Below are 121,406 nucleotides of genomic sequence, written 5' to 3' on the forward strand. Positions count from 1 at the left end.
GTCAACTGTGTTTTTTAAAAGTTAGAAAATATGTCTCAGGATAAACTCACTGTATAAATAAAGATTACACAATTATTGAACTGTCTAATAGTTGTCAACTGTGTTTTTTAAAAGTTAGAAAATATGTCTCAGGATAAACTCACTGTATAAATAAAGATTACACAATTATTGAACTGTCTAATAGTACCACACTAAACATGTGTTTTTAAAAACACTAAACATGTTTTTTTAAAACAACAACAACACAGTTGCTTAACATCTTTTATTCATTGTTATTATATGTATATGCCTTTTTAGAATTTGCTTGTTTATTTAAAACTAGGAAAGCCACTTTGATAACCTCCTTATTTCATTTCTCAATCCATCAAAAGGAGAAGTGGGGCTTTAAGCCTGCAGATCAAATGCAGCCCTCCACACTTAGCTATCAGGCCCCTGGAACTGTTTCCAGCCACAACCACTTTCATCAGGCCATATCACCTCACCACACCCTGTTCCAGACCCTTCTTAATTGCTTTTGCCTGGCTGGAATGTGTCTTTGAAGTGTCATTATGCCTCTTACTTGACTGTATGCTGGTGAGTATGCGTAGAAACTTCTGGCTTTAGCATGGCTGGAAAATACCCTACCATATAAAGATAAGAATCATATCCATTGTTCTGCTCACTTTTACATCTAGCCTCACCCACTTTTGTTTCCAATCTCATTCAGCACTGACATGTACATATCCAGAAGGTTGCCTGCAGTGAGAGAATGTGGGATTAAAAAGATTCCTTAAAGGTAAAGGTAAAGGAGCCCCTGACCATTAGGTCTAGTCGCGGATGACTCTGGGGTTGTGGTGCTCATCTCACTTTACTGGGCGAGGGAGCCAGTGTACAGCTTCCAGGTCATGGGGCCAGCATGACTAAGCTGCTTCTGGCAAACCAGAGCAGCACATGGAAACGCCATTTACCTTCCCACCAGAGAGGTACCTATTTATCTACTTGCACTTTGACATGCTTTCGGACTGCTAGGTTGGCAGGAGCAGGGACCGAACAACGGGAGCTCACCCCGTCACAGGGATTTGGACCGCCAACCTTCTGATCGGCAAGCCCCAGGCTCTGTGGTTTAATCAACAGTGCCACCCGCGTCCAAAAAGATTCCTTTGTTTTGTCGTTTAGTCATGTCCGACTCTTCGTGACCCCATGGACCAGAGCACGCCAGGCACTCCTGTCTTCCACTGCCTGCCGCAGTTTGATCAAAAAAAGATTCCTTACTACTGCCTATATATTGATGCTGGAACCTTACTTCCAGTAAAACCTAGAGCCATTATTGCCACACTGTGTGCAGTATCTAGGACACACTAACATGCCAGGCTGTGTACACACCATACAGTTAGAGCACGTGATTCCCCCTAAAGAATCCTGGGAACTGTAGTTTGTTAAGGATGCTGGGAATGGTAACTCCATGAGAGGTAAAGTGCAGCTCCCAGGATTCTTTGGGGGAGCCATGTGCTTTAAATGTATGTTGTCTGAGCGTCTAAATAAAGCTACATCTAGATCAAGGGAAGTAATAGTGCCACTGTATTCTGCTCTGGTCAGACCTCACCTGGAGTACTGTGACATGAGCCAACAGTGTGACGCGGCAGCTAAAAAAGCCAATGCAATTCTGGGCTGCATCAATAGGAGTATAGCATCTAGATCAGGGGAAGTAATAGTGCCACTGTAGTCTGCTCTGGTCAGACCTCACCTGGAGTACTGTGTCCAGTTCTGGGCACCACAGTTCAAGAAGGACACTGACAAACTGGAACGTGTCCAGAGGAGGGCAACCAAAATGGTCAAAGGCCTGGAAATGATGCCTTATGAGGAACGGCTAAGGGAGCTGGGCATGTTTAGCCTGGAGAAGAGGAGGTTAAGGGGTGATATGATAGCCATGTTCAAATATATAAAAGCATGTCACATAGAGGAGGGAGAAAGGTTGTTTTCTGCTGCTCCAGAGAAGCGGACACGGAGCAATGGATCCAAACTACAAGAAAGAAGATTCCACCTAAACATTAGGAAGAACTTCCTGACAGTAAGAGCTGTTCAACAGTGGAATTTGCTGCCAAGGAGTGTGGTGGAGTCTCCTTCTTTGGAGGTCTTTAAGCAGAGGCTTGACAACCATATGTCAGGAGTGCTCTGATGGTGTTTCCTGCTTGGCAGGGGGTTGGACTCGATGGCCCTTGTGGCCTCTTCCAACTCTATGATTCTATGATTCTATGAACTCTTGAGTGAGTTTTTGTTTGAAAGAACCATGGACTGTGATATGAGCTGAACAGAGGGACCCTTTCCCTTAATTCTAAGATCGTATGGCCATACCCACCCACCCCAGCAGCAATTTTGCACTTGCCTTCATTTTGTGGATGTTAGACTTTTAGTGTAAGAACAAAGTTGGTATTGTAAGCTTGCTGTCTTCCGCTTTTTTAAATATAGTATAACTGTGTAGACATGTGCCTCTGTAGATGTCTGTCTTTGATTTGTGCACACAAAGTGGAATGTCCTAGGAAAACAGATGTTATGCAAGATTTTGCAAGTTTAAACAAATACTTTAACCAACGTTTACAGGAAAGACTGTTTGCAAAAGAAATCATTGACCAATGAAATCATACCCATACCCTTCACACTTAGCAGGAGGTCACTCCTCCCTCCCATGTGAAAAGTAAGAAAGTTATCCCTTGTCATGTGCAAAGAGGGGAGTCATCCTAGCTTTCTTGGGGCTCCCTCACAGGTTAGAAAAATATTATGTGGAAGAAAGAAAATCCTAGCTTTCTTGGGGCTCCCTCACAGGTTAGAAAAATATTATGTGGAAGAAAGAAAATCCAAACACATGGGACACCATACTCAGGAATGGGAGATCTATTGTAAACAATACTGTATTTGATAATATACTGCTACAAAGTGCAACAAAATGTTGCAGCATGGAACCACAACAAAAAGTTGTTGTGTGAAATCCTTCAGGCCCATTTTCAGCATACTGCATTCCAGAAACCAGAGGTAGCTTGTGAGGTGAGCAAAAACAGTGGCATCCTCCCACCCCCAGCACTGCTGCATACAATACGGATCTCCTTCACTGTTGTTGTGATTATCGCCCTGTCGTTCGATATAGTCTAAGTGTAGGCTCTGAAAGGCCTTTTTTAAAAAAAAAATTAAAAAAATTAACCTCAAGCTTCTTTATTTATTAATTTTTATTGAATTTTACAAGAAAAGAAAAAGAAACAAAAAACAATACATAACACTGTAAACACATTTATATACATTTTTTCCAAAATGCAAACTAAAAAAGAAAATACTTTTCAAAACCAATAATATTACCAAATTCATGCTTGAAACATTACAATATATAAATCTTAGTTAAAATATTATAAAAGGCCTTCATGTGGCAACCACATTGCTGAAGTTAAACAGGTCTCAGCCTGCTCAGTGCCTAGATGGAGTAGCCTGATATTTGCACCTTTGTAAGTAATAAATAATAACTATATATGCTTACTTACAAATCACTATGATCACAGACCCTAATTAATTGTTACAGCAATGAATTTGTGTTGCTGATCATTAATGCATAGATTAAAAAATAGGAAACTTGATATGTTTACTGAAATTTTGATTAAGGCAGTCCTTGTACTTCATGGACCACCTCTCCCCACATGAGCCAACCTGAACCCTGCAATCATCCATCTGAGGCCCTTCTTCATCTGCCCCATAGGAAGTTCAGAGGGTGAAAGCACAAGATCTGGCCTTTTCAGTGGTGGGCCCTTTCCAGTGAGGCACACTTGGTGCCATCTTAATCCGTCTTTAGGCACCAGGTAAATACTTTTATTTTCCCATGGCCCTTAACTTTGGCCCATAATTTGAAGGGTAGCATGGTTCTGCCTTTGTTCGGCATAGCTATTTTTAATATATTTTTATGGGATGTTCTTACTGGCTTTAAAGGAAATGTAGTAGTGTACTGAAATTTCAGGACATTTTAGAATTTCCAACATCTCCTCTCTTGCCCATCCTTTAGCCTTTCACTATAAATTAGACCCTTAGGCACCGCCTCTTCCTTCAGAATGAGTATTTATAGTTCATCACAAGCTGAACATGAGATTGCAGAGTGATGAGACTGCAAAAAAAGATGAATGTTTACCACATTTCTCGAGATTTTCTAGGTACTGAAAATATACACAAGATATAAAACTACTAGAATAGTGTTTACAGTGAGATAAAACAGTAGCCTTCTATTTTTCAGAGCCATGCTGACAGAAACAATAAATCATGCTATCAACTGAGATTAATACAATGGTACCTCGGGTTAAGAACTTAATTCGTTCTGGAAGTCCGTTCTTAACCTGAAACTGTTCTTAACCTGAAGGACCACTTTAGCTAATGGAGCCTCCTGCTGCCGCAGTGCCGCCGGAACACAATTTCTGTTCTCATCCTGAAGCAAAGTTCTTAACCTGAGGTACTATTTCTGGGTTAGTGGAGTCTGTAACCTGAAGCGTATGTAACCCGAGGTAGAACAGCTTGCTCTATGGTATTAACCCCTTCGTGCATTAATTAGACTTTTGCATGTTGGTTATACGAGGCTGGCTATCCCACAATATGAACCTGCCAAGGTTTTGAGATCTTCAAGGAGGCCCTTCTCCCAGCCCCAGCACCCTCACAGGCATGCTTGGGAGGGCGAGGCCTTCTCGGTGACTGCTCCCAGACTTTGGAACACCCTTCCTAGAAAAGTTGGATGGGCTCCCTCCTTGTTGTCATTCTGCTGGCAACTGAACATTTTCCTGTTCCAAAAGGCTTTTGGGAACTGACTGCTTTTGATGAAAGGACTGCGTGCACTACTTTTTTATTGTCATTATTTTCATTGTTTTAATAGTTGTTATTCATGCATATAGTTTATTTCTATAACTGTTTATTTTATTTTATTTTACAATTATTTTGAAATACCTGCCCAACTCGACAGGCAGAAATTTGTTAAAACTACTAATTTTATGAAACAATGCATTTCTAGAAATGAAAAATTTTCTATTATGGAAAACCTTCATCCTACATCACTGATTATTTAAGTTACTTTGAACTCTTTAAAAAAGCAGCCTAAGACATGGCAGCCCTGTATTCGGAAATTTTAAATGTCTGGTTTTTTTCCAATTTTTTTATATGTGATGTAAGCAGCCCAGAGTGGCGAGGGAAATCCAGCCAGATGGGCGGGGTATAAATAATAAAATTATTATTTTTATTTCCTATATTTTTAGGGGTTCTTATTTTAATGTGTACTCTGCCTTGAGTCTCTGTCAGGTAAAAAGACGTGGTGTTTATGCGTTATATATAATCAAATATCGAGAGAGAGAGAGAGAGAGAGAGAGAGAACACGTTCTGCGCAACACTTTTCCCAGAGGGTCTGCATTTTGAAATAAATACAAATAAACAAAACAACAGTACCAACCTATACACAAGCCTCCCACTGAGTTAAATGGGGCTTACTCCAAAGTAAGTGGATCCAACATTGCAGCCTGAGGCTATAACCTTAAGCTCATTTAACTTTAAGTCCCATTTAACTCTATAGGACTCGCCTCTAGATGGGGCTAGTTAGTTATAAAAGCCATACTAAGAGACGCGGAAACAGTAGGCGGGGACATTGACAATAAAAGGCGGGAAAGCGCCCAACGACCTAAATCTGGACGAAGAACAGTTAAAAAGAGACAGCGAGGAGGCGGGGCGGGGGCGTGGTCACTGCGGGCAGCCCAGCCCCCGTGCTCCAACCCTCTCTCTCCTTTTCAAGCTATCAAAGATGGCGTCGCCGGGCTGTTAAAAGGTTCCGCTTGTCAGCGTGAGGCAAATCCTCACCGGCGAGCGCTGAGCCGCCGCCTTCCTGTTTAATTTCCATCAAGTCTCAAAACTGGAGGGAAAAAGGAAAAGGGAAGACGGTCGAGAAGACATATATATAAAAGCGAGCCGGGCCACGAGCGAGCCCGGCAGCGGCTCCCCCGCAAGCCCTCGATGTCAGCCGTGACGGTGAGGCTCGGCCCGCGCCCTGAGGGGTTGCCATGGCGACGGGAGTAATCAAAGCGGCGCCCTCAGGGAACGCAGGCGGGAATTGGCCGTTGGGCGGCTGCCGTTGAGTGGCTTCGTCCCTTCAGCGCATCCAAGGGGGAAGGAGGAGTCGGGTCGACCTTACTTACTCTCTTTGGGGAGGTGTTTGGGGTGTCGGACCTCAGGGCCCCCACACAGGTTAAGGGAAGGAGGAAGGATTAGTTTATTTTCTCTCTCTTTCTAGATATTTGATTATTTGGCTATTTGTGGACTTTTAGAAGTAAGTGGATGGGATGTTTTTTAAAATGTGTTTCTCTTTCCTCATGGTTTTAATGTATCTAAGTGGGCTTTATTGTCTGTCTGGTTGTAAGTGGTTTAGGGTTGCCGTGGGCAGGATCATTATACTGTAAATCGCCCTGTGCTCCTCAATTAATTAATCAATAATAAACAACGGGCAACTTTGGTAAATAATAAATAAATAATTTCTATCCCACACACTTTCAGCATAAATTTATGTTTTAACAGGGTGAATGGTAAGAGTAGTTTCAGGGGGGTGGGGCCAGAGGAAGAAAAGGAACGAAATAAGCTCTGACCTTTCCTTTTTAAACAGAAAGAAGCTCCGCTTGTGTGCACTTGTCACATATGCGATGACAAGTATTACTACGAGTGTTCATTTGTTAAGGTTTCGTTTTTGTTTTAAGTGTAAGTAAAGGTAAAGGGACCCCTGACCATTAGGTCCAGTCGTGGCCGACTCTGGGGTTGCGGCGCTCATCTTGCTTTACTGGCCAAGGGAGCCGGCGTACAGCTTCCGGGTCATGTGGCCAGCATGACTAAGCTGCTTCTGGCGAACCAGAGCAGCGCATGGAAATGCCGTTTATCTTCCCGCCGGAGCGGTACCTATTTATCTACTTGCACTCTGACATGCTTTCGAACTGCTAGGTTGGCAGGAGCAGGGACCGAGCAACGGGAGCTCATCCCGTTGTGGGGATTCAAACCGCCAACCTTCTGATCGGCAAGTCCTAGGCTCTGTGGTTTAACCCACAGCGCCACCCGCGTCCCTTCTGTTTTAAGTGTACCTGGTTATAATTGTTTTATCTGTAAATTGCCTTGAGATGGTGATTTATAAGGTGATTAATAAATCAATAATAATAGTTCCTACTGAGAAAACAGACCTACTGAAAATAATGAGCATAACTTACTTAGATCTGTTATTTTCAGTGTGTGTCCTCAGTGTAGAACTTAGCTGAATACAACCAAATCCTTTAAAATAAAGCACACTACATGTCTTCCAGGGTTGCAAACAGAATACAGTCGTACCTTGGAAGTCGAACGGAACTTCAAAACGTTCAGAAACCAAAGCGCAGCTTCCAATTGGCTGCAGGAAACTCCTGCAGCCAATTTGAAGCCGCGGAAGCCCTGTCGGACATTTGGGTTCCAAAGAATGTTTGCAAACCGGAACACTCACAGGTTTGCAGCATTTGGGAGCCAAAAGGTCCGAGTACCAATGAGTTCAGGAGCCAAGGTATGACTGTAGTAAGAAAGAGAGAAGTGCAATTTAAAAATAATGTTCATAATAAAAAATACTCGCATTACATGTCAGTCGTCTTTTTAAAAAATAATCATAATTTCATTGCATATCAGTGCAATTTAAATATGATTATCCTATACCACTGTTTCTATGTCCTGCTTAATAAATAAATAAATGATGATGATGATAAATAATAATAATAGAAAAATATTATTATTACCTTCCTTTTTCAAAAATCCTTTAAAGTAGAGATTTTTATCCCAGTCTGTGTCTGTCTTGGATTTGAAATTGTTTTTACTGTTGATTTATTATTGGTGTTTTTATTGTTACTTTCTTCAAGGTGTTTCATGGGAAGCTATTCATAAATGAAATGCAATAATAATGCACACTAATGTAGCAAATTAAAACAACAAATTCAAGCAACAGCAGCCCTATTTTCTACCCAACTTTCTTGGTAATCCAGAAAAGATGAGGAACCCCACCCACAGGGGAGAATGAACTAAAGCTCCTGCTAAACTGAGTCAGGTTTACCTGAGTATAGTTTAGCACAGTTAAGAATCTCCAATGCAATCTGCAGTGCATGTCTATTCAGGAGTAAGAACCATAGAGTGCAAGGAATTTATTGTCAATATGCGAGTATAGGATTGCAAGCCTTTCATGACAGACGTTTCATTGGTGAACAGACAGCATGCTAAGAGCTCGAGGCTGGTGTCTAGTTCCCAATTTCTTATGCAAAAAATTTAAATAGAGCAGCATGATTAAAAGAAGCAGTTCTTTTTAAGGATAGTAAATAAGCTGCCTAAATAAGGTACTTGTTCTGCACACCAATATATAATCACAGGGCTACCCTATTTCATACATCACAATGACCAGAAGCAACAGCATTTTCTCTGTTTAAAAGTGTTGTATTTGCACAAGGGACTTTAATATTTCATTCATGCCACACATGAATGAAAAACTGGGGATTTCCCATCCCAGAATAAGTGAAAACATTATTTTCTACAAGAGGGAAACTGCCCTGTATGAAGCACAATAACATCATGTCCAGTCCAACACAGTTTTGATACAAGATGCTGTTAAACATAGCACCCCTATGCTAATAATACACATATAAATGAACAAAGAACTGGAGGTGTGCAGCCCCAAATAAGCTTTGGGCCACTGCAAATCCTACTCACACACACTCCAAAAAAAGCTTCCTCTAGGAAATGCCTTTGTATCACATGTGGCCCAATGCTTCTTGAAGAATGATTGGGATAAAGATGTAATAAATAATCTGCCCTTCTTTCAAGTGCCACATTGTTGGGGGAGGCTGTTCATGTTTCCCAGCTTCTTCAACCTCTCTGCTTTGAGCGTTCATGTCTTTCATATTTTGGAGACAATCTACTTCTAGGAGTGTGTGGGATTGTGATGTACAATATGGTGATTCTTGTCCAACATCATATGGATATGAAAACAAAGTTCTGTCTGAAGTTACATTGGCTTGTTTTATAAAGCATCATCAAAAAGACAGCTCTTAAAAAAATAAGCTACTCTGAGTGATGTGTCTTTTAATGATGCTTTCAGTAAACAAGGATAAAGAGCAGTATCAAACGAGTCTGAAGTATTTAACCACCAACCACAATGTTAAAGAGCTAGGAAAGAAAAAGTGAAGATGAAAGAAAGATAAAAAAGGGTTTTCTTGTGTGTGTGTTTCTTTGTGGCTGATTAGCTGCTCTCCCTGTGCAAAGGTCAGAGGGGGCAGGGTTTCTGTTGAGGCAGGTGGTTAGCTGTGGGAGGAGCTTATCAGAGCTTGCAGGGCAGCAGCTGAAGAAGGAGCAAAAAGGGTTTTCTTGTGTGTGTGTTTCTTTGTGGCTGATTAGCTGCTCTCCCTGTGTCAGAGGGGGCAGGGTTTCTGTTGAGGCAGGTGATTAGCTGTGGGAGGAGCTTATCAGAGCTTGCAGGGCAGTGGCGCGCACAGTTTGATCCATCTTTTAGATTTAGGGGAGCTAGTCTCAAACGTTTGTTGGGGGAGACCTAGGTTTTTTGGGGGGGGGAGTTATTTGTCCTGTCTTCACGCTTTTTATGATGGAGGACCGCTGTAGCCACCCCCTCGCTGTTCTCAAGATGGAGTGGGAGGGAACAGCTGCAATCGCCTGCGGTTCCTGCGCGATGTTTGCCATCTTGCCAAAGGTTGCAGGCAGCTTTACCTGCAGCAATTGTATGTTGATTGCCATCTTAGAAGACAAAGTCCAGCAACTGGAAGAACGTGTAGCTACGCTCCAAAGAATTAGAGCGCTGGAGCTCTTCTTGGAAGCAACAGAGCACACCGTCTCCACCAAGGAGGAGACAGGGGACTCCCCTGAGAAGGAGGCTAGTTCACCAACACAGGAGCCAGATATATGGAGAAACGTGACTCAAAGAAGTAGGAGGCCCAGGGTTCGCTCTGATTGTTTAGAAATACACAATCGCTTTGAGGTCCTCTCCCCTAGCATGGAAGACGAAGAGCAGACTCCATTTGAGGATCTCTCCCTCATTACAGTCGATCAGGTATATGAAGACGAGCAGCAAAGTCAGTCCTCAGGGAATGTGCAGGCGACCTTGGAACGGACAGCTCACGGAAGAACCCCGACCAAACCTAAGAGGAGGCGTGTAGTGGTGATAGGGGATTCCCTACTGAGGGGAACAGAAGCAGTGATCTGTGGGCCTGACAAGATGTCTGGGGAAGTGTGCTGCCTCCCCGGGGCTAAAATCCAAGATGTAACTGAATGACTGCAAGGAATCATAAAACCCACTGACAAATACCCCTTCCTCTTGGTTCATGTGGGAACCAATGACACTGCAAGCAATAGCCTCCAGAAGATCAAAAGAGACTACGAGGCTCTGGGCAGGAAATTGAAGCAATTAAATGCACAAATTGTCATCTCATCTGTCCTCCCAGTTGAACGACGTGGCCCAGGGAGAGAGGGAAAAATAGTGGAAGTGAACAGCTGGCTTTGCAAATGGTGTAAACAGGAACGGTTTGGATTCTTAGATCACGGACTGCAGTTTCTTGAAGATGGACTTCTGGCAAGCGATGGGCTGCACCTCACAACGGTTGGGAGGAATGTTTTTGTCAAAAATCTCAGAAACCTCATCAGGAGGGCTTTAAACTGACTAATGTGGGGGAGGGAGACAGTGCTCCTGAAGGTAGGAGTCTATCAGTTGATGAAGATGATCATCCAAATGTCATAGACCAAATGGAGCAAACAGCACGCAGACCTAGTGGTGGGAGGAAAAAATCCTTAAATAAGAGACACAGGGGAAGGATTAATGGACTTCAATGTCTGTACACTAATGCGCACAGCATGGGAAATAAACAAGATGAGCTTGAGCTCTTGGTACAGCAAACTAAATATGACATAATAGGCATCACTGAAACCTGGTGGGATAAGTCCCACGATTGGAATGTAATAATGGAGGGATACAATCTATTTCAGAGAAACAGACCAGACAAGAAAGGAGGAGGAGTGGCATATGTCAGGGATGTGTATACCTGTGAAGAGATCCAAGATTTAGAACCTCAAAGCCAAAGTGAGAGCATTTGGATCAAAATTAAGGGAGAGAAGAATAACAGTGACCTCATTGTGGGAGTTTACTATAGATCCCCAAGCCAAACGGAGGACATAGATGATGCCTCCTTGGAACAGATGGCCAAGCATGCAAAAGGAAGGGAGATAGTAGTAATGGGGGACTTCAATTACCCGGATATTTGTTGGATGTCAAACTCAGCCAAGAGCATAAGGTCAAACAGATTCCTCACTGTCCTTGCAGACAACTTCATTGTCCAGAAAGTGGGATAAGCAATAAGAGGAACAGCCATTTTAGATCTGATCCTAACCAATGTTGATGACCTGGTTAGTGGGGTAGAAGTGGAAGGATCATTAGGCGCGAGTGATCATGCTCTTCTGAAGTTTACTATACAGCGGAAAGGAGCAGCCAAGCATACTAGGACTCAATTTCTTGACTTTAAGAAAGCCGACTTCATAAAACTTAGGGAAGTGCTGGGTGAGATCCTATGGACAGTAATACTAAAAGGAAAGGGAGTTCATGATGGCTGGGAGTTTGTTAAGAGGGAGATAGTAAAAGCACAACTTCAGGCAATACCAATGAGACGGAAACATGGAAGGTGCCTAAATAAGCCAGGGTAGCTATCTAAAGAACTTTTATCTGAGTTAAGATTAAAAAAAGGATGTGTACAAAAAATGGAGAAGGGGGGAAACCACCAAAGAGGAATTCAAACAAATAGCCAGCATGTGTAGACACAAAGTCAGACAAGCTAAAGCACAGAATGAACTCAGGCTTGCTAGAGAGGTTAAAAGCAACAAAAAAGGCTTCTATGGGTATGTTCGTAGCAAAAGGAAGAACAAAGAAACAGTGGGGTCACTCAGAGGAGAAGATGGTGAAATGCAAACAGGGGACACAGAAAGGTCTGAACTCCTCAATGCCTTCTTTGCCTCAGTCTTCTCCGATAAAGAAAACAATGCCCGACCTGAAGAATTTGGAGCAAATGATTCAGCAGAGGAAACACAGCCCAGAATAACTAAGGAGATAGTACAAGAATACTTGGCTAGTTTAGATGTATTCAAGTCTCCAGGGCCAGATGAACTGCATCCAAGCGTATTAAAAGAACTGGCAGATGTGATCTCAGAACCACTGGCAGTCATCTTTGAGAATTCCTAGAGAACAGGTGAAGTCCCGGCAGACTGGAGGAGGGCAAATGTTGTCCCTATTTTCAAAAAGGGGAAAAGAGAGGACCCAAATAATTACCGCCCAGTCAGTCTGACATCAATACCAGGGAAGATTCTGGAGCAGATCATTAAGCAAACAGTCTGTGAGCACCTAGAAAGGTATGCTGTGATCACCAATAATCAGCATGGATTTCTGAAAAATAAGTCATGTCAGACTAACCTGATCTCGTTTTTTGACAGAATTACAAGCCTGGTGGATGAAGGGAACGCAGTGGAAGTAGCCTACCTTGATTTCAACAAGGCATTTGACAAGGTGCCCCATGATATTCTTGTAAAGAAGCTGGCAAAATGCGGTCTTGACTATGCTACCACTCAGTGGATTTGTAACTGGCTGACTGACCAAACCCAAAGGGTGCTCATCAATGGTTCCTCTTCATCCTGGAGAAGAGTGACTTGTGGGGTGCCACAGGGTTCTGTCTTGGGCCCGGTCTTATTCAACATCTTTATCAATGACTTGGATGATGGTCTCAAGGGCATCCTGATGAAATTTGCAGATGACACCAAACTGGGAGGGGTGGCTAACACCCCAGAGGACAGGATCACACTTCAAAACAACATTGACAGATTAGAGAACTGGGCCAAAACAAACAAGATGAATTTTAACAGGGAGAAATGTAAAGTATTGCACTTGGGCAAAAAAAACGAGAGGCACAAATACAAGATGGGTGACACCTGGCTTGAGAGCAGTACGTGTGAAAAGGATCTAGGAGTCTTGGTTGACCACAAACTTGACATGAGCCAACAGTGTGACGCGGCAGCTAAAAAAGCCAATGCAATTCTGGGCTGCATCAATAGGAGTATAGCATCTAGATCAAGGGAAGTAATAGTGCTACTGTATTCTTCTCTGGTCAGACCTCACCTGGAGTACTGTGCCCAGTTCTGGGCACCACAGTTCAAGAAGGACACTGACAAACTGGAACGTGTCCAGAGGAGGGCAACCAAAATGGTCAAAGGCCTGGAAACGATGCCTTATGAGGAACGGCTAAGGGAGCTGGGCATGTTTAGCCTGGAGAAGAGGAGGTTAAGGGGTGATATGATAGCCATGTTCAAATATATAAAAGCATGTCCCATAGAGGAGGGAGAAAGGTTGTTTTCTGCTGCTCCAGAGAAGCGGACACGGAGCAACGGATCCAAACTACAAGAAAGAAGATTCCACCTAAACATTAGGAAGAACTTCCTGACAGTAAGAGCTGTTCGACAGTGGAATTTGCTGCCAAGGAGTGTGGTGGAGTCTCCTTCTTTGGAGGTCTTTAAGCAGAGGCTTGACAACCATATGTCAGGAGTGCTCTGATGGTGTTTCCTGCTTGGCAGGGGGTTGGACTCGATGGCCCTTGTGGTCTCTTCCAACTCTATGATTCTATGATTCTATAATATGTGGGCAGATTAAACAAATCAATGAAGCTGTTTGCAGGATATGTAGGATTATGAGTATTAAAATCTAGGTGAAATAAATTAGAGCATGTATGACAAAAGGGTTTTTGTCAACCGAGCTCTACTCAGCAGGGCTTTTTTTTCAGCCGGAAGTTGCCAGAACACAGTTCTTGCACCTCTCAGGTGAGCACCTTTGCCATTCTAAGAGAACAAGGGAGGTATTCATTGTAAGTTCCAGCATCTCTTTTTCTAGAAAAATAGCACTGCTACTCAGAGTAAACCCATTGAAATTAATGCATCTAAGTTACTTTTGTCCATTATTTTCAATAGTTCTACACTGAGTGGGATTAGCATTGGCTAAAACCCAAAAAATTACTCTTTTTTTGAATTTTCTTTTTCATCTCAGCCTCACAATGTTAGTTTTGTTAGTTATACAAGTGTTTAAGAAGCTAGTTAAAATAATAAATGTGCTATTCTTACCTTATAAAGAACCCATTGTTTCCAAGTGTTGCAGAGAGATTAGAAGATAATTCAGTCCTTGCCTGCAGACTCACAATCTAATAGACATGTATGAAAAAGAATGGGGTGTTCCTGGCCAATCTATGATCCCGGGGTGTTCCTGATCAATCTATGGAGTTGGATGTCCCTGCTGTATTTGATCTGGAAAACTGAGCCTCCCTGCCTTTACATTAACACAAATAAGAAGCCTTTGGCAGAGACCAATTGGCTGTGCACACTCAGGGCAACTGGCAGTTGTAGCTGAGTGTTATTTCTGCCAGAGAGGACAGAAGCAAGCTCTGTGCCGCTTCTCCTTCTGCAGCCAATGAATTGGGCCACATTCATTTCTCTTTTGCCATGATGTGCTTCCTAGGAGAGGGGACACGGGTGGCACTTATGTCTAAATCACTGAGCATCTTGGGCTTGCTGATCAGAAGGTTGGTAGTTCAAATCTGCCGGACAGGGTGAGCTCCTGTTGCTTTGTCCCAGCTTCTGCCAACCTAGCAGTTCAAAAGCATACCAGTGCAAGTAGATAAATAGGGACCTCTGCCATGGGAAGGGAAACAGCATTTCTGTATACTCTGGCTTTCGTCATGGTGTTCTGTTGCACCAGAAGTGGTTTAGTCATGCTGACCACATGACCCAGAAAGCAGTCTGTGGACAAACACTGGCTTCCTTGGTCTGAAGTGAGATGAGCGCCACACCCCATAGTCGCCTTTGACAGAACCTAACCGTCCAGAGGTCATTTACCTTTTGCCTTACCTGCTTCCTAGGAGACAAGAGGTATGGTCTTCCCTGGCCATTGGATCCCTGACTGGTGGCAGAGGTTAAAGTGTACTTTACTTTCCTTCTGCAGACTCATAGCAGCAGAGAATGTTAGGGAGAAGTACCTTAGCGTAGCAGTTTAATAAACAATGGCCTTAGTTTTAAGTTAGCTTTGGGCTATATGACTGGTTGCTTTGAAGAGCCTACAGCAGAGACCATATGAGTCATCAAAAGGTGCATGCTTTATATATCAAGTGAACTAAAATTAATGTTGTGATCTGCTCTTTGTTACTGTCCAAATGAGATGGCAGATAGTAGATGTGCTTTAGCAACAGAAACAGTTTGAACTGCCTTTAGGTATTCTTGGGAAGGCAATGTGTTATGTAACACAGGGTATTACATATAATACACACAGAGGGACACACATGCTGGGCACAAAACACTCTTAGGTGTAGACTTCCACCCTACAAATCTCAGTTTTAGTTGTTTGTTCTCTGGTGTATATGTGTGTGTGTGTTTACCATTTGTCATCTGTTTGCCTCCCATTTTGATGAAACAGTTAAGGAGAAAACAGGCCTGATGTTTGCCATTCATGTTTATAACTGTAATAGGCAGGAAACTGACATTACTCCTACTCAAGAGAGTAGTTGTAGGTGGAGGAATCTCTAAGGTAGTTTGCTTCTTTGCCTGGTTTTCTTATCCTACAACTCTAACAGAAACTGTTCATATAAGCTAAAGTGTTTCTGCACTAGTGGGGGTGGTGTGGGAAACCACAGCTTCCTGAAAGCAAACTGAGGACGTGGTAAGTAAGCAAAGATAGAAGGCATGAAATTTGAGTTAGCTCTGGCTGCCTAGGCAAGTTGCACTGAGGGACGTGTGCACTAGTGGCTTTCCTTATTATTTTTTGGTTTATCCTCATTTTTAAAGTTCATTTTGTAAGTCACTTTGAGTTTCACTTTTTGAAAAAACAGTTAAAAATAAGGATGAAGAATGAGAGTTGTAAAAGCTCTGAAAGAAAGTTTCTTTAATGTTCATTTAACATAACCAATAATTAAGATCTGTAGATTACATTTGAGCAGCTATATGAATATTTTTATGCCCTTGGAAACGATTTAAAGAGGATCTTGTGTTTGTCTGCTTGTAGCTTTTCACCTAATACTATGCAGCATTCTGTGCAATAAGGAAAGGCCAGCCACAAAGAGCACCACTTAGAAAGAGACTGTTGTCTTCATCTCGAACTCGGAGTCCAATGTCTACTGTGAGTTCAAGCAGCAGGTCACCATCTCCATTGAGCAGACGAGGTATTCCAGCTACTTATCTGACAAAGGGGAAAAGGCGTCAAGGAAATGCACCTGAAGAAAGTGATACAGGAATTCCCTCTGAATCTTCAATTGGACAAGGTATAGTAGTTAATAGCATTTTAAACTATACGTTTCTGACATTTAGATCTAGACATATGCCCGGATTTTATTTTATTTTGGTGGGGGAACAATAGAATATGGCTTTTGAACTAGCTTTTATTTCTTGATTGTTTGATAACTATGTATTCCACTATAGAGCACAGTATTTCCAGGCACCTCAACAAATTATAAAAATAAAAACAGTAATACCAAGATAAAATTTCATATAATAATAAGACAGGAAAAAAAGAGTTAAAGACAGGAAATAACACAATGCCTTGTTTCACCTGACATGAAAATGACATCAACAGAAGGTACCAGGTGATGCTCCCTAGGAAGAGCATTCCAGAAACTAATATCTATTTAGAGCATTTTGTAGATAATAAGAGCACAACATGTTCTCAGGCAGGTGCAGCTGAGTGTGTTTAGAGGTGCCAGAGGGCCCACTAGAGAGTTCTTTTGTTCAGAACCGGAGGTCCTTCTCCATGTGCCCCATCCAAAAGAAGGTCAGAGGTTGGTGACACAGGAGAGGAGCTTTTCAGTTGTCCCAGCACACCTTGCCCAAAACTATGGCATGTTTTAATGTGGCAGCACAAAGTTGTTGAAGTCAGCACCAGGCAGGGCACACTGAGAAGAACATGGTTGGTGGAAGGACCCTGAGTGAGTGACTGGGAGAAGAAAGGAAGAGGTGGGAGGGTCCACCACTTTCTGTGTGAGACAAGAGTTAAGAGCTACCTTTGAGAGAGGACTTTCTCTATTTTTGTTTTTGTTAGATTAGTTTCTTTTATCTTGCTGTATTATTTGGAACTCTGTCCCTATTCTCCACATTAATGGATGGTGGAGAAGTTAGCATAGTGCTTATAGAGAGGAGCAATGCTGGATAGTTGGACTTGCCATGGTGGAGAACTTAGCTGCACCCATGTGGATGGTAAGCTGCAGGCAGCAGTTTTCCCACCAGCAATAATTCACAGAAAGCTCTGAAAGGGGGCATTCTAGGCCAAAGACAAAAACTGGCAGCTTTGGAACATAGGATCTGGGTATGTTCATGTTGGGATAAGTGTTCTGACAGGGTATGCCTGCTTGGTTTCAGTTGGGAGTGAAATCTAAGCATTAGGCCAAAAGGTTTCATGGAAAAGTAATTTTTAAGAATGCCTTTAAAGTAAGAGATGTTCAGGAAGAGAGTTCAGGAGAAGAAGTGAGGGGAAATGGCAGGAACCATAAAAAATAGAAAAAGAATTATTGAAAGATAATACCCTTCTTTGAAAAGACAATTACTGAACTTTTAAAACAGGGATGGAGAACCTGTGGCCCCCCAGATGTTTTGCCCTGCAGCTACTATCACCCCTGACTTTTGACCATACTAGCTGGGGCTAGTAGGAATCGGAGTCTAATGATATCTGGAGGGCTACATTTTAGGCACTCCTATTGTAAAGAGACATGATAATGGAAAGCAAAGGGGACAAATGGCAAGTTTGATGGTCAATAAACATAGACCATTATGAGGTTATGATGGAAGTGTCAGTATCCAAAGTTATTAGCTCAGTGATAGAAACAACTCACTAATAGGTTTGCTTTGTCATACTACATATTTTATGAACATGCTAAAAGCACTTTTTAATGCAATCAGATATTTTGTCCTTTATGACAAAACTTTAAGTTGAATGCTTTTCTTTCTATTATTGTATTGTCACACAATACAATACAATAAGCAACACCTTATTGTTCATTTCAGATGACAACTGTATCAGTCCAGGTATCAGATACATAACTGAGACTCTTATCAAGAAGCTGTCCAAACAGGAAAATCTGGCACGCGTAACTACTCTAAATCTTTCCCTTGCCAAAGATGGGGGAAAGAAGTTTAAGGTATAATGTTTATTATTATTTTTCCTCTCATCTTTCCCCCTGATGGGACTCAGGGGAATGTCACACTTGTGTCTATTCACCTAGAACAAAAAAATTGCTGCATATAGAGCTACCACTGCACATTCCAGTTTACCTACAAAAACTACCCATAGAGTCCTTGACTTTATATCATGCCTTTTAAAAAGTATACAGTCGAATTTTTTATACTATATATTGCTGGTACTCCCTGTTCCAATGACTTGCTTCTGGGGCTATTTATCAAGGCAAATTATCCAGACCAGAAGAAGTGAATTCCCTAGCTTAGAGGTTTTATCTAAAAGCAATAACCTTTCTACAGCCCAAGCAAGGGTGGAAAACCAGGCTCTCCAGAATTTATATCGAGTAGTCAATGCAGATAATTCATACAAATTGCAAATCACAGAGGCTGATGTTCTACACCTTTATTTCCTTCTGTGCCTGAAGAGAGTAGTGTAAACAAAAAGACTCCTAGTGAGTTCACTTGGCTGGATCCCATTCTGAGAGGCCAGGAGGCTCCCCAAATAAGTCCTGACACCATTTTAATAAACTAAATACAATAGCATATTTCACATTTCATTGTAGACCAGGAGTTGCTAGTATGCCCTATATATGTGGGACTAAAACTCCCATCAGCCCCAGCCAGCATGGCCAATGGTAAGGGATAATGGGAACATCTAGAGGAGGTACCATGTTGGCTATCTCTGCAGTAAACCATAGTTAATGTTTTACCCTGAATATTGTTTCCCACTAGCACATGGAGAAAACAAAATAAACCCGTGACTTAGCATTATGTCCCTGATTAAAGGACCCCAGTCAGTAAATCAAGAACAAATCATGGCTCCAGTTCCTGATTTTGGGGGTAGTGTAACAAAGCATCATCCTTGATTTGAATGTAAAGTTACACCAGCAATTTGTTTCCTTCTAGCATGAGTTGGAAAGAGCAAAAATTGGTCAAGATCAGCACATTCACAGCAAACCATTGACTATAGTTTACCAGGAAGTGTGAATAAGACAATTGGAAGAAAAATAAAACGTGGTGTCCTGTTGAAGAGAATTAGGCACATCTTAAAATAACTTTAATTCAATTGAGTTCATTTGCTTAAAATGATGGGTAACCACATGGGTGTAGCCAAAGGTTTGTAGGGGAGGAAAGGTGCCCCTACCCCAATTCAAATAAGTAAATAAAAATATTTAACTAACTAACCAATTGCATCACAAATAACTTGGTTCTGCACCCCCCCCAACATAAAGTCTGCCACCCTAAAATAAATCGTGGCTATGCCCAAAGGTAAGCAGAAAACCTAGTAATGATGTCTTTCAGTATCAGACTGAGATAAAGCTGGTTTTTTACAACCGTTTTACATCTCTGAATTTGGCCACTTGAGAAGCTGCCTCCAAATATTTAAGATGCTCAAAATAAGTTTTTAAATGCCTCTTGGGTGAAACTTAAAAAAAAATTCAAAATCAGTTGGTACATTTCCACTCGATTATTAATCTCAGTTGATAGCATGATTAATTGTTTGTCAGCATGGCTCTGAAAAATAGAAGGCTACTGTTTTATCTCACTGTCAACACTATTCTAGTAGTTTTATATCTTGTGTATATTTTCAGTACCTAGAAAATCTCGAGAAGTGTGGTACACTTGAGGTCCTCAATCTCAGTAACAATCTGATTGAGAAGATTGAAAAACTAGACAAACTTTTAAAGCTACGTGCCCTCAATCTATCATTCAACAAAATATGGTAAGCAAGATTGTAGCAAAATACTGTTTTCTTAGTATGGTGCATTAAAAGATTCATTGTTGCAAAATGTTGCTACATTGGGATTGTGAACCATGAAACAGGAACAGCTTCCACCAAAGAGAGAACTAAAAATAACCCAGGCTGTAGGAGTCTGTAGCTCTAGTGCTTTTGTTTTGGTCCTGGTACTTTTTTAGCAAAGCAGCTTTCATAATTTGATGCAGAAATGGCATCAAGGTATTAAAATCCTTCATGATTGTAGAGGTAGAACATGGGAAGCTGTCTTATGCCACATTCTATACCACATTGGTTGTGTTCCTGCTCACTCTGGATATGTAAGTTATACCTTGGAAGTCGTACAGAATCCATTCTGGAAGTCCATTTGACTTCCAGAACATTCAAAAACCAAAGCATAGCTTCCGATGTGTTATTGTGGGGTCCAAAGTCCCCATGGCCCCTAGGAATTGGCTCCTTTAGTGGTCAGTGGACTAGGGGGACTAAGCTAGTCCCCTAAATGTTCCCCTGGTGTCTCCTTCCCAAAGTCTAGGAAACTTCTTCCCAGCTTAAGGAGGCACAATGCTCCGACGGGTCCAGGATCCCTTTTGTTACCTTCCCAAAACCTGGGAATCTTCTGCTTGGCTTAGGGAGAGAGGTGCAGTGCTCACATACATGATGTCCTCCCCACAATTACTCTCTCAAGGTGGCACCTCTGACCTTACTGTTGCCCTACAGAAAATTTTGCTGCATGCCACTGCTTTGAAATACCCAGCCAGATGGGCAGGGTATAAATAATAAATTGTTTGTTTGTTTGTTTGTTTGTAGGTCAGAGCGAGAACATAGATTTGCAGACCAGGTATTACCAAGTGTCTGTATTTAAAATGACAGGCTGCAATCCTAACCCCATTTACCTAGGTGTAAGCATCATGGAATATGATAGGACTTTGGAGGACACTGGTTTTCACTGTCAGGCTGCAACACTTCAGAATAGATATGTCTAGGATTGCACAGTTAGCTCTGTGAAGTTAAGTTGCCTAAACCTGAATGCTACCATTTCACTATCTTTTTGGATCAGGCTGCCCATTGATTTCTACACACTACATTTGATGTAACTTCCTCACTTGGTGAAACAGCTTTTCTATGATGAAATGTGGATTAGAGCAATGAGTTGTGTGGGGTTTTTTTAAAAAAACAACAACACCAAGGCATAACAACGCAGGCATGATAAACCTCTTCAAACGAAAGCAGAGAAGGGCACAAGCAATTTCCCTCCTACCATATGCTGATTAGAATGGTATAGTTTTTGGAGCGCAAAATAGAACCTTTCCAAACAGTCAATAGTATTTACAATAATATTTTAATGAAGTTTTGCTTAACATTCCTGAAAATCCCCAACAATATTGCAACAGTTTTCTGATTTCAGAAATTTTATTTACTGGCATAGTATCTTGATAGCTATCATTTGTCCTCCCTAAATATATGTTTTATTCTATATTTGTTTTAAAATAGCAAAATGAAAACAGTTATGCAAACACCAAACCAGGTATCAAGCCGAAAAGCTGCATATAGTTTTGGAGGAACTCAATTTACATGAAATAATCATTTATCAAACATCTATTGTAATTGCATCTTATTCTTTCTTGTGGTTGCTGTAAATGTAATTCCTCAAAGCTTTTTGGCTTGGAGTCTCATTTTCTGCTTGTAGACTAAACAAAACATACTTTACAGATGCAGAGCACTAGGATTCCATGACTCCAAACCCAAAGGTTTAGGAAGAAATAGTAGAATATTCAACAGGTCTCCAGTGTTTGTGGCTAAGCCTTTTAAAAAACTATGAAGCCAGATGTGAGCACGTATGGGAGTTGTTCCTGGTTTTAGAAATCATGGTTTGAAAATGTTCCCTGTGTCCTAGGAGAAACTTAAAGGTATACAGATGTTGTTCATCTTATAATATATAACTTCAATATTTCTCTCTGTTCACCAGTAAAATAGAAGGTATTGAACATCTACAGAATTTACAGAAGCTGAACCTTGCTGGGAATGAGATTGAGCACATCCCAGCATGGGTAGGGAAGAAACTCAGGTCCTTGCGCATCCTGAATTTGAGAAAAAACAAAATATCATCTGTAAGTGATTTCAACTTAGAGCGATGCTTGCAGAACACTCCTTGTTTTTGGATTTTAGTTGTTGTCTGCTTACTTCTTTCTTTAAGCCTTTTCCTTAAGATAACACTTATAGACATTTGAAAATCGCTGTCTCTGTAGAAGATTGATAATAACCATGTGTACCAGTTAGCTATATTTAATTATTATTTCTTTACTTTTAAAGAATGAGCCTTCCAAGCACCTGTGAATGCTTTCATCTGGTGACAAATCACAGAAATACATGATTTTAAAGGAAGATAAGATGAAGTAGGGTACATTTCTCATGTGATGAAATGTAAAGAGGACTAGAAAATGAGAGACAATCATATAGTTCCAGCAATTTTTCCATAAAGGCAAGAGCAAGTGTCAGTGTGAGGATTTCCCCCCAGAGATTCCCACTGTATGATGATTAGAATTATATGTTGACATATGCTAAGGCAGTAGCTTGCAAAACTATTTTCCAGAAGGCCTTTGGAGCTTTTCAGGAGTTCTTCAGTGAGAAGATTAGTAATTATGGCTGAGTGCCCCTGATAGGCACATGGCTCTCCAGTGGCAACAGCCCTTGGAGGCATTTTGTACAACACTCTGAACAATACTTGTGTTTAGGACTTGGATGAAAACTCGAGAAACAGTTCTGATGGGGGGGGCATATCTCTTCATGGAAAGATACGCCCTTGTTGGGAACACATGTTTCAGCACTCAAATGAAATCTCCTAACATTTTGACTCAGGAGCTCTGGTGTTTTTTTGCCTTTGTGTAACACTGTTAATGCCTTGTTATCACTGACACAGTATGATTTCACTGGTCTGGGTTCAGTTTTAACATAAATAATTGATTTAATATTTTATGTTAGATTATGTGTCTATAAGCAGAAAATGGAATATGTTTCATGCTTCAAAGAATATCTAATTCTTGTACCTCCCCTCCTTTCTTTCAGCTCCATGAGGTAGCTAAACTGAAGTCTCTTAAAGACTTGACTTCTCTGTTTCTGGCAGACAATCCTGTTGTAAACCTTCCTCATTATCGTCTGTATACCATATTCCATTTGAGGTCACTGGAAGATCTTGAGGGACAGCCAGTGACAAACCATGACAGAGAAGAAGCTCTTGAGAGGTTTAATTTAGGTAAATATGATAATCATAGGATTATAAAACAACAGTTCTAGCTAATACATGTCTACTCAGAAGTAATTCCTGTTGAGATCTTACATGATGAGGGGCTGGAAGAATAAAGGAAAGCTCTCAGCTGAAAGCTGGGAGGGTCCACCACTTTCTATGTGAGACAGGAATTAAGAGCTACCTGTGAGAGAGGACTCTGCATGTTCGTTTTTTAAACCGTATTGTATGGTTCGCCAGAAGCGGCTTAGTCATGCTGGCCACATGACCCGGAAGCGGAACACCAGCTCCCTCAGCCAGTAAAGTGAGATGAGCACCCCAGAGTCTTCTATGACTGGACCTAACAGTCAGGGGTCCATTTAACTTTACCTATTATAAGTACAGTAAAAATGTTTTAAATCTTGCCAAAAAAAGGAAAGTGAGAAAGCCATAATAAACATGTAATTGTTGTTACTCAACAACAATTACTTGGGAAGCCATGATCGGATGTGACTCTTTTTATTGTCTTCTTGGCAGCACACATGCCTAGTTTGTAAAGTGACCTAAGATTCAAAATATATAGGCAGTAGATATAATTTTACTTTGGGAGTATCACATCTACGAAAAGCACAAGGCATGTTCAGGCATTCACTTGAGCATGTAAATCTGAATCTTTAAATGAAACGGTGGGTCTGAACACAAATCCTGCCTCCAATGTCCCTACCACGTGTGGCCCTGCCTCATAAGTCCCCAATGTTCTCTATGTTGAGCAGAGACAGTTGTTATTCCACAGTCATACACCATTCAGAAATAGGTTGGCTCTTCCACTTATTTATATAGGCCAGGCTTCCTCAAACTCAGCCCTCCAGATGTTTTGAGACTACAATTCCCATCATCCCTGATCACTGGTCCTGCTAGCTAGGGATCATGGGAGTTGTAGGCCAAAAACATCTGGAGGGCCGAGTTTGAGAAAGCCTACAATAGGCAGAACTTATGCAAATAAGCTTTGGAATCTTTGTCCCTGGCAGTTAGAAGGACAACTGCTCTTTTCTGACCTGTCTGCTGTGTGGTGACAGGGCTTCAGAGGAGTTCCAGCTTCCCTGACTTTTTTAAAACAACAAGTGTAAGGGTAGTAGGTATCTTCTCACCTGAACCTAGATTAGATTGGATGGGAAGACCTCTTTCTTCTGTCTATTAAACTGTGAGACTTGGTGTTGATTTTATGCTCATCAAGTAATTTGCATGCTTTAACCATATGCATCTTTGGGAAAAGCCACTAGTGTCATTGGTTTCCTTTTCTGTCAGTGATCAGTAAATGTAGCAAAATGAGTGTATATGATTTGCTGATTTGCCTTATTCTGCAGAAGAGATAGAAAATCTAGAAAAGGACTTGGAGAAAACTGTGAAAGAGTTGGAAGACCTTAAAACCAAACACTCTGACCTGGGTGAACAACTTCAGCAACAAGATGACCTTAACAAATCATTAAAACAAAAAAATCTGCAACAGAAACAAAGCTGTCATGACCTGGAGAGTGAACTAGAGACAAAAAATGAGCTGGTAAAGCAACCTTGGTTCTTAAAATCCCAGTAGACTGTTGAATATCTCTAGAAATTTCTTATGGCATTGAATGATACTGTTTTATCTGTTTATACTGTTGAATGACACTAGGTTAACATTTACAGCGTGGTAGTACAATTGACTCCAGTAGGACTACAGCAGTACAGTTGTACTTCGGGTTACATACGCTTCAGGTGACAGACTCCGCTAACCCAGTTTAGAACTTTGCTTCAGGATGAGAACAGAAATTGTGCTCCGGCGGCGCGGCAGCAGCAGGAGGCCCCATTAGCTAAAGTGGTGCTTCAGGTTAAGAACAGTTTCAGGTTAAGAACAGACCTCCGGAACGAATTAAGTACCTAACCCGAGGTACCACTGTATATCAAGTTGTGGGAATAATCTCATTATTTGGCTTTCTATTTGGTTTATTTGACAATAGCCATCATTATATTATCATTATATTTGTATGTGTTATGTTTAAAATTATTAGAAAGCTAAATGTTTTCTAGCCTTAGTACACATTTTTTGTCTTCAGATAGATGGATTTAAATGTTTTCTGGCTGGGCATTAAGCCATGTGCTCTGTTGTTGCCATAAATCCTATTGTATCTATGGTTTATTTCTAACATTCAATGTGCTTCTGAACAGAGCCCCAACTTTTATTTCTGGATGTAAAATCCACAGGTGGTTTGGTGGATTTTGTATGCAGAAATGAAAAATTAGGATTATATTTAAAAACCTTAATGGCTAATTAAGCTTTGAGTTTCTTTATTAAATCATTATTTGTCATGTCTGCAATAATTACTGGGAGTTAGGTATTCCCTTTTAATTAAGATTCTTCAGAGCTGGGCTTACTGAAAACTGGCTTTGTAAGCTGTGTGTCTTTATGACCACACTGTCATTATCCCACTGAAATGAATGGGAGCTAGATTTTTTCAATGGATTGTATTCAGCAGATAACACACACATCTAATTGAATAAACAGCACAAACAGTTTAATCTTATTAGTATCTTGATCTGGTAACGTATATTTTTCAGCACTGTCTTCTCTTGTCCTTCTGGTGACTGATTTAGTTTGCTCCTCTTTTCATTTAGCCTGTATCTTGGTTTGTTTGATCCATTTCCTTTATTGCTGACTGAGCCTTTATTCTTCACTAAAGGTAGCCTCTGTGTGTATAAGCTTGACTACGCTTTTTTTTGGCTGCAACCCATAGTGCTTCTTTGCATGGTCCTGTTTCGAATTATTCAATAATGTGAAAGCTGTACTTGTTTTATCATTATTTGTTCACCAAAAACACTTCCCTGTGTCAAATATTTTTTCTAAATTAGAAGTTGTGCATGGTGTTGGATACTTTGATTTAGAAATCTAATTCTTTTCCTTCTTCCAATCTTTCCTGTTTCTACCCTTTTCTCTCCCCGTCCCTTCAGTTCTTCCTACTGCTACCTATTGGAACCTTGCTGCATGCTCTCCTACAGGTATCCAACAATAAAACAGTCAAAAGAGAGAGAGCACCCACTTCTCTTCCAGATAAACGAAAATAATAGGATAGTTTCAAATTGGGACTGCTTATGTTTCCATCAGTCTGTTTGGTTCTTCAAATATATTTGTGATTATAGGTAAAGGTACATACAGATTTAGGTGGATCCAGTGCATTTATGATTCTTAAGCAACTATAACACTTAACCACAGCTCAGTTTGTTTTCCATAGTTCATGGTTAGGCACAAATCAATATATGAAACCAAGGTTTGCGTGAGCTGTGGTTAAGTGTTATAGTTGCACTTGATCATGTCAAAGTTAAGGCAGTTTCTCCATCACTCATAGTAAGAAGGTCTTCCAGGTGGCTCTGGGGTATGCATGAACTCTGGGGCAGGATGAGCTGCATTTGACTGTTAACCAGGCTTAGACTACAAACCATGGTTTGTGCTTACCATCTTCAAGTATTATATCTGCAGAAGGCAGTAGTCCCAATACAACTTACATGCAAAAATTAACTGGAAAAATATGACCAAGACAGCATTTTTATTTTTGTTGTGTTCTGCTAGCTTCTAAAAGTAAAAGAGGGGGGGAAATGCTAACAGAGTAAGTGCCTCATTCTATTCAGTTCAGAAAAATGGAAATAATGAGGCTAGAGCACTTGGTGCCCTATTTTTATTTTAGTCTCCGATTTATCAATATTTGAATACTATAGTAAAGTGAATGACTGGTTAATTCTTTTTTATTTTGAGTGTACATGTATTTTCAGCATTGTGCATGACATACCATTTGCAGATACCTTAACGTGATTTGCATTAGATAGTAAATTGTTGTGATGCAGCAAATCTTGCATACAACTATTGCCAGCCGCTCCATAGCAGACAAGCCACTCCATAGCTGACAATTTGAAAAGACTCGAAGTGCATGCTGGGACTGGCTTGCTTTGTCATGGCCGGTGTGTTTGTGTGTGTGTGTGTGTGTGTGTGTGTGTGTTTGTTTAACTATCTGTATAAATGCAACATCTAAAGCAAATGCATTTTGTTATGCAAGTCTGACTAGTGTACCCTGTATTTTTACTATATAAAGATGTTTGTGTTGTGTCATTCATGCATGGATCATATAGCGACCCATGACACTGGCATTCCATTTAAATATATATGTTTATAAGACACAATTTGTTAACCTTTTGTTTTTTTGTTTTTTTGTTAGCTAAAGCAGAAGACAGTGGAATTAACCCGAGCCTGTCAGAAACAATATGAGCTGGAGCAAGAACTGGCTTTTTATAAGATTGATGCCAAGTTTGAACCATTAGGTTATTATCCAATAGAGGTAATTATTTGAAAATAGTATTTTCAGTTTTAGAGAGCCTACTTGATCCCAAACTTGTGCTGCACATCTGAATCAAAGTACGAAATCAGAACTGACACTCTGTTCCCCTCCTCAACTCCAAACTGATGGTGAGGATGGTAGAAGAGCATATCTCCAATTGCACTAAACTGCCAAGGCACTCCAGTCTGGCTGAATTTGTACTATTATGTCCTATTTCAGGATGTTGAACTTGATGATGTACCAGGTGAAAGCCCTTACATTGGGAAATCTAGATACAAAAGGAACATGTACGCTGTAGAAGGCTATATCCCTAGCAAGGCTCAGAAGATGCAGATGGGAAATCTGGAAGAAGCAGAAGAACAAAAGATTAAGAAGCTGAAACTGAATATTCTTCAGTCACTAGATGCACAACTAGAAGAAAAAGAGAGAAAGGTTAAAGGAGGTACTTCCAACCTCCCCTCCCCTTGCAAAGTTAAATGTAGAAAACCTTTCACTCTGTGTGTATTGTCTTCCATCTGATGCTCTTGATTTCTGCTGAATGTTAAAGCTGACAGTTAAATTACTGACTCAACAGCATCTGAGTATCAGTCTAGTGAGGCGAGGGCTGAGGTGACATTTGAATACAAGACTTCCCAGTTTACACTCCTAGCCATTACAGTAGGTTTCGGTAGGCTAAAGGAATGGGTTTTACCAAAGCAGCTTCAGATCTCCTTCAAAGTGGAGCAGTTCAGCAATTTTAGACCCTGAACTTAATGGTCTAAAGGGGTGGCCATATGTGTTACATCAGTGTTATGTTAAAGCAAAATCCAAACAAGTTTGCCAACCCTGATGAAAAGGAAATGCTCTGTGCGTGTTCCACAGTTTAAAGCCAAATCATGGCACCATCATGACTACAGAAATAAAATGTGGCTTGCTTCTGCCACCCCAATTGTAAACACTTCTACTTGGGAATAAGAATCATTTGGTTATGGAAAAGGATAACATGTTTATCTAGTAACAATAAATAACCATGTGCAACCATGTACAAGTTTAGTCGGTTATCTCTTGATTATAAAACATTTTACAATATAATAAGAAAACATGCTGTAGCAACCAGAAGCAGGCCAGGTACAGTACTGGACCTGTTTGTCACTGTCCTCCTCATCTGCTGTTCTCTGGGTGGTTATTTGGGGCCCCAGATTTAGTCCCAAGACCCAGCTCTAGTCTGCACTATTATTCAGTCACTTGAATGCAACTCCATTCAAACTGGCTCACGATTGACCTTTTTCCTAACACCTTCCTAATTTTTGACCTGCTAGATCTCATTCAGTAAATCTATGTAAGCATATACATAAAAGACTACATATAATGCAATCCAAGCCTGCTCAGATGCAAGCTCCACTGCCTTCAATTGAATTTATTTCCAAATCAGTGTATATAGCACTATAGCCTAAAAGACTTGCAGCATCGACAAACTTTCCTGTGCACTTCCCTGGATTGTGACCGCTGCTTTCTACCCTTCTGGAGACATTCACCATAACTGCAACATATGTCCATGTTGGCACTGGATAGCTGCAATTGGCATGTCTTTATCATTTGTTTCTCATTTTCCCAGCCCAAGAAAAATTAACAGAATTGCTAGGTGAAGTAGCCAATGCAGAGCAACGTGTTTTAAAAGCAACAGAGGAGCTTAAACTAGTCCAAGATGTTGTGGCTCAGAAAAAGGTATGTATATAAGCCTCTACTTCCCTGCTAGGTTCTCCCCTGGAGCATTCTGTACATATTTATAGGCACAAGGTGAAAACATTTCTCTGTAAATATGGCCTTTTAAATGTGTTTGTGGGTTTGTGGGTTTTGATTCATTTTTGTTTCATTCTGTATGTTGTGTTCTCAGTTTGTATTTTTATGTTAATGCACATTAATGCAGTATACAAATTTAATAAACAACAATGTGGCAATAAACTGAAACAATTGAAAAGACCTGTTTATTTTTTTTGTGCATAATTGCCAAATTCCAAGCATTTCAATCTAATGCTTTGGGGCTGCACAGTAAAGCTGCATACCTTATTCCAACACTTGGCCATATGTAGCACTAAGGAAAAAGGCAGGTTTTCATAGATGATAACTTTTCCCTGTGAAATGCAGTGATAGACTGATAGCCCTGTGGATGTTAACTTGAGATGCATTGGCTGCATTGGGACTAACTTCTACATAAGCATGCATAGAATTGGGCCCACACTGCAGAATTCAAGTTCACAAGGAAAATCACTGAATCATATTTTTACACCATACAGCTTGTGTAGTCTCTGAATCCTTTGTATCTCAGTCTTAGTTAGGTGTGTTTTCTGTTTGTTCAAATCTAGATGTCAGACGTGGAAAAGGATTGTCTTAGGCAAGAGCTAAGCAACAAGATACTTCTCCTAAATCAACTACGAGAAGAAGCTCTAGAACTAGAGAAACAGATGGAAAGGCAGCAGGAAGACATGGCCAAAAAAGAGAAGGAGTTAGAAGAACTGCAGCGTTTTATAGATTCTCTAGATCCTGAAGACCCAAGACATGTAAGTTTTACACACACATATATACATGAATTCAATATATATAGTATTAATAGGAAATGCCAAATAAATTATTGAATAAATATCCAGTTAGCAGGAATAAAATTAGAATCTAGTTTTGTTTGAGTAATAGAGTAAATGACACTGTGCCCACAGGATTGTAGGAAAAGAGTTCTGCTAAATTTCAGTGGCGTATCTTTGCCCATTAAAATATATTTTTTCTAAAGAATTGTTTCAAAAATATTTTAATAAACGTATACAGTGTTTGACATTTAACTAGCACATTGCTGAAACATCATCAGAAAAGTTCATAGGTTCAGATGCAGTTCCCTAGGTTCTTTCCTTCATATAATGAAACAAGCTTCATTTATGAAAAGAAGATATATGCATTCATAGGGTGGTGAATATGTATTAGTACTGCATCTTAGGGTGATATTATTAATTTGATCATTTTATGTTTTTATTTATTTTATATGGTACAGAAGATACATTTTGAGAAAACCATTGCTACCACAGTAAACAATAAGCAACATGTCCCAATAAAATTACTGACTTTGGTCGTGCTATGTAATAAAGTTGAATAAGATTACTCTAAGAGATTATGCCATATTTTCCCATGCGTATTGGGTGGATTCCTGCCATAGTCTGAACAATTTATGTATTAAATAAACATTTGCCCTATGTTATAAAAGGAATAGGAATTGTGTTTGCCCTTTGCTGCTCTGTCCTAACATGTTAATTTATTAGCCAATATTATTGTCCATATTCTGGTGTACCAAGAATCAATGTTAAGCCCAGTGCCAGTTTTCCAACATCCAGGGCAATTATTAATTTGATATTGGAACTCTGGGGTCCTGGTCGCGACATTTTCAAGTAATAAATGGATTGGAAGTAAGCTACTTCAAGGTCTACTTCTTTCTGTATCTGGTATGGAGAGCCTCTGGCCTTTTTCATCCACACCCAAACAGTCTTCCTGAGACATGCTTGCTTCTCCCATACTATTCTGCAGAAATCTAGCCATGCAGGAATACATCTCTTCCTACATGGTTAGTTTGTTTTATTTTGGGTGTGTGACAGGAGTTTCCCTTTCTCTGTGCACAGCAAGCGAATGCAGAAAGAGATTTCCTACCTAGTCAGCTTGCTATGTTTCATCTCTAGGCATTGAGAAAGGAGATACAGTCATACCTCGAGTTAAATATGCTTCAGGTTGAGCATTTTCAGGTTACACTCTGCGGCGACCCAGAAGTAACAGAACACGTTACTTCCGGGTTTCGCTGCATGCGCAGACGCTCAAAATGACATCATGCGCAGAAGCGGCGAATCGCGCGACCCGTGCAGACGCACAGTCATGGGTTGCATTCTACTCAGGATGCGAACAGGGCTCCAGAATGGATCCCGTTCACATCCAGAGGTACCACTATACTTTTTTCCCAGGCCTGCCTGCCTTCTCCAGAAGGAATGTTTGGGTGGCCTCAGGGACCCATTCTACATTGTTCTTTTAAAAGCAGGGCTGCAGTCTTTCAGATCATGTGACAGATAAAAAATACCATGTGAGAACATTCCAGATAATGGCCCTTGCATGCTCAAGATGGTCAAACAACCATCCTCAGTCTGCATGGCAAACTACTTTTGAAACTGAGTATGGAGATTTGCTATTCCAAAAAAAAGTCAAAATGTTCCACAAGGTTCACCTAATAGCTCTTTGTATTCTAGCCATTATCCTTTTTAAATCAATGTGGGAAGCTGCCTTATACTGAGGAAGTCCACTGTGCCATATAACTCAATACTGTCTATATTGACTGGCAGCAGTTCTCCAGGGTTTCAGGCAGGGGCCATTTCCAGCCCTACCTGAACATGCTGGTGATTCACCCTGGAAGCTTCTGCATTCAAAGCAGATGCTCAGCCACTGAGCTATAGTCCTCCCTCTATTCAGGTGCTTATATTACCCTCACATGACATTTCAATCCATATTCACACACAAATATGATTCATTTGTGCCCTTGTCTTAAGAAGCAACCATGTGGCATGACCCTAAGCATGTTTATGCTAAGTAAGCCAACCAAGCTCAGTATTATTTGTTATTAAACATATTTTTTGAGCTATTGCAGATGAGTTTGTGGTTTTTTGAAATAGTATGCACAAAGTCTTATTTCTCAGGAAAAGTTGATGCAGTCTGCTGCACATCCTAGGCTACGTTCTAACCTCACATTGGTTAGAAATATTTTAGCAGGACAGAAACAAGGAGAAGTAACATATTTCCTTCTCTCCGCAAGGCAGCATGTGATGCAGACACACCCTAAGAGAAAAATTGTCATTCCTTCTAAAACAATGTAGATTGACTGGTTTCTTAATCTCAAGATGACTCATATTTTAAAGTTGCCTTTAACTATTTTGGGTGTGGACAGCTTTGTTTAATTGATCACACAGAATAAGGAATGCAAACTGGACCTACATTTCTTGGTGTAACTGTATAAGCTTCTTGGTGGGTCACAAAGCTCTAATTAGGCAGACCATTCCATTGTCCCAAGAGAGCAGTTCTGCATAATTAAGGCTGCAATTCAGTGCACACTTTGGACTACAGTAGTTGCACCAAGCTTAGTTGGGCTTGCTTCTAGCTAAACATGCAAACAACTGGGTTACAAGAATCTGATACAAAGTTACCCCCATAAATATTAGTTTCATTTAAAAAATGCGTTCCTTTTAATAAACCAAACAATTTTATGTTGGCACAAACAAACTATAAATGTTAAGAGATCCATATTTTGCAAAAAGAAAAAAATGTTTTGCAAAACAAAAAGTATAGCCTTTCATGCTTTCCAGTTATGTGGATATACTTGAAATCTCATTCATATCTGGCTTATTTTTGAAGCTCAGAGGCTGATTATAAAAAGAAATTGTGAAGTCAACAGTCCAAGACCTCAGTCTCTCCAATAATAACTTTCCGTGTGTTTCAGGGAGGCTTTCTAAATGAAAGGAAACTGCTTTATTTAAGCTCAGCCTCTTGGAGAGTGGAGCTGCCTGTTACAAGCTGTAGAGTTGATTGGCTGCCTGCACTGCTTCCTGTGTTGTGATTTGAAGCAAACAGGACGCAGCCCAGCTAGCTGAAACAAGTAGAGATTGGAGCGCATGTTACCACTGTGCAGGCCTGACAAAGAGCTCTCACAGCTCCTGGGGCTTAGTTTCCCCCTTTCAAACCACATCCTAACCAAAGTGCAACTGTCAAACAGAAAAGTTTGGTGTACGAGACTAGATAAGAGATTAAGAGAAACTGTGTTTGAGCTGAGCTACTTTTTTTAGTACTGCTCGTCTTTCACAATGAATACCAACTTTTAAGTGGGGCTTTCAACACAGGATTTGAAAAGAAGAAAAGACAAAGCAAACGCTGTAAGTGCCTCCCTCTCCCCTCCCTCAAAATACGATTGAGGAATCTCAACAGCAGCATACAATTTTAGAAGATAACATTGTTAAGTTATAGATACTTTTAAAACAGGACAAACTTGACTTGGCTTATTATGGATATTTGGACATTTGCCTCTTTTGTTATCTGCTCAGAAAATTAAATGAAGATTTGGTATGGGGATAGTCTGATAGAGTGAAACTTTTGCTTCAGCCATTTTGCATTACCTCAGTACCTCAGTATTTAGGAAAGCATGTTTTTTCCTGGGATTTTAACTAATAATTTGTTTGTTTTAAGTGTAATTGGTGGAGTTGTGCATTCATTTTAAAAGTACCATCGGATAGTTGGATTGCATTTTTGTATTAACAATTTTTTGTGGGGGCTGGTTGTGTACTCTTTATGCCAATTAGCACTCTGTTATTTTTGGTTCATAAAAAATATGTACCATGTTGGATACCTAAAACCATGAATAAAAGTAGTCTGCCTTGTAAGATTTGACACTGTGTTTCTAAGCCAAGCAAACACTATCAAGCTTATAACCAAACTTGTCATTGTAACAGTTTCATTCAACTGTGGTTAAGTATGGTACTTAAGAGAAATGGTACACATAGCTGTGTTCAGTTGACACTGGTTATAGCAGCTTGAATAAATGTGCTATTGACAAAATAAAATAAAATCTGGGTTGTAGATTTTGGGGGGAGAAGTATACAAATAATATTTTGGCATGAAACTGAAATTATTGGCTTATATTTTAATGCAGAAGATCTAGTATCCAATTTCTTTAGCACTCATTGGAGAGAGGCATATGAGGTTAGTCTGACTCGTTTGAGAAGGGTTTACAGAATGGTCTGTGTAACTTAAGGGGAGAATAGTAGTGTATAAGAAGCACTGGGCTGCAGCTACAGCACCCGTGGGTTGAGTTGTATCATTCTGTAAGGCAGAATACAAGTTACATTATACCCTGATGTCATCACACTGTACACTTCCCTATTTGGAGGTAGAGAGACACTTAGCACAGTGACATTGGGAGTGAAGGTTAGAATTACACTTTTTGCAGAAAGAAAGCAGAGAATGCAACATAGGATGTCACTGTATGCCCCTTCATTCTTGGACATTCTTCTAGGGATCAGGAATCATATTAGCAGACTAGGTGGTGGTGGTGGGAGTTTTCTTCTTCAATTTTACAAGATACTATGTGCACATCTCCTAATTACCATGCTTAATCTGAGGGCACAGTTGAATGAAGCTGTCACAATGGTATGTTTTATTATTAGTGCTCAACTTTACAAGGAATGCATGAGTCTCATATTGGTTAGGCATTCAGTATATATTGGGCATGCTGAGTTGCCCCCAACATTGCAGGGGCCTGTCATGTGTGTAAAACATCATACATGTGCCACCCCCCCCAACTCATCCAGGCCAACTCAGCGTGCCACACACCCCTTCACCACATCCCTAGCAGAGGACAAGCCAGTACGAAGATGCTTCTCGTTGGCAATCTCCCACTCTCGCAATCTCCACCAGAGCACTTTCCTGGAAGGTGGCCTGGTGATCATCAAAGGGACAGGCCAGCGTTTCCTGCTGGTGCATCCCTTTGAGGATCATAGTGGATTTAAAAAAAAATTAAAAATTGAGGGAGTGCTGCTTGAAAATTTTAGGGAACCCTGCCCTCATGGCCCCTCCACAGATGGCACCAGTGGTATGTATAGAGGCAAGAGAGAGAGAGAGCACAGATTAATAAATTCTATGTAAGCTGCTAGCCACTTTAAGGATTTTGTTTTAAAAAACAGGCTTCAAATCTTAAAAATAAAAGTTCTTCCAGGTAGAAATTCCAGGTGTGCAGAGCCAACTCAACTAATGCAGAAGGAAATAGTTTGGAGAAAGGTGTGAGAAATGATGTGGCCTACCAGCTTCACAAAAGTAGATCCATGTGGGCTTCTCCCAGAAGGATATACTGCTTATAAATGATTTTTCAACCGTTCAACAAAATAAAATAAAAAACATATACATTTAATAAAATAAAATAAAAGATTTTTCAATCATTTTCAAACTTCCTGCAAATTGTTTGCTCCTAAGAATTTATATATGCTGTGGTCAGAATTGTAAGAAACTTGAAGCCCATGTAGCTGAAAGCCCTGTGACTGAAGTAACATTGTCCATTTACATAATTAGGTTAATCATATAGGCAAAGCAACATAGTTCAACGGTAGAGCACATGCTTTGCATGCAGGTCCCAGGTTTCATTCTTGGGCTTTAAAGACCCCATCAGGAACCCTGGAGAGCCCCAGCCAATACTAAATTAACCAGTTGCCTGACTTGGCATAAGATAGCTTTCATTGTTCTGTACTGTGAAGTAGAGATGGGGAAACTTTAGCCTTCCAGATGTTGTTGAACTACCAACTCTCATTAGCCCCAATCAATATAGCTAGTGCTCAGAGATGATAGGAGGTGTAGTCCAGCATCATCAGAAAGTTCCCCGTCCCTGCTGTAGAACATTTGTGGCAAGGGTGCAGGAAGATCAGGATTGTTTGGGGTGCTTTGTTTGTTTTTAAACTACTGCCCTGAGATGTCCATTTAACTTCCACTCACAGGCTCATATGAAGGCTCAGAAAGCAAGCAAAGAACAACAACTTGACATGATGAACAAGCATTACAAGCATCTTGAAAGTCGCCTGGATGACATGCTGTCTCGGATTGCAAAGGAAACTGAGGAAATTAGGGACCTGGAGCAACAGCTCACAGATGGTAAAAATGTTATTCAAAACAGACTTTAGCTCAGAGGCTTTGGGCTTTTCCATAGTTTACATAGCATATACAGATTTTACACTCTACAGGCAACAGTTCTTAGATGTACATATGCATGCTTTCAAGTATTTGCTGTAGGAAGTGCTCACTTAATAAATGCAGCAACCATGTTTGTTATTTGAAATGTGGAGCTATCCTTAATACGTGGCATGAGAATAAGCTCCATCACCTTGGCTCTCCCTTCTGAGCACACCAATACCAGCCAAATTCTGAAAGCCTCAAAGTAGCATTCTGCCTCTCCTAGCAGGAAATCCATAAATGGCATCCAGGTATCTTTTCAGCTCACTGAAGAGGTTTGTGGGATGACTTTATTTGATGGATTCAAGTGAGGTCACCTACTACTGTAAGATACCTGTAAGATACTGTTGTTTAGTCAAGTAGAATTTTTTATCCTGACGTTATTTCCCATTTGTAGTATGAGAACTCTTGGTGGAAGTCTCTGGAGATTAGTTTCCTCAAGAACTCTTGCTGATTTTCTCTTAGAGCAGTTAGGAAAGTGAGGAAAAGTGGCACTACCTAGAGAAATGATGAGATCCTGGTCAAGAGAAATGGAACTTTCCACCTAACTTAAAATTTGTGAACTTTTACTGCCTAGGTTTAAAGAAAAAAATGTATAGTTTCTGGGGGAAAACATTGTCATTGCAATTCCTGGTTATCCAGTGCTGTATTTCTCCCTCCCTTCCCCACTTTATTTTAATGTTACTGTGCTGATCTAACAGAGTTACAAGCACAGTAAAAATGTACATGGCTGCCAGTCTTATTGGACCAGATTTCTTCTTTAAAGCATAAATGTTGGGTAAATGCAAATATGCTGTCACTTCAGATACTGAAATCAAAGTTTGTGTCTCTATGTAAGTCTATTTTGAGACATGTTCAGTGATGTCACCTTACCTTCAGATAATCAGGGTGTTCCCTTGCAAACTGAAGTACTTCTTTTTTCGTATTTCTTAACTCTTTCTCCTCTACCATTCACAGGCCAAATAGCAGCAAATGATGCACTGAAGAAAGACCTGGAAGGAATTATCATTGGGTTACAGGAATATCTAGAGAGTATTAAGAGTCAGGCCAAACAAACCAGTGATGAATGCAAGGAGTTGCAGAGGGATAAAGAGGTGTTATTGCAAAGGCTGGAAGAACTCGAGGAGGAGAGAAACCAGCTGGAGATAGTTGCTATGGATGCAGAAAACCTGAGAAAAGTAAGATGCAAGAACTGTTATATTCCCAAAAGTCCTGATGCTTTTCCTCACTGGCAAACATGATTTAGAAACCAGGACAAAACAATGAGGTTAAGATTGGCAAAACCTTTTTATTTATTTCAACAATTTATATACAGTGGTACCTCGATTTACGAACTTCTTAATCCATTCTGGAAGTCCGTTCTTAAACCAAAGCCATTTTTAAACTGAGGCATGCTTTCCCCACTGAGGCCTCCCGCCGCCATTACCCTTCCACCAATCGGCTTCCGTTCGTAGACCGATGTAAAGTTCACTAACCGGAACACCTACTTCCAGTTTGTGGAATTCATAAACCGAATAGTTCGTTAACAGGGCTGTTTGTAGACCGAGGTACCACTGTACTGCTTAACACCATAGTCTCTAAGAGGTGTACAGTGAAGTTACAAAACTGGTATAATGGAGATAAAATCAGTTAAAATTAACCGTAACATCAGGAAAAAAACCCCTCCTAAATTGAGAAGGTCTTCACTAACCTCTGGAAGTTCAAGAGAAAGGCGGCCTGCTGGATCTCAGCCAGGGGGGAGTTCTACTGGGCGGACCCTCAATACTAAATTCCTCAAAGACCTCAATGATTGGACAGGGATATATGGAATTGATCAGTCTTTAAGGATCAAAGTAGTTATGGGTCTTCTAAATTAATACAGGAATGTTGAACTTGGCCTGCTAGCATATGGGCAGCCAATGCAAGCTTTTAAACACCAGAGTTTTATGCTAGAGTAATGTTTTGCCACACTCATAAGGTTGGTGGGTGAGTGGCACAGTCTCTGTTTAGCAGGGATACATGCTACAACCATGTTAATGGAGAACTGATGAACTCAAAATTATAAAACACACTTTCGGTTCCAGGAAATTGCAGACCTTGAGCAGGCACTTGAAGAACAAAGAGAGCTCAATGAAGCCCTGCATGAGACTCAAAGGGAACATATCACATATGAGGCTGAGCTGGAGGCTGAACTGAAAGCCCGAGACATTGAAGCCAATCAGCATGAGGAAGAACTGCAGAGGCTAAAACAACACGGTCAAGTAAGTGGACATTCAGAGAGAAATGTCTCCTTTCCTTATACCTTTCATGTTTCTCCCAGTCCATATAGGTTCCAAAACGTGACTTTTTTTTTCTAAAACTTATCTGTAAAGAATCCAGGTTGGTAGTAGTCATAGTGAAATGGAAAGAGCTCTCAGGTAGGTGGGTGGCTGAGGGACATTTTGTCTGGTTTTCCTTGCTGCCGCAGTCCTGCCAGCTCTTCCAGTGGCTTAAACTGATTGGACTCTGGCTTTTTAATACAGTAGGGAAAGAAGGCATAGCTCAGTTGGTTAAAGCACTGTGCTGATAATGCCAAGGTTGCAGGTTCAATCCCTGTATGGGACAGCTGCATATTCCTGCATTGCAGGGGTTTGGACTAGGTGATCCTCAGGGTCCCCTCCAGTTCTACAATTCTATGATTCTAAGACAGGGAGTTGAATTGCTGAAGCATTGTGGTTGAGGAAGCTGGGGGACTTTATCTTACTCAATGAACAGTTTCCTGCTGTGAGGATTCCTGTTAGGTCTGTGATACCTTGTCACCCACCAATCAAAAAGCAGCTATTAGTATTGTCAGAAAGATGTTGATGTTCTCAATCTTTCTCCCAATGAACCTTTTTAGTTCCATGAGAAAGAGTTTTGACCCTCTTAAATGTGATTCAACTTGGTAGCAGAGGCTAATCTAGGCGTGTCAAATGCATTGACCCAAGGGAGGTGTACTAGGGTCATGGGGCTGGCCCAAGCAAAAAGAGTAAAGGTCCACCCAACCCAACCCATACAGCATCCTAAATTATTGATTAAGGTTCAGGACACATTTATAGTACTAGGACAATCAAGACATGGTCACGGTTTGTACATTGCCCATGAATACATTTTGAAGTGTGAAAAACTCTTGTGGGCACAACCCACTCCATACTGCAACTACACATGCACATGCATGCACACATTCCCCCCAGCAATTAGGCTTGAAAAAGTGTTTTTATCCACCCTCCCCACCAAGATAGGTGGGGCATGATCTCCTGGGGAGTGCAACTGGAGAGGGAAGGTTTATCTTCCTTTTCTAGGTGCTATCTCAAGGAAGATCTCTCTCACACACTGCTGCATTTAGGTTTGAAAAATTCTAGGTAGTAACAATTTTTTCAACCCTTATGGCAATTGGTAAGAGGTGACATCAGGGTGACAACTCCCCTGCCAACTGTGACCCTCTGCCTCTGAAATTGTTCCTCTGTTGTAATTAGACTTGAAAGAAGCCTTCTATTAGCTACAATGTGGCTTTTTCAAGCCTAATTGCAGTGGCAAAAGGGATGGTGGTGGTGATCCTCAGGCACCCATGAAAACATTGGTGGACCAATGTATGCCCACAAGTGCTGGGTTGGCAACTCATACAATATCCCATGGTTAATGGCATATTAGGATTGAGCAGCATGTTCATACTAGCATGCTACTCAAGCCTGATATCATTATGCATAAAAGAGGCCAGTCATGACAATAGGGCAAATGGAAATTGAGAAGTTTGCTTGTTTTAAGGACTGTCAATGTCTTCCTTAGAAGAACGAGCTGTCCTTGCAAAATACATATTCTATTCAAATGTTACCTAATTCATAGAAGTGAGGTTTTTTTTTTCTTTTTTCTTTTTGGGATGGGGTAGCTGGAGCACTCTGCTCTCCAGGCTGAGCTCAGCAAAGAAAGGCAAGCTTTAGAAAATGCCTTGACAAAAGCACAATTATCAGAAGAGAGAGAACAGGAAAATAATAAACTGCTTTCTCATCTTAAACAGCTACAGGTACAGTATTTTTTTCATATTTTTTTGTTTTTCAGAGAGCATGTCTGGCAGTCTGATATATAACCTTCTTCAAAAGGCTCCAGCTGTTGAAAGTCAATCATGCAACCACCTTGTATATTCTTTCTTGTGTGTCTGTTAAAGGTTAACAAGAGTTGTATCTTGGAAATCATCCAGAGTTAATGGGGGAAATTATCATGCTTTATTTATTGATTGTTTTCTGTAGCAACTAGTCATTTAGCTCCACAGGTCAGCTATGCTAGTGAAAAAATGCAGTGAAATAAATATTATGTTTAGTCTTCTTACATTCTTATACAGTCAATGCAAGAATAAATCATTGAAAGCATATAATGGTAAAAGTGACCTCTGAAATCTCTTTTGTTACAGAAAGATAATAACCTTTTGAAGCAGCAGCTTAAAGATACTCAAAATCAACTGAATCATGCAGTTGACAGCTTAATTCATCCTGAAGAATTCTTGGCTCGTGTGAGAGAACTCAAAGAAAATCTACAGACTGGGGCAGAATTCAGGTGAGCTAAATTCAGAGGTTTCATACCTTTATCAGAAGGGGAGATCTAGCTGCAAACACTTGGCTAGTTAATGCCTAGGCAGTTCCCAGCTGTGTACCTGTCAGTGTTTGAAGATAAGCACCACTCTTTCAGATGGAGAACACTCTGCAGAACACCTCTCTTTTTTTGTAGTTGTATGAAATGGCCCTCAGTCTCAAAGTAATATGTTGCTGTCAAAATGGATGGAAAGACTTGAAACTGGGAATCTCAGTCTTCACAAAACATCCAAAAACTGACAGACCCTTCTCTCACCTATTCTTCACAAACCTCCCTCCCCCTCACTTTTTCCCCATCTTGAGTTTGCAGATGTGTGTTTGCTGTAGCTGGAAAATAACAGTCTGGGCATGGGAGTGTGAATGGGGTAAGAAGTATGTCTTACCTACCAACTTGCTACTTCTCTTCAAATTCTGCTCTGCCACTGCCTTTTAGATGTTTTGGCAAAGACGTCTAACATTTAGTTTAGCCATAAGACACAGGTCTTCAGATGAGCATTGATGGTAAGCCTAGGTAGCAATTCTCCATAACGTATTTTCCTTTTTTTGTATAACTGATTATTTCAGGTGCCATAATGCAAAGGATATTTTAGGGAAAAGCCTTGCAGATCTACAGAAAGAGTTTGGTAAGGTCCTTGCTCAATCTCAGCAAGAAAATGAGGCCATCCAGGCCAGAGAGAGACAGCTTCAGAAGGAGTTGACATCCCAGCAAGCTAAGTTGGAAGAGGCACAAGAAAAATACAGGCTGGCCTGTAACAAAGCTGCAGAAGCCAAAGTAAGAGAACCAACTACAGTCATACCTCGGGTTAAAGTAGCTTCAAGTTGAGGATTTTCAGGTTGTGTTCCGCGGTGACCCAGAAATAACGGAATGGGTTACTTCCGGGTTTTGCCACTCGCGCATGCACAGACGCTCAAAAATGACGTCATGCGCAGAAGTGGCGAATCGCGACCCGCACAGACACACGTTGGTTCTGCTCAGGATGCGAACGGGGCTCCAGAACGGATCTCGTTCACATCCAGAGGTACCACTGTATTACCAAAAGGAGAGAGAAAGGAACTTCCAAGGAGATAGCCATTCTGGTCTGTTGCAACAAAGTGTCTTGTTGTATTTCAAAGACAGAGAGGTTTACTGTGGTATAAACTTTCATAAACTAGAGTCTACTTCATCAGGTGTCCACAAAAGTTTTTGCTGTAAAATTCTTAAGGAAAGAATTGCCACAATTATTTTGACAGAAACCTTGTTTAATGGTCAAATACATGCCAATCCTTCATGAATATTTGCATGATTTGTGTCTGTCTTCCTTCAGTCCCTCCTCAAAATCAAACTTTTCCATAAAGCTTAATCCAGTACTTACCTTGAGTGGTAACTAAGACTGCAATTATTTGTCATAATTCCTGGGAGTGAACCCCACTGAACTCAGTGAATTTTCTTTCCTATAGGATTGTGCCTCCATCCCAATTACCTTGTTTTTCTCTTCTTTGCCTTGCTGTTGAATTTAGATTATATTTCCTTGAGGGCATTTTTTTGATATGGAATCATGAGTGATCGTGTGCATTGGTGACCCTGAATTATTATATTGGAAAACTTCAAATTGGTGATGATTTTATGTTGCCTTTTTCATGGTGTGTCTACTATCTGCAGTTTTGGAAAAGGACCAAATGTACTTGTTTGTAAAGGAGGTAAAAAGCAGAGGCTTTTGCAAAAGATTCCACATGCTGCTAACTTTATGCCGTAGGAAAGATTACAACTATCCTCAAGCTCTCATCATCTTCCCTTTGTTTCAACTTCAGATTAAATCTGAGAAGATGCAGAATGAAGCCAGAGTACATCAACTAGAGAATGAAATCCAGCATCTAAGTGAAAAGCTGAAGAATATGGAAGAAATCCAGGGCCTAACAGATCAACAGCTGCAAGAGGCTGATGAGGAGAAAGAAAGAATTCTTGCACAACTAGAATATCTGGAGAATAGGGTAGGGCTAAATCCTGTTAAAAAGCCTGTGACTAGTAAGGCATGTCCCTCTGCACAACACTTTAAAAAATACTGCACTATTTGCTTATATTTTAATGTGAATGCATCCTACCAGAAAAGAAAGCAAGGTATACATATATTTGTGTGTGTATGTTATTTGTTTTGTCACATCTGTTGAATAGCATTTTCCCTCTCTTTCAGAAAAAGGTGGAAGATGCTAAGGCACAAATGCAATTCATTGACATTGATAAAGAGCTGCAGGAGTTAAAGAGAACGATATCTACTTCGGATAAACAAGCAGCAGCAGATCTCTGTGCAGCCAAAGATCAGCTCAGGTCACTCCGTGGAACTGTATGCAAAATTAATCAGGAACACAGTGAGGTACATAATTGGTAAAATTGTAAAACTGAATTGAAACTACTTCTCTTGCACCACATAGTGTGTTTCAGTCTCTATTAGTCATTCTTATCATTAAGGTATACATTTCTGCATGGAAGCAACTTTCTTGATTTCATTTAATAATAAAATATCATGTAGTTGTTATTATTAACAGAGAAGGCTCTGCACCTGACTGTATTGAGAACCTAGAATAAGCATAGTGAAAGAGGAACAGAGAAGGGATGGAACCACTGCTCTGGTCAAAGTATTGATTTCTTATACTATCTTGTTTATTATATGTTTTGCTGCTATTTTATTGGGACAGTTTTGTGTTTTAATGTATGATTGTTATTGTAATGTATTGTTTCTTTTTGATTTTCTGTTATACTTCATGATTGTACAATTTTGTAAGTCACTTGGAGATTCTTTATGTGACAGGCAACTACTAAATTTATTAAATCGTAATAATAATACAAAACATCAACAATTGCATCAAATAAGCTAAGTAAAACACCTTTTCCTCTTCTGTAGGAACTTCGGGAAGCAGAAAAGTTCTGTATGCTTGCTACTCAAGCTTCTAAAGATCTTGCCAGAGCAGAATCAGAAATAGAATTGTTGCAGAAACTTCTGAAAGAAAAGGAGGAATGGGTAAGTTATCAGTCCCCTTACTGTACACATTGATAAGAAACACGAAATAGAGGCAAGAGTGAAAAATTCCTACATGAATATGAAAACTATGAGGCTTAGTGATGTGTCTCCCATTGAGTTCTAAAAATTCAAGTCCTGGTCAGATATATTGATTTCAAGGGACAGAAAATCTCAGTGATATACAAATGTTCAAATTGACTGAGCCAGTAATGATTTAATCTGCCTGGAGAGAGAGAAGTCAGGACATGGCATGTGAGGCCAAGACTTGCTCATTTTAAACCCCTTTTCAGAAAATAGGATCAAAATGGCTTGTAGAATCTTCGGCTACATTTTTTTTTTTTTTACATTGTGCACTCTGATGTTGCTTTACTCCAATGTACACAAAGGCAAAACATGAGAAAATTTGACTAAGATGCTTTTTAATAGTTTCAGAGTGAAGTGGGAAAACCTGATGCCGAGACTGCAGCTTCTGCTTTTCAGAAAGAGGAGATTGGTAAATTAAAGCAGCTATTGAAATGCCAAAAAACAGAAATTGACCGACTGCACCATGTACTAGATCAACTTCAGACAGGTAATGCTTTCCTTCCATTTTTTCCTGGAGCATGGTTCAGTTTTCAAACTAATTCAGATGTCTTCCCATCATTCTCTGTCCAGACATGTGTTGTTCCACCCATTGTCCAGGACCAGCAAGGTCATGTAGTCCTGCTTTGTAGACCTAGGCAGGCAGACGAGGTTCCACCCTAGATTTTTTTTTACTGCCTCTCTAGGACAGAGCAGCTTTCTCATAATTTGTCTTCCAGTGGAGGGTGGGGGTGGGTAAGTGTTGTTTCTCAGAGTCTTTAAAAGAAACAATTGGGGTCTACTCAACTAAGTTATACTCAGAATAGACTCATTGAAATTGATGGATTTAAGTCATGCCCATTATTTTCAATGGATTTACTCTGCGTAAGACCGGCATTGGATACAGCCCTTGTTTTTTCTTCCTTCTTAAGTTTATTTTCCCTGTTATTTTTTTCGCCCAAGCATGGGGCTGCTAGAGATTGCGCATGTCAGCAAAAAGAAAATAGTGTATGAAAGGAAGTCATTTAAACTGCTGAGATGCAGATTTAAAAGCACTGCTTTGAGTGTCAACCTCCTTACTAACCATCACAGCAGAGGAAGTATTGGTAAAAATGGAATGCTGAGCCTGATTTTTTTTGTGGGGGGGGGGCGGGTTCTTTAATTAACTGTAGTCCTCACAAATATAATGGGCTAAAAATCTAAATTCTTCTACAGGCAATAGGGAAGAAATTGACAGCATATTGGATGAAATTGCTGCACTCAGGCATGCTATATCTCACCAGAATGACGCTATCACTAGCATAATGAATCCACTGCAACGGAGGGGCCATCTGTATTATGTGCCATCATCGCAAGTATGAAAACTAGAGTGGCAAATGATTGAAAGGAATCAGATATGGAGATCTTTCCCCACCTGCTTTAGAAGCACTTAAATTAATTTAGAAAAATCATATTCAGAGATAACTTGTAATTTTTCATTAATATAGTTGGGAAAGGTCATTTTATTCAAAGTCCTTTGCCTCAAGGAGAGCCCCTTAAAAACAGGGATTGCCCAAAGTTAACCATTGAAATATTTTGAGCCTTCTGAATCTGAGGCCTAAACTACACATTTATTTAACAAAATTTATATACTGCCCAGTTGTAAAAAGAAAGGTTTACGCTTTCCTTCAATATGACACTGCAGAGGCCAGTTTGTACAGGAGGATCAGGTGGCCAGCCACTCTCCAGATTTTGGCTTTTTCCCTTTCTCAGCCAATTCCCTCACCCCCTTGGATAGCAGACATGTGGAAACATGCCACAACCTGGAGAAAGAAGAAATGCTGCAGCTTCTGATAGCTATTTGTGATGAAAATATATATGCCATGCACAAATAGCTGAATATAAATCTTTACTTGTCAGGCTGGCAACATTTGAACAAGTATTATTTACAAAATCCTCCAGACAGTGTCTGCATGAAGTCCCCACACCTGTCACCTTCACAGTGCAGACAGAATTACATAGGATAACCAACCAACTTCCAACTGCCAGCTGCCATCTCCTTTCTCCAATACCATCTATTCTTTGTGAAATACATTCCCAATGAAATTACATTACAAATACTAACAGTTTGTTGAATAGCTTCAAGTTGAGGATTTTCCATAGCAAAATGGCTGCATTTATATGTTTGTCTCCTCTGCAAATGGTAGCACCTCATTTCCATATTGATGTTTGTTTAATTACAATACTGGCTTGGAGAGCCAGTGTGGTGTAGTGGTTAAGAGCGGTAGTCTCCTAATCTGGGGAACCGGGTTTGCGTCTCCGCTCCTCCACATGCAGCTGCTGGGTGACCTTGGGCCAGTCACACTTCTCTGAAGTCTCTCAGCCCCACTCACCTCACAGAGTGTTTGTTGTGGGGGAGGAAGCGAAAGGAGAATGTTAGCCGCTTTGAGACTCCTTAAAGGGAGTGAAAGGCGGGATATCAAATCCAAACTCTTCTTCTTCTTCTTCCAAATACACATGGATAATCCCCTGTGAAGCAGCAATGCTTAGACATGGACTGCAACTGGCTAATGAGGACTCGCCAAGGCCGACTCCAGTAGCAAGCGAGAAGGCAGAAGTAACTACTCAGCCCCTGGACAACCAACTATTTAACAAACCCGATACTGCGGAAGTAGAGGCCTCTACTTATGAAGGCAACAAAACACTCAGCAGATCGAACAGCGAGGAAGAGGAAGCGTGCAGTATAGATGATACCCCCCTTCAGTCCTGGCAAGCCTCCAGACAGGAAAGAGATTGGAATCTGATCCTAAATCCCCTAAAATTGGTATTCACGAACTTCTCGAAGCCTAAGGGCTTCCTTACAGGGAAACAACGAATAATGAACTTTGTATCTAGCCTAAATTACATTCTGCCAGGAATGGTTAATTTTAATGATATCACCTCGGTGGAATATCTACATTATGATGGTCACTCAGTGAGAGCACTGACCACTTTTAGGGATCAAAACCTGGCCAAGTTTGTGTTTAGGTCAAGACCTGCCTTTTTAAAAGCACGGATAACAATACTTAGGCTCTTTGAAAATAAGGCTCCTTTGAGCCCCCTCTTGAAAACTAAGCAGGCAAACCTCAGAAAGGGGAAACAACTCCCAAAATCCTGGCCTGACAAACAGAATCCGCAATGCCTTGTGAGCAAAGGTGAGGATTTCTTTACTATGGAAGAAAATATCCTAATTGACCAATTCTGGATGTTTCCACCATTAATACAAACTGACATCTTGGGAAGACTAGACAAGCTAAGAGATAAGCTGGCCGAGAGAGCTTCAGACAACGAGGTTATTAAGGGGGACCAAAAGAAGACCACAACACGTAATCTTCAGATTAAAGCGGAGATTAACTTCCCACCAAGAGAGATTGTGCCACCCTCCAAGGAGAGCACTCAACTATCCCCCCGAAGGAGAAATATCCCTAAGGTGACCCTACCAGACGTATGGGATAAAATGAGATACCTAGATGAATCAGAATTGGGCCAAAATCAGGCCGCAATAGAATACCCACAGAAGGAATTTACGCACAATAAAGATCCGGTGTGCACAAACGTGAGCACTTTGCATCCACCTATTGAAATCATAGAGCGGCTGGATAGCCCGCCACTCAAAGACATTAGGCGACCGATACACAAAGCGACAAACCCTAAAAGTACGTTAGCTAATAATTGACAAAGACTCGACTATGAAAAAGCCAATCTTAAATTCTTATCATGGAACATTGCTGGTTGGCTCAACAAGGCGACTGACCAATCATTTGTCAATTTTATTCAAGATCATGATATAGTCTTCCTGCAAGAGACATGGCTAACAGGGGATTTAGATGTAAACGGTTTTGCCTCATTTTCGCTCGCAGGTTCACCAAGCAACAAAGGGGGACGAGTTAAGGGTGGGCTAGGCATTCTAATATCCACAAGGCTGAGAGCATCTTTCGTCAAGCTGGAGCCTCTGAGCAGTGTGGCCATGGCACTATTAATGAAATGCAGATATTGCACACTTCTATTGATTAATATATATGCCCCTCCCCAAAGAGGCAAGCAGCTTATCAAAAATACCTGGCATAGGCTAGAATCATATGTCGATGAGCTAATGAATCAAACTCCTGCAGCGGCAGTGCTGCTGGCTGGGGATTTAAATGCCAGAATTGGCCTTACAGACGAAGCGTTATATGCTCATTTCCATGATGTACCTCCCATTTCCGAAGAATTCCATTCTATTCCCCCAAGGCTCTCAAAAGACAAGGGCTGCAACTACGCAGGCCTATGCCTTCTACGTTTTTCCAACAATCTGGATCTGACTGTATTAAACGGTCGTGTTGACAGAGAACCCAGTGGGGAATTTACATTTATATCTAACATGGGAGCCTCCACTATTGATTACGCCCTGGTGTCATCTAACCTTTTGAGCAGAGCACGGGATTGTAAAGTGGTGGAGAGGGTTGACAGTGACCATCTACCGCTCTGTTTAATACTGGATGTAAGAAAAGATTTATTTTGTTCTGATAAACTTGCAGCCCCATGTTTTGAAAACATGGAGCTAAGACACTCACGTATTAAATGGTCCAGCAAATTGAGTAATGAAATATCGGAAAGACTTCACTCAGATACTTTTCTTGCCAGAAAGGAGAACCTTGTTAATTCCCCAACTCCTGAGGCTAGATTAGACATGTTCCGGGAACTGATTTCGTCCTTACAACCTTATCTGACCAACAAAAAAACGCCACGGCAATCTCTACACTCTAATAAATCCAAACCTTGGTTTGATCAAGAATGCATGGCTATGAAACGCCTTCTGCTGGATAAGTACAGGAACTATAGATCAGCGAACTTACCTTCGCTTCCATTAGACTGGTTTGAGTTAAAACGCAGTTATAAAGCTTTGATTAACAAGAAAAAGCTCCAGGCACAAAGGGAGGAATGGCAGTGCCTAGTGGAGGCCTCCCAAAGGAAAGATTCTGCCATGTTTTGGAAAATAATTGCAAAAAGCTGGAGAGACTCCCCAATTGAAATCGAATACTCTATACCCGCGGGAGCATGGGAGGCCTATTTCCTCTCATTATACTCATCAAACCAACCGGTCCCAGCTCTGCTTCCTACTTTAAGTGAATTTGGCGAGGAATGGCCCCCTGTAACCACAGAAGAAATTACTGGCCTTATTCAATCTCTTAAATCAGGGAAAGCCCCGGGTGCTGATAATATCCCACCAGAAATTCTTAAGGCAAATGTTGAATGGTGGGCCCCTGTGCTAGCCGCCTTGTTCACTAGTATAAATCAAGCGGCTATTATCCCCGAGGACTGGGGTTTAGCCATCATCATTCCAGTATACAAGAAAGGAAACAGAACTGAGCCAGCTAATTACAGACCAATCAGTCTATTAAGTATTATTAGCAAACTGTACGCTGCTCATTTATGTAATAAATTAGTGGAGTGGATGGAAAGAGAGCATATCCTATCAGAAGCTCAAGCTGGTTTTAGAGCAAAGCGTTCAACTATAGACCAGGCCCTTATTCTTCAACATCTGGCAGATAAATACTCTAGAAAAGGGGGGTCTTTATATGCAGCTTTTGTGGATTTTAAATCGGCTTTTGATCTAATACCAAGGGACAGACTCTGGGAAAAGCTTGGCGCTACAAACATAGATAAACGCCTACTACGCCTTATCCGTGGTCTCTACGAAAATACCAGGGTGAGGGTAAGATGCGATCGAGCAGGCCATTTAACTAAAGAAATTCAAACGCACTACGGGGTTAAACAAGGATGTGTCCTCGCGCCAACGCTATTTAATTTTTATATCAACTCTCTAGCGGTAAATATGGTGAAAGAAAATGCCCACCCTCCCAAACTGGCAGGTATGCCCCTTCCGGTGCTTCTGTATGCGGACGATGCAGTTCTACTCTCCTTTTCCTGCGTTGGCTTGAGGAAGCTTTTGAGATCACTCGCTGACTATTGTCAAGCGGAACAACTATTAATAAATTACAGCAAATCTAAAATTATGGTGTTTTCAAAAAAAAGAAGGAAACACAAATGGAGAATTAATGGACAAACTATTGACCAGGTAGCAACTTTCAAATATCTGGGAATAACTTTTCAGGAAAGTGTCTCGTGGCACCAACAGATGAAAAATGCCATTGCCAACGCAGGAAGGGCCAATAAAGCCCTCACAAGATTTTTTCACGGGAAAGGGGGTAAATACGTTCCGGCGGCCACCCAGGTTTTTACTGCAAAAATACTTCCACAACTCACTTATGGATCCCAGGTTTGCAGTTTTAAAAATTTCGCGCCTATGGAGACATTCCAAACAAAATTCTATCGGTGTTTATTGGGGATCCCCCCCTGTGTATCTAATATAGCTGTCCGCTTAGAAGTTGGACAACCACCCGTTAACGCGCGGTTGTGGATTCTAAAGATACACTACTGGTTAAAACTTATCTTTTTCCCGGCCGGTTTGGCTCCTTTAACACTCTTAGACACCTTTCATTCTACCTGGAAAGCATCCCTGTTTGAAAAGATAAGAAGCTTGGGATTCTCCCCGCAGATCTTGATAGCGGCAGGATATGAGAGAGCCAGAAGTCAAGTGCTCCAACGCATTAGGGACATAGAGCTGCAATGTCATATGGGCAGAATGGATAAACATGCCACAATCAGAGACTTTGGGAGAGGGTTCTCACCCGCAAATTATTTGGCTGATTTACAAATACCTAAGTACAGACACTCCTTTACCCTGGCTAGATTTAACGTCCTGCCCTCTGCCCTGCTGCTAGGCAGATATGAGGGCAAACCATATGAGTCACGTGTTTGCCCATGTGGTTCATCGGAAGTAGAAACAAGTCTGCATGTACTGCTGCACTGTAGTTACTACGAGGATCTACGCCTGACCTTTATTGCCCCAGTTCTACAAAAGCTTAAAAATGAATCAGAACTCCAACGTATGAGAGCCTTGGTAGAAGATAAGGTTCCTGAAATTACGATCAATGTTGCCAAATTCTGCGTAGCCGCTATTAGGCGCAGGAAACTAAAGCTTTCCAAAGTCAATATGCAGGCAAATACCTAATTCTACTCATGCTGCCTAATTTTAAATTGCTGTTATGGCCTAATCTGTATTGAAATTGTTCTTTGTTTTCTCTGGTGTTATGTTTTGCTGACTAACTGTACAAGTTAACCTGGTCTGTGACCGTTTAATAAATTTGATTGACATGGACTGCCTTCATTTTATTAATAGAATTCTTCAGTTTTTGTGCAGTGCATTTCCAAACATGTTGCTCAAGTCAGTAACTTTTTGCTTTGTGTGTGTTACACCTGCTTGGAGTTTAACCCAAGCCACCACTCAAAATGAAATTTACTTAGTCAAATCTCAGTCACGTTAGTTGCCACTTTTAATAGGCTTATATATTTATATAATCACTGCTGTTGTTTATTTATACATGGATAGTTGTTGCATGCTTTTCTGTTTGTGTCCATGTATATTGATCAAGAAGCATATACTTTCAGGCAGCATAGTGTTGTCCTAGTGTTGGCTATTCATTGTAAATACCGCTTACTAGAACAAAAAAACTTTCTGTGATTTGCAAGACAGTATAAAATACTGACTTAAAATACCAATCAAATATGGAAACAAGAGACATTAAAAAATGAAAATATAAAATAAAATGAGTATTTTTAAAGGACTTATATCTACTAAAATCATGTGTCAAAAATGCATGCCTGGTATGTTTGCTGGAACAGAAATGTTTTTAGCAGATAGTTAGACATGTTTAGCTTGGTAGAAGAGCTAACTTTGGCATTGACCAAACTATTAACTAGCTTATCTAAGTTGCACATAGGAGAGTGTTTCCTTCCTTCTGCTAGTGCCTTTAGATTTTTGCACCTTTGATGAATGGCCCTTGTTCACCTGTCTTTGCCTTGAACTCTTCCAGTTCCTAATCAAAGAGCACACAGATGGCAGAAGGGACTTTCTCCATGTAATATTTGCCTCAACACAAATTGTTCATTATTCTTACTTTCACTTTCTTAAAAATGTTTTAAAGACATCCACTCCTGCATCTCAGAGTACCAAGGATTCTGGTGTTGGCCTGCAGTGTCCTATGTTGACCCCAATAAAAAAAGGGCAGAGCAAGAAGGAATGTTCCATGTGTCCTGCTGCCAGAGGGTGCTTGGTGCATGCACCAGGCAGGAGTGACCTGCAAGACTCTCCTTCCAATGGAAGTAAGTCAGCTGGCTTGTCTTCCCGTGTCTGGCAGTTGTTCTTGTGCTTTTGTTCATGGCTGTCTAGCAAGAAGCTGTTCTCTGTTGGTGTAGAAAAGTCACCAGGTTGGCCTTTTCTCCTCTTGCTAGCTGAAGAGGCATGGAGGAAAGCTAAGATAGTTGTCTTCTTAGAACCCCTTTCTGCCTTCCTACTTTGAAGCCTGGCATGGGCAGACCACCCTATTTTTGTAGCCATTCTTAACCAATATCCTGATTGCATAGGAGCAGCTCCATATATATTGCTCTTACGTATTGCTATTCTAGAGATTATTTGTTACTGTATTTTATTTTTTGATAAGTATGGCCTATTAAAAGCCCCCCCCCCCCCCAATTTTCATCATGGCACATAAAAGCGTTTCATAAAATTGCAATAAAATTAGACAGGTAAACAACAAAAAATAACATCAAATATATAATCAACTTATTAATTTTATGTATCTTATCATTTTTATCGTGTTTCTGTCCCCATCTTATATTGAGGGCTTTTGAACTATGCCTTTAATCTCTTAACGTGGGTTATTTTTGTTGAAACCCAAAATTCAGGGATCCAAGAAAATGGAGAAGTGAAGATTCACAGTGCCTCATCTTTTGTGCCACCCCCTGGCTCCATCATTTACACTCTGCTTCCAGATGGTGCTCCAGCCCCTCCAGCAACAGTGGTGTGTGGCCCAGCTTCTCCTGTCTCTGCCAATGGAGGACCACTTGCTGCTACTACAGTTATATATGGTTCATGTCCTGCTGGAGCTCAGCTTGTATATAGCCCTCTTCCTGCTAACTGTTCAATGTCTTTTGGAACACATCACTGCAACATACCTGAGCATCATAACTTGGTAAGATTCTTGGCTCATTTGAAATTAGAGTAAGTATTTTGCCTTCCCATTTTCGGCAATGGGAGGGAATTAACTGTGTCATCCCCAGAGCTGGTTTCTGGGATGTGATTGAGAAATGAAGATGTTTAGGACGTGTTCTTCAATATTTTCCACCTCTTTGCTGGTAAAATGACCACACCAGTGGAGTTTCTGTAGGTGGGGGCTAAGGGGACATCAGTGTCATCCTGTTGAGATACCTACATTTTCACTGGCAGAGCAGCACTTACACTAGCGACTAGAAGTTCCTTGGGCCCCTTAGTCAGCAAACTGGTGAGGCTAAGATTTTTCCCTTAGCCAGGAGTTTATAATTTTTTAAGACCAACTGATTTCAGCTTTATAAAGAAGACTCTTTTTCCTACTGAGTCTTTCAAACAAGGAAATATGTACAGCAGAGCTTTCCAAACTTCATGTTGGTGACACACTTTTTAGACATGAATCATTTCGCAACACAGTAATTCAGTTCTACTAGCGAACCGGAGATTCCAGCCCCAGGTGGAGCAGTCACACAACACACCTACACACTGCAGCCGACACACTAACGTGTCATGACACACAGTTTGAAAAGCTCTGATGTGTAGTAATGTACTTTGCACATATTGGGAGAGAAGTACCAGCTGATAACACATGTTGCCAACAGTGCATCATTTTGTGTAGAAGTAAATTGTGAGTATATTCTTAGAAATAAGTATTTACCAATACTGTAGGTAATTCCAGGGAACTGAATCAATATAAAACTGGGGGTTTATTCTTTCTCTTTGGAAGTCTTTATATATCCGTTTTGTTTTATATATCTGCAATTGCCATATTTTATGTAAAATACACTAAACCTCAAGAACGGGTACAAATGGTTAGCTGCAGCACAGTTTTCCAGGCATTATTATTTCTATTTCACTTTCATGTAGTGAACACTATAATAACTGATGCTGAGATTCATATCTAAATATACAGTGCACAGAGCCATGGCCAACTGTGACTTCCTAGGTTGTCTCTGCCATGTGCTTCCACATCTTTTCAGACATGTATCTTCATTTCAGATCTTTCTCTGGTATGATTAACACAAAATGCTTAATGATCATTAATAAAACTTAGATGAAGCTGAGGCATCTGGCAGATGTTCACTTAAATTTTGGTTTAACACATCACAGAATAGTTAAAAGCACCAGCAAAAGCCTCTAGAGCAGTCTGATTTTTTGCAACTCACAGCTTTATAGCTTTTCATCAGGGACAGTCCTTTATAAACCTTGGTTAATAAGCAATCTTTAACCTTTGTTAATAAAACCATAGTTAAGCTGCTGGGCTGGGTTCACACAAAACACTAAGCTGCAGTTTAATATACCATAGTTTAATAAGCCATGGTTTAGCATTCTGTGTCAATCAGACCACTGCTCAATGCACATCATGCAGTGAACATGCTGGAAGCATCATGTCAGCAAGTGAAGTTCCCTTATATAATCAGCAAGAGTAACCGTTTCATTGCACTGTTTATATTCATCTGTTGCAGGAGAACGAAATCTCAAGGCTAAAAGACAGCATAGAAAACTTAAAGTCTCAACCCAAAAGCAGTTGTCCTAGATCCTCTCATCGTGAACATGATCAAGAGATGGATGAATTGCATCAGGGCATTCAAGATCTGTTGAATGAAAGAGAAGAGCTGGAGTACCAAGTAGCAGAGCTGCGTAGAATAGCCCAGAAACGGAATAAGCGAAAGTGAGGATGCTGTATTAAATCTTTAACAAGTCTCCTAAGTATTTTTCCCTCTTAGCTCTCCACTCAACAGTGCCACAGAAGCCTGTTGTGTATGTGCTTTCAGCAGGAAGAATCTAAAAACTCCCTGTAGGAAGTTGCTTTCTTCCAAATTAAATTGTCCAGTTCTGATTCAGTGTTGCTTACTTTGACTGGCAGTGACTTTCTTGGGGTCTCAGGAAGAAGAAATCTCTCATCACATGCATAGTGTTCTTTTCTTCTTGCAACTCAGCCCAACTCCTCCACTTCAGTCTACAGTATATTGGGGGTGAAAGTTGAATTGCCACCTGCTTACCATGACACAGTCCTATTTTGGTTCAAACAAGTCATCCCCCCCCCCCGGCCCGCCCAGTTGAACTTGCCTGCCCATCTTTTATTTTAGTTTGCCCACAGATTTCTTCCAATGTGAGATCCTTTACCCATAGGGTAGTTGCTCCCCCCCCCCTTTTTTTTTTAGCTGTGGAGAAAGTAATAGTATAGGGTTGCAGTATTGGGGAAAACAGTGCTTGAGTTCCCAGGGGTCAGCCACTTTTTGTTATTGTTTTTAGAAAGCTATATAGGGAGATCAGCTAAAATTGAGGGAAAGACAAGGAGTGGGACTTGTGGGTTTTTGTTTGGGTCACCTTCCTTAAGAGAATCTAGAATTTTAAAAAGCTATTGATGGCTATTCACTTTCTGCATTAACTTCTTAACCCTCTTGTGTTTTAGAGACTTCATTGATGGGCACCTGAGTGGCCTGATTTCAGAACTGGAGTTAGAGAAATCTCTCCAGCACCATGAAAACATTGTGGATGAAATAGAATGCATAGGAAAGACTCTCCTAAAACGACAGGCAGAACTCAGGGAGGCCGACAGACTTCTTGCTGAAGCTGAAACTGAACTTGAAAATACTCGGGGGAAAGTAAGGATTTTTATTTCTTTGTTTCAGGAAGATGCAGAGAAACTTTGAATTACAAAGGAGATCTTAGAATTCCCCACATCTCTACACTTTGGCTACAAGTAGAATAGTAGTATATGAAATAGGAGGTTTTTTTCTAATGCTTTTTCTTTCTCTAGACCAAAGAGACTATTCAGAAATACAACAGTGCTAAGCAGCATTTGTCTCGGATGGAGAAAGAAGCTGAAGAGCTTGAACGGCGGGCTCAGGTGATGGCTCTGAAGCTTGTAAAAGCAGATCAGCAACTAAGGTAAACCAGAAATGTTAACATCACATTATTTGGTCCTATATAGCAAGGGTGGTCATGCTGTCGTTTAGGAGCCACTTGTGGTTTCTGGGCAGATGCACCACACATAACTGAAGAAAGATAGAAGCTACACACTTGTTTATGGTTTCACTGGATCCCCTCATTCACCACAGTGACTATGTAACAGCTACTCTGTGAAAGGGACTAGAGTGACAGGCAGACAAAGACCACCCTGGTTTCTGGATCAGCTGGGAGCCTGTTACAAATGACATGATTGTTTTAATTTTTTTATAATGCAGCTGCTTTGGTAGGAATCATCAATATTTCATTAATAGTGTTGGTTTGTTTTCATGGTGTTTTATTATAGGCCTCATCTGGAGCCTATTTGAGCCAGCATCCTATATACTAATAGCAAACTCGGCCTCAAAGTGTGCATCCTTATGTAGGACAAATAGAACAATTGTCTCATAACAGGGATATATTAGCAGGCTAAAGCTGGGATGGGGTAGAGGAAATATACCCCTCCAACAGCCCGGTAAAAGTTGAGCATGTTCAATAAAGTTAATGGAAGTTGATGAGAAAGTTCCGGTTCTGCATGCATACATGTCCTCACCACATCATCTGTCTTCCAGACACAAGCTGTGGGGCCAAAGCAGCTAGGTAGGGTGTACTCACTTTAAAGTGATTGGTGTATTGTGGGTTGCATTGGCTGCATGAAGATTCTGAAGTTTTGTTCTTTTGTCTTAGATTCTAGAACTTGGAACTTTGATGGCCCATGATTTAAAAATAAAAACCCTCTAAGAATTTGGACCTATCATTACAATGCTACTCAAAAGCAATCAGCACTAGAAAGAGTTTTTTTAATGCATTTCAGATTGCTTCAGGCAGATACAAAGGACCTAGAAGAGCACAAGATAGAACAAGAAGGGATTCTGAAGGAAATCAACAAAGTTATATCTGCAAAAGATTCTGAATTTCAATCCTTGAGCCAGAAGATTGAAATATTGACTGAAAGGCAAGTTAAATTGGTTTGGTTTCAAACTCAAGTATGTGAAAGATCATTTTTTCATGTTAACTAAGGCAGTCCATGAGAGTTTTTGTTTTTAATTCACTTCAAAAAAAATCCTCTTGCTACTTTATACTGCAACTAATTCTCATAATATGATACTCCAAAAAGAGCCGCACATAAACAAACAAATACATTTGTCACTATCTCTGAAATATGCCTACACTTGGAACAGCCTCCACCTCTCTACAAGTCCTCATTGTTCAAACTTGGTGTTGTGAAAGACTAGATTCTAGTCTTAGAAAGGGGGTGGCAGAAAGAGAAATAAAAGGGATGACCCTGCCCATTGGTGACATATGCCACCCCAACAGTAAATGAGGCCTTCAGTAGAACACAGGGTTCCCCATTCCTGAACTAGAGCTTTGTTCTTCATTTGAGCCTCACACCAGGCCCACCTATTTAGATATTCCTATCCTCTCTCAATAAATTTGTCAGCTGCTCTCAGTGGCTACCAGTACACCAGGCCCTAGAAATTCTCTTCTGACAGCAGTGTGCTTCAATGGACATGTGGCATCAGCAAGAGAGGCTGATTGGATGCTGAGATGAACTGAACCAGTGATAGTTCCATGTGGCTGACTAGCTCAGCAATTCAGATGATCAACAACAGACCACAGCGTATTTTCATTTCCAATAATAATAATAATAATAATTCTAAACTTTTCTAGCCTTCAGAAGCTGCAGGCAGATATACAAGTTGCAGAAGGTAATGAAGATCACCACCTCCAAATTCTTAAAGAAGCAGAGAATATTCTTCGGAGCAAAAAGAGTGATCTAGTGAGGCTGAAGGATCAGGTGAGTAGAATTGGTGGTACAGCAAATCCTTCCTGACCCACGCTTGGAAATGCAAGTGGCCCAAGATGCCAGGCCCAAGAGTAGCTTTCATGAGACGGGCAGAAGTCATTTTTACTGACCAAAGAGACTGAAATATATCAATCTTATTATCTCACTTATTGCTTTTTTTAAATAAAGCACCTACAGTTACTAAGTACTGTAGAAACATTTAAAACATCACAAGCTTTGCTATCAGGTTTTCAACCTAAAGGCAAACACAAGATACGTTGGCGAGGAAAGTGAATGAAGGTCATTTGAAAGCAGCCATAGTGAACAAATGTGTCTTATGGAGGTGCTCAAATGCAAGCATGAAGAGAGCTGGATGTGAGATGGAATAGGAAAAGGGAATAGAAAGGCATAACTAGAAAATTGGTACTTGCAGAGTGAAAGAGGATCACATAGGAAAAGAAGATAGTTGTACAATGAGGCATTTGAAAACTCATATTTTAGTCTAGGGTGATCTCACAGTAAATCAGTAGAAAAGAAAAAGAGATACATCGCCTAAATATAAATATTTATAACATTTATAGATATAAATATTTATAACATTTTATGTTATAAAATGTACATGAGAGGGCCTGTTTGTTTGTTGCTTGCCAACAGCAGACTTCACACTCATAGGGCCCCTGCACCTGTTTCCCCTGCTGGAGCTCAGCATTTCTTTTTCTTTTTTTTTAATCTGTGACCCCCTTTTAGCTAACATAAAACAACCCCCTTCCTTCAAACCTGGCTCCTCTAATTGACTTTTCAAAGGGGTCAAAATGTTGTGACTATTAATTAGAAAGAAAATTCATGGCTTAATAATAATAAAAAATGTTTTAAAAAAGTGCACTGTGCATGATAAACTGCTGTGCTCAGTAGATCATCCGGTGCAGTGCTTGCAAGATCATGCCAAACTACTGGGCAACTGTGATGACATGCAGATCATGTAATAAGCTGCATATAGTCTTCTCGCCTTCTGAACCTAACACTTAATACTTTTGTATTTTAATATACTTTGTTGTTTTTTACTAATAGTGTGTGTGTATGAAAATCCCACCCTGAGATGTTCATATGCCCCCTTGGGGATATATCCCCCTGCTGAGAAACACCACTTATATGTGGTAATGATTGTGGTGGTGGTGGTGGTGGTGGTGATGATAAGTATTTACGTAGTACATTAGGGTATTCCCAAAATATAAAAATAATATACAGTATTATAGACTTACTGTTTTGTCTCTTTACTGAAGTTAGGAAGGGAGCAGGAACGGGGGGGGGGGGCGGGTAGGGATTTACAGACAGAATAATGGACTACCTGAGACTACCTTGTGAGTTCACAACCAGGAGTGAACTTCAAAACAAAATCCCCTTAGCCCAATAGCTCAGCCATCACACTCAATCAGCTCTTGAGAGTAGCAAGTGTCCTCTGTTCAAAGAATCTCAGAGGTCACATAGGGAGTGCATAGTCCCAAAGTGTGACTGATAAAGACCTACATTGTGTTTTTCCCTCCCCCTTTCCTCATTTTTGTAGACTGCAGCTCAACAGCAGGAGCTGCTAATTTTGGACAGACTGCTTGGTCAAAAAAATAAAGAGCTCCTCCTCCTCCAAGAGAGCATTGCCCAGAAAAATGCTGGCCTAACAGAAGCTCTTGGGCATGGCGAAGCTGAAGTGGCTGAAAAACGGCGACAAATAAAGGTTTTCTAGTCTCTTGTTTATTTTGAAGCCAGTTTGGATTTTTCTTGGATACTGTTCCCTTTTGAAGGTTTATATTGAAACTATTCCATTGTCTTAAGTCAGAAAAATTGTGAATGAATATCCAGCTGATAGTTACAACAATTTGAATTTTGTAAGTAAGATTATTAGGGGTTGTATCCCATGCTAGTTTTACTCAAGAGTAGACCCATTGAAAGTACTGTGCATAAATTAGTCATTTTTTTTATTTTCAGTGGGTTTACTCTTGAGTAGAATTAGCATTGGCTATCATGCTAAGGTTGCAGTCCTGTTCACACTGACCTGGAAGTAAGTTCCATTGAACCTAATGGGTCTTGCATAGGACTGCACTAGGGATGGAGGAGAAATTCAATTCTGATCTCACTTATAGGCGAATCTACCTAATTCACTCTTCTTAAAATGTTATGCAAACTGTAACACAGCCATTATTTGAAAATCACACTTCTCTGAATTTTGCAATACAGTTCCCTGGCCTAATCGTTTATAAAACAATGCATATACTAGGGCAAAGTGTACATAAAATCATTACTGTCAGGGAAATAGCTTTGCAAAAATGTGTATATCCAGGAAAATTACATACAAACATGTATATTAAGAGAAAGTCATTAGAATGCTGATGAATTTACATGAGGACTTTTTTAAAAATTGGAAACTAGTGTGGAATATGGAGAATAGAACTTAAGATTGGAAAACTGAGAGAAACCAAAATTGACAGATTCACCCATCCCTAAACTGTACTGTCTGTAGAAGCATACTTTTTAAGCATGGCAATTTTTGTTCTTTTGCTTAGGAAGTAAAGTCTTTTCTAGAGGATCTGAGTGTTCAGAAAGGAGAACTCAATGCCCAACTAAGTGAGAAAAGATCCCAACTTTCTCTAGTAACTCAGGATATCCAAAAAGAGGAGGAGAAATTGCAAGACGTCTTGGGGCAAATAATGAAGCATAAGACAGGTTTGGCTTAAAATGATTCCTATTTTCTTTACAATATACCCATATTTGCAAAAACAATCAGGTGACAAGATCGTGGGTTGCTGTTCCAATAATTAAGCTAATTGCTTAGAAACAACTAAGAAGAGAAACCAAAAACAGCTGGCTTAAACGTAGGTTTCTTGCTTCTTAGGTTATTTGATTGGGGATAGTTTAAAACCTTGACATAAATATGAATGTTGTTCTAAAGCTATTCCCAAGAATGCATGAGAATGCATGGGACAGCACTAACACTGTGTGAGGAATGTTGAGCTAACAGTTCTGCATGGTTAACAGAGCTACTTGAAGTCTCTTCTCTAGCAGCCTCTGGCTAGTTGCACATATCTTAGTTTTTGACAGGGGATGTGGGACAAATCCCACCTTCAGACCCCACACCTGCTGGAAGGCTACAACTTTTGCAGGATCTCTGTTCCTCTATATAAATATTGCAAATGAGGATCAAATCTGGACAGAATGTGATTTCATAGGTTGTGTAAATTCACAATGAAAAAATTATTCATAAAGCTCTCACCTACCAATTCAGGGCTTAAGCCTGTCTGGCCCAGTATGGTAAGGAGCTTAAGCCTCCAGAAGTTGTTGGGCTCCAGCTCCCTTCTCCCATCAACTACAGCCAGCATGGTGAAGTCAAGGGTGATTGGAGTTGGATATCAGCAACTTCTGGAGGGTTGCAGGTTCCCAGCCCCAGTTCCAATAGGGGGGGACTTTCCCAGCATTATTATCTGAGGGTTTTTTATTGTTGATGTTTAAACTGGAGATAGTAAAAACTGATCCTGGGGGGCTGTGTATGATTCAATTGGCTTATTTGGAACTTACCTGGTTTTGTTTCTGCTGTCAAATTATTAGAACTCAGGCATGTTCTTGAAATGTTGTGCCTCAAAAATGATGAACTAGAAGGCCTAAAACTCCAGCAAAGCCAAAAAGTTAATGAGTTGGAAAAAATGCAAGTTGCAGTCCTGGAGGTAAGTGAGGGTTCATTTTGCCATGATTCATACAAGAGAAAAAACATTTTACAGAGCAGCTTGCAGGCATCTTTTATCTCAGCAAGATCTATGTTCACACATTACCTTTATCAGTTCTATCCCATAGGTAGGCTATATGGAAATGACATAGGAAATGTGGTTTCCCAAACTTATTCATAGTATCAGTAGGGCAGTTATCGAGTTCAGGTGTATGAAAACTTTCATAAGTATGTATCCTAAAACAAAGGGGCTGGAATAATAGTGTACATAAAGCTATGTCCTACTAGGCACAAGGCAAGCATGGCAAATAGGAGCACTGTGAAGTAAAATCCAATCTGCTCCACTGTTTCATTTGTGTTTAATTTCTAGAAGAAACTTGAGTTGGAGACTCTCCAGCAAGCATCTCAGCAGCAGTGCAGGGAAATGGAACGTCAAAGGCAACTTCTTGAGAGGGCTCAACAAGACACCGAGAGGCTTAGTTCCCAGCTCCATTCTCTGCAAAACAGTATCAAGGCATTGAGCACTGAGAAGCAGAAGCTGGAAGAAAACTGTGAGAGTCTAGAGGAGAAATTGTCGCAAACCAAAAGGTGAAGGGGAAATGTTGCTTAGAAAAAAATATATTGTGGTATTATGAAGGAGATTCTCTTTTTGTATAATTCCGTGATTTTGTGGCGTGATTTTTGTTCTCTGGATTGGGTAAAGGAGGCCTCCACTAATGGGTTAAGTCTTTTTTCCCATCCAGCAATTTTGTAGACTATCCACTGCCTTCTGGTCACTCCCCAGTTTTCATTTGTGGCCTAGCCTATAGGCAGAAATCTGATGGGGGGAAATGAAAACTTTTCACTTGAGAAAAATAAGTATAAAGAAGATAGAGGGGAGCACGACACTTGGAAAGAATCTGGCATGAACATGCAAGCATTAGGTTAGGCTTGAAAAACTTGGATGGGAACTGTGTGGGAATGAGTGAGAGGTAGACCAGTGCTTCTTTCACTTCAGAGAATGTACTTCTTTTCTCTGATAAGCTGGAACATGTGCATAGGAAGGCAATATGATCTAGGGTCTAGAAGCCAAGCCTTATAAGGAACGGTGGAAGGAGCTGGGTATGGTTAGCCTGGAAAAGAGACTGAGACCAGATATGATATCCATTTTCAAATATCTCAAGGGCTGCCACATGGAAGAGGGAACAAGCTTGTTTTCTTCTACTCTAGAGGGTAGGACTCAAACCAATGGCTTCAAGTTACGAGGAAGGAGATTCCAAATAAACACCAGAAAAAATTTTCTAACAGTAAGAGCTGTTTGACAATTGAACAGTCTCCCTCGGGAGGTTGTGGGTCTCTCCTTTCTTGGAGGTTTTTAAGCAGAGGTTGGATGGCTATCTGCCATGGATGCTTTAGCTGTGATTCCTGCATTGCAGGAGGTTGGACTAGATGACCCTTGGGGTCCCTTCCAACTCTATGATTCTGTGTTTCATGGGGCCACTATTGTTTATTTAAATAAAAGCATGCAGTAGCCAATTACCAGATTGCTATATACCAGGGACAGGGAACCTGTGTACTGGAAACTAGCAGTATAAACTTTATTAATATGCTCTAAAATAGCAGTTATGGCTCAAAAGTCCTGGTCAACTTGAGATCTTTTTGGTGATGACCGCTCTGTATTCCCATTTTAATGTTTACAAGGAAATTTAGTCTTGTCAAAAATATCAACATGAACCCAGCATAAAAGTTTATCTTATCTATATTTTACAGATCCTTGGCTTCTGCCGAAGATAACAATAAAGCCACTCGCACCAGCATAGAGAAAATGGACTTAGAGGTCCAAAAACTGCAGCTTGATATTAACCAACTACAAAAGCACAAAATGCTTTTGAATGGCAACATTACTGACTTACAGAAGCATATTCATGGTAAATAATAGCTTTCCGGATTCCAACAAAATAGTCATCTTTTTTAAATATATGCCTAATGTATGGAATTTCTTTCCATATCCAGTATTTGCACCTTCCTAGATTATTTTATTTTCTTTCAACGAGCTGTAAAATGTATTTTCTGTAGAAAAGAAGGAGGAACTGAATATTTTGAAGACTGAACTGAATGATTCCAGGCAGCATCTTCAACTATTGGAACAGGTTGGTTTGTAGCATTGGAATATAACAACAAGAAGCCTACAACTGTATTGAAAGAGGAAGCCTCTATCAAAAATTAACAGCCCAATCCTCTCTGTGCTTAACTTGGGTTTATCTCCCATTATACTGGAAGCTGCCCAAAAATGGCTTGGGCAACCCAGTCGTATTGGCAGGGCAAAAGTAATAAATAATAGGTGGTGGTGGTGTTCAGCTCAAAGGGATTCATCTTCCGAATAAACATACATGGGCTGAGAGAAGGCATCTACAAATATGCCATTTTGAGAGTTGTGACTGCAGTTTTTCACCTATGGTGTGAGCCTAGCTCATGCATTACATCATTGCTTGGCAGCAATGGTGCATTTTGTAGGTACCTGAAGTCTCACGGCTGAAACATGTTGGAGTGCAACATTTATTTGCATGTGTTTCCTTTTTTGTGTTTTGTTTTCTGGATTTTCTTGCTGTGAAATGACAGGATGTGAAAAATGCCACAAAGCAAAAAGAGGAGCTACTTCAAGAACAAGCAGCTCTGAAAGACACCATAACAGAATCTTCAAGAAAGTGCAGGGAATGTCAGGAAATACAGAAGAGGAAGGAGAACGAGCTGCAGAAGCTTTGCAGGGAAATAGAAGAGCACGAACTACAACTGAGCAAACAGGAGATGGTATGTGTTGCTCTCTCTCATGAATTATCTGCTCAGCTTGCTTTCTTCATTTTAAAAGAATCCAAACTGACCAGTTCTAGAATATAAGGATAAAAGTAAAGATAAAGGTACCCCTGCCTGTACGGGCCAGTCTTGACAGACTCTAGGGTTGTGCGCCCATCTCACTTAAGAGGCCGGGGGCCAGTGCTGTCCGGAGACACTTCCGGGTCACGTGGCCAGCGTGACAAAGCCGCATCTGGCGAGCCAGCGCAGCACACGGAAACACCGTTTACCTTCCCGCTAGAAAGCGGTACCTATTTATCTACTTGCACTTTAGGGGTGCTTTCAAACTGCTAGGTGGGCAGGAGCTGGGACCGAACGACGGGAGCTCACCCCGCTGTGGGGAATATAAGGATAACTCATCTTTAAGACACCAGCTCTAAGTAAATCCATTTATAGAGTGGGAGCTCAATTAGAGAACGTATATTCTGATCTCAGGGATCATAAACTGCTGTCTTGTGCTTAATCTGAACTATAATCCATATTCTGAGTCGCAGCAGCTCTATGAGATCTAAGTAGGAATCTTTCCCAGTCCTTTTGATTAGAGGGGCCAGAAATCAATCTGGCACCTTTTGCATATAAAGCATGTGTTCTTTCACTGAGCTGTGACCTTTCCCCAGTTACTTCCTAAATTTAAATACAGTAATCAAAGTGTTTATCTGAGAATGATGGATGACATCCCCATATTCCATACTGGAAGGAGCAGGCAAGAGGATCCCCTGGTCCTCTTGTTGTCTCTTGAGTGCTTGCCTTTTCTTGGCCTTGTGTGTTTCGTATTGTACATTTTGTAAGCTGCTGTTTTTTTACCCATCGTACCTCAACCCAAAAGAACTGTTTTGACCTCCCTCCCAGCAGAAGTCCACCCACATCCTCCACCTGGTTGTGATGCTCTGTAATGATAGCAAGAAAGAGCAATGTCTTCATCAAGTAGAGTCTTTATGGAGTGGTTGGGCAGGGGGCATCCTTCCCTGGCCCCAATTAACCCTGAGATACTGTATTAGAATTTAAAATACCTTGCATAAAATGTATCAAGCTCCACTTTGAAAAAGGAAAATTTTCAGCTCAGAGCTTTTATATGACTAAAGAGACAGAAAGAAGAGCAGCTGCCTGTGAAGGTCAATCCCCACCCCTGCACCCCACCCCTTGCAATTGAAGGTTCACTCTTGACGTGTTGTCCTTGGCCAGGTCCTTCATCACCTCAGGGAGGACATACAAAATGAAGAAAAGAAGCTGGAGAAATGCACAGCTGAACTGAAGGATCAGAAACAGCTGTTGGAAAAAGGACTAGCAGAGCAGCAATACCAGCTGGAACAAGCAATTGCTAAAGTTCAAGGAAAAGAAGCACAGATCCAGAAGCTTCAAGAGGAGTCGTCCTGGTGCAGAGCTCTTGAAGAAACAGTCAGCAAAACCCGTACGTTGAGATAAAGGCTGCAACAGCCACTGATGCATTTTTATAAATTTACTTTTTAAAAAAAAAAGTATATGAAGAAGTCCTAATATAAACTCTGTGGTATCATGGCCTCAATCCCTGGATAGTCATAGTCTCAAAAGAACCTTGTGAGATAGGTTTAAATGCTTCTCTAACCTCTTTAGCAAAAGGGAAGGATGTACATGTAATAAATTAAGAATGCATACAGTACGTAATATTTTAAAATTGAAAAAATACTTCTTCACTATATAGAGAACTGAAATTTGGTACTTGCTTTTCTGGTGACATAGGCTGAATGAATCTTCTTGATTCCAGGACATCAGCTTTCTGAAAAAGAACTGAAGTTGCAAGAAAAAAATGGTGAGGTTTTATCCCTCCAAAGGGAGCTAGAACTCTCAAAAGCCAAGGAGACAGTGCTCCATGATCAGATTCAAACTGAGCGGGAAAAGGCTGAAAAGCAAATAGAAGGACTGAAGGAAGCCATCAAAATGCAGAAGGCCCAACTCGAGAGAGCACTTCATGTATGTGGTTTTGTTTTTGTTGTAATAAAAAATGTGATAGTTGGTTGCACCTAATTCCCACTGAAATCAATGGGACTTGGCTGCTTCATTTCAATGGAATATAAATTCAACCAATTTAGGCTGCAATCTAAATCTGCTTTGCACCAGATTGAGGGAAGGGGATGTATTGGAGGGAGGTACCCCAGTGAGGGACTGAACAAGCCCAGGATTCGGTGGTCCCACTGTTGCTATGTTGTAGGCCTCCTCTTTATGAAAAATTTGAGAGGTAGGTCAGTAATATTATTATTATTAATAACAACAACAATAATAATAATTTATTTCTACCCCACCCATCTGGCTGGGTTTCCCCAGCCACTCATTACTGTTGGGGAGGGGAGAGTTCACCCAAAGCCATCTTCTGACTCCTTGGCAAGGTTAAAGTTAAGCTGTTCGCAGGTCACTCTATCAGCTGCTGCAATCACATGTGCATAATTAAATGTCATTTGCCGTGGGTTGGGCCCTGTCAAAGCACTGTTACCTGGATGGTAATTATCATGCCAAGTTTTTGTTTCATAGGAGCATAACTGTTCATCTGAAGGGAAACAAAATATAAAACTGTGAACATGCCCACCCACCAATTTTTATTTTAGGAACAAAAACAGGAAAACCACTGTTTGCAAAAAGAAGTTGCCTCCATAGAGCAAGTGGCACAAGACAACCACCTGCGAGCAAAGCAGCTTATGAGGGACCTTAGCCAGATCCAAGTGGAGTACATGCAGCTCAAGTCACAGGTAGGTCTTGGATCCAACAAATTGCCTCTCTATGATGCGCTACATCCTGCAGAAAGGTGGGCAATTCCACCTTCCCACCTTCCTCTGTATTTTTTACACTAAATACAAAAGAATAGGGATCATCAGTAGGGTCGATGACCATTTCATGTGGGGGTTCCGTTCCTGGCCCTTGTGCATGTCAGCAGAGCGCATGTAAGTGCGCCCTGCACTGCCCACGTCACCCTTTTAGTGACATGTTTTGTGACATTTTCAGTCACTTCTGGGTTTGGCACTGTGCGCACATGTGCAACCACATGTCTTTTGGACATGCGTTAATCAGTCGTTGCCTGTATATCTATAGTGCAAAAAAAGTGGATGGAGAGTTTTCCTCGCTGTTTCCCATAAACAGTAAAACTCAGGATTATCCAATGAAATGCACATTCAGGGTGAGCAAATTATTGTAATGTAGCTACAAAATCTGTGGCTCCAAGCTATGATTTCAGTAGGAGAATTAAGCCTGGGCTCAAATATTTTCTGTTGGTTTACACTCTGGTTGGATTATGTGCCATCTTTTATCATGCCCAAAGAAATCAAACTCCTCATAAGGAGGAAATTGTCATCACCAACAGTACAAGCTGGAATTGTGTACAGCAGTAGGTCTTGCCTATATTTTTAATACTTAAAGGTGGTTGTATGGAAGTAGCTAAGGTGATCTTTGTAATTTGATAAATTAGTTTTCATTTGGCCAATTTTGTGCCCACATGATTAAATAGCTAAGTTTTGACTACTATGTCATCCAGCCATTAACATAGGTTGTTCAGTTACTCAGCAGATTCCATACAATCACTTGTGGGGCTATTGCCACAAACACAACCAAGCCAAGTCACATGGAGATGGCAGTTACAGGATGCAGCTGTTGCAATTTTTGAGATAATGGAGGCCTGAAGAAAGACAATTTGCATCTGTGATGTTACCATTACCTTAAAAAGGTAAAGGTAAAGATACCCCTGACCGTTAGGTCCAGTCGCGGACAATTCTGGGTGCTCATCTCGCTCTATAGGCCGAGGGAGCTGGCGTTTGTCCACAGACAGCTTCTGGGTCATGTGGCCAGCATGACTAAGCCACTTCTGGCGAACCAGAACAGCACATGGAAACACTGCTTACCTTCCCACCGGAGCGGTACCTATTTATCTACTTGCACTTTGACGTGCTTTCGAACTGCTAGGTTGGCAGGAGCAGGGACTGAGCAACAGGAGCTCACCCTGTCATGGGGATTCGAACCGCAAGCCCTAAGCTCTGTGGTTTAGACCACATCACCAGCCGCGTCCCTTTACCATTACCTTATTCTCACATAAGCAGCAGTTCCTCCAATGCTAACCAGATTAGGAGCCCCACCAGTGACCCTATTCATTTCTGCAGCTGATCACATAGGGCCTGCTGGGTGTCTGCATTGGGTTTGGTTTGCTAATTGGCTGTTAATCCTTAGCATCCTCTCTGAAATCCTGCTGTCTCACCCTTGTGTCCCATTGCTTAGATGAAGAGCCAAGAGAATTTAGAGAAACAACACAAAGAGATGAAAGGGACAGTGAAGTCACTTAAGCTGGAAGTGAAAGACAAAATGAGAACCGGTTTGAAGGATCTGAGTCAATCCCCTCCAAAGCTTTTGGGAGAACTGGAGACTACTTTTGAGATTGAAAGAAGACCTCAGAGTGACTTGGAAAGTCTGAAGGAAAATTATCCTTTCACAAATAATGAGGGAAGAATGCTGTGCTTTGATGAAAAGCTGGACCTTTCCAAAGTCCACATCACGGTAAACACAACCCTACTAAAATCAGTGTTAAAATAATCAGAGCTGCTTCAGACCATCAATTTTGCATGCAAGCAAGAATAATTCTTCCTGTATTTTGCGTCTTATGGATCTGTTTGAAGCAACCAACCCCTGCATCTTCCCTGCTGTGGTACACCTGCATTGGAAACACAAATGCAGGAAGCTTTCCCCCATACTCAAGCTCCTAGACTTTGATCTCTGCCACTTACACTCCTAGTTTCTATTTCTTTAAAAATAAAAAACTAGAGGTCTAAACCTGTTTTAAATAAACAAAACAAACAAACAAACAAACAAACTCCTTGAGCTGCTGGAACTTGCTAGTAGGGTTCTGTATTTAAGCAGAGTAGCTGCAGCTGCATGGTGTTCATAGCCCTGGGAGTTTATGATGTCACTGTCCTGTGTTCATTATATGATAATTACCAGGCAGCAAATCCTACCTTAATCTTTTTATCAGGCCACCTGTTTCAATCTGTTCTCTTTTCTCTCAAGGATGAACAATGGCGTGGAAAAGCACGCCGAGAACAGCTGCAGCACCATGAGGATCGGCTCAAGGTACCACAACAGTTCATGTACTAGGTTCCCAGCCTTTGAGTGGGGCAGCGGGCTAATATTTCCAGTTATTGTGGGGGGTCATAGTTTTCCTTGATAATATATACACCTTTTCCCCGCGACGGGGTGAGCTCCCGTTGTTCAGTCCCAGCTGCTGCCCACTTAGCAGTTTGAAAGAACGTCAAAGTGCAAGTAGATAAATAGGTACTGCTCCTGCGGGAAGGGAAACGGCGTTTCTGTGCACTGCACTGGTTTTAGTCATGCTGGCCACATGACCCAGAAAAACTGTCTGCGGACAAACATCAGCTCCCTTGGCCTGTAAAGTGAGATGAGTCGTCTGCAACTGGACCTAACGGTCAGGGATACCTTTACCTTTACCTTTAAGCACCCCTTTATTGATATAGCACAGAATTATCTAATAAACCAGTCAGTTAACTCAGTGTGTTCTTTAAGGCTCAGCTTCGTCAGTGCATGTCAAAGCAAGTGGAGGTGTTAATTAAAGGAAAACAGCAGACTGAGGGCACCCTCCATAGCCTGAAGAGGCAAGTTGATGCATTGGATGAACTAGTTAGCAGTACTTCAACAGACTCGCAGTTTCCGTCCTTGAACTCCTCAGGGTTAACTGACTCTCTGCACGAAGAGTCAGTTCTCACAATGAACCAGGTACGTTTCCACATTGATTTGGATTTACTGCTTCTGTGTAGGAGAGAGCCTTTCTATTTTCATTTATTTTAAAGTATACCCTGCCTTTTGATCAAGTAATGATCAGTGGCTTACACCAGAAAAAAATAGCCAATGGCTCTTGTTCCTCTGCTGGGAGCAGGGTCCAGAGTGTCCTCCTTTCCCTCCTTACCCCTCCCAGAAGAGCTGTTGAAGCAGTTCTTTCTGGCTGGAGGCAAGTAGTAGAAAACTTTCTCCCTATGTCTTGTGTTTGCTTGAATAATAGAAATTAATTCTCTGTGGTCTGAATATAGATTTGCTTTTCACATGCATATTTTCTAAAAAATTTGGAGCTTAATTGTATGTTGGTTTTTAACAGGATTTTGTGATAGCTTTGTGTTAAAATGTGTGTCCCTCCATGCATAACCTGATACTTCAACATTTCATCTCACTGAGGCTGTTTCTCCCAAACTACACCCACCTATCCCCCATCTGATGTCAGCTGTGGAGCAGGTGGAGATGTGGCTAGATAGACTGTGGAACTGATCCCTGCAGAAAGCAGTCCTGTCAGTCTCATGCTCAGCACTTGGGGACCCTGACAATCACCTGGCTGCTGGGCGCTGGGAAAGCACTGCACAAGGGACATCCCAACCATCTGTCAAAGTTGCCCCATAAGGGCTGATAAGGATCTGGCCCACTGAGCCAAGCAGGCTTTTCACTCTTGATTCACTGAAAGCAGGGGTGTGTGTCTTGAAAATTTAGCTGCTCCTCTTCTAGTTCAGTCCCTGCTTTTACTCAAAGCAGATATGTTCTTTTTCTCCTATTTGTGTTTCTGCTCAGTTTTTTGTTTAGCATTTCTTTAAATTCCTTAGTATCCTTTGTCTCCTATTTGTTTCTACGTAACCACTCTAGTTTGTATTTTGCTTTTTTTCCTTACCTCTTTGCTGTTGGCTCTTCTTGCCCTCTGTCCCTGTTTTGTGAGATGGCTGCAACGACCAAAGCTAAAATAAAATGCATGTTACAGTGGTTAAGAAAAAGCCTCCCAGATGGCTGCCTTGGAATAAACTGCCATGGATCTCTTTCAAGTCCTTTTAGTAGACACTCCAGTAACAGGCTTTCTCTGCAGAGCCAATTGCCTAAACTATAACAGGTTTGATTCTAGTTATATCCTTTTACTGAACCACCTTGTTAGCAGTTTATATTTTGGAAAGGCTTTTGGAAAACTTCAGCACAGGAGGAAGGGACTGGGAGATGTACTACTCTGAGCAATGAATTTATTCACTTTGAATGTTCTGACCTGCTTATCTTGAATAAAAGTTTTGTGTATCCTTTCTCTTTATATTTTACCAAATATTTTAGCCTGCTGTAAGACTTACAATAATATAATCAAAATAATAATCATAGGGATTATGCTGCTGCTATTATCCATATCCCAGAAGCAAGAAAAGTCAAGGGCTCTTGCAATGTGTTGTCTTCTCAGTTTTTTTGCTCATTGAATGGGGATATCTTTTCTAGTTTTCTAGATCTCCTTCCAGGACATCAACAGGTATTTCAACACAATCTCCAGGTATTCATCAGTACAAGGCATAATCCCAGCAGGTAAGAGGGGTGGGGTGATAACAGTGGAATTGATCAATAAATGTTAAAATTTAGACTGAAATATAAACACAATTTCTAGGGCAGGGTGACTGTGGCCCTGCAAATGTTGGACTCCAACTCTCATCAGCCCCAGCCAGCATAGCCATTGGTCAGGGGTGATGGGAACTGAAATCCAGCAACTCCTGGAGGGCCACAGGTTAGCCACCTCATTCAAGGGAGTGTGTAGTTCTTATTTCTAAGTATGACATTTTTTGGAAAGTCTAGCATCTGTGTAACCAGCCTTCCTCCATGTAACTCAGGGGGGGGGGGAGAGTTACAACTCACACCTATATCTTGCATCAAACACTGAGGTCATGCTCATGATTTATGGCACTTATGCTTACAGTTTTTAATTGCTAATGACAGCCTTCCCCATCCTGGTGCCCTCGATATGTTTTGTACAATTCTGTGTAGCCCCCGGTTGGGGTAGGGTAACCTGTGGAGAGCAGTGCATGAGGTTCTTCTACATCTTCTGTAGGGCATTCCAGAACCTTAAGTGGGATCCAAGCCTGTTACCTGTTCTGGAGCAGGAAAAGCTCAGAAAAGCAGGGGGAGGGGGAGACACCACTCCAAGGTCACATCTTGCCACAGGAAAATGAGGAGAGGACATAATTGCCCTCATCTAACTATTCCTCCATAGCACCTCCAGATTTGCAGTCTCCTGCATGTTGTTCTTACATACACATAATTAAGATTACACCCCCATTGAGTGATGAGCAGGACTCCTTAAAGTGTCCAAGTCATGGAATTCTGCCCATGGTGTCCTAGCAGCAGTTTTACCTTCAAGCAATGGCACATCAGCCCTGAGTAAAGAGCACCTGGGTTGGACCAGGTGGAGGACTTATCCCACCTAATCTGAGGTGTTAGTGGAAGCAATGCCAGGGAGCTGTCAGAGAACCTGGAGACATTTTCAGTCTCTCAGGCCTATCTCCCCCCCCCCCCCCCCCAGATTTTATCTCCAGCATTGTTGGTCAAGCCCACATACAGACCACAATTTAATTATAGCACCTCTGCCCTGGATGAGGTCACACCAGCAGTTCCCAATGGAGTAAAGGTCTGCCTAAGCCTATAACAGTACCTTTCACAGAGTTTGACAGGGTGCGTAATGTTGAATAAACCAACCTTCCAAAAGGTAAAGCATTTCTGGGTGGCATAATCCCCACTGCTCCCTAGTGGACCATTATCATCTCTTTAGGCGTCATCTGTTTCTAGAGTGGCCTCCTTGCTGTAGTGATCCTTACTTCTCCCTGCTGCACATTGTGTTGGATTCATTATTTTTATATAGTCATAAAGGCTTTGTGGTGGGTTGCCTTGCTTTTCTAGTGCTGTACATTGTGGGGGAAGCTAGGTAGCCCCTTCCACAGGAGAGCATCAGTTGGATTAAACCCTATCTTGTCACCTAGAGGGAGGTGCTCTCACCAGCCTTCTGGACTGCCCTTCCTAGATGCAGAGAATAATTAATTCATGGTAAGCAGCTCCCCTTTTCCTAGCTCCGCTAGCAGTAGGAAGGTAAAAGCTTACCCAGAACCTGGAGCAACACAGTACCTCAGTTTACTTCCAGCCAGACCAGCATCACCTTTCATGCTTTAGAAATGACTTCAAGCTAAAAAGTTAACTAAAAATCCTGTTAATCATCAGTAAATTGGTATGATTGTAACCTTGCTTGCCATTTGTGGCAAGCGTATTTTACAGTAATCATTGAAGTTTTTTATTATTATTTTTATAGGCAAGCGGTGAAATGCAGCTGTATTGGTGCAGCCCGTGCCAATAGCCTGGCTTTGAAGGCATCAGAAGACTACCTCATTGGTTTCCAAGTCCCTGTTAACATTCCTAAAGACATTTTAGTTGTGAGCTCAGGTGTTTTTATTATGTATGCACACTTACTTGAATTTTTATTTCTATGGAGCACTTCTGCAATGCAAGCTAGAGTGTAGCATTTGCAGTATTGAAAGTTACAGCCATTGATGTATGTATCCTTTTGTTTGTGGGGTAGGGGTGCGTGCATTTATTTATATGTGGGTGAATGGGCATAAGTTTTTTAAGCATTTTTGGTGAAAATTTGTATACTGTTGAATTTTTTTAAAAAATAAATATCCCCCCCTCCCAAATACACCTTGCATTTTCTTCTGCTTACTATAAACATAAATATTTATTGACTGGTTGTTCCACCAGGTTCCTATGCATATCTAGGATGTTACAAGGCAGGGATGGGGAACCTCAGGCCAAAAAGCAAAGTACAGCCTTCCTAGGCTGCTTTATGTATCTAGTCCTTGGCTATATACCCTTCTGTGTCATGCATTCTTTGCCTGCATGGTGTGTTTGTGTAGAAATATCAACCTGTGCACAGCTGGAATGTTGCCTACTTTACAAATGCAGTGGATGTGACTTTTTGAAACTAGCTCCACCCAGGTTGCCTGTAAGGGATCAAGGCTCTCTGAAAAAAGTTGCCCACCTAAGGGATTTGAATGTGTTCTAGATTTTGCAGCAATAACTGCTTCCATATTTCCACCAGAAGCAAATTTACTCCCCACTATGAAGGAGGTATTTAAAGTATGGGGGTTGTCTCAATCTACCTACTTAGAAGATGCAGGGTCATGTGACTTAACTTTTATACAGACTGGCTGTCTCACCTCACTTCCCCTTCTCACCCCCCCCCAACAGAGCTTTTTCTCAGTTTACACACACAAGTTTTGTCTCAGCTCTTAATTCTGTTGCAGTTTACCTCAAATAGTACTTTATTCTAATTCCTGCTTAAACTCTTAAAATAAAAAGTAACTTTCTCCTCTATTTCTCTCTCTCTTTCCACTCCCATTCTGTGATCCAGGACTGCAGTGGATTCTGCCACAGCAAATGGCTGTTGTCCATTTGAGCTACTGTGGAAAACTAGCATAAACTTTATTAACATAGCAAAAGCTGACGTTTGTTCACTAGGGGTTGTTCTAAGTAGACTCATTGGAAGTAACATGACGTTACTTAGGTTTACTAATTTCAGTGGTGTCTACCATTTGAATAAAAGGGTGGAATACAAAACAACCCTTAGCTATTTTTTACTGGTCTGAATGTTGAGATCCACCACGCATACTTGAAATTTAAGCAATGCTGCACTTACAAAAATGAAGTGAGCCCCCTTTACCTAACAATAATAAAACATGTGCTTTTCAAGATCAGTTTTTCTTCCATCAAACTGATTATGCAACTTCACAATTCTTCAGTGATATTCTCCAATGAACTTTAATGATTAAGACTGACGAGATCCAAGAGCAAGTGGAACCAGAAAGTTCAAAAGCAAAGCTCAAGAGGGAGAACTGTACTTTCCACCATTCCAAATCTAGGGCTGGGTAATGCTGCATTGGGTGGGATTTTCAACACCATTCCACCATGTGTGAGGATTGCCCCTGTTAAAATGGGAACTTGATTTTTTTCTAACAGTTTCCTCTATTTGGAGAGCCTACCTTTCAGCCAAGATTAATCCACAGAAATGTACATTAGTGATAAATGAGTGTTTTCTAGCAGCCTTTCTGGTTGTTGCCTGTTTATAGCAATAAGGTTTTAGGCTCTTCCCTACCGGAGGTTTAGATAAAAAAGAAGATCTGCAACTAGACTTGAGGACTGGTTGATGGTGAAGCAGCACATCTGTTAGTCTTAACATTCTGTGCTTTAACTAAGTGTTCTGCAAAAGGATTTAAAGTCTAAAGGCAAGCATGCTGATTGTGCTTCAGCTACATAGGTATGTAGCAGCTCACCTAGAATGATGGTGGGGTTTTTTGCTTTCACACTACCATAAATATTCATAGAGAGCAGGCTAGGGAGGATTAAGTTTGATACATTATACAATAAAGCCATCTATCACCTTCTGTGACAAATATTACACGGGTCTAGAACCTTCACACATAGAATAATATAGCAAAACTACAACAACTGTGGTCTAGTGGGTTCATATAAAAAGGGATACTTGCTTCATGTGACCCACAATCCACACCCTCTTGAGTGCACATCTTCAAAGAACGACCACTGTCATTTATCTAGATACAGGTACTTTATTTACAAATATTTAGATAATAGCATTGTTACAATAAATGAGTACAGCAGCCCAAATAAGTCCTGTCACAGAAACAAAGACCTACTGTAACTTATAATTTGGAGGATATAAGGGGGGGGGGGTATTGCACCACCAACAAGCTGCAGAAAGTGATTGCCTTTGCCCAAACTTAAAATTGTATATCAACTGGTCATGGTCCCCGGGCAAAAACCCCACATGGTGCAATCCAAGCTGCATCTTTTGTAATACCCATCTATTTTAAGAATCTTAGGTTGGGGGAGAGAAACCTATCCAGAGCCAAACAAAAAGGAAACACACAAAGGGACAGTGTACACATTATCCAAACACTTAAATCATCTGCACATTCCAGTTTTGGCTTTTATTTAACATTGACTGTACAGTATGCTGGTTATCACCCTTTGCTTTTACATAGTTGAACATGGCCTTGCTTAGTGTCTTTACAGGGCTAAAAACAAAAAAAACCTATGCTATATTTGAAGCATTGCAGTCAATATAGTGAAACATAGTGAAACATAGTGAAGCCCAATCAAGCTTAACCCATTTGTTGCCCTCTTTTTCTTTTAAATAGCAGGTTGTTATGGAAGAGTTACAGTACAGTTAAGATTGTTTACATATGTGGTGGCTCCAACCCAAGTAGACAGACAGGTCTGCATATACACAATTGCTCTGAATTACTTCTCTCAACGTTCTTTGCAACCACAGCATGGAGGAAGAACTGAGGAGGAGCAGAAATTAAGCCTATGTCAACTGTAGTGTCAAATGCCACGGTATGGTTCAAAATCCCTAGAGTGTAAAATGCTTGACAGTCCAGTTGAGAATATATCTTTTCATAAAAGTGTAAGATGTCCAACAGCCCATCCTTCCTATACAATAAGGCAGGAAATGAAGCTGGATTAATGCAAAAAGTCTTCCCAAAGAGAGAGGAAAAGTATATTAGCACACCAGCAATTGCACAAGACCAGGAATATTAAACAAAAGCAGCAATAGGCTGACGACAGTGCCAAGATAGGACAGATACTATTACACTGGGGTAGGTGTTCTTTTGCACTGTGTCAGGAACCAGCTTCCTAAGCACAACCTCCAAATGCCAACACCACGGAATCAAGCCAATGGTCAGTGAACTGCAGTTACTAAAGCTGGGGGTGATGTGGTCATTAATTAGGTTGAACTGTACAGACCAATATATTACCTATTCTAGTGCCAGTAAATCAGTTTGTTTTTATTTCATTAAGATCATATACACAGAATGTACTTTTTAAAGTGTTAGCTCTGTTCCTTCAAAATTTATACATATTTACGTTCTGTTAACAAGGGCCACAAAAGGTAAAAATGGTAAGGAGAAGGAAGAGGTGGGTGGCATCAAGCTACAGCGCACAAGCACAAGATAGATACTTGCCATGTGGGAGGCCAAGATGGATGAAGGCTAACACTCCTGCAATGAGTGCTCCCGCTCCCACGCCACCACCACCACCAACTGCATAATAGGGGATCCTTCCCACTAAAAAGGGAATCTTATGCAGGATCCCACTCTAATCATGTAGGTTGTTTCACAGCAAATCAACTTTTTTTGTTACTAAAAGGGACAGATCCAGACCACTTGCAGACTGCGAGGAAAGGCTGAAGCTAGTAAAGTTAAATTTTACAAGAGACAAAGCCCTGCAGAAAGAGAAAGAATAATAATAAAAATCATGAGGTCCAACCATCAGTGCTCTGTTTTGTAAATCATGTATTGGTGACACCTATTCACAAGGACTGGGGTGGGGGGAGACTTCTAGATTTACCATGCAGGGAGAGGGTATGACTCTACTTGCCTTTGATAACCTGATTACATCTAAGTTTCTCTTATTTATTTTTTAGCAGTTTAGTGCTGTGTTAAACTGTTGCCTCAGGAGTTTTAATTAAACCCAGTAAGATGGACAGAGGAAACTGAAGCAGCCAAAAGCACTGCTCCTAACAGAGGTGAAAGGTCAGAAACAGAGCCAAGAAGTGAGGTCACTAGCAGCCACAGCCTTCTCTCTGCGGCTGGGGTTCACTGGTTAGTCGGCCACCCTGTGGAGCTGAAGGCTTATGTTGTACACCAGATTCTGCAGCGTTTAGATCCAGGCTCCCGTCTTGGATGTTCTGATAGATTTTCTTGGCAGCCTCTAGGAATGCATCCTCAACATTCTCTCCTCTGATAAAAGGGAAAGCAGCAATATTAACTTAGAATGTATATAGAAAGCCTGTTGCACAAAGAATTTCACATACCCACCATTAACTATCCAGGAGCAATGCAGCACAGAGCTTCTACCCTTTTTTCCATTCATATTTCATAGGTATTAAGGTTGCACAACCCATCTATTTTAGCCGCCACCACTATGGAAACATCAACAGAGCATCTTGCAATGGCCATTTTCTTTGCTTCAGATATTCTGCATCAGCAGCCCTAGTGTCTTCATAGCACACATCAGGATGGTGTGGATTCCTGCACGCCTTCCTGCCATATGTCTCAACTAACCCCGGATTACTCTTCTCACTTTTACATGGGGCAAGGAAAGCAGATGCAAGAGGATTCTCAGTTGGTACACCCCACTTCAGATTAATGGAGCCAGCTGAGGATGCCCTGCCTGAAGGACCCCAAACTCCTGTAGCCAATGTTGCCTTTTGCATCTGTTCCATGGAGCACTTCAATTCCACCACGCACTACCTTGCTTTAGAGCAAGAATTTCTAGTTCACAGGGCAGAAATTCCTGAATAGGTCATGAGTCTAAGATCCCAAAACATCAAATGATTGATAAATTATGTTTAACTTGAAGGAGCAAATTGCAGTGAAACTATGGCTCACACACTCCTTCCCTCCTCTCCTCTGGCACAGCCACAGGGAGATTTGAAAGCCTCCTTTTTAAAAAGTAAACCTCAGTTTTAGCACGGCACCCAAACTCTAAACTGCAATTAAGATTAACTATTCCCTGTTTGAAACAAACATGGTTTGAAGATGGTTTGTTTCAATAAAGTGCAGTTAAAATAAAGCAACAGTTTGCTTGATACAAAGACAAACAACAGTTAAAAAACTGAAGCAAAAACTTCCACTCTCTTCCTCGAGGCCATGCCAAAAGAGGAATGTGTGAGCCCAAAGCTCACTCTAGCTCCTTCCCATCATGATAAACCATGGTTTTTTGTGACATCTGAACACAGCTGTTATATTATCTTTTTTGAATTGCTGTGGTTGGCGTTGGGGTTGGGGTTAGGCCAGTGTGGACATTCTCAGTCAAACCTCTGAACATGCCAGAATTGCTTCTTACCGTCAACAAGGAACAGGAATCAGATTCCTCTTGTTTCCCCAACACCAAAGCCACCTTATGGGGCTTAGCTAAGCTTCTATGCCCTCACTATAATGTATATTAGTACAGTGGTACCTCGGGTTAAGTACTTAATTCATTCTCGAGGTCCATACTTAACCTGAAACTGTTCTTAACCTGAAGCACCACTTTAGCTAATGGGGCCTTCCGCTGAGCCATCAGAGCACGATTTCTGTTCTCATCCTGAAGCAAAGTTCTTAGCCCAAGGTACTATTTCTGGGTTAGCGGAGCCTGTAATCTGAAGCATATGTAACCCGAGGCACCACTGTATTCTAATGAGCAAAAGTCAGACATGTGACACTGATGAACACAGCAACTAATGTGAGGAAGTAAACAGTTAATTAACAACTGAGTGAAGAATTACACTGGACAAAAGGGTAAGCAATACCTAATGCTTTTCCAGGAAAAGAGCAAGTAGTGACAGCAAGATTGGGAAGGTATCAAGGGGGTATAATTGCTCAAGCTACAGAGACTAAAAATCAAAGTACCCCTCACAGCAGATTAGGGATGAATCCACATAAGCAATTTTGGTTTCAAGAAATCAAGACTCAGTACTTACGTTTTAGCACTCGCTTCAAGAAACAGCAATCCTGTTTAGAAACAAAATACAACTTTAGCATAGGCAGGAATAGCAAGTGCCCCATACCAAACCTCACAAATAAGAGTCCCCAAAGAACTCCAGGGTCAGTAGTTTGCATAACCAGATCTGTAAGTGAGACAACTCAGGCCCTGAATCGCTGAGGTCTCCCCGCTCCCGAAAACAGCTTCTGGGAGTTATCATGGCCTAGAATCCAACCTATACACTCACAGCACTGGAGTAGCAACACCCACCATTCTCTTCAGCAAACTGTTTGGCTTCTTCATATGTCACATCCCTCTGCGCTTCCAGATCCGCTTTATTTCCTATAAGGATTATCACCTGCATCCGGAATAAGGCACAAAAAGATTGCTGATAAACTGGCAGTCCCTGTTGAAGGCAAGAGGTCAACAGCTGCATGCTAGTCCTACTCCCTAGGCTCCAGCATCCTGCAGCTGCCACTTTAGCCCTCCTGTGACATGCCTGAGTAGAGCTGGTAAAGATAATCCTTTTATGCAAGGCTATACAGATCAGGAAAACCAAAATCAAATGCTGCCAGAACTTCAAGTGTGAATGTTAAGTGACACTTCAACTTCTTATTACTGCAGGGCCATTCAGATTCAAGAAAGGCTATTATGCAATAAAATAGTCACACTAATGAGGAAGTGAACCTGGCTAGGTAGAACTAACTTCTGTGGAGAACAGAACCAAATCAGGAACAGATGTATTCAAATCACTTGATGCTACACACGGTGGAAGGGAACCAACTTCAACTGCAGATATAGGGTGGTATTTAGCCTCAAAAAAAAACCCCAAACCAAATCCTATGTGTCTTTCTGTAAAAAAGATTTAAATCAAGTCTTACTGACTACAGTAGTGATTTAAATCATATCCACCCTGGTTGGCTCTTTCCAACTATTTTTCTTCCCTTTTCTCCTCAATGACTCTTGCCATTACCTTCACACTGTACTCCTTCTGGCAGCAATTATGTTCATTTATAATTTTGGGGAAATTATACTTCATAAGATGACAACCAGCAGCAGCTTATGCAACAGGGTGGTAATTTAGCCTTGTGTTCTGATTCCATGCTTTGGGACAAGGCCTTTTAATCAAAGCCACGACCTTCGCTTTAACAATTTAATCACTGGTAGCAAATTTAAAGCCAGTTCAGTGTGGATGAGCGTTAGTGGCACCCTTGATTTCAAACCAACCCCATTTTGATGCCTTGATGTAATGGGAAATAAAAAATAAATTAAAAGGTAGCTTTTCCATTTGGCAAGTACTGTAGTAGTTTAAGTGGTAACTTTGTGTCTTTATCAACAAATTGCTACTTATCACACTCTCAACATCTCCCAAAGATAACAAAATAGGTCATATTTGTTTGATTTTAAATGTAAACAACGAAAAGGCAGATGTTCAAAGGGTGTTTTGACAGCCCTACAGTTAATGCAACCATTTTTAAACAGCCAAACTCACAGTATTTGGATTAGTTAGGTTCCTTGCATCTGTCAGCCAGCTGCTTAGATGGTTATACGTGCTTCTTCTGCAGAAGACAGAAAGGGCAAAACTAAGTACTTATAGGGTCACACCAGCATAATATGTCAGTTTATTTCCTATTATACTTTGAGGATGGTACTGGACACAACAGGAACATGTTACTTCCAATTTAGGCAATTGAATTGAGCTGTTAACAGAGATTCTTGCTTGTTTTTCATTTCCCTGATTTTCAAGGGGAAATCTGTTAAGACAAAATGTTGCAAAAATCTCCTCTTAAAGAGCTATTGTCTGGAGGGTGGGGTCGGGGAGAACACTGATCTTGTGCGTCTGGGGAACATACACATACGCCCAAGATACAGAAAGGTGAAGTATTGTTTGCTAGGGTTTGCAATGGTCTGAAAAACCATTCTCTTATTTTGTAGGACTAACCAATGTGCCTCGTTCCCAAGCTTGCTCTGTATCTTTTCCAAAATTAGAATAGTTAAACTTAGTTTAGAAACCTCTGGTTTTAATTCAGCCTACTGTAAAGGCAGTAAAATATCAATCCCATAACTAGACTCCATAATTTATTTATTTATTAGCCCAACACGGAGCTGACAAGTACTCCCAACTTCTTGCACTTAGCAACAGGCTTCATGTCCTATTTAAAATAGACTAAAATAGGACTAAAATAGTCCTATTTTTTCCGTGGGGCATTCTTCACTCAGTTCAGTTCCATGACACCATACAGGAAGCTAGATGCACAGGAGATAGCGAAGTATTCCCAAAAACAGATGCTCCTGATGAGCCAATGTGTCTCTGTCCCACTTACTAGCAAAGAACCTTTGGCAAGCTACCAAAGCCCAGAAACTCAACAACCCCAGATACTTGACTTTTAAGAATATTGCTCTTCCTTCTCCAGACTGTTGTTCCTGGGCATGGCCAAAAAAAGAGAAGTGTTTACAGGTATTACATAACATTAAGGGCTAAGAAAGGAGCAGCTGTTAAAGCCGCAACCTTGGCTAAAGTTCCTCTTAAAATCAAGACAATGACTTGACACTTATATCATCCTGAAAAGATGTAATTAGGTTTGCTTGTTTTTCTAAAAAGTGACCATGCTTTAAAAACCTGTTTTGAGTCACATGCCCCTTACAGAAATATCAGCAAAAACAAACAAACAAACAAAACCTTGGTGCATTGTGTTGATAAAGTTGGCAGAAAAGGCCATTCCACCACCAGCACCTTTCTCCTGCAGTACTAGAACTTGGGGTCACCTAAAGCAACAAACAGTAGATTCTGGACAGACAAGAGAATAAATACCCTACTTTGTGCATAGCTAACCTCTGGAATTCACTTCCATAAAATTTAGAGACTGCTGCTAGTTTTGAAATGAATTAGCTAAATTTATGGAAGCAGGTCTTTCACAGTTGAGATGGCACCTTCACGTCCAGAGCCGAAACTCCTGGGGTTCTGGGGAATATTGCTGGGGCAATAATGACAGAGGGCCACTGTGTTCATGACCTGCCTGTGGGCTTCCCAGAAACATCTGACTGGCCGTTTTTTGAGAGCAAAGATATTGATGAGAAGGAGCCCCCAACTGATCCAGGAGTGTCATTCTTGTCCTATTAAGAGCTAGGAAAGTAGTGAGTTTAACCTCAGCAGCTGCTGTATGACTGCTGTAGGTAACATAAGAGTGTACTAAGGGTGTCTATAGCACAAGAAGGCCTCTTACCTAGTAATATCGTAGACCATAAGAGCGCCTGCTGCTCCTCTGTAGTAGCTCCGTGTGACAGCCCTGAATCTCTCCTGTCCTGCTGTATCCCAGATCTGCAGCTTAATTTTTTGGCCACTAACTTCAATTATTCTTGTACCAAACTCAACACCAATTGTATGGGGACAATCTGCCATAACTGTTGCCAAAAAGGAGAGAGAGAGACAGAGAGAGAGTCAGGCGACCAGTACTTCCATTTAGAGCTCTCAATAGCAACACTGAGCATGTGCATGTAAAACTGAAAACCTGCTTAATCTCAACTTCAGAATTCATCTCACCCATCCCAACAAAAAGAAAAAGGAAACCTAACTGCTATTAAAGTTCTGTACTTCATTAACAAAATTATTATCTTTTTTCTATATAACTCTATCCCATCCCCAAGCTGTTCAGGTTCATTTTCTCATCAAGAATGAGAAAGAGACAGCTGTCCTGCCAAAAACCACACTAGCTCTTGACCTCCGTTATCTGTTTTGTTCTTAAACAAATTTAAGGTATGCCTTATTTTTAAAAATCCTGGTCAAATAGAAAGAAAGCTGGACTTTAAGGGCTTTGGTAACTTACAGTCCAGTTAAAACCTACGCCTAAGCTGGGAAAAGTAATACTGGACCTAACTGCTGACCAGGCAGTCAATCTTAAGTAAACCAGCACAAGGCACATAAGTGAGTCATGTGGCCTCAAGGGAATGTAGAAGCTTTGTCAACCCATGATGCTCTTCCAACCCCAGTTAAGACAGAGATTGAAAATAGTGTCCAACTGTAATAGTGGCACATTAAACAATTTTGCTAAGTGTCTTTGCCTCTGCCGTGCTGGACCACTCTCCCAAACGAGAGCCAGGCAGATCAAAGACACAAGAAAAGCCCAAATCAACTTGTGCAAGGAGGAGAGAGAAGAGGCATGCTGTGGATTACCATCTAAAATCACTTGAAGGTCAATATGTGAAGAGACTTACATTTCTTTTCTGTAAACTGGTGGAGCAAGCAAGACTTTCCTACACCCATGTCCCCTACGGGACAGGGCGGAGGGAGGGGGGAGAAAAGAAAGAAACAAGTCTTAGTAACAAGCCATGTACTATTATCACTGTGCTTGAAACTTCGTATCACAGAAGAGGACTGTGCAATAATGTGTCATTCACACAGGGCCGGCCCAAAACATTTTGGCACCTGAGGATCACCTAAACATGCATCCTCCCGACTGCCTTACTAGGACATTTTCCACATCGGTATAGCGCGTTTGTACAACACCAAGCACTCACCAGCCCTCAGGCAGCATGATCAACGGTCAGGGATGATATGACACTGAACAGCCAGTGTGATATAGTGGCCAGAGTGATGGACTAGGTCCTGGGAGAGCAGAATTCAAACCCCCACTCAGACATGAAGCTCAATGGGTGGCCTTGGGCCTGTCTCTCTCTCTTCTCTCCGTCTCCTCCTCCCCCACCCCTAAACCTACTTCACAGGACGGTTGTGAGGATTATATGAGGAAGAGGAGAATCTGTGTACACCACCTTGAGCTCATGGGATAAAAAGGTGAAGCATAAATCCAATAAATACTGTATTGAATGCACCATCGAATCTAATGTGCGTCCTAAACATAATTTGGCAAAAAAATGTGTGCATTAGACTCAAGTAAATATTGCCCAGCCCTACTGACCACCAAAACTATCTTGATTTGCAGGGAGGGCGTGCCTCCTTTTTTACAGCCCCCATCCTGTCACCCCTGTGACCCAGAGGCTCCTTCACCGCCTGGGCAAGCTGAGGACCAGTCATGTGGCTGGCACGCTCTCCCGCCCGCCACCTTACCTGCCCAGAAGCCCGCCTTCTCTTCCTCCTCCTCTGCTTCTCCATCACCAACCACAGCCTGGACCCCTCAGGAAACCACACAGCAAAGTCGCCCTGCCCTGCCCAGTGGGATTCACTGCAGCCTCAACAGCGTCCACCTCCGCTTCCCTCTGACAGAGGAAGCTGCCAGGCTGACTCAGCTGATCCCGCAGCAGGGCCCTGGAGTGTGGCAGCGCAAAGCAGGAGAGCAGGCATGCACCAAGAAAACAGGCCCGACAGTGCCAGCTCGCCTTTCTCTCTCTCGCAGTGTGGAAGTGCGGGCCCTGCCTGTGTAGAGGAGCTGAGGCAGGTGGGAACCACGCTTTGGCTTGGCTCGCTGACAAAAAGGGTATGGGGGAATTTTCCCTCATGATGCTTTCACTGAGGGAGAGAGGGGTTTGCTTATTATCCCCCTCTGCCTTGCTTTAGGGTGCTCAATAGAAACCTCCCCAGGAGCTGAGGAAAACAGTAACAGTTATTTCCCATCCCCACACACTTTAGATAACTCAGTGGGTTACACTGCCCACTTAACTGTGGAGAAAGTCCCAGATCTACTTCTGAGTAGGTAAATCAGGATCAGCACTATGCACTGTTGTATTTACTTGAGTCTAATGCACCATCAAATCTAATGCACATCCTAATTTTCGTAATGTAATTTGGCAAAGGTATGCTTTAGACTCGAGTAAATACGTAGCCCGGCAACATTTGAAATATGCAATCCAATGGAGGTAGCAACCAAGGCAAAAATTAAGGGAATGGAGGGGTGGGCAGAGGAAAGTCAAGAGAGTGTAGAAATAGGTGGGTAAGGAAGGAGGAGGAGGCGGCAAGGTGGAAGACACTGCTCCACAAGGTGGGTCCCCATAGTCGCTGTGTAATGCAGTGGCAATAACGGAGCAGTAGCTTGCTGATCTCCAGGTGCTCAGTGAACAGGCTAGCTGCTCTCATACATAAGTTATGAAAGTAGCAAGCCTGTTCGCCACGGCCGTCCAGAAAGGCCTTAGTGGCACTTGAAAGAGGAAGAGGAAGAGGAAGAGAAGCCCCTGCCTTGCTGCCACTTTACACAGCAACTATGGCAACCCCGCCATGTAAAAAGCAGCAGCAGGGCAGTGGCTGTGGCTGTGACTCTTCAAAACCACTTCTCTCAAGTGCCATCCAAGGCAGGTGCCTCACCTCACATTACTGAAGGGCCAGCTCTGTGTTCTACAGTCTACTGGTGAATAATCTCTGTGCACCAGTTGCTTGTAACACTTAACGAGTAAGAATTATAAAAGTAAATTTAAAAAAAATGAAACTGAAAGCACTGCTACAGCACTGCAACGGCCAGCACTAGAACTATTAACCTCAGCATCTAGGACAAATGTTTCTCCCCTCCATTCCTTCCACGTTTTATAAGACAGAGGATGTTTTTTATTATCCTGCACTTCCTCCAAAGAGTTCAAGGTTATGAACACTCATCCATTTTCATCCTGACTGCCACTCTGCAGTCAGAGTTGAGTGGAAGAGGGAAAAACCCAGAGTCACACAGAGAGCTTACAATAAGGCAGGGAGATGAACCTAGGCCTCTCCCAAGTCTAAGACTAGCTTGTTAAACATTAATAAAAGATCAGCTACTTTCAGAATAGCAGCGAGTAGTCCAACAACTAGTACACAGACACTTTAGTTCTTCCTCACTCAGAAGTAACCTAAGCCACGTCTAGCATGAGGAATGCACAAAATATTTAAGGCTTGGTGTAAACAGCACATAAGCCTTGTTGCAAGTTTAGGGCCCAATGACATATACAATGTCAACTATAAACTCTCCCCTGCTTTATACCACCATATGACTATTTGTAGGCCAGTGGGTCATTGTGTGCCAAGCACTGAGCAAATCACAGCACAACAAGCCACAGCAACTAAATGAAGGGAAATGGCCTGGAGCAACCATCTCAGTCTCCACTTCATGACTATCAAGCATGGTGTTTTACAGGTGCTTTTACAGGTGCACAGTGAGAAAAAGCTTTGTGCAACAGGAATTCCTTGCCCAACATGGCATATCCCCAAATGAAGTTTACAGTGAGCTTTGCAGAGGCTGCATAGCCTACAGTCCTGCTTCTGCAAGCTAAGCCCCTCAGAGCAGTTTAAAACAACCAACCACAGCCATGAACTGAGTATTGCTTAACTCTGTATCTTTAAAGGCGGCTGTCATTAACTGAAATACACTGGGCATTTCATAGTTAACTGGTCGCCAGCTAATTTCAGGGCCCAATTCAAGGTGCTCACATTGGTGTTTAAATGGCTTAGGCCACAAATGCCTGAAAGACCAACCCCTTTCCTCTCGATCCTCTTGGGTGTTAAGCTAGCAAGAGGGCCTTCTTGGTAGCTCTACCACCCTCAGAAAGTGTGGGGAGTAGTGGCCCAGGGCAGGCTTTATCTGTGACTGTCCCTAAATTGAGGAATTCCCTCCAAGTAAAAGCACATCCAGCACCATCATGATACAGCTTCTGCCATATGCTGGCAGATGTCTTTACCTTGGCGTTTGACATCAGAGATATTTTTAGGACTTGTCCTATTTTTCTAATTCGAAATTGTTTTAACTAATTGTAATAATCTATTTTTACATTGTTGTAACCCGCCCTGATGGGGAAGGACCAGTGAGAAATCAAATCAATAATAGCAATATATGTATTATCATTGTTTCTTGTCTGGAATCCAATGCGAGTTGGAAATTTTATTCACAAATGCTTTGTTTCACAAGGACTATCATTTTATTTCCACCACCCACCCCGTGCAGCTGAGACTTCGTTCTTCCTTCAATCAGCAAGACAGTGATACCAAGAGCATATCAACAATTCAAAACAAATTTTAAAGGAAATACAAAGGTAATAAAAATTTCAACAATCCAGTAAGTATTACAACAGATATTTCAAAGTAAAAAATACAAAATTCACGCAAGGAGGACAATTTTTAAAGCAACAAAAGAAGACTGAGCTGCTTCCATTTTTAAGCAAAGGTTGCAAACTACAGTTTTCTTATCTGTAGTTCTAAACAGATATAGCACTTCTTTTCATACTGCCTCCTTAGCTGCTCTTTTGGAAAGGAAGCACAGAGAGATTACTGGCCTATCAGAACACCAAAGCATGCTAACAGTAGTTCAACCCTCTAACAAAACCTTACCCACCAAGTAAAACAAATGATACATACAAAGACCTGGTTTATATTTATACTTACCAATAATGATGTACTTAAAGATGTAGGAATAGTTGTAAGGTGCGGTTGCCATGGTGGCACTAGAAAAAAAAGAGAGAGGATGTTATCACATACTGCGTCAGTGGTTCCCAATTAGCTAATTACTGAGGACCCCCTATTTTTCAAAAGTCAAGCCACAGACAATCTACTTTTGAAGATTTTGATAACTCTATGGTAGTTACCTCTACAAAGCAGTGTTTTCAACAAAATGTGGGGTAGCCCCTAATAAGTAAAGGATTTTAGGTATACTAAAAAACAGACTAGGGCCAAGTGATGTCTGGCTTTCATTATTATTATACATCAGCCGCTAAACATCACAATATTCCAAAATATCACAATGTCTGAAATTGGAGATCAGGCACAGGGATGAGAGGAGAAGTCATGGGGATCAGGTGGTAGAGCTGGGGAATATCAGCTTTTCAACACTGCGGTGTATCGCCAGCCAAACATCGCAGTTTGGTGATATACCACAATGCTGAAAAAACAATATGCATTGGCCTCTACCTGCAAGACACCAGGTGAAACTTCCTCAGCTCTCACCCCAAGAGCTGAGGCAGTTTCACCCAGGCTCATGGCCTGGAACAATGCAGCTTGTTTGCGCTGCTCAGCCAGGGGGAGGGACACCCCCCCCCAGCTGAGACAGCCCTGGAGCTTCTGGGCTCTTTTAACTGCTCATTGCAGAGAGCGGCAACTGTGCTCCCCTCAGGTGAGCAGTTTCACAGACCCGCCAACTTGTGGGACCCAGCAACGGGCTGGAGGCTCCTTAAATGCGTGACTGAGGCAAGGGCAGCTGAACATTCTTCAGTCTAGGAGTGCCTCACCAATACAGCTTGTTTCTCCCTCTCCATCATATGAGTGGGATGGCGGGTTTACTCAGCGATCTATTGCTGGTAAAACTGCTGCTGCTCCCAAGTCCCTCTGCTAGCAGCACCTGCTGGAGGAAGGAACTTTCGGCTCCCTCCAGCGGACGCTGCTAGCAGAGGGACTCAGGAGCAGTAGCAGTTTCACCAGCGATATACCAATGAGTAAAGCCGACATCGCAGTCTGCTCCTTGTACCGGTCCTGGGCAAGGCACAATGACTTCTGCCACAGAGCCAGGCTCTGATGAAGGAGCCTGCAGTGGGGTGCCTGTCTGCCCCCCCTCTCAAAATCGTGCCTGGAACCACGGACTCCACAGATCCCCCACACTGCATCTCTTTGATCAGCTGCCCTGTTTTCCCTCAGCGTGGGGAAAGGAAGCTCAGATCAGCAGCGTTATCGGCTGAGATCCTCGTGTAATATGGGCAGTGCTTTGAAATCAGTTGCTCTGCTTTCCCTCATGCAAGGAGCGATATATTGCTGCATATTGCCAGATCAAAATCACTACTGCGGTGTGATTTCAAAACAGATTTTGGCCAATATATTGCAAAATCACACAGTGGTAAAACAGACCATAAAATTTGTGATATTACCATGCAAAAATGACAAAAAAAATTAGGTGGGGGAGAGGCAAGGGATGTGGCTGCGGACCCCTTGGATGTATTCCGCAGACCACCAGGGGTCCCCAGACCCCTAACTGGGAACCACTGCACTAAGCCATTACCACCAATTCCCAAATTACAGTGGTACCTCGGGTTAAGTACTTAATTCGTTCCGGAGGTCCGTTCTTAACCTGAAACTGTTCTTAACCTGAAGCACCACGTTAGCTAATGGGGCCTCCAGCTGCCGCCACACCGCCAGAGCACAATTTCTGTTCTCATCCTGAAGCAAAGTTCTTAACCCGAGGTACTATTTCTGAGTTAGCGGAGTCTGTAACATGAAGCATATGTAACCCGAGGTACCACTGTATATGTTTAATAGTGCAGCAGACTTAGGGTAAAGAACTACAAAATCTCAAGGTGACCGAATCCAGTTCTGCTCACATATGTTCCTAGATAAAGTTTCAAACACAGATTACAAGAGTTTGAACTTAAAAGTCATTTTTACTCCTAAAATGCTGAAATATTTTTCTCTGATTACCATACTCACAGCCTTCCATAAATGTTATCACAATTAGAGGAATGGGGGAATTTTGGCCATCCAGATGTCATTGGACTATAAAAGTCCCATCATTCCTGACCACAGTCAGTGCAGTGTGGGGTTGATGGAAGACGAAGTCCAACAACATCTATAGCATCCCAGGTTCCCCATCCCTGCTCAAATCCAGCACAAATAATCCGCAAGTGGTGGTGATGGGGAGCATATTAACCTCTTGCAAAACCCAAAGTTGCAAGGGACACTTGGGATCCACAGTTGTGAGGTAACCCCTTTAGGGGAAAAACAGTAACAGTGCAACAGTTCTTTATTCTGAACACTTAACGCTTCTGAACAATCAGTAACAGCCCTAGGAGTACTATAGCACTCAACGCTTTGAAGACCCAGGCAGTGCAGAAGGTAACAAGGACATGAGCAGTCACTCACCACAGCCTGCTAGCATCTGCCTATCAGAGACAGGATGAACAGTCACATCCAAGCTGGAATGATATTTTGCAGACAAAATGGTAAACATTTTCTCTGTCACCACCGCTCCAACTTCCATTTCCAAGAAGCAAACCTCAGGTCAACCACAGTGATGGGAAAGACTTCCACCACCACTGTTCTTTCCAAACAAAAGTGTTCTGCACTGTTCTGCACATTATTTTTAAAAGAGTTGATCCACAGCACAGATGCTGCACTCTGCATTTTACTCCAGTCTAGAGTCTACTCTGCACATTTAGTATTTGGCCTGTATCAACTGTAGCAGCCTTGCAAATAATCCATAACATTTACTAGCTTGACCATCTAAATATCTCTATGGTAGGCACTTACAAACTACATGAGAGATCAACTTTTTCAAAAGCTTCTCACAGTCCAGCCACATGGAAGCAACTTTTAACACCACAGGCAACCAAATAAACAGCTATTTTACAAGGCACTATATCCCTTAACAGTAGCCAACTAAAAGTATAATAGCTGCCTACAGACTTTTTTGGACTGCTAACAGAGTCACACAGCTTCACTACCAAGATAGCTACAGACCTAACATAGCTGCCCCTAACATACCTTTTACTCATGGGTGGCTGAACATCTTCTGGCTTTGCTTAGCCTATTACAAACTTCTCTTCATTGAAGTATTCCCTAGTCTCCTTATAGAGAGGAAAGGAACACCTGAGAATTCATTATTTTAAACACCCACAGAGAGGTTACTTGAATCAGAGAGCTTACTGGATGCTCTTTCTAACTGGTTCTTTTTGTAAACTGAATCTATTTATCTACTTAGCCACAAATAGCTTCTCTGTACAAAATTTATATTTAAGGATTCCTTCAAAAAGCCATAGTAGATTTTCAGGACTAACTAGACTATCCCAGTGTAGCAACCAAGGAGTTGTATCCAACTAAGTACTACTACTCACTTGTCCCTCACATACAGAAGGATGAGGGAACTATTTCCCACAAAGAATCAAGAGCTAACATAAATGAGATTGTAAAGTAGGCTCTACAATTTAAATCAAACAATTCTAATCAAAAGTGGTCATCTTAATACAGTGAACAGAATTGCCAGGCACATCTTTGCACTCCACTCTTGAACATTCTCTTCAGCCTGAAATGACACTTCAGTGTAAAACAGTTTTGCCCCATGACCAGCCACCCTGTGAAATTTAATGTAATCTTTTTTTACAGAATGCATGTAGCGAGCAAGAACAGAAACGCTGGTGCTTCTGAAACAGAACAGAAACGCTGGTGCTTAAATGGATGATCTGAAATCCAGGAGAGGTAGAAACTAAAAACCAAGCCACATTCAAGATTCCCCAAGTGAGATTATTCCTATACAAGGAATTTTACTGCCCATTTTATGCTGCACTTATTTACAATTGCAGGTCTAACTGCGGTTCTACCAAGAGTGAAGAGTGAAGCAGCTACACAACTCATGCAGGGTACCAGAACAGCTTGCAAATCCCACATCTATTCTGTAATGAAATCAGATCACAATAGCTGCTCTTGGGAAGCAGGGGTGTGTATCTTGGTGTTTGGTAGCTTAAAAGAGCCAACCAGGAATGCCTGGGAAATTGTTGGTGGCCTTTTCTTACATTTTAGGAAGTCCACACCATAGTTTTCAAATGAAAACCATTGCACATCCCTAAAAAGACAGCCTCATTGCACAAGTTCAACCAGCCATCTCCACAGCCTTGATACTGATTGAAGAAGAAACATCAAACTGCATCCCACCTTCATGTGACTCACAAATAGCAACAGTTCATTTACTAATAAGGAGATCTGCATACCTGTACAGTGGTACCTCGGGTTAAGAACTTAATTCATTCCAGAGGTCCGTACTTAACCTGAAAGTGTTCTTAACCTGAAGCACCACTTTAGCTAATAGGGCCTCCTGCTGCCACTGCGCCAACAACATGCGATTTCTGTTCTCATCCTGAAGCAAAGTTCTTATCCCGAGGTAATATTTCTGGGTTAGTGGAGTCTGTAACCTGAAGCGTATGTAACCTGAAGCGTATGTAACCCGAGGTACCACTGTACATCGGTGTGAACAGAGGCAAACCCCGTAATTGCCATTTACTTTTCCCCACTACAAATCTGAGAAGGCACATAGTGCATGCAGTTTGTGGTAATATTTAATGTTTGTGTGTAAGTGTGGATCACCCGTTTCTCCAGGCTGCTTCTCTCCTGGGTCACTTAAAGCTCAGGAACTTGAGATGCTCCACAGGGCTGAATCCTCCCTGTCCATAACTCCAGCAAAAGCCATCAGATTTCCTTTGTTGCCTTAATTATCTTTGCCAATCATGTTTCCCTTGGCTAGCTACAGCCATTGTTGCAAGCCTTCAAGCTAAGTATTTGTTGGATGTTGCTTTGTGTCATCTTGGGAAGGAGAATATACAATTCTATTTTATAAAATACAAGGACTCAAATGGGTGGCATCCAACTAAGTTCTATGTAGAGGAGACCTATTGAAATGAATGGACTTGAGTCGGTCTTCTTGATTAATTTGAAAGGGGCTACTCTAACAATGTATGCTAACACTAGACCCAATACAAATATTGAAGTTTTGGACCAAGAGTGCAAATCAAAGGCATAGTTGAAACTACATTCTAATGAAATCTAAGGGTTGAACTTTAAACGCATGTGATTAGCACAGGATTATACAACAGGTCACCTTATGCTTGCATTCCTTATTGATATAGCATATGCAGAACTGGTAAAGATACCTAGCCTCTAGGAGTCTGCGCCAAGCTTCCAAATGCCTAAGATTTCTCCCTAGGCCTGCTCCAACAATAATTCAGAGCACCACAAATATTTAACAAGTGTAAGCTTTCAACGGCCATTGACCTAGTCACCTGTATGAATACAGCATGACTCAGGTGACCATGTGGGGATGCTACATCAAAGTTGGGTTTATTTACCTATTTATTTTATAAAGTGCTTTGAAGTTTCATTGCAATCAAGCAGTATACAAGTATTATGAAATAAATACATATTTTAGGCCACAACTATACTTATTGTGTTTCTAAGCTTACTGTCTATCCACTGTGGAACTTAAAGGAGCAGAGTTCCCAGGCAGTCTCCCACCCAGGCACTGACCCAGAAGTACTAGGTTTCTGGAAGGTAGCTGGAACAAATTCCTTTATCTAGCCAGAGTAGGAGGGAAAATTGAGTACTTTCTATTTTTACAGATTTGCTTGTCAAATAAGAGGACATCCCATGTTGGGACAAGTAATGTGAGGAAAAGCAACTGCTAGAGATAATTCCAAAAGTAAGCTATTGTCTACTTTCTCCATATCATCTACAAGACATCTCCAAGTTGTAGAAAAGCACTTCTCACCCACAGAGTTAAGTGGGAAGCTAAGATTCTCCACAGCTTTGATTCAAATTTATTAATTATGACACAAGCCAAATGCATGAAAGCTTTTTGCCCATGGTAATGCTTCCATTGTTTCATAGAATAGTAGAGCTGGAAGGTACCCTGAGGATCATCTAGTCCAATCCCCAGCAATGCAGGAATATGCAGCTGTCCTATATGGGGATCGAACCTGCAACGTTGGTGCTATCAGCGCCACACTCTAACCAACTGAGCCATCCAGGCTATATTATACCTGGATATGATGGAGGGGAAACAGAACAGGCAAGGGGCAAAGAATGGAGCAGCAGAGCTCAGGGGAACTGGGGAAGACGCTCATGGGAGGGTCAAAGGCCAGAAGGATTGGGAGTTCAGAAGGTCCCATGTTCAATCTCTGTCAGCATCTCCACTTAAAACTGGGGTTGCCAACCTGGTGCCCATGAAGACATTTGTTGGGGGCTCCAGGCTTGGAGCTTTCATTAAAAAAAAAAGCACCTAACCCACTTAGAAAGTTATAAAACAAAATGTGCAGGCATCCTTCTAAGAAATTTCTGTGAAATGAGCCAGCCTGACTGTTCCCGCTTGTCAGTGATTTTAGCCAATGAGTGAAATCAGAGAAGGCTAGTGAAGAACAGGAATTATCCTGCCCAGGGACAGTGGAGTTTAAGTTTATAGTGCATCTTATCTCCTCATCTTCAATGTATACAAAAATCCTATCTTATAATGAGCAAGGAAATACTAGTCCCTAGAGAGCTCAAACAGTGATACTTTAAAGCTTGCAGAATTTCCTCCACCAGATTCCTTGCAGACGATACCATATTCACCAACACCTTTATTTCAAAAAGCTACTTCAGCTTTGTTAACTCGTTCTTCCTCCAGCACACAATGTCACAAGAGCTTTTCCCACAGTGAACACACCCAGATACTGCAGACTTTCTAAATGCACCTACCTGCCAGGCCTCCTGGTAAAACAGTAGCAGAGCAGACCAAGAAGAGAACTCAGAAAACCTAAGAGGTGAACTGATGAAAGCATGGATTATTTCCAATATTTTCAAGGCTCAATTCCATTATTTTTACTACCAACTTTCCCTGTGAGAAGTATTCTGAAAGACTTTCATTCAAGACCGTGAAACTGAAACCATGCTTGAGCATCAAGAGCATTTACCCAACTCTAGGACTTAATAAAGGCTGCACAAGTTAGTGACTAATTGCTATGACTATGACAAATGCAAAGCTTTTAGAATTAAGGCTAGGATAGGACAGCCAGATTCCAAACCTCTGGAAGAACAGATGTTTTCCAAGGTGCCTTTTGCCTAGAAAAAGTGCAAACCTTTCAATGCAAGTCTGCCCTGCAATGCAATCTACCTATATATACTGCAAGGATTCATTCAGGTCTCCTGCTGCCTGTCTGTCTCTGAAAAGAAAAGCCATCCACAGCTTGCAATTGCAGGCTGTATCCAGACAGTTTTCCGACATGAAAGGGATCCCAAGGTTCATCTAATCCAACCTCCTGCAATGCAGAAATCCTGCCCAGCTGCCCCTGTGTAGGCTTGAACCACCAACCTTCTGGTTAACAGGGCAGAAACTTTTTTTGCTTAAACTGCTCTAAAGCACCATGCCCATTGATACCATGATGCACAATCTTTTACCCTTCATATGCTTCAATATATATGTTCAATAGTAGTCATTAGAAGTTTCTTTAAAATAATTTTGAATATTTAGATAGTGGCGCCTGTGGAACGCCTTCCCATCAGATGTCAAACAAATAAACAATTATCTGACTTTCAGAAGACATCGGAAGGCAGCCCTGTTTAGGGAAGCTTTTAATATTTGATGAAGTATTGTATTTTAATATTTTGCTGGAAGCCGCCCAGTGTGGCTGGAGAAACTCATCCAGATGGGAGGGTATAAATAACAATGTTGTTGTTGTTGTTGTTGTTGTTGTTGTTGTTGTTGTTGTTGTTGTTGTTAAGTGCAGTCCTCTAGTCCAGGCATGTCCAACAGGTAGATCGTGACCTACTGGTAGATCACTGGATGTCTGTGGTAGATCACTGGCTCCCCCCAAAGAAGCTGAACAACTGTAAAAAAGGTAAAGGTACCCCTGCCTGTACGGGCCAGTCATGACCGACTCCGGGGTTGTGCGCCCATCTCGCTTAAGAGGCCGGGGGCCAGCGCTGTCCGGAGACACTTCCGGGTCACATGGCCAGCGTGACGAAGCTGCTCTGGCGAGCCTGCACCAGCGCAGCACACGGAAACGCTGTTTACCTTCCCGCTAGAAAGCGGTACCTATTTATCTACTTGCACTTAAGAGTGCTTTCGAACTGCTAGGTGGGCAGGAGCTGGGACCGAACGACAGGAGCTCACCCCGCCGCAGGGAACAACTGTGGCTCCCCTTAAAAAAGCTCAACATTTTACCTCCTCCCTGAAAAAATTCAGCAACTTTGACCCAACGCCCCAAAATAGGGTGGATCACTGCCAGTTTTTAACTCTGTGAGTAGATCACAGTCTCTTGGGAGTTGGCCACCCCTGGATCTAGACTCTCTACCTGGCCACACTCCCTCCCAGCCACACCCACTTTCCCAAGGCAGCATCCCTCACTGCTCCCTGTTTGCTGCACTCTCCTTGAGTATTTTTGCCCCGGTGGAGTGTGTCCCTGAACTCTGATCAGGCCTTTTCCTTGCCTGAATGAAGGATAGAGAGAGTGTGACAATGTGAACTAGCCTTCTGTACAAAAGTAAAATTTACATTTGTTGCTCTGCCCACCTCTACCTCTGGCCCCACCCGCCACTGACATGTGGCCTCTGGAAAGTTGCCCAGAAGGGAATGTGGACCTTTGGCTGAAATGCATATAAAATATACTATCTATCGTATACAAATTAAGTCAGTTTTTGTATAATGTTGAATTAACAAAACATTGCCCCAGGGCTAGGATTACCATACTGAACACTAGGTTAAGGTTGTTTGAAAATAAGACCAAGTCCACTAAGTATTTAAACTGTAGTGGGTGCTTTGTATGCAAATAGCTACACTCCACTCTTGGGCCAACTGAGCTACCCTCAAATATACAATCCCATTTTATGACAACATAAAATGAAATACCTATTTTAGAACATAAGCAAATCAGCCACCTTAATAAGGCACTTCAGAGATTTAGGATCAGATAAGCCTGCTAAAGAATATGTTGACACCAGGGATTAGATGCTGACCAGCTATGCAGAGTGCCCAAGGGAGTTTAAGTGCTGTGCCACACACACACAAAAAGTATTTAGCTTAGCAGAAATTGTCCAATTTGCATATATCTATTTTACGCTACTGCTACTATTTCACAGGGAAGAACAAATAACCATGTTTGGTCATAAGCTCATCTCCCCTGTAGGAGGGTCAAAGGTAGAACTAGTATTATACTACGTTCTGTGTCCAACAGAAGGCAAGAGTCTTCCCCTGGACCACTGGTAACCTTGTTCTGGCCCAGCTTTCTGACACTGATAGGATTGTCAAGCTAGGCACTTTTTAGAAAGAATCTTAAAAAAAAAAAAAAGGCAAAACTGAGATGACATGGATGCACAGTTCTCCAGTATACTCAGCGCAGACTCCACGCTGCAAAATTCCATTTTTCTTTTTTTTGCATGCACTAATGACTGCTTCTCCACTTCTGCTGGGACTGGATGGCTGATCCATTTCAGAACCCTGTGCACTTGCCAGCAAGAAACATTCCAATATTTCGGCTACATTTCCTAGCATCTTTCTTTCTGCAGAGGATCTTGAGGTGCCTAATCACCCTCCACATACCACTTTCTGCATTCTCTGAGGATTCCTTACAACTATTATTCCCCTATCCCTCCAACAGAATAAGAGACAGCCCTGCCTAAGGCCACCTGCTGAGTTTATGGCTGATCTGGGAACTTCCTATCTTCTATCTCATGCTCTCAAGCCATGGTGCTACATCAGCCCAGGGAAATAGGAACTCAGAACAAATTAACTGCAAAAGAATATCTACCTCACATTATGCTCCCATACACATAGCTCATCTTTTCCCGGTCCCTTCACATAACATTCATTTTTAGAAATTAAGAGAGTAAAGTATGTGTAACGGAAGTAAGAAAGCTGACCAGAACATCTCCAGTTTGCTGCCCTTCCCCCTTCCCTACTTCTGGTTTCTAGATCCCCATGTTTTATTCAGTTTCTCTCTGCTGGAGAGCACTAGCTCCAAGTGAAACTCAGTTTGATACCTGCAGCAGAAACAATAGCTGTGTTCAAACCTGAAAACAGGATTTTGAATTAGACCCGAATGAATTCCATAAAGAGGGCTTCTTACAATCCTACTGTGAAGCACAATTGTGTTCAGCTTAAAAGCACTTAGAAATCCTTGGACAAAAAGGTGCTTTTAAAAAATACACTAAACTTGGGCTCTTATTTCTGAATCAGTTTTGAGTCTGCAAGTATTCTGCAAGTATTCTGTCCGAAACTCCCCCAGAATAGTTCAGTCATGTTTCTACTATTGCTCTTCCATAGTCTACATCCCCAGTCTATGCTTCACTTCAATGCTAGTGATTACATGCTAGTAATACTTGGTTCATCCACTACCAAGAATAGCAGGAGCTGTAATTAGAGGAATGATGTCTGAATGATGTGGTGCACTTTTCAGCAATATCTAGTAGATCTGGGTGATGTATTGATACATTGCTTGAAACCGGCTTGAAGTTAAAATCGCAAGAGCAATTTCAGAATTTCCAACCAGGCAAAGTATCATGAATCCCTGGGCCTGCTCGCAGCCAGCATAGTGCACTTCAATCAGGGTGCATGATGCTCACCCACTCCCTCCAACCCTCCCTTTGCAGCCCTGCCACCAGCCTCGGGAGTGGCGCTTTCCTGCCAGCCAGCCCCTTCGTTTATTTCTCTGGCTGTATGAGTGGTAGCAAGCTGCCTACTTCCTCCATTCCTTCTCATGCCATGCAGAATGGTGGCTTACAATATCCAAGAGGATATTGTCAGGGCAAGCCACAGCTTGCAGTTCCAGGGAGGCTGGCGGCTTCACACTGCCATGGCATGTGGTGCCTCAGCTGATGCGCACTGCCTTGGGCAGTACCACCCACCTGCCCTCACCAGGAAGATGATGCACACAGTGATGCTAATTATCTCCATGACCAGCAACTGCCTTCTTCCTCCCCACCTCCTTTCCAACATCATAATATACCACCATATCACAAAGTTTAGCTGGCGATCTATTACAATGTTGGAAAGCAGGTATCGTCCAGCTCTCGTATTTAGTTTAAATGCTACACTAAACATGATTTTATGAGCAGCCAACAGCACTTTTGACTTTTCTTTAGACAAATCCTCTCCCAATCTATCCCATGAAATCAACAGCACCGACTGCCCGAGAAAGAACAATGCTTATCAGGGGCTTCTGCTTTCATCCCTATGCTCATCACAGCCTTCACCAACGATACACTGTTCAGACATTTTGAACTACAACTCCCATCAGCTCCAGCCAGCACATACTAGGTGGGTTTGATGTAAGTTCAGCTCTAAACAGCTGGCCAGTGCCAGGCTGGCTTATCAGCACCAATCATCTACTCAGAAATAATTAAGGCCTCCATCAGAGCAGCCACCACCACCACGTCTGAGACAGCATAAGCTACTTACAAGTAGTCAAAATGAATGGGTAGGATTTTTGCCAACATGGAAGCAATGCTCATTATAGCCCTATATTCTACGTAAGAGTGGTGCTCTATGCTAGTGGAGCACAGGACAATGGTAATTAGGGTCACCTCAATGTTGTGATTTTACCATCTCTGCCGTAGTTTCCCCTCAAAGAAAGGAAATTTAGTTATGTAGCACTTGGGCAGCTAGTTTCAAGGCTCATGTTGCCACGGAGACCATAGGGACAGTGTTAGAAACTGGGATAGGAAAGCTAGGTGTCATGTGACTCCTGAGACCTATGTTGTGGTTAAGAAAACAAAATGTCTATGCACCTTTTTTCTTTTCTTTTTGCTGCCATGATACCAGACCAGGTGATTTGCTCAGCAGCGTGGCAGACAGACAGAGAGAGAGAGAGAGAGAGATACTGATCAAATCAGGTGGTCTGTGGAGTAGTGTGGAAATCAATGAGGTGCAACAGGGAATTTTAGCCACAGCGATCATCTCTGGAACTCCATGCCACCGGGCAGCACAAGACTAACTGAGCTTAGGCAGGGAGCAGACAGCCTCCAAGGGGAAGGCAGCTCCCAACCAACAAAACTCACAACAGATGCTGAGCCAGAGCAGCACCCTTACTTCTGCCCCCCAAATGTTACTCTGTAGCCTCCCCACAGCTCAAATATGAGGTTAGAGGGACCACTGAACAAGGGTTTAAAGAGCTATTTCAACCCATCTGCCCCCAACACTTTAACTCCTGCATAAATGTTAGATGGCCTTTGGCCAGATCCAGCCGTGATTTTCTAAGTTTTTTATTGAAAGGGGCCAGCGAAAATGTAATTAATGTAATGGAAAAATAGGGAGCTGCCTGAGTTCATACCACTGATCGATCAATCAATCCCAATATCGTCTGCATAGGCTGGCAACAGCTCTCCAGGGTTTCAGGAAGAGGACCTTCCCTGCCCCCACCTGGAAACGCCGCTGGGGATTGAACCTTGGACCTTTTGCATGCAAAGCAGATGCTCTGCTGCTGAACCAAAGCAGCAGCAAGAAGAAGAACCACTATACATTCCAGATTCAGAGTGGGGGCCCATTAACCCAGCAGCATCAAGGGGCTTCTCTCTCTCTCTCTCTCTCTCTCTCTCTCTCTCTCTCTCTCTCTTCTCTCTCTCTCTCTCTCTCTCTCTCTCTCTCTCTCACACACACACACACACACACTAGTCAATATCACATGATTGCAGGCCCAAAAGCAGCTGCCACCCCAGTAGCTCCCCACAGAAATCAAGTCACTTACCCCGCAGAAAACTCTGATTATGGAAAGAGGGGGAACATGGAGGAATCTGGAATCTAAGTTGGAGGGGGGAGCTCTCAAAATGCAACCCATCACTCCTCAGCTATGATGTACTACAAGCATTAAATGCCACACCTGCCCACCCCCCAGCGTTCTCCTATAGAGACAGCAGTAGGCTGTGTATGCTAAAAAGACTCTTTTTGGGGTGGGGCAGGGGAATACAGAGAATACAGTGGTACCTCAGATTACAGACTCTTCAGGTTACAGACTCCGCTAACCCTGAAATAGTACCTCAGGTTAAGAACTTTGCTTCAGGATGAGAACAGAAATTGCGCGGGGGCAGTGGAAAGCCCCATTAGCTAGAGTGGTACCTCAGGTTAAGAACAGTTTCAGGTTAAGAATGGACCTCCAGAATGAATTAAGTTCTTAACCCAAGGTACCACTGTACTGTGAACCAAAGCCTACTGACCATCTTTTCTGCCCCCATACTGCAAGCATCTTCCAATAGCGATTAGACATGGAGGCTCACTAGCTGGGAAAAGGCACTCCAGGTTGCCAACCTGGTCCCATTTACATGGGAATAAGTCGCACCATGTTTAATAGGACTTGGTTAATCCTAACCATGAGTAGGCATGGTTAGGATTAGAGCAGAGAAAAAGCACTGTGACCCTACCCTTCCCTCTATTTCTCTATCTTCCCCCCACCCTTCGCTATACCACCTGTATATTCTCTTACTGGAGAAGGGGTTGGGGTAGGGGTCCATCAAGGCTCCTTTTGGGGGAGGTAAGGGTACAATTTGGGTGGAAGAAGCCACCAAAGTCTTCACTCTCACCTAAACATGCCATCCCTTTCATCCCCTCCCCATAAAAAATTAACCACAACTGTGAGTGGAAGGGGAAACCCAGGCAAACTTCAATTGTCGCTAATGTTACCATGGGGAGCACATTCATGTGAGCTACAGCAATAAAAGATCTATGAGTAAGTTAAATAAGCTCTCCCCCTCCCAGTTTAATGTATTGCTGAAATAAGTTTAAAATTTTCCAAGGAGAATGCAGTATCTCCTTTGCTGCAAACTGTCAAGGAAAAAAGAATGAAGTAGCAGTGTTAGAAACTGAAAGCTAGGAGCTAAATGGCACCTTAAACCTAGGTTATGGGCACACCAATGGAATGTCTAGACATACTTTTTGTAACAAGAATACAAAGCTGAAAATGAATGAACTGCACCTAAAATCTTATATTCATTTTTCATATGGTCTAGTCATCATTTGAAGACTGCAAAAAACAAAGCCATGCTTCCCCTGCCAGCCCCCCTAATATTCTTAAGAGGGTCGCTTTTCAAGTCTTCAGAGTGGCTGGAAGTGGGGAGGCAGAAAAGGGTCCTCCTTTTTCTCGGAGTTTTGAATGCTGGAAGCAGGTACCAGCAATCATTTAAAATGGGATAGCCTCTCATAGACTTAATACTAGAATGTACAACTGCTGGATCACTTACAGTGGTACATTGGTTCTCAAACTTAATCTGTTCCGGAAGTCCGTTCCAAAACCAAGGCGTACTTTCCCATAGAAAGTAATGCAAAATGGATTAATCCGTTCCAGACTCTTAAAAACCGCCCCTAAAACAGCAATTTAACGTGAATTTTACAATCTAACGAGACTGTTGATCCATAAAATGAAAGAAATAAGCAATGTATTGTATTGTATTATAAAATAAATAAGGCTGTATTGCAGATGATAAAAATTAAAAAAAAATTCCTTACCTGCACTGATGATAGTCATTGTTTGAATGAGGAGCTTTTATTCATTTTGACAGTCACACAATCAATTAATCAGTAGCTGAACTGGGTTCCACACAGTCACAAAAACAAATTAACCAAAAAGCCTCAAAAACAAAAATGCAAAATAAATAGCAAAAACAAACCAAACTTAATCCGTTCCGGAAGTCTGTTCAACTTCCGAAATGTTCGAAAACCAAGGCACACTTCTGAGTGGTGCAGGCACCCCGGAAACAATAGCCGACAGCCGCATCGGACATTCAACTTCCGGAAAACATTCAAAAACCAGAACATTTACTTCCGGGTTTTTGGTGTTTGGGAACCAAGGCGTTTGAGAACCAAGGTACCACTGTATAGCTATAATAAACCAGCAACTTCAAAGTTTGCTCTTATGTCATCCTCAATTTCTACTCAGACATTTCCCCAAGAGCAAACTTCAGCTATTAAGCACAAGATCCTGTTCCATCACCTGATTTGAATTCATCAATTTTGCACTGAAGAACATGCGCACTATACCACAGCGAAGTCAGTGTTTTATTGTTACACATGACAGCCTGCTGTATTTATGAATGACACCAACTGAGGCTAGTCCGTATTGGGAGTATCATATGACACTCGGTTTTGTTAACTTTTTGCAGCAGTCACTCACAAGACAAAAAAACACCAACTCTGAAGATTATCAGAATAACTTGGTAGAGGAAAAATCTTCAAAAGCATATTCTGTTCCATACAAACACCTTTTTACTTCTGAGTTGCATTCATAAGCACTAAATCAGGAGCTCCCAAACTTATATCCCCCTTGGACCTCAGTTGTATTAGCAGACCATTTAATGATTTTTTTATGTACATTGTAGCACTTTTAATGTGTTGTGCTAGATGCTGTATAATTTTCAATTGATTTTTTGTTGATTTTTATTTCTTATGTTGCATTTTATTGTATGACAACTAAAATTCCACAGAATTTAAATTGTAACACAAAAAATACAATATAAGAAATAACAGAAGCAATAAAAATAAAACTGAAAATCACTATGAACATTCACAGACCACCTGAATGAAGCTCATAAGCCACAATTTGGGAACATCAGCATTAACTGATCTTAGGGCCTCTATTCTGTTTCATACATAAGATTGTATTTTAAACATTAGTACAAAGCAATCCTAGATAGTGGTCATCCTTTAATTACCAACATTAACACTATCCCTTTTCAGAGGAGCCACCCACAGTTAATAGGCTAAATCAATACTTTTGTTTCCAGGTCAGTCATTAACAAATACTGCTAAACAAAGCAAATACTGACTGAATGTGTTAACAAAGGCCTCAAACATGTCCAATTTTTGATCCCTGTTAACACTACTGAGGATTCTTACCTTACCAAATAGGACTGAAACGCATTGAATTCAAGGTGTTTTACTATGACCACAGCCTAACAATGTGCAAAAACTAGTCGTGACAGTTATAATTACAGTGGTACACCTGGTTGTGAACAGGATCCGTTCTGGAGACCCATTCGCAACATGAAAAGAGCGCAACCTGAAGCACCATATCTGTGCAGGTATACCGTGCAATTTGGCACTTGTGCGCATGCGCAAGCGGCGAAACCCAGAAGTAACCCTTTCCGGTACTTCTGGGTTGCCACAGGACATAACCTGAAAGAATGTAACATGAACCAAACGTAACATGAGGTGTGACTGTACTGTACTGAGGAATTTTGGGGAGAATATCCGTGACCTAAGGTGATTTTTAACTATTACCTGGTGCTGTACCCTTATGGCTGCTAATAAATACACAATATCATTTATTTATTTACTTTTGGCTACTTTAGGTTGTCAGGATATAATTATTATTGCAACAGGAACAAGCTTAGGTTCCTGCACTTCCCCCTCTAGCACAGCTACAATGAATAATCTGGAAGCTTTCACTTCCATTTTATTTTAATTAAGCGCAGCTTAGCATTTGTCTTCCAAATGCAACCAGCTTAACTATGATTTATAACAAGCCAACACCAAAACGTTGTTTATGAAACTCGCTTGTAGTTCCAACAAATCACAGTTAAGATTAACCACTGTTTAGAGTTTGGACTCTAAACTGTGGTTAATCAAAAACGTAAGTGAAAGCTCCTCCCTCCAGCTGCAGCAAGAACGTACAAACCCTTTTTAACTGTTTACCATGAAATCCAAATGAAGTCATTAACTCCTGGAGAAGAGAACATAAGACAGGTAAACTGCAGCCCTTCAAGACTTTGTAAGATTGCAACTCCTACTATCTTTGACAAGTGGTTGAAAGGAGCTGTATATATTCTGAATATATATGATACACAAATCAGAGCTGTTGAAGGAAAGTGAATTAAGATTCCCACAGCATGAAAGAATGTTTTGACTGACTTACACCTCAGGAAAGAATACATTCATCTGTTACATTCTGTTTGGCATAAGATTCTGGCAACATGTGCACACATCACAGACACTGTTCTCTTTGAGACTGTAAAACCTGTGTCCGCATTAAACCACCTTGGGAGAGGAGAGGAGAGGATCGTAAGTTAGATGAAGGAGGAGATTCCTTTTGTAGAAACTAGCATGTTGGGAGAAAAGCTGGGTTCATCCTGACAATTTTCACTGGGAAAGGGAGAGAGAATAAGTGCACGTGAAGGAGCATTCCAGCATATGAACCTTCAACCTGTGTGATGGAAGTGGCACAGGACGATACATACTTTTACATTAAACTGCAGCTTAGGGTGTGGCCAATGTGTAACTTCAGAAATTTCAAGCAGCAAGTATTACTTGAAATAATGTTCCCCTGTACAGTAGTACCTCGCGTTAAGAACTTAATTTGTTCTGGAGGTCTGTTCTTAACCTGAACCACTTTAGCTGCCACCGCGCTGCTGCTGTGCGATTTCTGTTCTCATCCTGAAGCAAAGTTCTTAATTCGAGGAACTATTTCTGAGTTAGCGGAGTCTGTAACCTGAAGCATATGTGTCAGGGGTTCAGGAGCAGAGGCACAAGAAAGGGAGGAAATAGAGAGCGAGGGGGAGGAGTCCGAAGGAAATGTTAGCGATGACAGCGGTCCGAGGTCTCTGAGTCTTTCCAGCGAATCGGAAGATTCACAGAAAGGGGCGCCCATGGTCAGAGCAAGGGGGGTGCCTAGGGGGGCACCCCAGGAAGAAGGGGCCAGAGGGGACTCAGAGAGCAGCAGTCGGAAATCAGGACCAGCGTCCACACCTGAATGCAGTAGGGGGGAGGAGTCCCAGGCATCGGGATCAGGCGGCGCACTGCCAGCGGGAGGACATGAGTCAGGATTGGCCACGCCTCCATCGGGGAGCGAGGAAACGGTCGAGAGGAAGGTTGAAGGCTGGGCGCGCGCGCCAAGTTCAAATGTACAGGAGGGCGGCGCAGTTGGCAGCCCGGATAGGGAGCCAGGTCCCAAAGCCCGCCGAAAAGAGCGGGAGGAGTCAGGGGGGTCAACGTCAGCGTCAGAAGAATCCAGGAAGGAAGGGACCCCGGGGGGTAGCAGAACCCAGAGGAGAAAGGAGAGACGGAAGAGGTGGAGCAAGGCTAGAATCTTAAACTGGTGTACAGGGGGCGGAGATTCAGATGGAGCTTCGCCGATCTAAACCCTAGACGTAGAGCTGGGGCGCTCCGGCTTGAAAATGGAAACTGTACTTCAATAAAGACCTTTGTACATTACTACCGGCTAGCGTTGGTCCTCTGTGAGCTGGGACCTGGAGCCAGCTCTGACAATATGTAACCTGAAGCGTATGTAACCCAAGGTACCACTGTACTCTTAAATCAACTTGCAGCTCTATTCTTATTCAAGTCGTACCAAGCTCAATGCAGCGTTCAAAACTCCCATTGTTCCAGGCGCATTTTGCGACGAGACTCTCATGAACACGAGCAGTTTCTGAGTTCTGGGTGCAGTACTGTGCCTAAGATTTCAGATTAAAATTACCACTGTTACTCAGAAGTAAATCCCTACCAAGTTCAATGGGGCTTCCTCCCAAGTAAAACATTTAATTTGAAATATACTAGTCAGTTAGTTATGATGGTTTAAGTAGTGAATGTTAAAGTGTTATCTACCTCAGACTCTTAAACAGTGATGCTTAAAATCAGAACACATTTTGGAGTGGGATCATTGAAGGACCCTTAAGTCTTAGGTTTGTGAACTGGACACTCAAGGCGGATGTCTCTGCCATCAGTTATATAGGCATTTAATATGCTTTAATTGTGGTGCCAAGAAGAAGAAGAAGAAGAAGAAGATGAAGAAGAAGAGGAGGAGGAGGAGGAGGAGGAGTAGTTTGGATTTGATATCCCGCTTTATCACAACCCGAAGGAGTCTCAAAGTGGCTAACATTCTCCTTTCCCTTCCTCCCCCCAACAAACACTCTGTAGGTGAGTGGGGCTGAGAGACTTCAGAGAAGTGTGACTAGCCCAAGGTCACCCAGCAGCTGCATGTGTAGGAGCAGAGAGGCAATCCCGGTTCCCCAGATTACGAGTCCATCGCTCTTAACCACTACACCACACTGGCTCTTCATATAAGATATAATATTATGAAGGAAAGGGGGTACAGAAAGAATCCAGGGTTTGTCTGCAGAGTGGAAGGAAAGGAGGACCTTTTCTGCTTCCCCACTTCTAGCCACTCATTCATTTTTAGCTTTGTATTCTTGTTATAAAAAAGTATGCCTAGACATTCTGTTGTTGCACCCATAATCTAGGTTTAAGGTGCCATTTAGCTCCTAGCTTTCATATCTCAGTTTCTAACACTGGCTCAATGTAATTTATTCCCAATTGTGCTTAAAAAAGCAGTTTTAGATAAGAACTCTGTATAAAAGCATGGCCGTTGCATAAGTATGCCTGTAGTAACAGCACCACTGTCCTTTTAGAAAGTTTATGAGCCAAATAAATGTTATGAATGTTAAATGTTATGAATCCACAACACATACATCAGTATAGGAAAAAATATGAACTCTCTAGCACTGGCCACACGTTTGTACATAATGCTAAGCCATGGTTCACTAAAGCCTTAGCTAATAACACAAGTTAACCACTTGTGATTGAACAAACCATGGCTTACCACTGCTCTTACCTCATGCCTTTAGCTAGGTGAGCATCTAGTGTGGAATGGGCAAAAAAATCCTGCTGTTCACACCTAACACCAGGTTTGTAAGCCAATAAGAAAGGCTTCAAATTCTAGTTAATTGGCAGACCATTGCTAAGCCATAGTTTAATAAATCAGAGTTTAATAAACTATGGCTTAGTGTTGTGTGAAAATCAAGACGCTCATTACCAACTAAATTAAAATACATGCAGTCACTTCCATTTCTAAGCACAGACATCAAGATGGAGGCACAGCAATTGAATCTGACAAGGTTTCCCCAAAATGCAGAGTTTAAGGCAGATATCCCATGGAAAGGCAGATACAGGGGGAAGCTATTCTCACACATACACGCAGTCATACTCCAGGATGCACACACATCTAGGATGCACAGACGACAATTCTCGTTTGATTCTTTTTCGTGTCCGTTGAAGTTCCTGAAACTAACTCAAAGGATTTCACATAAGCACGAGTTCTTAGAATCTGAGTTCAATGAGATTTCTTTTGAGTATTTCATTAGAAAGCAGCCATTTCAGTGGGGGGGGGGGGACTGTATGTAAGCAGGGTAAATGCGGATGCCTTAGCAACCATAAATCAAACTTTTTGGTGAGTTCTATGAAGCTTTCTAAAAGACCCTGCTGATAGAGTGAAAAATATATTCCAGGATTTCCCCTTGCAACATTAAACTCTTTTTCTAACTATACAAAGCCATAAAGCAAAACTTTGCTCTCTCTAATATGAAATAATAATTCCTTTTCATTATTAGCAATCGACTGCCATGTCAATTTCAACTTAAAGTGTACATATTAAAGGCTTACTTACATTCACCCTGAATGCTCATAGGAAAAAGTGAGTGTATAAACAAGCACAGCCTATCCCTCATTAAGGATCTACTGTTTACATACAGTATGAGAGAGGGAGGAATGCACCCAGTTCATCCTACACATTAAGAAACAGAAGCACTTAATCTGCTATTCCTCTTACTGAGGAAGTACTACTACAGTTAGTTATATAGTAAGGATTGCACAACCTAAACTGTGAAAATTAGAGCGCTAGTAAATGATGCACATACTGCCACTTGGTACCCTTTTAAGTTCAGATCCAAATTTTACAGTTCAATTCTATGCAAATCTATTCCAATTAAGTTCATTTGGGCTTACTCCCAGGTGAGTGGGTATAGGGCTGCAGCCCAACTACGCTATCTCAGACATTTTCTATTTGTTATTCAAGCCACAGATAAAATGCACATTCTTCACTGTGTTGTATGCCAGCATAATACAACAAGCACATAATGAGCACTTTTACAGAGCTATAAATTGTGTGCATGTGTGCATGGACACACACAGTGTCTAGATAACAAACAAGGGAAATTTGCATGATGTTCCCCTGCATAATAGATTCCCAGTGCATATAACTGTACAAATGTGCAAATTAAAGGTACACAAGCTTTTCTCATTATCACAGAGACTATCACCATGTATTAAAACATCATGCATGAAACACACACGCATTCACATAGAATGCAATGTCTGCAATGCCTGTCTTACGTATTTGCATAACAGGCCTTTCCACAATGCCTTTTCAAGCAGACTGGTCATAAATGGTGATGTGCCTCAGACACACCCTGACACTTACAGGTGCATATAACAAAATTGTTATAGAAATAAGCACCTATCATTAATCTGCATACAAATCAGATACACATCTATTGGATTTGTGTCATATTATCCCCTTAGACTTAGAGATGGGCTGACCTCAAGACCCACATAAAGAGTTCAAATAAGAAGTAGTTTGCCATATATGGGTGAACAACCTTTTTTCTGTCAAGGGCTCAGAAGTAATCAAAAGAGCCTGTACACTGGCAACTGGTAAACCCAGAGCCAAAATGGGCCACATCAAAAAGAAAAGATTGGTGGGGGTACTCCTTTCTCTCTCTCTTTCTGCCACCCACTTTCCCTATATTTTTTCCTCCTTGCCCCCTGCAAAAAATTAGGCCTATATAAGCTACATGCAAACATACAGTATTCCACCCTCTAGCAGGGCAGTTACACTTAACAATACACCTAGAGTCCATGGGAATATAGACCACCCACCAATACACCCAGAGTGAGCACCGCACTCCCTAGTAGCAGCATTATTCACTCTACAAGGCACTTACCAATATTTGAGACACAGGGTTCAACGACTTAGAATCTGTGTAGTGCAAGAAGCAAATACCACACAGAGGAGCATCTATTAAAGCCAGGAGTAGCCATGTTAGGCTGCAACCCTTACTTTTTTTCACGGGGGTGTGGGGAGACAAGGCTCATCGAGCCCAGTGGGACATGCATCTTCAATACTTACAAAGGCTGATGTGGAGAAAATGGATAAAAGAGGAAGTCTTTCTCCCTCTCTCATAAAATACCAGAACTTAAGTATTAGGAAAGCCCAGACAGAGCAGAACAAAATCATTTCTTCACACAGCCCAGAGCTGAACTATGGAAGTCTCACCTCAAGAGGTAGTGGTGGCCTCTTGAGTTGGCTTTAAAAGAGGATTAGGGACATTTATGAAAGGTAGGATTATCAATGGCTATTTCCTTCCCTACTCTTGGGAGCAAGTACGCTTCTGAACACCAGTTGCTGGGGGTGACAGGAAGGAATGAGGGCTGTTGCACTCGGACCCTGCTTGTAGCCTTCCCAGAAGCATCCCCTTAGCCCCTGTGAGAAAGAGAGGCTGGGCTACAAAGGCCTCCCTTGGCCTCATCCAGCAGGGCTCTTCCTCACATCCTCCCCCTGACTCAGGCCCATCAAGCTCAAGCTGGCAATTGAAATCAACGATGCTGAAGCCCCGCAGGATTATGGTGGGGCTTGCTCTGAACAGGACCAAGTAGGGATCCAGCCCACCTTATCCGGGAGGGCAACACCTGTGCAAGAGCAACACCCGAATAAACATGCACAGGTAGGGGCGGGGGCGAAACGGGAAGGGATCGGGGTGGGAGTCTTTCAATCCCACCCCGCCAAGTTAAGAGAGAGGAAAAGGGCACATCTCCAAGGAAGGCAAACGTGAGCGGCGGTTTTGCACGGGCGGAGGCCTCCCCTTTTCCTCTGGAGCTGGGTGTGGTGGGCCCACCTGCAAAGCGGTGAGCAGGGAGGGGAGGCCTGGGCACCCGCAGGCCTCTAACACGCAATACAAAGGAGGAGGAGGAGGAGGCCTAGCCGCCCTCAAGACTCACCGCAGACCCTTCTCTCAAAAGCCCCCCTTCACCACCACCCAGCCAAGAGAGGGAGGGGTCAAGTGCCCCCCCACCCCGCCTCCGGTTGCCAGGCAACCCCGCGCGAGGCCTTGAAACCCGGCTAGGCCTCGACAAACCTACCTGGGTCCGAGGGACTGGTGACTGGGCAGCTTGGTTCCGGCTGTGGCGGCAGCAACAAGGGAGGTCTCCTCCCCTTCTCGTTCCGGGTTCGAGACTCGGTCTGGCGCCGGCCCCACCACCGCCTTACGCGTGCTCTGGGTATTGTGGGTGGGGAGGTGGGGGCCTGTGTCTGCGCGCGCGCAGCGAGCTCCTCTCCTTTCTTTCTTTTTACCCCACCCCCACTCGTCCCTCGCTGCTGTTACTGCCACTCGCCACCGCCCCTCCTCTGCTCCTTTCAATCCGCTCGCACAACACACTCTGTCCAAGATGGCGGCCACCCCTTACACGGGGTTTCCCCGCCCACTACTGACGGAGGGAGGCGGGAGGAGGGGAGGGGGGCGGCGAGAAGAAGAGCCGCAACGTCCTGTCGCAAAAAAACCGGCCACACACACACACACACACGCAGAAAATCGCCTCACTCCAAGCAGGGGAGGGGAGGAGGCGGAAAGAATACAGGCGAGCGGCTGATGCCAACCCAAAAAATAAAAATGAGAAACAAACAAAAACAAAAAAGAGTTCCGTTGACAGTGATAACCAGGAAAGGGACCAATCATCGAAGTAGCCGGGGGAGAAGAGGCGGAGCGGGAAAAGGGCAATGCTAGGGGTGTGGTTTTTTGGGGGGGGAGAAAGAAAGATTGACCTTCGGGGAGGAGCGACGGGTGCGCGTGCGCACAGCCAAGTGCCTGCGCGCACGCAAAAAAAAAATGATAGGAGAGTCTCGGTGTTTCCTTTGGGAGGATTTTTCTTTCATTGTTTGGGAGCATGCGCTCTTGCGAACGACGCGCGAAGTGGGCGGGCGCGTCTTAGACCTTGTTTTTAAAGAGCTGAATCGGCTCCGCTTTAGAGCTCGTTGGCTCCTCTCGCTGGTCAAGGCGTCATCCCGACCCCTCAGCCTCCGCAAACACTCACGCCCCAAAATCATCCTTCTCTACTGTGGAGGATGATTGTTTGCACTACTTACGCACGAACGTTGACACATTTCTACTCACGCACTGGACTTGGAGGCCCAGTAGGCAGGAATTCATCGGGTGAAGCTTTCCTGAGTGCCAGCTTTACAAGTTGAATTTCGACCTTTAGCAAGCTCCTAGCTTTAGGTAAACGTTGAAACGCACATGCGTTTTCAACCAGAGGTTATTTCACCATTAATTGTCAATAATTTTATAAAGAAACGAGAAGAGAACTATAAAGCAGCATACCAATACAAAGTATAAGATCAAAAGGTGACCCAACGCAGTAAAACAATTGCAGCAATGCTTGTAACCACTCCAGGAACACAGCTTCAATCGCAGGAATGCTGTAAAAATTACAAAATCACATATTCAGTGAAGAGTTCATTGCAGGTAAACAAATCAGATTACAGTACAGGCATAATGTGCAGACGTCCCCACCCTCACTGGTCTGCGCATCAGCCTAAGAATGCTGCTTTTTTAAAAAATTGATTTTTTATTGAAAGTTTTCAACAGAGAATACAATAAGCCAAACTAAGCTAAATTAAAATAAAGCAAAGAGACAATAAGAGAAATATGATGATGAAGTAGAAATTAATACAAAGCCCTCTATCAAGCCTGTGTCTTAACCTTTATTACACACAAGAAGGGTGAGCCCTCACAGCCCCACTTGGGAGCTTCCCCCTTTTCTCCCCAGCCTCCCACCTTCAAAGATCCTCTCTACGCTTTCCCTCACACAGGGGCCTTTATCTTCCATCCATTACCTTCTTGTGTGTATCTTCATTAATCCAAAATAGGAAACATCAAAGAAGAAAACATAAATATAGAGTTAGCAGAAGAAAACAAGAATTAGAAGTCATAGAAGAGAGATAAGAAATAAGAAGGGCTTCCCATTCTCCATCTACCAATTATGTACATAAAAATTATTCAAAGTACAGTGGTACCTTGGTTTAAGAACAGTCCGGTTTAAGAACGATTTGGTTTACAAACTCCACAAAATCAGAAATAGTGTCCCGGTTTGAGAACTTTACCTCAGTCTAAGAACAGAATCCAAACGGTGGAAGGGCACCGGTGGCAGGAGGCCTCTTTAGGGAAAGCACACCTTGGTTTAAGAACCGTTTTGGTTTAAGAATGGACTTCCAGAACAGATTAAGTTCGTAAACCAAGGTACCACTGTATTCAATATATACACTCCAGGATAACATCTAGCTGTGTTCCAATATAATATCCAACTATTTCTCAATCTGCTCAGCAGTGTTTTCCCATTCTTCAGTCCCAGTCATCACAAGTTTGTTCTTTTTTTTCCACCCCAAAAAGTCCAAAAGGAGCCTGTTAATTGGTGCTTTTTCATCCTCCAGCAGTCTTTGTTTTCTGAGTGCTAATTAACTGGCAGATAGAAAATCCATTTCATACTTGCTTCCAGTCTCAAAAATAATTAAAAGAAGGAGGTTTTGCTGACCTGGTGCCTTGAATTAAGGGCTATTATGTGGTGCATGGACCCAATAAAGGGTCCATGAATATTCCTCCATTCCCCCCTCAAAAAAAAGTTCACATAGAAAGCTATCTCTCAAAGTGAAGTGAGTTGACCTAGCCACTCCATGACCTGCTAATTTTTTCTATGTGCAAGGGAGAAGGGGGTGCCACAAATTTCTCATAATGTATTGTTTGGGTTTCAGGCTATAGCTGGATACTGAATAAGCATGGAAACCAAAAAGCTCAAATCATATTAAAAATAATTTGGAGTTTGTTACCAGCAAGGTGATGGTGTCCTCTAAATCCAACTGCCAGGGATTCAACTATATATAAAATGACCAGGCTGGAGTTGGGGGTGACAGAGAGGGAGAGAGACAGAGGAAGCTGTCTTATATTGAGTCAGAGCATTGGCCCATGTAGTTCAGTATTGTTTACACTGACTGGTAGAAGCTCTTCAGGGTTGGAATGGAATCCTGAAGCTCCCTTCAAAAAGAGTATGTTGTGGTGATGGACCAATCATCCTGATAAAAAAACCCTGAAGAATGACAACTCTATCTAACTCTAACTAGTAAATTAGAACAAAGCATTCCCAATTCTCAAAAATCGTGACAAGCAAAGGGCAAACACAATTCATATTTATCTTATAACATATGGCAAATGTTTATTGAATACATAAATTGTTCAGACTGTGGCAGGAATCCACTCAGTACTCATAGGAAAATGTGGCTTGATCTCTTAGAGGAATCAAATGAAACTTGTAACACATGGTGGTATGATAAAAGTCTGTAGTTTTATCAGGAAAAATTGTTTGTTGTTTACTGTGGTAACTATTGTTTTCTCAAAATTTACCTTCTGTTCCATTAAAACAAATAAAATCGGTATTTTAAAAGGTGGAGGTGGGGTGGGAATAGTGACCAGCAGTGAGTTGTCAGAGACAGGTTCCAGTAAACAATGGGCACAATTGCAGTAATCTTCTTGACTAAGCAGTGAAGCAATTCAATTATGTTAGACTCTAGTCTTAAATAACCTCCTTACCAGCACTCATTTTGATGGTGTTGCAGGAATTTATGTATAGGTTGGGGGGGGTTGCCCCTCCAACAGATATCATGCACATGCAGCCCACTACCAAAATCAGCACAATCACTTTGGTGACTTTTGTGATTTGTCCCCACAAAACACTTCATCACAGTTTCTTCCTATCTATTCAAAGGGCCTTTGCTGCATGATACCAAATGTAACAATAAACGTATGATACCAAATGTAACAATAAATGTATCTATGTACTGGCTCCCAGGGAAAACTTCAGAAATTCCTATAGACATGTGAGCTCAGCTACGCAGCAGCCCCTCTACCTGAGTGATAATCCCTGGCATCATGATACCTGAGTGCCAGACAGGTAGCCATTCCAGAAATAACAAACCCAGATGAAGACAAAAGGGTGTGATTGACTTGGCTAGGAAATGGGGAAATATAAATATCTCTTTTGTTACACTTGATGGGTGTTTGGTGGGAGGGCAAGGAGAACCATGGGGCAGGGTCCAGGATGCTCAGATTACTGCCACCAGACCTCCCCTTTCATGATTTAACCGTGATGTATGAGTGATGTAGTTTGGGGATACGTGTAACATGGGGATAAGCAGCTAATAAAAGTTTGGGTGCTCTTTTGTTTGGGGCTTCCATCTTGTTCCACCTTGTGGCAGGTGGGAGTCCTGTTGTGACAGTCTTCAATAAAGACCAAGCCTACTGACTGCTGTTTTGCTCTGGTATTCCTGGCTGGTGTCCTTGGGGTTTTTTTGTCCAAGGGAGCCCTCAGATTTCTCCATTAACAATGGTAATGTGCATGATGTTAGATACAGTAAAGGTAAAGGTAAAGGGACCCCGGACCATTAGGTCCAGTCGTAACCGACTCTGGGGTTGCGGCACTCATCTCGCTTTATTGGCTGAGGGAGCCGGCGTACAGCTTCCGGGTCATGTGGCCAGCATGACTAAGTCGCTTCTGGTGACCCAGAGCAGCGCATGGAAACGCTGTTTACCTTCCCGCCGGAGCAGTACCTATTTATCTACTTGCACTTTGATGTGCCTGTGGGGATTCGAACCTCCGACCTTCTGATCGGCAAGTCCTAGGCTCTGTGGTTTAACCCACAGCGCCACCTGCATCCCAGATACAGTACTGTACTTCAAAATGTGGCACACAAGCCCTGCTGTGTTTCTGGGCCCTCTTGCTGATTCTGCTAGGTGTGGGTCAGGATGTCTGCCTCAAAATCCTTTCCCACTACAGCTAAACAAAGATCTAAACCTGGGCCTTCCTCCTTTCTTCATCAACCCAATCCAACTCCAACACACTATCCACTGGACCACACAGAAACACTCACAAAAATCAGCTCCTAAATCAGCTCACAAAGGAGCAACACAACCTAACGTGTTGGCAGATATGATAGAACATCATCAGGGAATCACAAGCTGGTAGGAAGAGCGTGTGGGGTGATTAATATATGAGCCACATGTGCCCAAACATCATATGAGAAAATGAGGCAATTGTGTGATCACCATCAGTTGTATTGTGGTTGAATTGATTCTGCCCAAAATATATATATATATCTGTCACTGCTAGAGGGCAGCCAAGCACCACAGCAGAAAGGCTGGAGAAGAACCTGTATCAGCTTTGACAGTGAAAAATAAAATAAAAGCTGGGCTTTAGGGAAGGCAAGAGGTTCAACTGGCAAGTTTTAGAATTAAATTATGCCAAGCTAAACAAAAATGTGCAGCAACAAAAGTTGCAGCCTTTGGTCACGGTGGCACATGGCAAGCACATTATGGGATTCTATTTCAATCACTGGGCCAGTTTCTAAACAAACAGAAGCAAAAGCAGGCCTGTAGCTGGAGGTAGGGATGCTTAATGAAACAAAGAATCATTGCAGAACAGAAATGCAGGCCACTAAATATATTTACAACCTATTGTTGAAAAATGAAGTTCTTTATTAATGTAAAATTGAAAGTACTCTAAAAACAAGAAAAAATGCAATCAAAATTACAAAACATAGCAGTGCAGAGTTGTATTTCCCCAGTGCTTTCCTGGGGGGATGCAGGGGTCCTCCCTAAACTTTTTGTGAATCTAAGTTTGGCCTCATTGAGGGGCAGTGTTTCAATATGAGTAGGAAAATGAGAGTACCCCTAAAAAAAATTTCTTTAGAAAAAAGCTCTGTAATTCCCAATAAAGAGAGAGCATATAATGTAGAAAAGTAAGAGCAGAAAAAACACATCATGAACGCCAAACTTTGTTTGAGGAAAAGTTTTGTACAGTATGTCTGAATTTGGCACGTGAAGAAATGAAATCCCACCGAATGGCGTAGAGATTGGGCAGCCTTATACTGCAATCCTAAACATTTTTACTTAGAACTATGCCCTACTGAGCTCAATAGGATTTCCTGTCTGATAGGTTCCTGATTTTTCTCAGTTTCCGTTGTTGTTTCCTGCCTTTTTCCCTGACAGGGACTCAAGGCAGTTTACAGCTAATTTTTTATTTAATTCCATTTATCTGTTGAAGGTGTTCTACATGATCCCTTCCCTCACACATTTTTTTCTTTACAACAACCCTGTGAGGTAGGTTAAGCTGAGAGGTTGTAATTGGCTCAAGGCGGCAGATGTATATATGTATATGACATCTATGTGTGTGGCGAGATCAAATGTGGGAGAAGCTTCCTGGTGTAGAATAGAACGTCTCTATTTTAATTGGGATGGTGACAGCAGGCACGAAATTAAAAGATGCCTGCTCCTTGGGAGAAAAGCAATGACAAACCTAGACAGCATCTTAAAAAGCAGAGACATCACCTTGCCAACAAAGGTTCGTATAGTTAAAGCTATGGTTTTCGCAGTAGTGATGTGTGGAAGTGAGAGCTGGACCATCAAGAAGGCTAATCGCCAAAGAATTGATGCTTTTGAATTATGGTGCTGGAGGAGACTCTTGAGAGTCCCATGGACTGCAAGAAGATCAAACCTCTCCATTCTGAAGGAAATCAGCCCTGAGTGCTCACTGGAAGGACAGATTGTGAAGCTGAGGCTCCAGTACTTTGGCCACCTCATGAGAAGAGAAGACTCCTTGGAAAAGACCCTGATATTGGGAAAGATGGAGGGTACAAGGAGAAGGGGACGACAGAGGACGAGATGGTTGGACAGTGTTCTTGAAGCTACTAGCATGAGTTTGACCAAACTGAGGGAGGCAGTGGAAGACAGGAGTGGCTGGCGTGCTCTGGTCCATGGGGTCACGAAGAGTCGGACATGAATAAACGACTAAACAACAACAACAATTTTAATTGGAGAACAGTTGGAGGGTACGCAATTGCTGGAGATCTTGAACAGGAGAGTGCTATTGTGTTCATCCTCTGCTGACTGGCATGCTGAGAGCAGGCTGTTGGACTGGATGGACCATTGGCCTTATCCAGCAGGACTCTTCTTAAGCTCTTACACTGCATAAAAGTTTTTATTGCTCTTAATCTTGCCAAGGTGAAACAAAGACAGCTTTCAAAGGTATTCTGTCTTGATAAGAACATATCCTTTGTCTCAAAAAGCACTGGACTGATGCAGCCGCTATTGTGTTCCTTAGGGCATGGCTTCAGCCTTTAGTCTTATCAGTTTTTATTTTTATGAGACACATACACACCTTCAAAAGTCTAGGAGGAGGAGGAGGAAGGCTGAGCCTTCTGCAAACACAGCACAGTGGAAAATATCTCCGCTAGGCTGAACAAGATTAAAATCCTGAACAGATTTACAAGAGTGGAACAGAAAAGGCCAGTGGAATGGTTCCATGCAACCAGATTCAATGCATGTTTTCTTGGAAGTAAGTTCCACACTGCAGTCAATTCCATTCCTCGTGTTCTCAATCTTAAATTCAGTTTGCATTTTTGCAGCAATTTGCAAGTTTCTTCTTAAAAATTTGCATCAGAATTAACTAGCTTTTTCATGTAAACACATTTTTATGTGCACATTTGACTAATATACATCTTTTGGCAAACATTTTCTCCTAATACAATGTATAATTATATGCTATTTTCACTAATATATGCAGTCCTATGCAATTTTCTCTTAATGTGTCTCTTTATATGTACCGTACTCTTTTGCATTGCAAAATTTGGGAAAACGCATAGTTTGAAGGACAGCCATGTCAGTTCACACATTGATTTGAGAAGTACAAATCAGGTAGTTTCTCATTAAAATGCAAACAAAATCAAATTTCTCCATCTGGATGCAGAGGAGAGATGGGAGGCACCAGTTGGGGGAACCCCCAGGAGAAGAAGGCTCAGAGCCGGGGATGGGACAACAATGGCTTTTGTAATTCCAGGACTGTCCCTGGAAAATAGTCCCCAGTGCATATGAGCCACCACTGAGTGCCTGAGGCAACTATGAGGAAGTGGTATATATATGTGATGAAAGAGCTAGACATGTGGAAAATTCTTTTAAACACGCAGAAAATGTTAGGCCCTCATCAAACCACTTCCCTCTCCTTCAATTGCTGCTGGTGGGTTTCTTGGGGCTTTCAACTCCACTGCATAAGTCTTGTGGTTTCTAGAAACCTTCACCTGTTGCTAATCCTTGTTTCTGTTTGTTTCATTGCTTGAGATGCAACTCAAATCTTTCCACCTCTCTCCAATGTCCTTTTACTAACCCTGACAATTACCATAATAATAATAATTTATTATTTATACCCCGCCCATCTGGCTGAGTCTCCCCAGCCACTCTGGGCGGCTCCCAATCAAGTATTAAAAACAATACAGTGTTAAATATTAAAAACTTCCCTGAACAGGACTGCCTTCAGATGTCTTTTAAAGATAGGATAGCTACTTATTTCCTTCACATCTGAAGGGAGGGTGTTCCACAGGGTGGGCTCCACTACCGAGAAGGTCCTCTGTCTGGTGCCCTGTAACCTGACTTCTCGCAATGAGGGAACCGCCAGAAGGCCCTCGGCGCTGGACCTCAGTGTCTGGGCTGGATGATTGGGGTGGAGACGCTCCTTCAGGTATACAGGACCGAGGCCGTTTAGGGCTTTAACACTTTGAATTGTGCTCGGAAACGTACGATGGGGGGGGGGACCCTGTTCCTTAAATAGGATGCACAAGTGAGTTTCAGCAATACTAAAAAATTCAAACCCAGGCCTGTTGTGGCATCATCATCTTTTTAGCTGTTTGTGGCAATAGACTATGCTGTCGATTTAAATTGTTGCTTAGGCTTGAATCAGGATAGTAGTTTCCCATCCTAGAAATTGACTCTGCTTCATTGGAGGTTTTTAACAGAGGTTGGATGGCCATCAGTCATGGATGCTTTGGTTGCGATTCTTGCATTTGCAAAGATTTGGACTAGATGACTCTAGAGGTCTCTTCTAATGCTACATTCTATGAATAGTGCACTAGAAAGAAGAAACGATAATTCAAAGGACTTGGGTGTGTTGTTAATTACTCACTAAACAAAGCCCTCTCCCATTTCCATAGAGTTTAGTTGGGTTTAAACTATACTTAATGCCTGAATTTCCTATCTAAGTCAGCTCAGAGCCCTATCAGGAACCCCTCTTAGCTCCACTGTGATTTGAAGGACCACACCTCACTTTGCTGGCTCACAGACCAAAGAATGGGTATGAGACTGTTGCCTTCCTGGCATAGGATTCTGAAGAGGGGAGCTTAACTCTTGGAGAAGGCACAGATCTCAAATCACTGTCTTTGTGTTCCGCTTGCTCCAAGATCACATGTAAAGGTAAAGGGACCCCTGACCATTAGGTCCAGTCGTGGCCGACTCTGGGATTGCGGCGCTCATCTCGCTTTATTGGTCAAGGGAGCTGGCGTACAGCTTCCGGGTCATGTGGCCAGCATGACTAAGCCGCTTCTGGCGAACCAGAGCAGCACACGGAAACGCCGTTTACCTTCCTGCTGGAGTGGTACCTATTTATCTACTTGCACTTTGACGTGCTTTCGAACTGCTAGGTTGGCAGGAGCAGGGACCGAGCAACGGGAGCTCACCCCATTGCGGGGATTCGAACCGCCGACCTTCTGATCGGCAAGTCCTAGGCTCTGTGGTTTAACCCACAGTGCTACCCGCGTCCCATAGATCACATGTACTCCTCCCCTATTTTTATTTATTTTCGTGTGAATCTGTCACAAATTGCTGCACTCACTCTCCATACTTTTGGCATAATTAGGGATCCCCTTTTCTCTATAATCAAGGTGTGTGTTGATGTAAACAAAATCTGCTCCTTTTCCCTTATGGGGTATCCAAGAGCCCATATAGAGTCCTTAAGTGGGTTCCCTATCGGTAGGTGAAAATAACAGAGACCAACCAGAGAATATTGAATAGTAAGCCTGATCTTTAGAATAGAATCATAAAATCATAGAGTTGGAAGAGACCACAAGGGCCATCGAGTCCAACCCCCTGCTAAGCAGGAAACACCATCAGAGCACTCCTGACATATGGTTGTCAAGCCTCTGCTTAAAGACCTCCAAAGAAGGAGACTCCACCACACTCCTTGGCAGCAAATTCCACTGTCGAACGGCTCTTACTGTCAGGAAGTTCTTCCTAATGTTTAGGTGGAATCTACTTTCTTGTAGTTTGGATCCATTGCTCCGTGTCCGCTTTTCTGGAGCAGCAGAAAACAACCTTTCTCCCTCCTCTATGTGACATCCTTTTATATATTTGAACATGGCTATCATATCACCCCTTAACCTCCTCTTCTCCAGGCTAAACATGCCCAGCTCCCTTAGCCGTTCCTCATAAGGCATCGTTTCCAGGCCTTTGACCATTTGGGTTGCCCTCCTCTGGACACGTTCCAGTTTGTCAGTGTCCTTCTTGAACTGTGGTGCCCAGAACTGGACACAGTACTCCAGGTGAGGTCTGACCAGAGCAGAATACAGTGGCACTATTACTTCCCTTGATCTAGATGCTATACTCCTATTGAT

The 121,406-nt window shown here is 41.9% G+C and overlaps 2 protein-coding genes across 7 annotated transcripts; one reads left to right on the forward strand and one right to left on the reverse strand.

The window, feature by feature from the left end:
- The first annotated feature begins 5,579 nt into the window (after positions 1–5,579).
- Positions 5,580–73,873, forward strand: CNTRL (centriolin). 6 transcript variants are annotated; one of them, XM_083422813.1, is made up of 46 exons: positions 5,764–6,003; positions 6,266–6,301; positions 16,097–16,352; positions 18,085–18,218; positions 19,848–19,978; positions 21,957–22,098; positions 23,054–23,240; positions 24,575–24,768; positions 26,193–26,240; positions 27,449–27,568; positions 27,788–28,010; positions 29,163–29,272; positions 29,911–30,105; positions 36,091–36,244; positions 37,280–37,500; positions 38,386–38,562; positions 40,206–40,340; positions 40,725–40,867; positions 41,467–41,674; positions 42,691–42,870; positions 43,071–43,250; positions 43,779–43,895; positions 44,322–44,466; positions 45,171–45,310; positions 52,001–52,178; positions 52,761–53,047; positions 54,588–54,793; positions 55,538–55,730; positions 55,886–56,016; positions 56,888–57,028; positions 57,745–57,871; positions 59,421–59,585; positions 60,412–60,571; positions 61,451–61,566; positions 61,936–62,153; positions 63,315–63,472; positions 63,621–63,694; positions 64,164–64,352; positions 65,577–65,802; positions 66,136–66,341; positions 66,971–67,111; positions 68,625–68,900; positions 69,408–69,470; positions 69,921–70,130; positions 71,643–71,726; positions 73,492–73,873. In XM_083422813.1, the coding sequence occupies exons 3-45, from the start codon at positions 16,202–16,204 to the stop codon at positions 71,715–71,717; spliced, it is 6,975 nt and encodes a 2,324-aa protein (XP_083278939.1). In that variant the 5' UTR covers positions 5,764–6,003; positions 6,266–6,301; positions 16,097–16,201; the 3' UTR covers positions 71,718–71,726; positions 73,492–73,873. The 6 variants fall into 6 exon arrangements, with proteins under 6 accessions (XP_083278941.1, XP_083278940.1, XP_083278939.1 ...); XM_083422815.1 differs by lacking the exon at positions 26,193–26,240 and having other exon boundaries at positions 5,580–6,003; XM_083422812.1 differs by lacking the exon at positions 6,266–6,301.
- A 1,909-nt stretch (positions 73,874–75,782) lies between these two features.
- Positions 75,783–111,355, reverse strand: RAB14 (RAB14, member RAS oncogene family). Its single transcript, XM_083423212.1, has 8 exons — positions 111,014–111,355; positions 88,012–88,070; positions 83,937–83,990; positions 82,949–83,126; positions 81,217–81,283; positions 79,995–80,082; positions 79,723–79,753; positions 75,783–77,998 (listed from the first exon to the last, which is right to left on the reverse strand). Exons 2-8 carry the CDS (start codon positions 88,061–88,063, stop codon positions 77,821–77,823), a joined length of 648 nt encoding a protein of 215 aa, XP_083279338.1. The 5' UTR covers positions 88,064–88,070; positions 111,014–111,355; the 3' UTR covers positions 75,783–77,820.
- Positions 111,356–121,406: the final 10,051 nt, after the last annotated feature.

The sequence above is a fragment of the Podarcis tiliguerta genome, assembly GCF_965153285.1.
Source record: "Podarcis tiliguerta genome assembly, chromosome: Z".
Classification (NCBI taxonomy): domain Eukaryota; kingdom Metazoa; phylum Chordata; class Lepidosauria; order Squamata; family Lacertidae; genus Podarcis; species Podarcis tiliguerta.

What these genes read in the sequence shown, in the direction of transcription:
- CNTRL (XM_083422813.1), top strand. Translation starts at nt 16,202, where the DNA reads ATGTCTACTGTGAGTTCAAGCAGCAGGTCACCATCTCCATTGAGCAGA. An exon ending in ATCCTGAAGACCCAAGACAT is followed by an intron (nt 30,106 to 36,090) that starts GTAAGTTTTACA and finishes TTCCACTCACAG; the next exon opens with GCTCATATGAAGGCTCAGAA. An exon ending in AACTCGAGAGAGCACTTCAT is followed by an intron (nt 66,342 to 66,970) that starts GTATGTGGTTTT and finishes TTTTTATTTTAG; the next exon opens with GAACAAAAACAGGAAAACCA.
- RAB14 (XM_083423212.1), bottom strand. Translation starts at nt 88,063, where the DNA reads ATGGCAACCGCACCTTACAACTATTCCTACATCTTTAAGTACATCATT. An exon ending in ACAGTTTGCTGAAGAGAATG is followed by an intron (nt 79,754 to 79,994) that starts GTGGGTGTTGCT and finishes GTTTCTAAACAG; the next exon opens with GATTGCTGTTTCTTGAAGCG. An exon ending in CTTGAAGCGAGTGCTAAAAC is followed by an intron (nt 77,999 to 79,722) that starts GTAAGTACTGAG and finishes CCCTTTTATCAG; the next exon opens with AGGAGAGAATGTTGAGGATG.